The following is a 144,179-nucleotide window of genomic DNA, read 5'->3' as shown; positions in this document are numbered from 1 at the left end:
CTTGACTCACCCACCATATGAAACATCCTTTCCATATCCACTCTATTAATGCCTTTCAACATTAGATAGAATTTAATGAGATCCCCCTCATTTTTCTGAATTCCAGCAAGTACAGCCCAAAGCCTCAATTGGTCCTTATATGGTAACCTTTTCATCCATGGAACCATTCTCATGAACCTTCTCTGAACTCTTTCCAATGTCAGTGCATCGATTCATAGATAAGGGGCACAAAACTGCTCACAATACACCAAGTGAGGCCTCAATAGTGCCTTATAAGGCCTCAGCATTACATCCCTTCATATATATTCTAGTCCTCTCCAAATGAATGCTAACATTTCATTTGCTTTCCTCACCACCGACCCAACCTGCAAACTAACCTTTAGGGAATCCTTCATGAAGGCTCCCAAGTCCTTTTGGATTTTGTATTTTTGTATTTTTTTCTCCATTTAGAAAATAGTCTGGTTTTTATTTCTTCTACCAAAATGCATGACCACACACTTCCCGACTCTGTATTCTATCTGCCATTTCTTTTCTCATTTTCCTGATCTGTCTAAGTCCTTCTGCAGCCTCCCTGCTTCTTAAACATTTCCTGCCCCTCCACCTATCCTCATAATGTCCGCAAACTTGGGCACAAATTCAACAATTCCATCATCCAAATCATTGACATATAACGTCAAAAGAAGAGGTCCCAACACAGACCCCTGAGGAACACCACTAGTCACCAGCAGTCAATCGGCAAAGGCTCCCTTTATTCCCACTCTTTGCCTCCTGCTAATCAGCCCATGCTCTATCCGTGCTAGTATCTTTCCTGTAATACCATGGGCTCTTAACTTTTTAAGCATCCTCATGCATGGCACCTTGTCAAAGGTCTTCTGAAAATCCAAGTACACAATGTCCACCAATTCTCCTTTGTCAATCTTGCTTGTAATTTCTTCAAAGAATTATTTATATTATTGGCTAGCCTACCCCCTTTCCCTCCTTATGACATTTTTTGTTGCCTTCTGTTGTTTTTTAAAAGCTTTGCAGTCCCCTAACTTCCTACTAATATTTGCTCTATTATATACCTTCTCTTTGGCTTTTATGTTGGCTTTGTCTTCCTTTGTCAGTCTTTGCAGGTTGCGTCATCCTGTCTTTAAACTACATCTTCTTCTTTGGGATGTATGCATCCTGCGCCTTCTGAATTGCTCCCAGAAACTCCAGCCATTGCTACTCTGTTGTCATCCATTCTAGTGTCACCTTCCAATCAACATTGATCAGCTACTCTCTCATTCCCTTTACTCTGCAAAAAGTCAGATGTAATATTGATATATCTGATTTTAACTTCTTTCAAATTGCAGAGTGAACTCTAACATATTATGATCACTGCCACCTCCTCCCTCACCCCCTGCAAGGGTTCCTTTACCTTAAAGCTCTCTAATCAATTCCAGTCCATTGCACAACACCCAATCCAGAATAGCTGATCCTCTAGTAGGCTCAACCACAAGCTGCTCAAAAAAGCCATTTTGTAGGCATTCTAGAAATTATTCTTTTTGGGATCCAGCACCAAGACCTTTCTATCTCCATTTGTAATTTGTAGCTCACATCCTGGTTACCATTCAGAGGCCTGCATATAACTTCCATCAGTGTCTTTTAACTTTGCAGTTTCTTAATTCTACTCAGAAAGATTCTCTACCTTCTGATCCTATGTCATCCCTTCCTAAGGATTTTATTTTATTTTTTTACTAACAGAACCATCCCACCCCTTCAGCCTACCTGCCTGTCCTTTTGAAACAATGTATATCCTTGGATGTTAAGCTCCCAACTATAATCTTCTTTCAGCCATGACTCAGCAATGCCTACAGCATCATAACTGCACTACACGTTCATCTAATTTATTCCATATACTGCGTGCATTCCAACATAACACCTTCAGTCCTCTATTCACCACCCTTTTTGATTTTGTCCCTCTTTTACACTGCAACTCATTCCATTGACTGCAATTTTGTCCTGTTACCAGCCTCTCCTTGCCTCTGTTTGTAAACCAACTACCTCTCAGTCCTATCACTCTGGTTCCCATCTCCCTGCCAAGTTATTTTAAACCCTTCCAAACAGCTCTAAGACACCTGCCCACAAGGATACTGGTCCCTTTTGTATAGGGTGTACCTTCAAAAGAACCTAATAATCCAGAAATATGAATCCCTGCCCCCTGCACCAATTCCTCAGCCATACGTTTATCTGCTAAATGCTCCAATTCTTACCCCCACTGGCGTGTGGCACCAGGAATAACCAGAGATTACTACCCTGACAGTCCTAATTTTTAGCTTTCTACCCAGCTCCCTAAAATTTGTCTTCCAGACCTCCTCGCCTTTCCTACCTACGTCATCAGAGCCAGTATGTTCCAAGACTGCTGGCTGCTGCCCCACCCCCTTTAGAATGCCATGGACTTGATCTGAGATATGGCACCTGGGAGGCAACATACCATTCGGGTGTCTCTATCACGTCCACAGAATCTCACCTCTGTTCCTCTAACTATGGCATCCCCAATCATCACTGCAGTCCCCTCCCCCACCGCCATTCTGAGCCATAGTGCCAAAGATCCCGTCACTGCAGTTCCCCCTTGGTGGGTCGTCCTCTTCAACAGTATCCAAAATAGTATACTTATTATGGAAGGGAATGGCTGCAGGGGTACTTTGTACCAGCTATAAATTTCCCTTCCTTTTCCCGACAGTCACTCAATTACCTGTTCCTTCACCCTAGGGGTGACTACTTCCCCGTAGCTCCTACCTATCACTTCCTCAGCCTCCTGTAGGTGCTGAAGTCGTTGAGCTGCAGCTCCAGTTCCTTAACGCACTCTCTAAGGAGCTGGTGCAGATGTGATTATCCAGGAGGTCTTCCAGAATTTCCACATGTTACATGAAGAACATAACACTGATACCCTAACAGATGAGGAATGAAGAATAAAAGAGAAGAAGAAACTTACCAGATACTTGCCTCACCCTAGCCTGATAAGCCTAAGCCTAACACTGGCCCACTCACACAATGTCCACCCCGTTTGCCCTGACCTTATTTTTATTCACTCTTGCCAACAAATCCCATTCACTGGCTGCAGTTCAAACTCTGAAAATTGCCACAATGCGCTGCTTTTTTCATCTTCAACTGTGGACCTATGCGAAGTCGCCTCTTATTCTCATGCTCCTGTTCACTGATTAGGGGCATTCAGACTCATTTGCCACTCCATATGGTACACTCTAATACTCATCTAACAGTAATCTCTATCAGCAACAACTGTTCACCTCTCCTCAAACTCTTCACACACTCCACACCTCTCAGCTTACATTTTGGAACATTGCTCAATGTATGTGGGGGTGATGGGAAAAATAACTGTCCTTCCTTCCAAACATCACTGCCCAGCATCTGAAACTATACTCTGGACAAGTGTTCTCCCTTCCAAATATCACTGCCCAGCATCTGACACTATGCTCTGGTCATTCATTCATGTTCCTGTCTTGTGTTTCGGAGACAATGGAAATGCCTTAGGGTGTCAGGAGCTGAGCTGCTCTCAGCAGGATGCCTGTCCTTTGACCTGTTCTTCTCATAGAGTCATAGAGCACAGCACAGAAACACACCCTTGATCCCATTTAGTCCATGCTGAAACTATTTAAACTGTTTGCTCCCATCAACCTACACTGGGACCATAGCCCTCCATATCCCTACTATCCACGTACCTATCCAAACTTCTCTTAAATGTTGAAATCGAGCTCAGATGGACCACTTGTGCCGGCAGCTGTCAGTACCTCCAGTTGAAATTGGTCTTATTGTGTATTTCCCCCTAGCCGTCAGTCTGTGGTTTTGTATTGCCATGAGCTTTTGTCTGTTTTCGTGCCCCATGTGCACCTGTCTCTGCTCCTGCTCTACTCTGGCCCCTGTATCACCGAGTACTGTACTCTGCCTCTCACCTGTTTCCCATTATTACCTGTTTTGCTACCACTTCTATCTCATTGTATTCCACCTATCATCTGCCTCTCTGTTTATTGCTCAGTGTATTTTAGTCCTGTGTTTTCACCTGTTTGTTGCCAGATTGTGCCAGTGAGTTTTCCTGAGCCTTTCCAGCATTCGTATCTGTACTCTGTCCATCTGAATATCTACTCTGCCTGTTTCCCAATTCTGGATTTTGGATTTCTCTGGATGTTTTGATCTCTGCCTGAACTTTGAGACTGATTTTATTTGCACCTCGGGATTTGTTACTCAATTGATATCACTAAGTGCGCAATACTGGGTCTGTGATTGGATCCCTGCTCCAGCGTCCTGACAGCAGCTCATTCCACATTCTCATAATACCCCTCTAAGTGAAGAAGTTTCCCCTCACATTTCCAATTTCCCACCTTTCCCCCTTCAGTCATGACCTCAGGCTGTAATCCCACCCGAGCTCTGTGGAAAAAGCCTGCTTGCATTTTATCTATACCCTTCATAATTTTGTATACCTCTATCAAATCTCCTCTTAATCTTCCACGTTGTAAAGAATACAGTACTTACCTATTCAATCTGTCCTTATAAATCAGGTCCTTCAGACCCAGTAACATTCTTGTGAATTTTCTCTGCGCTCTTTCAACCTTGCTTACATCTTTCCTGTAAATAGGTGACCAAAACTGCACACAATACTCCAAATCAGGCTTCACCAATGTAGCCAAGTAGCCAAGTTATTTTAGTGACTAATACAAAAGATTCTGCAGATGTTGGAAATCTCTAATAACACATACAAAATGCTGGAAGAACTCAATAAGACAACATTTCTGAAAGGAAATAAACAGTTGTTTTTGGCCTGATATATCGAGTGTTTTGTTCCCTCCTACTGATTTCCTCCAGCATTTTTCATTTATGAGGTTAGTCTATTTGAGTTTCTGGTCAATGGTGACATCCGCAGAGTATTGATGATGGAAAAGCTGGCAATGGTTATACTATTGAAGGTCAAAAGTTAGGTGGTCAAATTCTCTTTTGCTGGGAATGCAGTCCATTGAATGTTTTTGAGACCTAGTCAAATCCAAGAATAGAATTCATTGGCTGAACATTGTTCAAAGTATGAGTTCAAAGTAAATTTATTATCCATTCATATACATCACTATATAAAATGCTGAAATTTATTTTCTTGTGGGCATTCATGTTAACCCAAGAAACACAATAGAATCAATGAAAGACCATACCCAACAGGACAGACAAACAATATGCAAATTACAATAAACTGTGTAAACACAAAGGAAAAATAAATAAGTAAATAAATAAGCAATAAATATAAAGAACACGAGATGAAGAGTTGTTTAAAGTGAGTCCATAGGTTATGGAAATCACCACATGCACTGGTCCAACATGCACACTGGAAAACACCACACACACTGGACCATCACACACACTGGAAATCACCACCAACACTGGTCCATCACACACACTAGAAAACACCACACACACTGGACCATCACACACACTGGAAATCACCACATGCACTGGTCCAACATGCACACTGGAAAACACCACATACACTGGACCACACATCACTGGAAATCACCACCAACACTGGTCCATCACACACACTGGAAATCACCACATACACTGGACCACACAACACTGGAAATCACCACCAACACTGGTCCATCACACACACTGGAAATCACCACATACACTGGACCACATAACACTGGAAATCACCACCAACACTGGTCCATCACACACACTGGAAATCACCACATACACTGGACCACATAACACTGGAAATCACCACCAACACTGGTCCATCACACACACTGGAAATCACCACATACACTGGACCACACAACACTGGAAATCACCACCAACACTGGTCCATCACACACACTGGAAATCACCACATACACTGGACCACATAACACTGGAAATCACCACCAAAACTGGTCCATCACACACACTGGAAATCACCACATACACTGGTCCACACAACACTGGAAATCACCACCAACACTGGTCCATCACACACACTGGAAATCACCACATACACTGGTCCACACAACACTGGAAATCACCACCAACACTGGTCCATCACACACACTGGAAATCACCACATACACTGGTCCACATAACACTGGAAATCACCACCAACACTGGTCCATCACACACACTGGAAATCACCACATACACTGGACCACACAACACTGGAAATCACCACCAACACTGGTCCATCACACACACTGGAAAACACCACATACACTGGACCACACAACACTGGAAATCACCACCAACACTGGTCCATCACACACACTGGAAATCACCACATACACTGGACCACACAACACTGGAAATCACCACCAACACTGGTCCATCACACACACTGGAAATCACCACATACACTGGACCACACAACACTGGAAATCACCACCAACACAGGTCCATCACACACACTGGAAATCACCACATACACTGGACCATCAAACACGCTAGAAAACACCACACACACTGGACTACCACACATACTGGAAATCACTAAACATCTGGTCACCACCATAAATCACAACTCAATTGATCACACCACACACTCTTGACATTATGTAAGACTCTGAACTCACTCCACATCACTGGATATCACTGAAAGGCAACAGGCATTACCACAAACATTCAACATCACAGTTAGCAGAACCACAACACACTGTGAAGCACTGTGGCGCTTTCCTCATGACAGCCACATGCTGGACAATGCCACCATGTATAGGATATCACTGCCATGCATGACAACATACTTGTGTACTCAACATCAGTGCCAAATATTCAACATCATTGCACATTCTAAGCATCACTGCTACACATTGCACAGAACCACCATCCAAAGAACATCATTGTTATGTACTGGCTTTCACACTGATACACAGGGCATCACTTCTTCTTTTTTCTTCAGTTGTCCATTGAAATCCGTTGACGACATCCACTCCTTTGATGGTGAGATCTTTGATGACTATACAGTCCTATCCTGGACCCATAAGCTCTATTGCAGGTGGGACATGTATATGTGGTAGTGGTGGTAGTGATGGCAACCATGGCTGCATTTCTCCTGGCTCTCTTCTGCTGTCTTCTAGTTGTTCTTTCCATCTCCAGAATATGAACCCCGTCCCTACATAGCTGTCGCCAAGTGTTACAGACAGCAGCAACATCCTCCAGGTCCTCAGGTCTGATCTTGCACTTCCTTAAAGCATTCTTCATCTGATCCTTATAGCGCTTCTTCGGCCCTCCAGCTGAGTGTCGACCATGATGTAGCTGGCTGTATAACACTCTCTGGGGTAGCCGACATGGGGGCATCCTTAACACGTACTCCAGCCACTGCAGCTGACGCTGGGTGATCATGGCCACAATACTTCTGCAGTTGGTCTTTACAAGTATTTCAGTGTGAGGCACCCGCTCACGCCAAGTAATTCCCAGGATGCGCTGAAGGCAGCTTATGTGGAAGCACTCCAAGTACTTGATGTGACGGCTATAGGTTACCCAAGCTCCACAGCTATAAAGGAGGGTGGTGACACAGACCGCTTGGTATATGGTGACATTTATGGAGGGTCAAAGGCTGGCAAGCACATTACTGACCAGCAATGGTGCTCATGTCTATTCTCTGGATATCACCAGCAAGAACTTAAGAGCACACTGGGAACACTGGACATTACTGCAATGTACTAGGCATCACTGGCACACACTCAATACCCTTCCATGTTCTGGACTGCATGGTCATGTACTGGACACCTGTGGCATGGGACATTATAGGCCTATACAGTCTGTTACAGAATTGTCAGACATTGGATTTCTTTTAGGAGGTTACAGAAAAGGACAAGAGGTATTATTCAAACGAGACCAACCAGGCTTTAAAAATAAAAGTAAAGAAAAAGCAGTAATTAATATTGAAATTAAAAGGTGTGTACAGAGCCCAGGCTGCTTTTCCAAAGCAGGGCACTGGCAGCACAAAAGTGTGGTTTGTAAAATGATGTGAACATCTCTTGTTCTTGTCTGCATCAGCTAAGCATAAGATGATGGGGCACATCTAGTTAAGTTACTTTGCACCCTTCTTCCAGAGGTTGTGGGTGGGGGGCTGCTGCCAGACCAGACTAAATATTCTCACTTATCAAATCAAACTTAGTCACAGGAAAACTTACTCTATTAATAATTCAGATATTCGTGCACTGAGAGAGTCAGCCCACACAATCTTAACCTTGGATGTCTGGGATCTCTGAACTTAAAAATGTTTAGATCATCCGTGTGAACTATGTTCCAACAAAGATGTTTCAACCTTCAGAGGTGTATTATCAAATGCAGCATGCTCTCATTGTAAATAAGTCTAATAATGGGACTATTTGTCAGGCACAAAATTTTGAAGTAAACGTTGGCATTTCACTTTGAAATTGCATTGAGTCAAAGTTCAAAGTAAAAGTATTATCAAGGTACTTATAAATCACCATATACAACTCTGAGATTCATTTTCTTACAGGCATTCAGAGTAGTAGGAAATGGCAAGCCACTTCTGTAGAAAAATCTGCCAAAAACTATCATGTGATCCAACACTGTATATAATGATTCACAATAGAACAAAGAAATTAAATAGAATCAATGAAAAACTCCACACAGAGACTGACAAGCAACCACTGTGCAAACAAAGACAAACTGTGCAAATAATCAAAAAATGAACAACTAAGTAAATAGTACTGAGAACATGAGTTGTAGAGCTCTTCAAATTGAGTCCATAGGTTGTGGAATCAGTTCAGAGTCAAGGTGATTCCACACTAGTTCAGGAGCCTGGTGGTTGAAGGGTAATAACTGTTCCTAAACATCTTTTATAAGCCTACCAATACCCATGGTTATCTTGACCATACCTCTTCCCAGCCTGTCTCCTGTAAAAATGCTATTCCCTTTTCTTAGTTCCTTTGTCTCCGTCATATATATTCCCAGGATGCGGCTTTCCTTTCCAGGACATCAGAGGTGTCATCCTTTTTCAAAGAAGAGTGTTTTCCTTCCTCCATCATTAAAACTGCTCTCATCTGTATCTCCTCCATTTCCTGAACATCCGCACTCACCCCATCTTCTCACACTGAACATCATCACCACACACTGGAATATCATCACTTTACACAAAACATCATCACCACACACTGAAATATCATCACCTTACACCAAACACCATCACCATACACTAGAATATCATCATCTTACACCAAACACCATCACCATACACTGGACTATCATGACTTTACACCGAACACCATCACCACACACTGGAATATCATCACCTTACAACAAGCAATTCCACTCCCATCACCATCACACACTGGACATCACATTGAGCAATTTAATAAAAACATTAGAAAACCTACAGCACAATACAGGCCCTTCAGCCCACAAAGTTATGCCGAACATGTCCCTACCTTGGAAATTACTAGACTTACCTATAGCCCTCTATTTTTCTAAGCTCCATGTACCTATCTAAGAGTCTCTTAAAAGATCCTATCATTTCAACCTCCACCACCATTGCCAGCAGCCCATTCTACGCACTCACCACTCTCTGAGTAAAAAACTTATCCCTGACATCTCCTCTGTACCTACTCCCCAGCACCTTAAACCTGTATCCTTTTCTGATGACCATTTCAGCCCTGGGAAAAGGCCTCTGACTATCCACATGATCAATGCCTCTCATCATCTTTCCACCTCTAGCAGGTCACCTCTCATCCTCCGTCACTCCAAGGAGAAAAGGCTGAGTTCACTCAACCCATTCTCGTAAGGCATGCAGGTAACATCCTTATAAATCTCCTCTGCACCTTTTTTATGGCTTCCACATCCTTCCTGTAGTGAGACGACCAGAACTGAGCACAGTGCTCCAAGTGGTGTCTGACCAGGGTCCTATAAAGCTGCAACATTACCTCTCAGCTCCTAAACTTAATTCCACAGTTGATGAAGGCCGATACACAGTACACCTTCTTAACCACAGAGTCAACCTGCGCAGCTGCTTTGAGCATCCTATGGATTTGGAGCCCAAGATCCTTCTGATCCTCCACACTGCCAAGAGTCTTACCATTAATACTATATTCTATTACCATATTTGACCTACCAAAACGAACCACTTCACACTTATTTGGGTTGAACTCCATCTGCCACTCCATCTACCCAGTTTTGCATCCTATCGCTGTAACCTCTGACACACTATCTACAACATCTCCAACCTTTGTGTCATCATCAAATTTACTAATCCATCCCTCCCCTTCCTCATCCAGGTCATTTATAAAAATCACGAAGAGTAAGGGTCCCAGAACAGATCCCTCAGGCACTCCCCTGGTGACCGACCTCCAGGCAGAATATGATCTGTCTACAACTATTCTTTTGCCTTCTGTGGGCAAGCCAGTTCTGGATCCACAAATCTCCTTGCATCCCATGCCTCCTTACTTTCTCAATAAGCCTTGCATGGGGTACTTAATCAAATGCCTTGCTGAAATCCATATACACTACATCTACTGCTCTTCCTTCATCAATGTGTTTAGTCACATCATCAAAAAATTCAATTAAGCTCGTAAGGCACAACCTGCCCTTGACAAAGCCATGTTGACTATTCCTAATCATATTATACCTCTCCAAATGTTCATAAATCCTTCCTCTCAGGATCTTCTCCATCAACTTACCATCACTGAGGTGAGACTCACTGGTCTATAATTTTCTGGGCTATCTCTACTCCCTTTCTTGAATAAAGGAACAACATTCGCAACCCTCCAATCCTCCGGAACCTCTCGATGCAAAGATCATCGCCAGAGGCTCAGCAATCTCCTCCCTCGCCTCCCACAGTAGCCTGGGGTACATCTCATCCGGTCCCAGCAACTTATCCAACTTAATGCTTTCCAAAAGCTCCAGCACATCCTCTTTCTTAATATCTACATGCTCAAGCTTTTCAGTCTGTTGCAAGTCATCACTACAATCAGCAAGATCCTTTTCCAGAGTGAATACTGAAGTATTCATTAAGTACCTCTGCTATTTCCTCCAGTTCCATACATACTTTCCCACTGTCACACTTGATAGGTCCTATTCTTTCACGTCTTAGTGTTACAAACAGTGTGACTGATGCATTAAGTAAGATTAAAATTACATCCAAATGGACTCCTGCAGTGCTTAAAGCTTGTGTAGCACAGGAGAAATTCGTATACTGTAGATATTCTCTATATGTACTAGCTGGCTAGACATGTTGCAGTTTTGAAGCGCAATGAAGCAACCAAATGCCTTCTGTATATTTCTGACCTTTGTGTTTAATATGCAGATATACCAAATGAAATTGGCAATTAGGCTAATGTAAGCTGCAATCGCAAGATGACAATTTGCAATTGAAATCCTGACCACGTTGGCATCTGCAGTGCAGAGAGATGAGTATAACCCAGCGTCTAGGATACACTGTTTTTGACTCTCCACATACAAAACCACAGTGATAATCTGTCAAAGCATCCTGTGTCAGCTCCATATCTTGTACATTTTACCAATAGAAGTTTTAGATTCTTGTTATTAATGAGGGAAATGCCAATACAAGCTTGTAAAAGTAAAATTACACTAAGTACATCTACCTGTCTGTAACAATGCTACATTGTTCTTGATATTTAAGAACATTGATTGAAAGCTTCCTCCTTATTTCTATTTTTCTTTGATGTGGGAGTTGGTAGATCTCTGTATCTGGGTTCTTAGTAGCCTTTAAAATTAATATGGAAGTTTGGCACTATCAGACAGTTCAACCTGTTAATCTCAGAGCTCCAGAAACCCTACATCACACCACCATGCCACTGTAAACTCCCATTCCTTTCTCAATTTTGCTCTCAGTCACTTCTATACTAGTTGGTACAATTGCTCCTCACGACTGAGAATTCCAGTTACTGACCGGAAAGCAGAAATTTCTTGTCACATAGATCTGTGGAAGGAGAAACAGTGTCATTGCTTCATTTCAGTGACCTTTCATCAGAGCTAACCAGCTGAGTGCTTTCAGAATTTTCTGCTGTTATATCAGATTTCTAGCCTCTGCAGTGATTTTTATTTTCATTTCCAATTTCTTACCACATTCTGAATTCCTGACTGTATTTGTTATTGCCTCTCTTACAACCACAAATCTGAGCTTTGATTCATATATCATCTCTTCTTTTCACTCTCAGTCTAACCCAGAGCATCTACAATTCTTTACCTTCACATTGCCTGCTCGGCCCACTGAGTTCTTCAATACATTGGCTGTGATATCCATGCATTTTCTCTATGGTTTCTACATCTAGCTCCTTCCTAATATTTTCAATGTCTATCAGATTATCGTCTGGACCCATCTGACCAAACTCCCTGTAAAAGTGCACAGCTTGGACCACATTGCAGAGCTGAGATAATCCAGGACCTTCAACTAAATAAGAAAAATAATGATGTACTTTCAAACTCTAATCACTGAGGTTATTTTTTGAATGTTGTGTAGCAATTTCTTTTCTGAAGTATTCCATTCATCATTTAAGTCCTTTACAGTCAGTGGATCTCTTCACATAGCATCTTCACCATTTCACTATTGTCTCATTACCTTTAGATAGAAGAAGCAAGGATGTGATGCTAAGGGTTTATAAGGGAGTGGTGAGGCCTCTGGAGGATCCTCTCCAGAGGAGGTTAACAAGGATGATTCCAGGAATGAAAGGTTTATCATACGAGGAACATTTGATGGCTCTGGGTCTGTACTCACTGGAATTATGAAGAATGAGGGGGAATCGCATTGAAACTTTTCAAATGTTGAAAGGCCTAGACAAAGCAGATGTGGAAAGGATGCTTCCTATGGTGGGAGAGTCTAGAACAAGAGGGCATAGCCTCAGGATAAAGGGGTGCCCTTTCAAAACAGAGATGCAGAAAAATTTCTTTTGCCAAAGGGCAGTGAATTTGTGAAATTTGTTGCCACATGCAGCTGTGGAGGCCAGGTCTTCAGGTGTATAGAACATAGAATAGTACAGCACATTACAGGCCCTTCAGCCCACAATGTTGTGCCGACCCTCAAACCCTGCATCCAATATAACCCCCCACCTTAAATTCCTCCATATACCTGTCAAATAGTCTCTTAAAATTCACTAGTGTATCTGCCTCCACCACTGACTCAGGCAGTGCATTCCACACACCAACCACTCTCTGAGTGAAAAACCTTCCTCTAATATCCCCCCTTGAACTTCCCTCCCCTTACCTTAAAGCCATGACCTCTTGTACTGAGCAGTGGTGCCCTGGGGAAGAGGTGCTGGCTGTCCACTCTGTCTATTCCTCTTAACATCTTGTACACCTCTATCATGTCCTCTCATCCTCCTTCTCTCCAAAGAGTAAAACCCTAGCTCCCTTAATCTTTGATCATAATCCATACTCTCTAAACCAGGCAGTATCCAGGTAAATCTCCTCTGTACCCTTTCCAATGCTTCCACATCCTTCCTATACTGAGGCGACCAGAACTGGACACAGTGTGGCCTAACTAGAGTTTTATAGAGCTGCATCATAACATCACGTCTCTTAAACTCTATCCCTCGACTTATGAAAGCTATCACCCCATAAGCTTTCTTAACAACCCTATCTACCTGTGAGGCAACCTTCAGGGATCTGTGGACATGTACCCCCAGATCCCTCTGTTCCTCCACACTACCAAGTATCCTGCCATTTACTTTGTACTCTGCCTTGGAGTTTGTCCTTCCAAAGTGTACCACCTCACACTTCTCTGGGTTGAACTCCATCTGCCACTTCTCAGCCCAGTTCTGCATCCTATCAATGTCTCTCTGAAATCTTCAACAATCCTCTACACTATCTACAACACCACCAACCTTTGTGTCATCTGCAAACTTGCCAACCCACCCTTCTACCCCCACATCCAGGTTGTTAATAAAAATCACAAAAAGTAGAGGTCCCAGAATAGATCCTTGTGGGACACCACCAGTCACAACCCTCCAATCTGAATGTACTTCCTCCACCACGACCCTCTGCCTTATGCAGGCAAGCCAATTCTGAATCCACCTGGCCAAACTTCCCTGGATCCCATGCCTTCTGACTTTCTGAATAAGCCTACCGTGTGGAACTTTGTCAAATGCCTTACTAAAATCCATGTAGATCACATCCACTGCACTACCCTCATCTATATGCCTGGTCACCTCCTCAAAGAACTCTATCAGGCTTGTTAGACACGATCTGCCTTTCACAAAGCCATGCTGACTCTCCCTGATCAGACCATGATTCTCCAAATGCCCATAGATCCTATCTCTAAAAATCTTTTCCAACAGCTTTTCCACCACAGACGTAAGGTTCACTGGTCTATAATTACCTGGACTATCCCTACCACCTTTTTTGAAAAAGGGGACAACATTCGCCTCCCTCCAATCCTCCGGTACCATTCCCATGGACAATGAGGACATAAAGATCCTAGCCAGAGGTCAGCAATCTCTTCCCTTGCCTCGTGGAGCAGCCTGGGGAATATTCCATCAGGCCCCGGGGACTTATCTGTCCTAATGTATTTTAACAACTCCAACACCTCCTCTCCCTTAATATCAACATGCTCCAGAACATCAACCTCACTCATATTGTCCTCACTGTCATCAAGTTATCCTCTCGGTGGTGAATACCAAAGAGAAGTGTTCATTGAGGACCTCGCTCACTTCCACAGCCTCCAGGCACAGCTTCCCACTTTTATCTGTAATTGGTCCTACCTTCACTCCTGTCATCCTTTTGTTCTTCACATAATTGAAGAATGCCTTGGTGTTTTCCTTTACCCTACTTGCCAAGGCCTCTCATGCCGCCTTCTTGCTCTTCTCAGCCCCTACTTAAGCTCCTTTTTTGCTATCCTGTATTCCTCAATAGACCCATCTGATCCTTGCTTCCTAAACCTCATGTATGCTGCTTCTTCTACCTGACTAGATTTTCCATTTCACTTGGTTCCTTCACCCTACCATCCTTTATCTTCCTCACCGAGACAAATTTATCCCTAATATCCTGCAAGAGATCCTTAAGCATCAACCACATGTCCATAGTACATTTCCCTGCAAAAACATCATCCCAATTCACACCCGCAAGTTCTAGTCTTATAGCCTCATAAATTGCCCTTCCCCAATTAAAAATTTCCCGGTCCTCTCTGATTCTATCCTTTTCCATGATAATGCTAAAGGTCAGGGAGCGGTGATCACTGTCCCCCAGATGCTCACCCACTGACAGATCTGTGACCTGACCCGGTTCGTTACCTAATACTAGATCTAGTATGGCATTCCCCCTAGTCGGCCTGTCAACATACTGTGACAGGAATCCATCCTGGACACACTTAACACACTCTGACCTATCTAAACCCTTGGAGCTAATCAAGTGCCAATCAATATTAGGGAAGTTAAAGTCACCCATGATAACAACCCTGTTATTTTTGCACCTTTCCAAAATCTGCTTCCCCATCTGCTCCTTGGTATCTCTGCTGCTACCAGGGGGCCTATAGAATACCCCCAGTAGAGTAACTGCTCCCTCCCTGTTCCTGACTGCCACCCATACTGACTCAAAAAAGGATCCTGCTACATTACCCACTCTTTCTGCAGCTGTAATAGTATCCCTGACCAGTAATGCCACGCCTCCTCCCCTTCCCGCCCTCTCTATCCCTTTTAAAGCACTGAAATCCAGGAATATTGAGAATCCATTCCTGCCCTGGTGCCAGCCAAGTCTCCGTAATGGCCACTACATCATAATTCCATGTATGTATCCAAGCTCTCAGTTCATCACCTTTGTTCCTAATGCCTCTTGCATTGAAGTACACACACTTTAGCCCTTCTACCTTACTACTCACTTGAAAGCGGCCAGTGAGTGAGTGGGCCAGTGAAGGAGTGGAGATTTGAGGCTTTGACTCGAAAGATTCTGGCAGTTTTGGCAGTTGGACTGTGCAATCAAGTCAATCAAGATTTGAATAGCTCAGCAGAAAGCCGTTGATTAGACAATCAAGATTTGAATAGCTCAGACTCAGCAGAAAGCAGCTGATTGGGCAATCGAAGCTTCGACGAGAAGAGGCTGAGGACGAGTGAGGTACCTCCAAGTGAGGTAAGGCCGGGTAAGTTCCTTTCAAAGGAGAAAGTTTCAAAAGTTGAGGCAAGTATTGGGTAGGTCATGGCAGCTGAGATCGGCCCCGTGGTTTGTTCATCCTGCAGAATGTGGGAAATTAGGAATACTTCCAGTGTCCCTGACGACTATGTGTGCTGGAAGTGTGTCCAGCTGCAGCTTCTGGCAGACCGCATTGAGCGTCTAGAGCTGTGATTGGATTCATACTGGAGTATCTGCGATGCTGAGAAAGTCGTGAATAGCACGTTCAGTGAGTTGGCCACACTGCAGGTAAAGGCTACACAGGCAGAAAGGGAAGGGGTGGCTACTAGACAGCGTAGCAGTAGGCAGGTAGTGCAGGAGTCCTCTGAGGTCATCTCCCTCCTAAACAGATATACTGTTTTGGATACTGTTGGGGGAGATGTCTCATCAGGGGAAGGCAGCAGCAGCCGAGTTCATTGCACAACGGGTGGCTCTGCGGCACAGGAGGGAAGGAAAAGGAGTGGGATATCTATAGTGATAGGGGATTCGATTGTAAGGGGAATAGATAGGCATTTCTGTGGCCGCAAATGAGACTCCAGGATGGTATGTTGCCTCCCTGGTGCAAATGTCAAGGATGTCTCTGAGCGGCTGCAGGACATTCTGGAATGGGAGGGTGAACAGCCAGTGATTGTGGTGCACATAGGTACCAACGATATAGGTAAAAAACGGGATGAGGTCCTACAAGGTGAATTTAGGGAGTTAGAAGATAAACTAAAAAGTAGGACCACAAAGGTAATAATCTCTGGATTACTACCAGTGCCACGTGCTAGTCAGAGTAGAAATAGTAGGATATTTCAGTTGAATACGTGGCTTGAAAAATGGTGCAAGGGGGAGGGATTCAAATTTCTGGGGCATTGGAACCAGATCTGGGGGAGGTGGGACCGGTATAAACAGGACGGTCTGCACCTGGGCTGGACTGGAACCAAAGTCCTAGGGGAAGCGTTTGCTACTGCTGTTCAGGAGGCTTTAAACTAATGTGGCAGGGGGATGGGAACAAGTGCAGAGAGACAGAGGGGTGTAAAATGTAGTAAAAAGTAGTAAGATGAAAAGTAAAAGTGGCAGGCAGTTAAATCCAGGGTAAAAAGCAAAAAGAACCACTTTTCAACATAATTGTATAAGGGCTAAGATTGTTGTAAAAACAAGCCTGAAGACTTTGTGTGTCAATGTGAGGAGCATTCGTAACAAGGTGGATGAATTGAATGTGCAGATAGTTATTAATGAATATGATATAGTTGGGATCACAGAGACATGGCTCCAGGGTGACCAAGGATGGGAGCTCAACATCCAGGGATATTCAATATTCAGGAGGGATAGACAGGAAAGAAAAGGAGGTGGGGTAGCATTGCTGGTTAGAGAGGAGATTAACGCAATAGAAAGGAAGGACATTAGCCTGGAGGAGGTGGAATCAATATGGGTAGAGCTGCATAACACTAAGGGGCAGAAAACGCTGGTGGGAGTTGTGTACAGGCCACCTAACAGTAGTAGTGAGGTTGGGGATGGCATTAAACAGGAAATTAGAAATGCGTGCAATAAAGGAACAGTAGTTACAATGGGTGGCTTCAATCTACATATAGATTGGGTGAACCAAATTGGTAAGGGTGCTGAGGAAGAGGATTTCTTGGAATGTATGCGGGATGGTTTTCTGAACCAACATGTCGAGGAACCAACTAGAGAGCAGGCCATTCTAGATTGGGTATTGAGCAATGAGGAAGGGTTAGTTAGCAATCTTGTCGTGTGAGGCCCCTTGGGTAAGAGTGACCATAATATGGTGGAATTCTTCATTAAGATGGAGAGTGACATAGTTAATTCAGAAACAAAGGTTCTGAACTTAAAGAAGGGTAACTTTGAAGGTATGAGACGTGAATTAGCTAAGATAGACTGGCAAATGATACTTAAAGGGTTGACGGTGGATATGCAATGGCAAGCATTTAAAGATCACATGGATGAACTACAACAATTGTTCATCCCAGTTTGGCAAAAGAATAAACCAGGGAAGGTAGTGCACCCATGGCTGACAAGGGAAATTAGGGATAGTATCAAGTCCAAAGAAGAAACATATAAATTAGCAAAAAAAAGCGGCACACCTGAGGACTGGGAGAAATTCAGAGACCAGCAGAGGAGGACAAAGGGCTTAATTAGGAAAGGGAAAAAAGATTATGAGAGAAAGCTGGCAGGGAACATAAAAACTGACTGTAAAAGCTTTTATAGATACGTGAAAAGAAAAAGATTGGTTAAGACAAATGTAGGTCCTTTACAGTCAGAAACAGGTGAATTGATCATAGGGAACAAAGACATGGCAGACCAATTGAATAACTACTTTGGTTCTGTATTCACTAAATAATCTTCCGGAAATAGTAAGGGACCGAGGGTCTAGTGAGTTGGAGGAACTGAGGGAAATACATGTTAGTAGGGAAGTGGTGTTAGGTAAATTGAAGGGATTAAAGGCAGATAAATCCCCAGGGCCTGATGGTCTGCATCCCAGAGTGCTTAAGGAAGTAGCCCAAGAAATAGTGGATGCATTAGTGATAATTTTTCAAAACTCCTTAGATTCTGGATTAGTTCCTGAGGATTGGAGGGTGGCTAATGTAACCCCACTTTTTAAAAAAGGAGGGAGAGAAAAACCGGGGAATTATAGACCAGTTAGTCTGACATCGGTGGTGGGGAAAATGCTAGAGTCGGTTATCAAAGATGTGATAACAGCACATTTGGAAAGAGGTGAAATCATCGGACAAAGTCAGCATGGATTTGTGAAAGGAAAATCATGTCTGACGAATCTTATAGAATTTTTTGAAGATGTAACTAGTAGAGTGGATAGGGGAGAGCCAGAGGATGTGGTATATTTAGATTTTCAGAAGGCTTTTGACAAGGTCCCACACAGGAGATTAGTGTGCAAACTTAAAGCACACGGTATTGGGTGTATGGTATTGATGTGGATAGAGAATTGGTTGGCAGACAGGAAGCAAAGAGTGGGAGTAAATGGGACCTTTTCAGAATGGCAGGCAGTGACTAGTGGGGTACCGCAAGACTCTGTGCTGGGACCCCAGTTGTTTACAATATATATTAATGATTTAGACGAGGGAATTAAATGCAGCATCTCCAAGTTTGCGGACGACACGAAGCTGGGCGGCGGTGTTAGCTGTGAGGAGGATGCTAAGAGGATGCAGGGTGACTTGGATAGGTTAGGTGAGTGGGCAAATTCATGGCAGATGCAATTTAATGTGGATAAATGTGAGGTTATCCACTTTGGTTGCAAGAACAGGAAAGATTGTTTCCGATGTTGGGGAAGTCCAGAACGAGGGGTCACAGTTTAAGGTTAAAGGGGAAGCCTTTTAGGACCAAGATGAGGAAAAACTTCTTCACACAGAGAGTGGTGAATCCGTGGAATTCTCTGCCAAAGGAAACAGTTGAGGCCGGTTCATAGGCTATATTTAAGAGGAAGTTAGATATGGCCCTTGTGGCTAAAGGGATCAGGGGGTATGGAGAGAAAGCAGGTACAGGGTTCTGAGTTGGATGATCAGCCATGATCATACTGAATGCCGGTGCAGGCTCGAAGGGCCAAAAGGCCTACTCCTGCACCTATTTTCTATGTTTCTATGTTTCTACCTCTACACCCTTTATTCTGCTTCTCTTTCCTCAAAGCCTCTCTATATGTTGGATCTGGCTTTACTCCATGCACTTCTTTCACTGCTCTATCTCTCCGGGTCCCATCCCCCTTGCAAATTAGTTTAAACCCTCCTGAACCATGCTAGCAAACTTACCAGCAAGGATATTGCTCCCCTTCGAGTTCAAGTGCAACCCATCCAATCTGTACAGGTCCCACCTTCCCCAGAAGAGATCCCAATGATCCAAAAATCTAAAACCCTGCCCCCTGCACCAACCCTTCAGCCACACATTCAACTGCCATCTCCTCCAATTCTTACCATCACGTACTACATCACGTAGCACTGGCAGCAAACCTGAGAACGCCACCTGTGAGGTCCTGTTCTTCAGCCTTCTGCCTGGTTCCCAAAATTCACACTTCAGGACCTCATCCTTCTTCCTGCCTATATAAGGCAGAGATTGATAGGTTCTTGATTGGACATCACATCAAAGGCTACAGAGAGAAGGCCAGGAACTTGGGTTGAGGAAGAGAAAAAAAGTATCAGCCATGATTGAATGGCAAAGCAGACTTGATGGGCCAGATGGCCTCCTATGTCTTATGGCCTTATTAAAGATGATGATTGAATCACAATGTTGGAGTGAAAATCAACAATCCTGGAAATTTGACAGTCACTATGTTTTATATAATCCACTGGGTACATAGTATAAATGACCAGCAGAGATTCAATGGGACTTTGTTTCAACAATATAAAATACTTCTGTAGTTTAAATGAGCTAACAAATAGAAAAGCAAATGTAGGAATCCAAATTCAAACAATTATTTATTAAATGACATGTTATATAAATATACTTGATCACCTTTGTAATATACATCTCTTTAGAATAATGACACTCTTTCTGATACTCTATGCATTTGTGTGTGTGTGTGTGTTTCTTTGTGGTTTGTATATACATATGTATTTGTGCATTTGTGTCTGCATGTGTCTGTATTAATGGGCATGTTTGTGTGTGTATGTGATTTTCTGCATTTGTATGTGTATTTATGTTGCCATGTATGGTTTGCATGGACATGTTTCTTTGTGTTTACTTGCATGCTTAGGAACTATCTATCTACCTATTTATTTATTTACTGATATAGCACAGACCAAGCCCTTCCAGCCCATTGAGCCATAATGCCCAGCAACCCACCTATGTAACCTTAGATGATTTACAATGAACAGCTAACCTATTAACCGGTACATCTTTGGAATATGGGAAGAAACCAGAGCACCCAGAGGAAGCCCATGGGTTTACAGGGAGAACTTCCAAACTCCTTACAGGCAGCATCAGAATTGAACTCTGAACTCTGACAGCCCGAGGTGTAATAGAGTTGTGCTAACCACTACGCTACCATGGTGCCCTATACTGTAACCCCATGGAAATTCAGTTTCCTGGGCTGTGTTGAGTCAGCTCATCATGGCCAATCCTCTATATGTGCTTCAATGCCGGATGAAAATAGAATAATGTTTAGCTTTGATGATGTTCACTGTCAAACAATATCCTAACATTTTCCATTAAGGTGAACACATGGTTTTGAGACAATAGAGAGTGAAAACTCTCAGGAGAGATGGAGAAGAAGCAAATGAGAACCTTACTTATTATTGGATAATAACTGAGGTTCAAAACATTGTGGTCATTCTCTGGTACCATATCCATTAGGTTTGATTGGACACACTCTCCATATCTTTGCCCGTTTAGTGATAAAGGTAAAATTATAAGTGATGAATTAATGATTCACCCATTCTGGTCAGTCCTTTTATGGTTACACACTATACAGAGGTGGGCATTTGTCACCTTATTTTTTTCATTACTGGATCAGAATCCAGAAATTTCTTACCTGGTAGTATGGAGGGAATATGCTTGCCACACAGTTCAAGATGATAGCTCACCAGCACCTTCTAACAGGTAACTATGGATGGGCAATCAATGTAGGCTTTTTTACTAACGTTTAGATCCCCAAAAGCTAGTTACCCAGAATTACATAGTAAATGGGTGCTGGATACTGTTGTAAAATGGGGTTTCATTGGAGAATTAATACAACCAGCATTGAGTGGAAATGCAATAGGTACAAGGGACCCTTATGGACTTCTGTGTGATTTCTGCATTATGTCTTCAAGATTCAGGATTCATTTATTATCAAGAATGCATAAATTATACACATTTGAGGTTTGCTTGCTCACATGTAGCCACAAAGCAAGAAACCTGAAAGAACCCAATTAAAGGAAAGATAAGAATGAAAGACCAACACTTGATGCGCAAGAGAAAGAGAAAAAAATACAAATCATGCAAACAATTGAAGTGAACTAGAGAGGTCTTACCTCTCTGGTGACAGAACAACTGGCTGTTTTGAAAGATTGGAGAGTTTTGATTGGTAGAAGGGAGAGAGCCAAAGGTTGTGGGACATGTCAGCACCAATGACCTCCCTGTGTCAGTAACTATTTTCTTTACATAAGGAGGTTATTATCAGTAGGATCTCTATGGTAGTAATCTTTGGTTTACTTCTACTGAGGCACTCTGACAGAAGTTGAAAGGAAGGCTTCATATGCTCTAGGCACTGGAGCAGTTTACACCTGTTCAGGATAGACCTGTTCTAGTTTAGTAGGACAGAGAATGATGTCCTTAATGGGAGGTTTGAACCTTTTCCTAGTTGGAGAGGGTTCAAACTATATTGGTATGGGAATGGAAACCAGTATTTTGTAGCTGAAAAGAAGGCAAGGTTCACAAAGGAATTGGAGTGTTAGATCAAATGAATAAAGTAGGTATGTTGCAGATGGGAAGAAAATAAGAGACAGAATAATAAGGAATACAAAAACAGCTCTAGAATGCTTACATGTAAGTGTGGAGAATAACTCTGGTGAGCTTCAGGCACAATTAACCAAATGGGTTATGATGTAGTTGCAGTAACTAAAACATGGCTCTGTATGACAGCTCCCCTAATACAATGTAATCTCAATAGACTGGGAGGGAGAAATAGGAAGGAGGGTGTCAATACAAATGAAGGAAGGTATTTCTTTGCTGAAGAGAGAAGATGTATCAGAGAGGTGGGGAGAATAATCTGCTTGGTTAGCTTTGATATACAGGAGGAAGTCATCACACCACTGGAGATATTGTATTGGTCAGCAAATAGAAATAGAGGAGAAAATCTGCAGGGAAGTTACAGCACTGGGCAGTAAATTAGCCATATGTCAATTACTGTAAATTCCGGTGTATAAGCCAAGTACTTGGTCCTAAATTTTGGTCCTAAAATTAGGGGGTTGGCTTATACAGAGGGCGCCAACTTTAGAAAAATGAATACACGGAAGACAGGCCGTATTTATTGGCTGTTTTTGAGTCAAATTCATTCCACTGTCGTCGCATGAATTCTTTGAATGATTTGTTTAAACTCACATCTAGTGGCTGGAGCACGGAGATCAAACCATCGGGGGTGACTGCAATGTGCGTATTTTCAGTTTTCAATGCTGCTTTTGTCTCACCTGACAAGAGCGCTTTGAACACGTCCCAGACAAGCAGCGACTTTTCCTTCCCGAAACCTTCGGGACATCGATGCCACATCTCTTTAACCCACTTCAAGCAACCGGCTTCATCTATCCAGCAGCGTTCTTGAGCGTAAACAACACCCCACGGGAATTTTCTGAGCAATCTTTTTTTTTTGTCTCAACACAAGATCATGTCTATTCATAAATCGGGTACACCAACTTTGCGTAGCTTTGAAATTTTCGCTGACCTCACGGTGTTTTTCGGCCCATTTCAATGCTTGAACTCGAATAATTTCTCTGGTAACAATGAATCCGTACGATTGCTGGTGATTCACCCACCCTAAAACCTTTTCTTCCAGTTCTGGCCACTAGCATGTATTCCCGCGGTTTGCAGATTTCGTCTTTGGCATTTCCCTCAGCGTGTCCTCTGCCTTTCTCCACTGTCTCACTTGTTTCTCATTTACACTAAACTTCTTAGCAGTTGCAGAATTATTCGTTCCTTTAGCAAAATCAACAACCTTCAGCTTGAAGCCAGCATCATATCACATTCATTTTAATCTTTTGTACATGGTGGTCGCAAACTCAATACTGCATAGATGTACTGATCCCGCCACCCCGTGTTATGTTTTAATGAGATTATGATGGGTGCTAAATGGTTTCACAGGGGTTACATTTCAGAGGATTCTTTACCATTGGAGACCTAATGCAAAATTTCCCTCTCTGATTTAGGCCTGTTTTCTTAGCAGGTACTGGTTCACAAAATTTCCCAGTTCCGGATCTGGCAAAGTTGAGTGGCATGTGAGATCTTGTGATCTTTTCTCGTTAAATCAAAACCTCTACAAAAGGGGTCGAAGGGGTCGGCTTATACAAAGGTAACATGAAAAAGTCACTTTTTTAACCTTGAAAATGGGGGGGGGGGGTGATTATCTTATACTCTGTGTTGGCTTATACTCCAGAATATACGGTAATCAATTACAGAGCTCCACTTGAGCACACTCCTGGAAATGCTACTCTACTCTGCCGCTGGCCCTACCACTGAAGTGGCAATGAGATCAATATTGTTGAAGCTGCACTCATCTGGACAAGTGGAGTATATTCCATTCCTCTCCTGACCTCATCTTTGTAGATGGTGAAGGGACTTTGTGGAGTTAGGGAATAGGTTAGAGAATGATGAAATACCAAGGGAAGGTGTTTCCAGTGTGAATCAGGCTGAAGAAAAGAAGGTGAGAGGGAAGATGAAGAAGAAAACACGATGAACAAGGAGAAAGGATAAAAAGAGAATGGTGGTTTACATAAAAGGGAATCTCAAAGTCTTTTATCCTGTGCTCAGTAGTTGATACTACTAGAAGGGATGGAGCAACTAAGGTTGAAGAAGGTGGCTGATAAATACGATGGAAGATTTGGACACACTATCTAATGACTATTTTAGCAAGGAAGTTGCTTCTGAAATTAAAATCTCAGTTACAGGGTTAGTGGAAGGGGAGATGTCATAGAGATAAAGTGAGAGTTGACAAAGAGAAGGCTGACAACAAGAAAGGCTGACAGCTTAACTTAAGCAACCCACCTGGTCCACTGGGTGTGTAGCCCAAGTTGAGGAGAGAGGTGGGGTGCAGACTGCACTTCCATAATCCTTTAAGCCTTCTTGGTTGGATAGTCCTTGAAACAGCCTTGTTCAAATCAGGAGTGTGTAAGGACAAGCTAGGCAGTGAAAGGCAATCTACTGAACCTCACCAGTGGAGATTCTTTTAGGAACAAGAACTAGGACTGGATCAGTAAAGGCATGGAGAGGACTGAATTAGTGTTGGAAAGCCAGCACTATAGATGCACATAGAAAAAAATTTACATTCATGTAGCAATATAACTTGAAAGCACTTTACCATCATACTGGAAGTGACAAAAATCATGGTGTAGGAGATGTGGCATTTGGAAAATTCCCACAAGGAGGACTAGATGACAAAAATGGGGTCTGGGGCATTGAAGTCAGCTGCAGTTGGGAGGGGGAATTGGCTAAAAGTGAAGAAGCACAGAGTGGTGGTAAACTGTTGTTTCTCAGGTGAGAGGATAGTGGACAGTGGTGCTTTCTAAAGGTCATTCCATGGCACTACCATCTTGATACATGTAATGACATAGGCAAGGTAATGTTTCCAAATCAGAGAGCTGTAAGGAAGATTGTAGGAGAATGCTAAAAGACATTGACAGGCTAGATGAATGACAAAGCCAAGTGGCACATGGAATTTACTAGTTTGGCAGAAGGAATGAAGGGACAATGTGGAGTGAATGAACTATTCAAAAGGGTGTGAAGGAGTACAAAGTCTTTGAACGTGGTAGCACATGTTGAGAGTAAGGCTGGTAAAATACTGTATATGGGATCCTGTGATTCATAATTAGAAGAACAGGGTATAAAAGTAGGGAAATTACGTTCAACCTTCAGAACCCCGGTTAGTCTATCATTGTGGTATTGCAAAGCTTAAAAATGACATGAAGTTTCTCAATAGAGTGCAGGAGAATATACTGATGTGATTTCCTGGATGCAAAATTTCAACTCCAGAGTTAGGCTGAAGAAGGCTGGGAGGAGGTTAGGTTCCAGTAAACAAGATCATGACAGGATTAGTCAGGACAGTTAAATGAAAGCTGTGCCATTAGTGAATGGTTCAAGGAACAAGGGACACAGATGTAAAGTTTTGAGAGGAAGTTGTGAGCAAATGTGTGGAAATACTTCGTACTCAGAGAAGTTAGGATCTGAAACTCACAGCCTGTCAAGCAACCTGGAAAGAGATAACTGAGTCATTCATTTCACACATTATGTTCATAAGCCATTCAGTCATGCTGTTTGTGAGCAGTGCTTTCAAATGGACCAACTTGATTTCAGGTGTTTGAATGAAGTAAATCCCAGATCTGTGATACATTGGACATCGAGGGCTTACTGAGTGATAGACGATACCCTATATATCTCTAGATTCTATCATCAGATTCCACATGGTGTTCAACATCTTCTTTTTGTGAAATTATACAATTGTTATGGCACAGAAGAAAGCCATTCAGCGTCTCCAGTCTCTGCTAGATCTTTGTAGGACAATGCCTTTGCACTTATAGGTGAAGTAACTAAAATCTACACAATTCACTGGTGGAAACAGAACCATTGGTGCCTTCAAAAGGCAGTTGAATCATGGCAATTGACATTAACTTGCAGGGCAGTGGGGAAAGAGCAGGGGAATGCAGCATTCAAGCAGAAGAGATAATTACAAGAGGAGACCATTCTGCCTGATAGTCTGCCTCACCACTCAACAAGTTCATGGCTAATCCTCTATCACTTCCTTGCCCTCTCCACATATTCTCCAATCTCCAAGAATCTATGCATCTTGATTTGGAGTCTTTACAACCTGCAGAGTAGAGACCTCCAAAGTTTCTCGTCATGTAACCTATCCCTTATTCTGAGAACATGGCTCCAAGTTTTGGACTCCTTAGTCAGAAGCTTTCCTCCCTATATGTACCTTGTTGAACCCTTTAAGATACAGTAGGTTTCAATTGCCTCACTCATAAGTGGAAAGGGATTGACCTACAAGGAGCTGGCACAAACTGGATGGGCTGCACAGTGTTCTCCTTCTTCCATAACAATTCTGGGATTCCATGTGGAAAATGGTGGACCACATGGAATCCAATGATGGAGAGAAGCAACAAATGTGACACCATTTGTCAATCAGAAATTCTGGACTCATGATCAATTGCAGATCTAGGATTCATGTTCATGTAAGTGTCTGAGATCTGAAAGAAGCAGGCAGTTGCCGTTTGACAAAGTGGTTTATAAACAGAAGGCATGCCAAGCTTTATTTGTTTTTCTGCCTTCCATCATCTGTTCTATCCAGAATACAACAGAAATAATGATTGGTTTATTTTTAATTGCTGAACGGCCTATATTCTGATAATTAATTCTTGCACAGGCAATCAAATGAAGATTTTTATCTGAGGATTCACTGTTATCTTATCACAGGAGGAGTGTTTTTTGAATTAACAAAATTCACATTAACAAGGTGGGACTGAGACCTGTGTTTCCTCTCCCTTTAACTACTGTCACCAAGAGACTCTTCTGAGTAAATAGTTCTGGGGTTGCCTGAGCTTGTATTGTTCAGAGAAGTTACAGAGTATCTTAACGAGTTTCTAAATTAATCAAAAATCCTATTACTCAAGGTATTCCCTACAGTTCAATTAGCACAGTCTCCAGCAGTTCAAGAAGGTGGCACACCAACACATTCTCCAGTGACAGCTAATAAAAGGCAGACTAACTTCAAAGACAATATTCAAAGTATGAATGTAAGCTGTGACCTTCTTGCAGGTAATACTGTCTTTATGTCAAACTTAACTCTGCAGCAGCCTAGGAAACAACGGATATTGGTAAATTGGTTTATTATTGTCACATGCACTGAGATAGAGTGAGAAACTTTGTTTTGCATGCCATCCATACAGGTCATTTCTTTCCAACAGTACTTCAAGATTGTACAAGGGTAAGGCAATAATTCAATGCAGACATAGTGTTAACTTATGAGAAAGCCTGTGGATGCTGGAAATCTGAAATAAAAGCAGAAAATGTTTTAAACACTCAGCGGGTCAGGCAGCATCCATAGAGATAGAAACAGGATTAACTTAGTCAGAAATGGGAAAAAAAGAAAGTAAGTTTTAAGCTAAGAAAAGGATGAGAGAGAGGGACAGGACAAAGGAAATACTTGTGAGTGGGTAAAGGCAGAGTTGCTATGGGGAAAAGTGGCAGTTGATAGATAAATGCATGTTGCAACATTTTACATATTTTATCTCTATTATCACTCTCTTATTGTAACCATTAAACCCTCAAGCATGACTTGTTCCCATGGAAACCCTGGTGAACCTTCACCTCACCCTATGTCCTACCCATTCCTTCCCACTATCTCTCTGCAACTTAAAACAAAATTGTTTTATTATTCTTCAATGGTCCAATGACAAGCTTTTGACCAGATAAACAGACTCTTTTTCCATTTCAATGGCTGCTGCACTACCTGTTTCTGTTATCTACTGCACCCTTCTACCTCCCTATAGGCTCAAGGATGAACTGAACCTTGGGTTTGAGCCATTTATTTACATTGTATCCACTCAGAGATGTTTCTTTAAAGCACGCAGTGACTTCAAAATAATTAGGTGCCTCCTATACCTAATAAAGTGCCACTGAGTGTATGTTTGTGGTCTTCTGCTGCTTTAGCCCATCCACTTCAAAGTTTGACATGTTGTGCATTCAGATATGCTCTTCTGCACACCACTGTTGTAATGCATGGTTATTTGAGTTACTGTCTGCTTCCTGTCAGCTTGAATCAGTCTGGCTATTTTCTTCTGAACTCTCTCATTAGCAACGCATTTTCACCCACAGAACTGCTGCTCACTGGAAACATTTTGTTTTTCACACCTTTCTCTGTAAACTCTAGAGACTGTTGTGTCTCAGGAGATTGGCAGTTTCTGAGATACTCAAACCTCCCTGTCTGGCACCAACAATCGTTCCAGTTGAAGTCACTTAGATCACATTCTTCCTTATTCTGATGTTTAGTCTGAACAATTGAACCACTTGACCATGCTTTCATGCACTGAGTTTCCTCCACATGATTAGCCTGTTAGTTATTTGTATTAACAAGCAGGTGTGCAGGTGCACCTAAGAAAGTGGCTACCGAGTGCATGTATAAAAGATACCACGTAAGATGGCTCTCACTGTTTCCACTTACCAGGCATTTAACATGCATCTGCTTATTTGATTTTCCATCAGAAGTGTGTCATCAGTAGGTGATATATAAAATACAATGGAAACAAATTTATAATCAGTCAGCGAGCTTGAAAAATTACAAATTGTGCTGATGTTCAGTCTCTATGTGGTTCAATTGAAGGCTTCAGGCAATCAAGTGTATTGTAGTGTTAGTTTAGGATGCTTTGTTGGGTGAGCATCAAGACTGAATTGGCTATACTTTGGAGCTAATGAAAACAGTCAGTAACAAGGTGACATTGATTTGCTTAGCCCAACATAAGACGCACTGAACCTCAAATCCATTGATTTTAGCCTGCCTTCAGAGTAACACCTCAGGAAAACGGTGTCTGTCGAATTCTGTAGTATCTGACTGATGGATGCAAATTGACCATAATGCATCTTCATGAAATTACTAAGTGCTTTGGAGCATATACTTCCTTGAATGTAGTTTCTGTTGTAATCGAGAGAATGCAAAAGGTCAACTTGCCTGCAGTAAGAACTCTATGCAGAACAGAGGTGATGAAACCTTGGTTTAATACTTCAAGTTAGAAAAATAACACCTTCAGCGTTGTGGCATACGAGGAGTGGTTGATAAGTTCATGGCCTAAGGTAGACGGAGTCAATTTTAGAAAACCTAGCACATTTATTTTTCAACATAGTCCCCTCCTACATTTACACACTTAGTCCAGCGATGTGGAGCATATGGATCCCTTCTTTGTAGAAGTCGACATCTTGGACCTCCAGAAGTGGTCCACAGCAGGGGTGATTGATAAGTTTGTGGCCTAAGGTAGAAGGAGATGAGTTATTAACTTCAAACTTTCTGCGGATGTTGGAGTCCTGGGAGACCCAAAGACTTCCAGGAAACTATATCTGCATGAAGTGCATCTGGCTTGAAGACTGTGTTATGGATCTGAAGCGGCAATTGGATGACCTTTAGCTTGTATGGGAGAGTGAGGAGATAAATGATCAGAGTTACAGGGAAGTAGTCACCATGAAGTTGCAGGAGGCGAGTAGCTGGGTGACTGTCAGGAGGAATGGAAATGTAAATAGGCAGTTAGAGCAGAGCACACCTGTGGGCCTGCCCCTCAAAAATAAGTATACCCCTTTGGATACCTTTATGGGGGATGACCTCCCGGGGGAATGCCACAGCGAATGGGTTACAGGCACTGAACATGATTCTGTGGTGCAGAAGGGAAAGAGAGAGAAGAAGGGAACGGGAGTGATAAGGGGCAGGGCTTCAGGTTCTTGATTGATTGGGATCTCTTCTGGGGAAGGTATGACCTGTTCAAAAGTGACGGGTTGCACCTGAACCACAGGGGAACAAATATTCTCGTGGGCAGGTTCGTTAGAGCTGTTGGGGAGGGTTTAAACTAATCTGTCAGGGGTGTGGGAACCGGAGTGATGGAACTCAGGATAGGACAGATGATTAAAAAGTAAAGATAGCATGCAGTCATACTGTCAGGAAGGGCAGGCAGGTGACAGGACATGGTTGCAGCCAACAGGCTAAGTATCAGTACATTAGGTATGCAACGGTACTCAAGGTGTAGTATCTCTATGTGCGGTGTATAAGAAATAAGGTGGATGATCTTGTTGCACTGTTACAGCTGGCAGGTATAATATTGTGGCTATCACTGAATTGTGGCTGAAGGATGGTTGTAGTTAGGAGCTGAATGTCCAAGGTTACACATTGTATCGGAGGGATAGGAAGGTAGGCAAAGGGGGAGTAGTGTGTAATGGAAGAGAAGTGGGTGCAGTTACTACTACAAGGAAAAAGGTGCTCAAAAAGCTGAAAGACCTAAAACTCCATGAACTCCATGTTCTTCTGCCATCAGATAAATGTTACAGGAGTATCAAAACTAAAACCACAAGGCTACTAAACAGCTTCCTCCCACAGGCAGTCAGACTGCTAAATAGCTGCTCGGCCTGACTCTGCTTTGGACACTTTTAGCTTGCACTGGACACTTATAACTTGTTTTTAACTGACATGTGGCTGTTGTGTTTTACTATTTATTGTTATGTTTATTATTTAGTGTTGCATTTGTTATGTTATGATTGCACTGCTCCTGGGAAACGCTGTCTCATTCTGCCCTGCAGAGCTGATGTACAGTTAGAATGACAATAAAGTTTTTGAATCTTGAATCTTGAATCTTGAAGTACATAAGTCATCTAGGCCAGATGAGCTGCATCCTAGGGTTCTGAAAGAGGTAGTGTTAGAGATCGTGGCAACATTAGCAATGATCTTTCAAAAATCATTGGACTCTGGCATGGTGCCAGAGGGCTGGAAAATTGCATATGCCTCTCCACTCTTTAAGAAAGCAGGAAGGCAGCAGAAAGGAAACTATAGACCAGTTAGCTTGACCTCAGTGGTTGGGAAGATGTTAGAGTCAATTGTTAAGGATGAGTTTATGGAGTACTTGGTGACACAGAACAAGATAGGACAAAGTCAGCAGGGTTACAATAAGGGAAAATCCTTCCTGACAGACCTATTGGAATTCCTTGAGGAGATTACAAGTAGGATAGATAAAGGGGGTGCAGAAGATGTTGTATATTTGGACTTTTAGAAGGCCTTTGACAAGGTGCCACACATAAGGCTGCTTATCAAGTTAAGAGCCCGTGGTATTACAGGCAAGTTACTAGCATGGTTAGAGCATTGGTTGGTTGGTAGAAACAGCGAGTGGAAATAAAAGGATCCTTGTCTGGTTGGCTGCCAGTGGCTAGTGGTTTTCCGCAGGGGTCAGTGTTGGGACCACTTCTTTAGGTGATTTAGATGATGAATTAGCTGGCTTTGTTGCCAAGTTTGCAGATGATATGAAGATTGTTAGAGGGGCAGGTAGCGTTGAGGAAACAGGTGGGATGCAGAAGGACTTAGATTAGGAGAATGGGCAAGAAAGTGGCAAATGAATTATAATGTTGGAAAATGCATGGGCATGCACTTTGGTAGTAGAAATAAATGTGCGGACTATTTTCTAAACGGGGAGAAAATCCAAAAATCTGAGATGCAAAGGGACTTGGAAGTCCTTGTGCAGAGCACCCTAAAGGTTAACTTGCAGGTTGAGTCAGTGGTGAGGAAGGCAAATGCAATGTTAGCATTCATTTCAAGGGGTCTAGAATACAAGAACAGGGATGTGATGCTGAGGCTTTATAAGGCACTTGTGATGCCTCACCTTGAGTATTGTGTACAGTTTTGGGCTCCTCATCTTAGAAGAGAGGTGCTGGCATTGGAGAGGGTCCAGAGGAGGTTCACAAGGATGATTCCAGGAATGAAAGAGTTATCATATGAGGAATGTTTGATGGCTCTGCGTCTGTACTCGCTGGAATTTAGAAGAGCCAAGGGGGATCTCATTGAAACATTTCAAATGTTGAAAGACCTAGACAGAGTAGATGTGGAAAGGATATTTCCCATGGTGGAAGAGTCTAGGACAAGAGGGCATAGCCTCAGGATAGAGGGGAGCCCTTTCAAAACAGAGATGCGGAGAAATTTCTTTAGGCAGAGGGTGGTGGATTTGTGGAATTTGTTGCCATGTGCAGCTGTGGAGGCCAGGTCGTTGGGTGTATTTAAAGTAAAGATTGATAGGTTCTTGATTGGACATGGTGTCAAAGGTTGCCAGGGAAAGGCTGGGAAATGGGGCTGAGGAGGAGAAAAAAAAAAGATCAGCCATGATTAAATGGCAGAGCAGACTCAATGGGCCAAATGACCTAATTCTGCTCCTATGTCTTATGGTTTTATCTCTCCATGTAGAATCTGACACCCTCCGCTCCTGGGGCTGAGTTGCTGTTAGCGGTCCCATTCCTGTCGCTGTCTTCTGCCACACCCAGATTGAGTTGGTGCCAGCAACTGCTGTAACAGAAAGAGCCTACTTTCCTCCACACTTGGGTGAAATCCTGTGAGCACACACCATGACATATGAGTGTGAGATGATGCACTTTGGAAAGTCAAGCCAGTGTAGCGCTTGTACTATGAATGGTAGGGCACAAGGGAGTGTAATGGAACAGAGGGACTTAGGTGCACAAGTGTATAGTTTGTTGAAAGTGTTGTTACAGGTAGGCAGGCTGGAGAAAAAGGCATTTAGCATACTTACATCAGTCAGGACAGTGAGTGTTGGAGTTGGGGCATATGTTCAGTTGTCTAAGTCACTGTTGAGGCTGCACTTCGAGTACTATGCACAGGTTTGGTCATCCTCTGATAGGAAGGACATCATTAAATTGGGAAGAGCAGAGAAAAGATTTGTGAGGATGTTGCCAGGAGAAGTTGAGTTATTGGGAGAGGCTATCCAGGCTAGGAATTTATTCCTTGAATCATAGGAGAATGAAGAGTGACCATATAGAAATGTTTACAATGTTTACAAGAGAAACATAGATACGGTGGATGGTACAGACTTTCCCCAGCATAGGGGAGATCAGAACTAGGAGGCACAGATTTAGTTTGAGGAGGAAAAATGTAAAAAGGACCTAAGGGCCAACATTTCCATGCACAGAATGGTGAGTACATGGAAGGAACTGCTGGAAGAAGTGGTTGAGGCAAGTTCATCTAAGAAGCATTTCAGATTTAGGGCCGAGAGTGGTATGGGCCAGATGCAGGAAATTGGGAATAGCTGAGTGGCACGGTCATTGGCATGGACACGTTGGTTTGCAAAGCCTCTACCAGTGCAGAAGGGGTCCTCAGGCCTTCAAGCCACACTGCCCAGCAACCTCCGATTTAACTTTAGGCTAATTCAGGGACAATTTACAATGACTAATTAGCCTACTAACCTGTATATCTTTGAACTGTGGGAAGAAACCAGAGCACTCAGAGAAAACCACACATTCCTTGGGGAGGACATACAAACTCATTATAGAGAATGCTGGATTGAACTCCCAACTCTGTCACTCAAGTTGTAATAGCATTGTGCTAACCACTACACTACCATAGCACCCAATTCAAACTGCTCTATGGTCCTATGCTAGCCATCGAGTACCTATCTATGCTCATCCCATTTCAGATTCCAAAAAGTGAAAAACGTTCTTCCACAGATCTCCTTTAATCTCTTTGCTCCTTAGCCTAAAGCAGTATCCTCTAATGTTAGACATCACTCCTCTGGGGAAAGGTTTCTCACTGTCTACCCTGTCTATCACCCTCATAATTTTGTACACCTCTATCAGATAACCCCTCAACTTTCTCTACTCCACAAAAATAACAGCTTATCCAGTCTCTATTCATAGCAGTAATCTCTGCTTCCTTCTCCATGGATCCTGACATACTGACAGCGATGTCTTGTGGAGTTTAGCCACCTAGGATTTTCCTTTTAGCGGGGTCACTCATGGCTGTAAGGTTAAGGGGGAGGTTCCAGACAAAGAGCGATGATGGAATGATGACACCCAGTCATCTTGCATTCAATGTCACTGGCTGATCACAATCTGTCAGGGATGTGTGGTAGCTGCCCATGCATCTGCCTCCCCCCTTTAAATAAAGTCATGCACAGGCATTCTCCAGTAAAGGAATCCACCATAACATCTCGGATATGCAGATCTCAGATTGGTCTCCATAGCACCTGAAGATCTGCCAATCGACAATGCCTTAGGGGAACATCATATTTGAGTCGAGTGGTTGCAGTACTACATTCTCTGTCCAGGTGACAGCCTGGTGAATCTTTCTGCATCCTTTCTAGTGCAATATCCTGGTATGGTGACCAGACTAGCACATGGCTGCAAACTAATGAATGCTTTTAAAATGCGTCCTGGCTCTTACATTCCATGCCCCAGCTAATGAAGATGTTTCTTTCATGTTCACTACCCTATCTACCTGTGCTGCTATCTTGAGAGACCTATTGCCACGTACACTGAGGCTTAATAGACATGATCTTATAGAGGTTTATAAAATCACAGACAGTGCAGATAAAGTGGATATAGTCTTTTTCACAGGGTAGGGGAGTCTGAAACTAGACTGCATATTTTTGTGGTAAAAGGGGAAAGATTTAAAGTGTATGTCCGGTGCAACTCTTTCTACACTGAGTGGTGAGTATAAGGAGCGAGCAGCAGGAGGAAAAGATAGAGGTGGATACAGTGAGAATCTCCTGGCTTCTCCCCTGTATCCTTTCATGCCCTGTACAATCAAGAACCTGTCAACCTCTGCCTTAAATATACAATACAGACTTGGCCTTCTCAGCTGTCTGTGACAATGAATTCCACAGATTCACTACTCTCTGGCTAAAGAAATTCCTCATCTCCATTCTAAAAGGTTGTCCCTCTATTTTGAGCCTCTGATCAGAGCCTATTTTGTCCTAGATTCTCCCACCATGGGAAAAATCCTATCCACATCCACTCTATCAAGACCTTTCACTATTTGATAGGTTTCAATGAGATCACCCCTCATTCTTCTGAATTTCAGTGAATACAGGCCTAGAGCCATCAAATGCTCTTCATAAGCCAAGATGTTCAAACCTGGAATTATTTTCATGAATCTAGAGTCACATCTAAATCCACTGGTGATGAAGAGTGCTAAAAGGTTACCTTCTCTAGTTCCCTCAGCCTTGCAAGACCTCTTTAAATCTTTAGCCACCCACTTATATCAGGGATAATTTACAAAAGCCATTGAACCTACCTCCATCATTTTTTTTTATGTGGGAGGACACTGAAGCACACTGAAGAAACATATATGGTCACAGACAACATGTAAACAACACACAAAAAGCATTGGATCATATCTGGGTTCTTAAGCCTCCAGAGTTCTAATAATTTTCAGAATTTCTACTTCAAAGAGTACACACACTGCTTCTGACAATGCTTTGGTTCTAGTGAGGAGAGGCAAACTTGCACTTGGCCTCATTTAAAGAGTTGATCATTGAACACAGGGCCAACACATCACACACCTTCTTAACAAACCTGTCGACTTCCATGTCAACTTTCAGGGATCGATGGACGTGGACCCTAAGATCCCTCTGTTCCTCCATACTGCCAAGAATCCTGGCATTAACTTATACTCTGCCTTCATATTTGGCCTTCCAAAGTGAATCACTTCAACTTTTCCAGGTTGAACTCTATTTGCCTCTTCCCAGCCCATCTCTGCATCCTGTCAATGTCCTGTTGTAACCCTTGACAACCTTCTACACTATCCACAATGCCAACATTAAATGAGGTGTATATGCATGCTTGAGAGTTAAGTCTGCTGAGTCCTTCTGAAGATCGTGAAACTATCAGTCCATTAAGATGGTTCAAAAGTATGGTACTTAAAGGGAAATTATAAGCTGTAGATTGCAGTGAGATTAGTTCTGAAGACATACAGAATATTTAGAAGTTTTGTTAACTTCCTGCAATGTGTTGCCGTGTTTCACCACTGCCATAAGGCAGACAGTACCTTTTTTCCCCAGGGCTGAAATTTCTAATACCACAAGGCACATAAGGTGAGAGGAGGTAATTGCTAAGGAGATGTGAGGGGAAAGCTTCTTACACAGAGAGTGGTGGGTGCCTTGGGTGGGGTAGAGGCAGATACATTGGAAACTTTTAAGAGACATTTAAATAGGGACATGAATGTGAGGCAAATGGAATGATATGAACATTGTGTAGGCAGAGGGGAATAGTTAGTCACTCATTTGATTACTAATTTAATTGTATTTACAGAATATTGTGGCCCAAAGGACCTGTTCCTCTGCTGCACTGTTCAATGTTCTAAGCTCATTTTCACTTCTTCTCTCATCGGGCTGAAGATACATAAATCTGATAACACTTGCCATCTGTCTGAAGGGTACCCTGCTATTATAAGTCTATTGAATGATTATTTTGTAGGATTAGATGTACACTTGATTTCATAATCTACCTTGTTGTGGCCTTGCACCTTATTGTCTGTCTGCACTACACTTTGTCAGTACCTGTAACACCTTATTCTGCACTCTGCTATTGTTTTCCCTTGTAGTACCTCAATACACTGTTGTAGCGAAATGATCTAATTGACCGATCTGATCTCGGAGCATGTGACAATAATAAACCAATTTACTAAATTACCAATTTAAATGAAGTTGCTGACAGAGTTCAAGTCCAAGACAACTGCTGATTGGTAGCCATGGGGAGCTGCTGTAAATTGAGAGAACTCCTGTCATACCAAGATGGCGGTGCGACACAGCTTGCAGTGGCCACTCTGGAGCTGATTATCTGTTATTTGTGAAGCGGGTGCCTTGCGCAATCATAATTGGATGAAAAACAGACGTGGGAGCATGGAGGAACATCTGGAAATCTCCAGGAAGACCTTCTTCGTTGCTGCTGCTGCTGTGAGGTCCGGGACTCTGCTGGGAAGAACAGGCTCCCAGTCCTCGGGGTTGCGTTGCCGATGGCCATTGGCAGGGGTGTCTTAATACGCTCAGCAGAGGATGGTGCTCGGAGAAGCTGTGCCAGAGGGGATGGTCAGAGACTCAGAGGTTCAACGGATTTCGAGTCCGCTGCGGTCGGAGCGCTTTCAGTGTGTGCTGTGTCTGCAAGGCTGGGTTCGACGGAGCTTTCATTGTGTGCTGCGTCGGCGAGGCTGAGTCGGGTAGCTCCGTGGAAGTCCATAGCGGGGGTATTCCCTTCTGCCGCCTGCATGGGATGATGAGTCAATTGGGGACCCTGAGGACTTGTGGAAACTGTGTGGTGGTTTCTTTTGAACTTATAGTCTTTTAACATCTTTGGACTATTTTTACTGTGCCCATGGTCTGTTTTTTTAAAATCAATTTTGCTATTGTTTGCACTGTTGTAACTATATGTTGTAACTATGTGGTTTTGTGCAGGTCTTGTAGCTTTAGTTTTTGGTCTTGTTTTGTCTGGTGGGATTGGAGCTCCTTTCCGGGGAATGTGCTAAGATGGTAGCGCGATATTAATATGCAGCAGCCTCTCCGGACTCTGGATTGGGGATTGCCAAATGTTACGTGGATTTTCTGGTGTAGTCTGTTTTCTCATGTGCTTTTGTGACATCATTCTGGAGGAACGTTGTCTCATTTTTAAACTGCATTGCATTTTTGGTTTCTAAATGACAATAAACTGAATCTGAATCTGAAGTGCATCACAATGTTCAAATAGTGAAACATTAATGAGCGTTGTCTACAGACCAGGAGGCAATGGATTGTTCTTGGAGTACATACGTTTATAATCAATATGCGACGTGTACCAGAAACACTGTAAATGACGGGGTTTGTTGTTACCACCCAGCCTACAATCCATTTTAGCCACTACCAGCAGGAAGGAGGTACAGAAGTATCAGGACTAGGACTGCTAAACTGAGTAATAGCTTCTTCCCTCAGGCTGTGAGGCTAAAGAATACCCTGCCACCACCGAGGTCTCATTATTAGGTCAGTGAGCTGTTTACTGTTTACCTGTGCACTACATGCATTTTAAATTATATTTTATTAACTTATTCGTGGTAATATATTGTTTTATGTGATGCATGTGATATATGTATTGTGGATGCACTGTGGTCTGGATGAATGTTGTTTTATATGGTTGTATATACATACAGTAAGAACACAATAACCTTGAACTTGAACCACACTGCACTGTACAGACAGTAAACTTAGATTACATTCTTGCCTCCACCATGGTGTTTCATAAAGGATGCTTAGAAACAGGATCTCTCCTTTTGTGGAAAAACATTGATGCATATGGTGCTAACATCAAATCCATCCCCACAAAATGGATTGAAAAACTGACTGCAAGCAAGTGTGCAACAACGTGACAGCCATTTCCACCCAGAAAGTTGTTTTAAATTACTGCCTCCTCAGGTCCTGACAGGAGTTCTCTCAATTTACAGCAGCTCCCCATGGCTACCAGTCAGCAGTTGTCTTGGACAAGAAAGAAGTTCAAATAGGCACGGAGAGAATACCAACATCCTTGGTTTGGTTGGTGAATAAAGTGCATGTCAAAATAGAGAACATTTGTAGACTGGAGAACTACCAGGAAAGATATGATATAGCTAGACATGTCATGGTGACCTCAACATTATTATAGATGCTGCACTTACATCTGCTCGCACAAGCACAGTGAGATCATATGGTCTTATGTTCTTATAAACTTAGTGATCACTTTATTAGGTACATCTATACACCTGTTCGTTAATGCAAGCATCTAATCAGCCAATCATGTGGCAGCAACTCAAAACATAAAAGCATGTAGACATGGTCAAGAGGTTCAATTGTTGTTCAGACCAAACATCAGAATAGGGATAAAATGTGATCTACTGACTTTATCTGTGGAATAATTATTGGTACTAGACATGATGGTTTGAGTATCTCAGAAACTGCTAATCTAACATAGAAACAATCTACAGCACATTACCGGCCCCTCAGACCACAATGTTGTCGACCATGTAACCTTCTTTAGAAACACCCTAGAATTATCCTACCGCATAGCCCTCTATTTTTCTAAGCTCCACGTACCTATCTAAGGGTCTTTTAAAAAGTGCCCAGATCTGTTTCACAAGTGGTAAATGTGATTTACTCTGGGTTGGAATTGGAAATGGAGTTGGTTTATTGTTGTCACATGTTGAAAGATAGAGTGAAAAGCTTGTTTTATAACCATAACCACATTGGTCAGGAATGATGGTGGCGCGACGCAGCTTACAGCAGTCACTCTGGAGCTGATGTCTGTTATTTGTTAAGCGGGGTGCCATGCGCAATGCTAATCGGAAGAAAAACGGACTTGGGAGCACGGAGGAACATCTGGAAATCTCCAGGAAGGCCTTCTTCATTGCTGCTGCTGCTGTGAGGTCCGGGTCTCTGCTGGGAAGAACAGGCCCCCAGTCCTTGGGGTCGCATTGCCGGTGGCCGTTGGTCTTAATACCATCGGCAGAGAATGGTGCTCGGAGAAGCTGTGCTGGAGGGGATAGTCAGAGACTCAGAGGTTCGACGAGCTCGGAGTCTGCTGCGGTCGGGGCGCTTTCACTGTGTGCTGCATCTGCGAGGCTGAGTCTGGCAGCACCGTGGAAGTCCATAGCGGGGGTATTCCCATCTGCGTGGGATGACGAGTCTATCGGGACCCTGAGGACGTATGGAAACTGTGTGGTGGTTTCTTATAGTTTTTTAACATCTTTGGACTATTTTTACTGTGCCCATGGTCTGTTTTTTTAATCAATTATGGTATTGTTTGCACTGTTGTAACTATGTGGTTTTGTGCAGGTCTTGTAGCTTTAGTTTTTGGTCATGTTTTGTCTGGTGGATTTGGAACTCCTTTCTGGGGAATGCGCTAAGATGGTAGCGCGATATTAATACGCAGCAGCCTCTCCGGACTCTGGACTGGGGATTGCCAAACGTTATGTGGATTTTCTGGTGTAGTCTACTTTGTCATGTGCTTTGTTGATATCATTCTGGAGGAACGTTGTCTCATTTTTTAACTGCATTGCATTTGTGGTTTTTAAATGACAATAAACTGAATCTGAATCTGAATATAATAATTACAGCACGGAAACAGGCTGTCTTGGCCCTTCTAGTCTGTGCCGAACGCTTACTCTCACCTAGTCCTACTGGCCCGCACTCAGCCCATAACCCTCCATTCCTTTCCTGTCCATGTACCTATCCAATATTACTTTAAATGACAATACCGAACCTGCCTCTACCACTTCTACTGGAAGCTCGTTCCACACAGCCACCACTCTCTGAGTAAAAAAATTCCCACTCGTGTTACCCTTAAACTTTTGCCCCTAACTCTCAACTCATGTCCTCTTGTTTGAATCTCCCCTACTCTCAATGGAAAAAGCCTATCCACGTCAACTCTATCTATCCCCCTCATAATTTTAAATACCTCTATCAAGTCCCCCCTCAACCTTCTATACTCCAAAGAATAAAGACCTAACCTTTCCCTGTAACTTCGGTGCTGAAACCCAGGTAACATTCTAGTAAATCTTCTCTGTACTCTCTCTATTTTGTTGACATCTTTCCTATATTTTGGTGACCAGAACTGTACACAATACTCCAAATTCGGCCTTACCAATGCCTTGTACAATTTTAACATTACATCCCAACTCCTATACTCAATGCTCCGATTTATAAAGGCCAGCATACTAAAAGCTTTCTTCACCACCCTATCCACATGAGATTCTACCTTCAGGGAAGTATGCACCATTATTCCTAGATCACTCTGTTCTACTGCATTCTTCAATGCCCTACCATTTATCATGTATGTCCTATTTGGATTATTCCTACCAAAATGTAGCACCTCACACTTATCAGCATTAAACTCCATCTGCCATTGTTCAGCCCACTCTTCTAACTGGCCTAAATCTCTCTGCAAGTTTTGCAAAACTACGTCATTATCCACAATGCTACCTATCTTAGTATCATCTGCATACTTACTAATCCAATTTACCACCCCATCATCCAGATCATTAATGTATATGACAAACAACATTGGACCCAGTACAGATCCCTGAGGCACACCACTAGTCACCGACCTCCAACCTGACAAACAGTTATCCACCACTACTCTCTGGCATCTCCCATCTAGCCAATGTTGAATACATTTTACTACTTCAATATTAACACCTAAAGATTGAACCTTCCTAACTAACCTTCCATGTGGAACCTTGTCAAAGGCCTTACTGAAGTCCATATAGACAACATCCACTGCTTTACTCTCGTCAACTTTCCTCATAACCTCTTCAAAAAATTCAATAAGATTTGTCTAACATGATCTTCCATGCTCAAATCCATGCAGACTGTTCCTAATCAGACCCTGTCTATCCAGATAATTATATATATCATCTCTAAGAATACTTTCCATTAATTTACCCACCACTGACGGCAAACTGACAGGCCTATAATTGCTAGGTTTACTCTTAGAACCCTTTTTAAACAATGGAACCACATGAGCAATACGCCAATCCTCCAGTACCATCCCCGTTTCTAATGACATTTGAAATATTTCTGTCAGATCCCCTGCTATTTCTACACGAACTTCCCTTTAGGTCCTAGGGAATATCCTGTCAGTACCCAGAGATTTATCCACTTTTATATTCCTTAAAAGTGCCAGTACTTCCTCCTCTTTAATCGTCATAGTTTCCATAACTTCCCTACTTGTTTCCCTTACCTTACATAATTCAACATCCTTCTCCTTAGTGAATACTGAAGAAAAGAAATTGTTCAAAATCCCCCCCTTCTCTTTTGGCTCCACACATAGCTGTCCACTCTGATTCTCTAAGGGACCAATTTTATCCCTCACTATCCTTTTGCTATTAATGTAACTGTAGAAAACCTTGGATTTATTTTCACCTTACTTGCCAAAGCAACCTCATATCTTCTTTTAGCTTTTCTAATTTTTCTTAAGATTCTTCTTACATTTTTTATATTCCTCAAGCACCTCACTTACTCCATGCTACCTATATTAATTGTAGATATCTCTCTTTTTCCTAACCAAGTTTCCAATATCCCTTGAAAACCATGGCTCTCTCAAACTTTTAACCTTTCCTTTCAACCTAACAGGAACATAAAGATTCTGTACCCTCAGAATTTCTCCTTTAAATGACCGCCATTTCTCTATTACATCCTTCCCATAAAACAAATTGTCCCAATCCACTCTTTCTAAATCCTTTTGCATCGCCTTAAAGTTAGCCTTTCTCCAATCAAAAATTTCAACCCTGGGTCCAGGCCTATCCTTCTCCATAATTATATTGAAACTAATGGTACTGTGATCACTGGACCCAAACTGCTCCCCAACACATACCTCCATCACCTGACCTATTTCATTCCCTAACAGAAGATCCAACACTGCCCCTTCTCCAGTCGGTACCTCTTTTTATTGCTGCAAAAAACTATCCTGCACACATTTTACAAACTCCAAACCATCCATCCCTTTTACAGTATGGGCTTCCCAGTCTATGTGTGGAAAATTAAAATCTCCCACAATCACAACCCTGTGCTTACTACAAATATCTGCTATCTCCTAGAAAATTTGCTCCTCCAATTCTCGCTCCCCATTAGGTGGTCTATAATACACCCCTATAAGTGTTACTACACCTTTGCCATTCCTCAATTCCACCCAACTAGTCTCCCTAGACGAGCCCTCTAACCTATCCTGCCAGAGCACCGCTGTAATATTTTCTCTGACAAGCAACACAGCACTTCCCCCTCTTGTCCCTCTGATTCTATCACACCTGAAGCAACAAAATCCAGGAATATTTAGTTGCCAATCACACCCCTCCTGCAAGTATGTTTCACTAATAGCTACATCATCATATTTCCAGGTATCAATCCATGCTCTCAGGTCATCCACCTTTCTTACAATGCTCCTAGTATTAAAATAAATGCATTTAAGAAATTCTCCACCTCTTCCTCTCTGTTTATTTCTAACAGTGCAAAGAACTTTACTGTCTTCTTTTTCTTCCTTCTCCCATACATCTGTTCCTACACCCTGGTTCCCCTCCCCCCTCTTATCTAGTTTAAATCCACTGGAGCCTTTCTAGCAAACCTACATGCAAGAATATTTGTCCCCCTCCAGTTCAGATGTAAACCGTCCCGCCGGAACAGGTCCCACCTTCCCTGGAAAACTGCCCAATTATTTATAAATCTGAAGCCCTCCCTCCTGCACCATGTCTTCAGCCACGTGTTGATCTGCACTATCTTACTATTTCTAAACCCACCTGCACGCTGCACTGGTAGCAATCCTGAGATTGCTAACCTGGAGGTCCTGTCCTGGCACCTAGCTCCCTAAACTCACCTTTCAGGACCTCCTCACTCTTCCTATCCCTGTCATTGGTCCCTACATGGAGCATGGCATCCGGCTGTATACAGTCTTGTGTACTGCTTATGCAGGTCTAATCATTCCATTGAGCTCATGAACAGTAAAATGATAACAAAATGCACCTCTTTTACATTCTTTATTCAACCATGGTTGGTTATTCAATTGTAATGTTAGGCTGAGTAAAAGAGCAGGACTGTCTAGACAGTCATGCAGTACAATCTTGCTGCTGCTTACAGTCCATGGGGCCTCAGTCTTGAACTGGGCAAAGTCCAACCAAGTGGCTGCTGCAGATTTCTTGACCACATTTGAGCAAGAGCAAAGGTGTGTAAACACCATCCCACACATCTCACTATCAACAACTGAAATCAGTCAGTGAAGAACAAGAGGATAAGATGTGAGAGAATAGGACCAATCAAGTGTGACAGTGAAAAAATGTGAATAGAACCAGAGGAGATAGCAGAGTACTTAATGAGTACATTGCTTCAGTATTCACTACAGAAAAGGATGTTTGCGATTGTAGGGATGACTTACAGCAGACTGAAAAGCTTGAGCATGTAGATATTAAGAACGAGGATGTGCTGGAACTTTTGGAAAGCATCAAGTTGGGTAAGTCACTGGGACTGGACAAGATGTACCCAGGTTACTGTGGGAGGTGAGGGAGGAGATTGCTGAGCATCTGCCAATCATCTTTGCATCATCAATGGAAGAGGTTGGAAGACGTTCTGGAGGATTGGAGGGTTGCAGATGTTGTTCTTTTATTCAAGAAAGGGCATAGAGATAGCCAAGGAATAGACCAGTGAGACCAGGGCATAGACCAGTGAGTCTTATTTAGTGGTTGGTAAATTGATGGAGAAGATCGTGAGAGACAGGATTTATGAACATTTGGAGAGGCATAATATGATTAGGAATAGTCAGCATGGCTTTGTCAAAGGCAGGTCATGCCTTGCAAGCCTGATTGAACATTTTGAGGATCTGACTAAACACATTGATGAAGGTAGAGCAGGAGATAAAGTGTATATGGATTTCAGCAAGGCACTTGACAAGGTACCCCATGTAAAGCTTACTGACAAAGTAAGGAGGATTGAGATCCAAGGGGACATTGCTTTGTGGATCCTGAACTGGCTTGCCCACTAAAAGGAAAAGAGTGGTTTTAGATGAGTCATATTCTGCATGGTGGTCAGTCACCAGTGGTGTGCCTCAAAGATCTGTTCTGGGACCTCTACTCTTCGCAATTTTTATAAATGACTTGGACGAAGAAGTGGAGGGATGGGTTAGTAAATTTGCTGATGACACAAAGGTTGGGGGTGTTGAGGATAGTGTGACCAACTGTCAGAGATTACAGCGGGACATTGATAGGATGCAAAACTGGGCTGAGAAGTGGCAGATGGAGTTCAACCCGGATAAGTGTGAAGTGGTTCATTTTGGGGGGTCAAGTATGACGGCAGAATATAGTATTAATGGTAAGACTTTTGGCAGTGTGGAGGATCAGAGGGATCTTGGGATCCAAGCTCATAGGACACTCAAAGTTGCTGTGCAGGTTGACTCTGAGGTTAAGAAAGCGTATGGTGCATTGGCCTTTGTCAATCATGGGACTGAGTTTAGGATCCGAGAGGTAATGTTGCAGCTATATAGCATCAGCCTTACCATCAGTGAAACTCCAGCAGTATCACGCAGACTGGTGGCAATTGACACTGATGATAATGAGGTACTGAGAACCATTCTGTCATGTGTTGACTGTGTCTAACTCCACATTACAACAGAGCCGTCTCGCTACACACACAGGATTTAGTTGTTCCAACACTTGATTATCTACGATAAGCAAAACCGGAGAATGAACAGAGGCAACATAATTAGAAATTAGCTTATCATCACCACACCATCTGGAAGCAAAGCCCTGCCTGATGTTGCCTATGTCACTTGATTTAACTTTATAAGAGATTATAGTATTCAAGCCCTGCCAAAACTGTTGAGCATCCTTCATTGCTTCAAGTTTGGTCCAGAAGTGCCACTCTGCTCGTGATATGTCGATCTGGAGATCTTACCTGGGCCTCTTGTAACTTTCTTGGTCACCAGACTTGAATGCCTCTGATTGGGCCCTCAGCAGATTTTGAATTTCATGGTTCATCTAGGACTTCTAATTTGGGAAGACTCTGAATGATTTTGTGGGGACACTCATCTACAGCTGTTTTAATAAAGTACATTTTATTCAGATCTCTAGATGGACCCTGGTCAGACCCCACTTGGAGTACTACGCTCAGTTCTGGTCGCCTCACTTCAGGAAGGATGTGGAAGCCATAGAAAGGGTGCAGAGGAGATTTACAAGGATGTTGCTTGGATTGGGGAGCCTGCCTTATGAGAATAGGTTGAGTGAACTCAGCCTTTTCTCTTTGGAGTGATGGAGGATGAGAGATGACCTGATAGAGGTGTATAAGATGATGAGAGGTGACCTAATAGAGGTGTATAAGATGATGAGAGGCATTGATCATGTGGATAGTCAGAGGCTTTTTCCCATGGCTGAATTGGCTAACGTGAGAGGGCACAGTTTTAAGTTGTTTGGAAGTAGGTACAGAGGAGATGTCAGGGGTAAGTTTTTAACAGAGAGAGTGGTGTGTGTGGAATGGGCCGTTGGTGACGGTGGTGGAGGCGGATACAATGGGGTCTTTTAAGAGGCTCCTGGATAAGTACATGGAGCTTAGAAAAATAGAGGGCTATGGGTAACCCTAAGGAATTTCTAAAGTAAGTACATGTTCAGCACAGCATTGTGGGCCGAAGGGCCTGTATTGTGCTGTAGGTTTTCTATGTTTCTATGTTTTTATGAGTCCTTGAACACGACCCAGTCCACTGACTTGAAACAATCCTGTAGCCTCTCCTCTATCTCTCGCAACCACCTTTTTGTTGTCCTAATCTCTGGATCATTGTTCTTTAGTTTCTGCCTGTATAGAGGTGGGTGAAAGACCACCAAGTGATCAGATTTACCAAAGTGCATCCTGGGCATGGAGCGGCTGGCATTCCTTATCTTAGTACAGCAGTAGTCTAGCATATTGGGACTTCAGGTGCTACAGGTCATATACTGATAGTAATTGGGCAGGGTTTTCTTCAAACGAGCCTGGATGAGTTCATCAACTATGATTTGAAATGCATTGTGACAGACTGTTTCTTGTTTGAAGACGGCATCATGCAGTATTGGGAGTGCTTGATTATAGTTGGGCGCTAGTAGTATGTTGAGTTCACAGACATTCCCTTTGTTCCCTTCAGCTCTACACAGCAAAAACGCAAGAGAAGCAGTAGGCTTCTTCAGAAATGCTGTCTGTCCTCCTGCTGAGTATTCCCAGCACTCCAGCTGTGGTAACATTGTGGATACCTTGGAGACAGTAGGTGCTGGAATTTACAGCAACAAATTGGCTGTAGAAACCCAGCGGGTCAGGCAGTATCTGTAGTGGAAAAGGAATTGTCCATATTTTAGGTCAACCCCCCCCACAGGTGGTGTTTGATCCTCTGAGCACCTCAAGCAGATTGTCTATTGTGATGTTGTGTTTGTGCTATTGAGGTGGATTGGTTATCCAGCTGCAAGAAATATAATTGTATATGCGCTGTAAACAATAATCGTCACATTAAGGCGGTCACCCCTTTATGATTTGAATTATATACTGTAATTAACTGCTCCCTGAACTCCGACGAGAGAAAATTCCAGAAGCAGGTTGTGAAGAGTTCTTGAATAAACTACTCAGCTGTTGTCCAAGCCCCTCTTGTTTAATGGGTACCAGTGAACATTCTATCCTGGGCTCATCAGAGGTTATGAACACACATGGCTGATATTCTTATTTATTTATTTATTGACATACAGTCCAGAATAGGCACTTCCAGCCCTTCAAAACATGCCACCCAGCAACTCACCTATTTAACGCTGGCCTGATCAGTCAATTTACAATGACCAATTAACCTACTAACCAGTACATCTTTGGACTGTGGGAGGAAAATGCGGCAACTGAAGGAAATGTACAAGCTCCTTACAGACAGCAGCGGGTATTGAACCTGAGTCACTGGTACTGTAGAGCATTGTACTATCCACTGCTGTGTTACAGCTCTACAGAGACAAGCAGTTTTTCCATTTGAAACATCCATAAACTAACTTTCAGATGTGATGTTTGATGAAGACCCCATCTTTCTACCAAGATGCCATTCAAAGATTAGCAAGGGATTTTTCCCCACTGCCGTGACCAATACCATTCCTTACTGCCACTAAAAAAGTCCAATCATTATCACATTTCTGTTCATGGGAGGTTGCTGTGTAAATTTAGAACCATAGAGCACAAGACAGGCCATTCAGTCCATCAAGTCCATGCTGAACATCTTCACAGATCCCTTTCTATGGTCCCAGCTTCCCCACCCCTCAACCCTCCCAGATTCTGCCACTTATTCACACACTAGGGCCGACTTAAAATGGCCAATTAAGCTACCTACCTGCACACCTCAGAAATGGGGGAAGAAACCAGTGCTTCCATGAGAATCCCACATGGCAACAGCAAGAAACCCCACGCAGAGAGTATCAGAAGTCGGGATTGAAGCCGGGCCACAGGAACTGTATGTCAGCAGCTCTGGCAGCTACTCTGCTCTACAGTCTTATTTTCTGGAGCATTTCTGAGCTTATTAAAGTAATAACACTTTGAAGCTACTTCACTGGGCATGAAGTGCTTTGGAAGGCACTGATGTTGTTAAAAATGCTTCAAAAGGCAAGCTTTGTTGGTTAAAGACATATTCATTTATCTAACTGTTATCTTAGTCCAAATATATAAAGTGATATTAGAATTTATGCAGTGCCTATCAATAGCTTAGCTGATCAAGTTATTTTTGAAGTGGAGATACAAGTAACTACAGATGCTGGTGTAGGGTAATGTACATAATTCGCAACCACTGACATTCAGTTAGGATTTCACTTGAACATCCACCTGAACACAATAAATACCAATCACTGAAAACTCTCCTTTTACAGAATTTTGCACTATCAGAGTCTGAGTGTGTCAGACAGTTGCTCTCCTTGCCTGACCTCAGCGACACTAGGCCTTCAGAGCTGCTGAACCACAAGCTGTCTCTCCTGGGAAATCACCATCCTTGTCTTATTTTTAAAGTACTTTTCACGCAGCAAATGCCTGATCAACATTGCATAGCCCTCACCAATGAACCCATGAAGGACTATAGGGAGATTGCTAAAATGGCTGATCGTCCACTTTCAGCTAGACAGTGATGCATCATTCCTCCTCCTCTTTCTATCTCAATAAGCCCAGTCAGCAAGGTCCCCAACATAAGGACACCTGGGACTGCCAAACAGACAATGCTGGGCCTGTATTTTTACCACATTCAGCACTAGGAAATGCCAAACATCATGACATCAGAGATCTGTGAACACCAAATGGTTCCAGCTCCCAGGGTCATCTACCGTTCATTACAGACACCCTATCAATGCTTCCTGTGTGACATGGTGCTCAAGTGAATATGCTGCCAGCATCGCCTATTGATGGGAAGGCAAAGAGTGACAAAATCCTGCAGTGGTAGCAGGATCCAGACCTATGGGACACGATGGGTGACGCTCTACTTCAGTGGGTGACACTATATATGGGACTTTTTCCTGGCTAAAGTGGCTAGACCTTTACTCAGTGCAGATTTCCTGTGTCCTCAAGGACTGTTGGTTGATCTTAAGAACTGCTGGATTGTGGATGTCAAGGACTTTGGTTTGTTAGCCTGCTCCCATGTAAGTTCCCCGCAATGACTCTGTCAAGTGCATGACCCACCACATGTGAGTTTACCTGATTGCAGGGTGAATTCCCAAACCTCACCAAGCCCACGTTCTCCACTACAGTCACAAAATATGGGATAGAGCACCACATTTCCACAACTGGCCCACCAATAATTGCTCGTATGCACAGACTGGACCCAGAAAAGCTGGCAACAACAAAGGCTGAGTTTGCCAATGTGGAAAGACTTGGCATTGTACGCCAGTCGATTAGCCTTTGGTTTCACCCCTCCATATGGCCCCTAGGTCCAATGGTGGTTGCCACCCATGTGGTGATTACCATCTTCTTAACAAAGGCACCACATCCTGACTGTTACCCAGTCCCACATATTCAAGACTTCTGGCACTTTTAGCTGGAAAGTTAATTTTTTTTCCAAAGTTAATCTAGTTAGGGGCTACCTTCAGGTGCCTGTGTGCTTGGAGGACATTCCCAAAGCAGTTGTGATAACCCCATTTGGCTCCTTTGAATTTCTGCGCATACTAATTGGGCTGAAAAATGCAGCACAGATTTTCCAACAGGTGATGGACTCTGTATTAAAAGATTTTTCTGTTTACTTGGATAACATAGTTATTGCCAGTGTGTCCAAATCTGAACACGTATCTCACCTCCACACACTTTTCAAGCTCTTAAGCTGACATGGGTTGATTATTAACCCTGCCAAATGCCAGTTTGGGTTGTCAACCATTGACTTTCTCGGCCATCCCATCTCTGCAGAAGGTGTAAAACCTCTCCCTTCAAAAGTAGACACTATTATGGTTTTCCCACCACTCCACATTACCAAAAAAAACTACAGGAGTTCTTATCACCACTTCATTCCACGAGCTGCTGAACTTATACTCCCCTGTATAGTGCGCTTAAAGGCAATACACCTAATCATGTGCTTGACTGGTCAATAGACATGACCAGGGCATTTGATGATACCAAACGAGCTCTTTCTAACATGACCTTAATGGTGCTCCCGCTTCGCAATACACCGTTAGCTATTATTACTGATGCTTCAGATTTTGCTGTGGGTGCTGTGATGAACAGTTGGTTGGAGGTGTGAGGCAGCCGCTAGCCTTCTTCAGTGGCAGCTCCGTCCCTCGAAAGGAAGAATAGCACACTTGACCGTGAGATTCTCGGTCTCTATCTGGTCACTGAGCTTTTATAGACAGGAATGAACAGGCAATCACAGAGTAGGCTTCTACAGACAGGGATAAACAGGTAATCAGAAAGTGAGCTACTTAGGGAAATAAACAAGTAATCAGTGAGTGAGCTTCTACATACGGGAATGAACAGGTAATCATTGAGTAATCTTTTATAGACAGGAATGAACAGGTAATCAACGAGTGAGCCACTGATGGGAAAGAACAGGTAAACAATGATTCAGCTTCTACAGACAGGAATGAATCGATAATCAGTGAGTGAGCATCGACATACAGGAATGAACATGTAATCAGAGGGTGAGCTTCTATAGATGGGAATGAACAGGTGATCAGTGTGTGAGCTTCTATAGATGGGAATGAACAGGTAATCAATGAGTAACGTACTTACGGGTTTGAACAGATAGACAGTGACTTACGAGAATAAACACTTAATCAGTGAGAGAGCTCTACAGACAGGAATGAATAAGTAATAAGTGAGTGAGCTTCTATAGACAGGAATGAACAGGTAATCAGCGAGTGAGCAACTTATGGGAATGAACAGGTAATCAGTGAGTGAGCTCTACAGAGAGGAATGTGCAAGTAATGTATGAGTGAGCTTCTGCAAATAGGAATGAACGTAATTAGTGAGTAAGCTTCTCACGACAGGAATGAACAGGTAATCATCGAGTGAGTACATACAGGAATGAACAGGAAATCAGTGAGTGAGCTTCTATAGACGGGAATGAACCGGTAATTAGTGAGTGAGCATCTACATACAGGAATGAACAGGTAATCAGAGAGTGAGCTTCTACAGAGAGGAATGAACAGGTAAACAGTGAGTGAGGTACTTACGAGAATGAACATGTAATCAATGAGTGAGCGACTGACAGGAATGAACAGATAATCAGTGAGTGAGCTTCGACATACGGCAATGAACAGGTAAATCAGCCAGTGAGCTTCCATAGGTTGAAATTAACAGGTAAATCAGCAAGTGACCTTCTATAGGTAGGAATGAACAGGTAATCAGTGAGTGAGATTCTATAGATGGGAATGAATAGATAATCAGAGAGTGAGGTGTTACAGACAGGAATGAACAAGTAATCAGTACGTGAGATACTTACAGGAACGAACAGGTAATCAATGAGTGAGCTTCTACAGACAGGAATGAACAGATAACCAGAGAGTGACCATCTACAACAGGAATGAACAAGTAACCAGCGAGTGAGCTTCGATAGATGGGAATCAACAGGTAATCAATCACTGAACTTTTATAGACAGGAATGAAGAGGTAATCAGTGAGTGAGCGTCTATAGATGAGAATGAACAGGAAATCAGAGAGTGAGCTTCTGTAGACAGGAATGAATTCTGTCTCCTTTACAATAGCATTTGAAAGAGATAGGAACAGACAAGTTAGAAAACCATTTAATTGGAGTAAGGGGAATTATGAGGCTATCAAGCAGAAAATTGGAAGCTTAAATTGGAAACATCTGTTCTCAGGGAAAAGTACAGAAGAACTGTGGCAAATATTCAGGGGATATTTGTGTTGAGTTCTTTATAGGTACATTCCAATGAGACAGGGAAATTATAGTAGGGTACAGGAACCGTGGTGTACAAAGGCTGTAATAACTCCAGTCAAAAAGACAAGAAAAGCTTACAAAAGGTTCAGAGTAGGTAATGTTAGAGATCTAGAAGAATATAAGGCTAATAGGAAGGAGCTTAAGAAGGAAATTAGGAGAGCCAGAAGGGGCCATGAGAAGGCCTTGGTGGTCAGGATTAAGGAAAACCCCAAGGCATTCTACAAGTATGTGACGAGCAAGAGGATAAGACATGAAAGAATAGGACCTATTAAGTGTGATAGTGGGAAAGTGTGTAGGAACCGAAGGAAATAGCAGAGGTACTTAATGAATACTTTACTTTAGTATTCACTATGGAAAAGGATCTTGGTGATTGTAGTGATGACTTGCAGCAGACTGAAAAGCTTGAGCATGTAGATATTAAGAAAGAGGATGTGCTGGAGCTTTTGGAAAGCATCAAGTTGGATAAGTCGCCGGGACCGGATGAGATGTACCCCAGGCTACTGTGGGAGGCGAGGGAGGAGATTGCTGAGGCTCCAGCGATGATCATTGCATCATCAATGGGTCAGGTGAGGTTACAGAAGATTGGAGGGTTGTGGACATTGTTCCTTTATTCAAGAAAGGGAGTAGATGTAGCCCAGGAAATTATAGACCAGTGAGTCTTACCTCAGTGGTTGGTAATTTGATAGAGAAGATCCTGAGAGGCAGGATTTATGAACATTTGGAGAGGTATAATATAATTAGGAGTAGTCAGCATGGCTTTGTCAAGATCAGGTCATGCCTTACGAGCCTGATTGAATTTTTTGAAGATGTGACTAAACACATTGATGTTGATAAAGCAGTTGATAAAGTGTATATGGATTTTAGCAAGGCATTTGACAGGGTACCCCATGCAAGGCTTGAATTGAATTGAATTTCGGTTTATTGTCATTTAGAAACCACAAATGCAATGCAGTTAAAAAATGAGACAACGTTCCTCCAGAATGATATCACAAAAGCACATGACAAAACAGACTACACCAGAAAATCCACATAACGTTTGGCAATCCCCAATCCAGATTATGGAGAGGGTGCTGCATATTAATATCGTGCTACAATCTTAATGTGTTCCCCGGAAAGGAGCTCCAAAGCCACCAGACAAAACAAGACTATCCAGACACACCAAGACAGGAGACGAACTCTACCACCCAACAAACCAAAAACTAAAGCTACAAGACATACACAAAACTACATAGTTACATATAGTTATAGTTAACATATAGTTACAACAGTGCAGACAATACTATAATTGATAAAAAAAAACAGACCATGGGCACAGTAAAAACTAGTCCAAAGATGTTAAAAGTCTGTAAGTTCGAAAGAAACCACCACACAGTTCCCACAAGTTCTCAGGGTCCCAATAGACTCGTCATTCCACGCCGGCGGCAGAAGGAAATAACCCCGCTATGGACTTCAAGGCACCTCCTGACTCAGCCTCGCAGATGCAGCATACAATGAAAGCTTCGTTGGACCCAGCCTCGCAGACGGAGCACACAGTGAAAGCGCCCCGACCGCAGCGGACTCCGAGTCCGTCGAACCTCCGAGCCTCCGACCATACCCTCTGACACAGCCTCTCTGAGCACCATCCTCTGCCAAGTGCACTACGACGTCCCTGCCAACGGCTGACGGTAACGCGACCCTGAGGACTGGGGGCCTTTTCTTCTCAGCAGAGACCCGGACCTCACAGCAGCAGCAGCAACGAAGAAGGCCTTCCTGGAGATTTCCAGATGTTCCTCCGTGCTCCCACGTCCGTTTTTCATCAGATTTGGATTGTGCATGGCACCACGCTTAACAAATAACAGACATCAGCTCCAGAGTGGCTGCTGCAAGCTGCGTCGTGCTGCCATCTTGGGAGCTTATTGAGATAATAAGGAGGCATGGGGTCCAAGGGGACATTGCTTTGTGGATCCAGAACTGGCTTGCCCACAGAAAACAAAGAGTGGTTGTAGACAGGTCATATTCTGCATGGAGGTCAGTCACCAGTGGGGTGCCTCAGGGATCTGTTCTGGGACCATTACTCTTAATGAATTTTATAAATGACCTGGATGAAGAAGTGGAAGGATGGGTTAGTAAATTTGCTGATGACACAAAGGTTGGAGGTGTTGTGGATAGTGTTGAGGGCTGTCAGAAATTACAGGGAGACATTGATAGGATGCAAAACTGGGCTGAGAAGTGGAAGATGGAGTTCAACCCAGTTAAGTGTGAAGTGGTTCATTTTGGTAGGTCAAATAGACTATAGTATAAATGGTAAGACTCTTGGCAGTGTGGAGGGTCAGAGGGATCTTGGGTTCCGAGTTCATAGGACAATCAAAGCAGCTGCGCAGGTTGACTCTGTGATTAAGAAGGCGTAGAATTGAATTTAGGAGCCGAGAGGTAATGTTGCAGCTATATCGGACCTTGGTCAGACCCCACTTGGAGTACTGGGCTCAGTTCTGGTCGCCTCACTACAGGAAGGATGTGGAAACGATAGAAAGGGTGCAGAGGAGATTTACAAGGATGATGCCTGGATTGGGGAGCATCCCTTATGAGAACAGGCTGAGTGAACTCGGCCTTTTCTCCTTAGAACGATGGAGGATGAGAGGTGGCATGATAGAGGTGTATAAGATGATGAGAGGCATTGATCATGTGGATAGTCAGAGGCTTTTTCCCGGGGCTGAAATGGTTAGCACAAGAGGACACAGGTTTAAGGTGCTGGGGAGTAGGTACAGAGGAGATGTCAGGGGTAAGTTTTTCATTCAGAGAGTGGCGACAACGTGGAATAGCCTGCCGGCAACGGTTGTGGAGGCAGATAGGATAGGGTTTTTTAAGAGACTTCATATAGGTATATGGAGCTTAGTAAAATAGAGGGCTGCAGGTAAGACTAGTAATTTCTAAGATAGGGAAATGCTCTGCAAAACTTTCTGGGCCGAAGGGCCTGTATTGTGCCGAAGGTTTTCTATGTTTCTATGATTCCATGAATGAACAGGTAACGAGAGAGTAAACTACTTATGGGAATGAACAGGTAATCAGTAAATGAGCTTCTACAGATGGGAATGAATAAGTAAACAGCAAGGGAGCTTCTATAGACAGTACAGAACACGCAATAAGTAATTGAGCTTCTAAAGACTTGAATGAACAGGGAATCAGTGAGTGAGCCTCTGGACATGGGAATAAACAGGTAATCAGTGAGTGAGCCTCTATAGACGGGAATGAACAGGTAATCAGTGAGTGAGCCTCTATACACGGGAATGAACAGGTAATCAGTGAATGAGCCTCTATACACGGGAATGAACAGGTAATCAGTGAGTGAGCCTCTATACACGGAAATGAACAGGTAATCAGTGAGTGAGCCTCTATAGACTTGAATGAACAGGTAATCAGTGAGTGAGCCTCTATAGACTTGAATGAACAGGTAATCAGTGAGTGAGCCTCTATAGACTTGAATGAACAGGGAATCAGTGAGTGAGCCTCTATAGAAGGGAATGAACAGGTAATCAGTGAGTGAGCCTCGAAACACGGAAATGAACAGGGAATCAGTGAGTGAGCTTCTATAGACTTGAATGAACAAGTAATCAGTGAGTGATCTTCTATACACGGGAATGAACAAGTAATCAGTGAGTGAGCCTCTATACACGGGAATGAACAGGGAATCAGTGAGTGAGCCTCTATACACGGGAATGAACAGGGAATCAGTGAGTGAGCCTCTATAGACAGGAATGAACAGGTAATCAGTGAGTGAGCCTCTATGCATGGGAATGAACAGGGAATCAGTGAGTGAGACTCTATACACGGGAATGAACAGGTAATCAATGAGTGAGCCTCTATAGACTTGAATGAACAGGTAATCAGTGAGTGAGCCTCTATACACGGGAATGAACAGGTAATCAGTGAGTGAGCCTCTATACATGGGAATGAACAGGTAATCTGTGAGTGAGCCTCTATGCACGGGAATGTACAGGTAATCAGTGAGTCAGCCTCTATACACGGGAATGAACAGGTAATCACTGAATGAGCCTCTATAGACTTGAATGAACAGGTAATCAGTGAGTGAGCCTCTACAGGGGAATGAACAGGGAATCAGTGAGTGAGCCTCTCTACACGGGAATGAACAGGTAATCAGTGCGTGAGCTTCTACAGACGGGAATGAGCAAGTAACCAGCAAGAGAGCTCCTATAGATGGTACTGAACACGCAATCAGTAATTGAGCTTCTAAAGAGTTGAATGAACAGGTAATCAGTGAGTGAGCCTCTATATACGGGAATGAACAGGGAATCAGTGAGTGAGCCTCTATACACGGGAATGAACAGGGAATCAGTGAGTGAGCTTCTATACACGGGAATGAACAGGGAATCAGTGAGTGAGCCTATATATACGGGAATGAACAGGGAATCAGTGAGTCAGCCTTTCTACACGGGAATGAACAGGGAATCAGTGAGTGAGCCTCTATACACGGGAATGAACAGGGAATCAGTGAGTGAGCCCCTATAAATGGGAATGAACAGGGAATCAGTGAGTGAGCCTCCATGCACGGGAATGAACAGGGAATCAGTGAGTGAGCCACTATACACAGGAATGAACAGGTAATCAGTGACTGAGCCTCTATACACAGGAATGAACAGGTAATCAGTGAGTGAGCCTCTATACATGGGAATGAACAGGGAATCAGTGAGTGAGCCTCAAAACACGGGAATGAACAGGTAATCAGTGAGAGAGCTTATATACATGGGAATGAACAGGGAATCAGTGAGTGAGCTTCTATACACGGGAATGAACAGGGAATCAGTGAGTGAGCCTCCATTCACGGGAATGAACAGGGAATCAGTGAGTGAGCCTCAAAACACAGGAATGAACAGGTAATCAGTGAGTGAGCCTCTATACACGGGAATGAACAGGGAATCAGTGAGAGAGCCTTTGTACACGGGAATGAACAGGGAATCAGTGAATGAGCCTCTATACACGGGAATGAACAGGTAATCAGTGAGTGAGCCTCTATACAAGGGAATGAACAGGTAATCAGTGAGTGAGCCTCTATAGACTTGAATGAACAGGTAATCAGTGAGTGAGCCTCTATAGACTTGAATGAACAGGTAATCAGTGAATGAGCCTCTATAGACTTGAATGAAAAGGGAATCAGTGAGTGAGCCTCTATACACGCGAATGAACAGTTAATCAGTGAATGAGCCTCTATAGACTTGAATGAACAGGTAATCAGTGAGTGAGCCTCTATACACGGGAATGAACAGGGAATCAGTGAGTGAGCCTCTACAGGGGAATGAACAGGTAATCAGTGAGTGAGCCTCTATAGACTTGAATGAAAAGGTAATCAGTGAATGAGCCTCTATAGACTTGAATGAAAAGGGAATCAGTGAGTGAGCCTCTATACACGCGAATGAACAGGGAATCAGTGAGTGAGCCTCTATACACGGGAATGAACAGGGAATCAGTGAGTGAGCCTCTATACACGGGAATGAACAGGGAATCAGTGAGTGAGCCTCTATAGAATTGAATGAACAGGTAATCAGTGAGTGAGCCTTTATAGACTTGAATGAACAGGTAATCAGTGAGTGAGCCTCTATAGACTTGAATGAAAAGGGAATCAGTCAGTGAGCCTCTATACACGCGAATGAACAGGTAATCAGTGAATGAGCCTCTATAGACTTGAATGAACAGGTAATCAGTGAGTGAGCCTCTATACACGGGAATGAACAGGGAATCAGTGAGTGAGCCTCTATAAACGGGAATGAACAGGGAATCAGTGAGTGAGCCTCTATACACGGGAATGAACAGGGAATCAGTGAGTGAGCCTCTATAGAATTGAATGAACAGGTAATCAGTGAGTGAGCCTCTATAGACTTGAATGAAAAGGTAATCAGTGAATGAGCCTCTATAGACTTGAATGAAAAGGGAATCAGTGAGTGAGCCTCTATACACGCGAATGAACAGGGAATCAGTGAGTGAGCCTCTATACACGGGAATGAACAGGGAATCAGTGAGTGAGCCTCTATACACGGGAATGAACAGGGAATCAGTGAGTGAGCCTCTATAGAATTGAATGAACAGGTAATCAGTGAGTGAGCCTCTATAGACTTGAATGAACAGGTAATCAGTGAGTGAGCCTCTATAGACTTGAATGAAAAGGGAATCAGTCAGTGAGCCTCTATACACGCGAATGAACAGGTAATCAGTGAATGAGCCTCTATAGACTTGAATGAACAGGTAATCAGTGAGTGAGCCTCTATACACGGGAATGAACAGGGAATCAGTGAGTGAGCCTCTATAAACGGGAATGAACAGGGAATCAGTGAGTGAGCCTCTATGCACGGGTATGAACAGGGAATCTGTGAATGAGCCTCTATACACGGGAATGAACAGGGAATCAGTAAGTGAGCCTCTATACACGGGAATGAACAGGGAATCAGTGAGTGAGCCTCTATATATGGGAATGAACAGGGAATCAGTGAGTGAGCCTCTAAACACGGGAATGAACAGGGAATCAGTGAGTGAGCCTCTATATACGGGAATGAACAGAGAATCAGTGAGTGAGCCTCTATGCACGGGTATGAACAGGGAATCAGTGAATGAGCCTCTATACAAGGGAATGAACAGGGAATCAGTGAGTGAGCCTCTATACACGGGAATGAACAGGGAATCAGTGAGTGAGCCTCTATACACGGGAATGAACAGGTAATCAGTGAGTGAGCCTCTATACACGGGAATGAACAGCGAATCAGTGAGTGTGCCTCTATACATGGGAATGAACAGGGAATCAGTGAGTGAGCCTGTAAACACGGGAATGAACAGGGAATCAGTGAGTGAGCCTCTATACATGGGAATGAACAGGGAATCAGTGAGTGAGCCTCCAAACATGGGAATGCACAGGTAATCAGTGAGTCAGCTTATATAGACTTGAATGAACAAGTAATCAGTGAGTGATCTTCTATACACGGGAATGAACAAGTAATCAGTGAGTGAGCCTCTATACACGGGAATGAACAGGGAATCAGTGAGTGAGCCTCTATACACGGGAATGAACAGGGAATCAGTGAGTGAGCCTCTATAGACTTGAATGAACAGGTAATCAGTGAGTGAGCCTCTATAGACTTGAATGAACAGGTAATCAGTGAGTGAGCCTCTATAGACTTGAATGAACAGGGAATCAGTGAGTGAGCCTCTATAGAAGGGAATGAACAGGTAATCAGTGAGTGAGCCTCGAAACACGGAAATGAACAGGGAATCAGTGAGTGAGCTTCTATAGACTTGAATGAACAAGTAATCAGTGAGTGATCTTCTATACACGGGAATGAACAAGTAATCAGTGAGTGAGCCTCTATACACGGGAATGAACAGGGAATCAGTGAGTGAGCCTCTATACACGGGAATGAACAGGGAATCAGTGAGTGAGCCTCTATAGACAGGAATGAACAGGTAATCAGTGAGTGAGCCTCTATGCACGGGAATGAACAGGGAATCAGTGAGTGAGACTCTATACACGGGAATGAACAGGTAATCAGTGAGTGAGCCTCTATAGACTTGAATGAACAGGTAATCAGTGAGTGAGCCTCTATACACGGGAATGAACAGGTAATCAGTGAGTGAGCCTCTATACATGGGAATGAACAGGTAATCTGTGAGTGAGCCTCTATGCACGGGAATGTACAGGTAATCAGTGAGTCAGCCTCTATACACGGGAATGAACAGGTAATCACTGAATGAGCCTCTATAGACTTGAATGAACAGGTAATCAGTGAGTGAGCCTCTACAGGGGAATGAACAGGGAATCAGTGAGTGAGCCTCTCTACACGGGAATGAACAGGTAATCAGTGCGTGAGCTTCTACAGACGGGAATGAGCAAGTAACCAGCAAGAGAGCTCCTATAGATGGTACTGAACACGCAATCAGTAATTGAGCTTCTAAAGAGTTGAATGAACAGGTAATCAGTGAGTGAGCCTCTATATACGGGAATGAACAGGGAATCAGTGAGTGAGCCTCTATACACGGGAATGAACAGGGAATCAGTGAGTGAGCTTCTATACACGGGAATGAACAGGGAATCAGTGAGTGAGCCTATATATACGGGAATGAACAGGGAATCAGTGAGTCAGCCTTTCTACACGGGAATGAACAGGGAATCAGTGAGTGAGCCTCTATACACGGGAATGAACAGGGAATTAGTGAGTGAGCCCCTATAAATGGGAATGAACAGGGAATCAGTGAGTGAGCCTCCATGCACGGGAATGAACAGGGAATCAGTGAGTGAGCCACTATACACAGGAATGAACAGGTAATCAGTGACTGAGCCTCTATACACAGGAATGAACAGGTAATCAGTGAGTGAGCCTCTATACATGGGAATGAACAGGGAATCAGTGAGTGAGCCTCAAAACACGGGAATGAACAGGTAATCAGTGAGAGAGCTTATATACATGGGAATGAACAGGGAATCAGTGAGTGAGCTTCTATACACGGGAATGAACAGGGAATCAGTGAGTGAGCCTCCATTCACGGGAATGAACAGGGAATCAGTGAGTGAGCCTCAAAACACAGGAATGAACAGGTAATCAGTGAGTGAGCCTCTATACACGGGAATGAACAGGGAATCAGTGAGAGAGCCTTTGTACACGGGAATGAACAGGGAATCAGTGAATGAGCCTCTATACACGGGAATGAACAGGTAATCAGTGAGTGAGCCTCTATACAAGGGAATGAACAGGTAATCAGTGAGTGAGCCTCTATAGACTTGAATGAACAGGTAATCAGTGAGTGAGCCTCTATAGACTTGAATGAACAGGTAATCAGTGAATGAGCCTCTATAGACTTGAATGAAAAGGGAATCAGTGAGTGAGCCTCTATACACGCGAATGAACAGTTAATCAGTGAATGAGCCTCTATAGACTTGAATGAACAGGTAATCAGTGAGTGAGCCTCTATACACGGGAATGAACAGGGAATCAGTGAGTGAGCCTCTACAGGGGAATGAACAGGTAATCAGTGAGTGAGCCTCTATAGACTTGAATGAAAAGGTAATCAGTGAATGAGCCTCTATAGACTTGAATGAAAAGGGAATCAGTGAGTGAGCCTCTATACACGCGAATGAACAGGGAATCAGTGAGTGAGCCTCTATACACGGGAATGAACAGGGAATCAGTGAGTGAGCCTCTATACACGGGAATGAACAGGGAATCAGTGAGTGAGCCTCTATAGAATTGAATGAACAGGTAATCAGTGAGTGAGCCTCTATAGACTTGAATGAACAGGTAATCAGTGAGTGAGCCTCTATAGACTTGAATGAAAAGGGAATCAGTCAGTGAGCCTCTATACACGCGAATGAACAGGTAATCAGTGAATGAGCCTCTATAGACTTGAATGAACAGGTAATCAGTGAGTGAGCCTCTATACACGGGAATGAACAGGGAATCAGTGAGTGAGCCTCTATAAACGGGAATGAACAGGGAATCAGTGAGTGAGCCTCTATACACGGGAATGAACAGGGAATCAGTGAGTGAGCCTCTATAGAATTGAATGAACAGGTAATCAGTGAGTGAGCCTCTATAGACTTGAATGAAAAGGTAATCAGTGAATGAGCCTCTATAGACTTGAATGAAAAGGGAATCAGTGAGTGAGCCTCTATACACGCGAATGAACAGGGAATCAGTGAGTGAGCCTCTATACACGGGAATGAACAGGGAATCAGTGAGTGAGCCTCTATACACGGGAATGAACAGGGAATCAGTGAGTGAGCCTCTATAGAATTGAATGAACAGGTAATCAGTGAGTGAGCCTCTATAGACTTGAATGAACAGGTAATCAGTGAGTGAGCCTCTATAGACTTGAATGAAAAGGGAATCAGTCAGTGAGCCTCTATACACGCGAATGAACAGGTAATCAGTGAATGAGCCTCTATAGACTTGAATGAACAGGTAATCAGTGAGTGAGCCTCTATACACGGGAATGAACAGGGAATCAGTGAGTGAGCCTCTATAAACGGGAATGAACAGGGAATCAGTGAGTGAGCCTCTATGCACGGGTATGAACAGGGAATCTGTGAATGAGCCTCTATACACGGGAATGAACAGGGAATCAGTAAGTGAGCCTCTATACACGGGAATGAACAGGGAATCAGTGAGTGAGCCTCTATATATGGGAATGAACAGGGAATCAGTGAGTGAGCCTCTAAACACGGGAATGAACAGGGAATCAGTGAGTGAGCCTCTATATACGGGAATGAACAGAGAATCAGTGAGTGAGCCTCTATGCACGGGTATGAACAGGGAATCAGTGAATGAGCCTCTATACAAGGGAATGAACAGGGAATCAGTGAGTGAGCCTCTATACACGGGAATGAACAGGGAATCAGTGAGTGAGCCTCTATACACGGGAATGAACAGGTAATCAGTGAGTGAGCCTCTATACACGGGAATGAACAGCGAATCAGTGAGTGTGCCTCTATACATGGGAATGAACAGGGAATCAGTGAGTGAGCCTGTAAACACGGGAATGAACAGGGAATCAGTGAGTGAGCCTCTATACATGGGAATGAACAGGGAATCAGTGAGTGAGCCTCCAAACATGGGAATGCACAGGTAATCAGTGAGTCAGCTTATATACATGGGAATGAACAGGGAATCAGTGAGTGAGCCTCTACACACAGGAATGAACAGGGAATCAGTGAGTCAGCCTCTATACATGGGAATGAACAGGGAATCAGTGAGTGAGCCTCTATACACAGGAATCAACAGGTAATCAGTGAGTGAGCCTCTATACATGGGATTGAACAGGGAATCAGTGAGTGAGCCTCTAAACAGGGGAATGAACAGGTAATCAGTGAGAGAGCTTATATACATGGGAATGAACAGGGAATCAGTGAGTGAGCTTCTATACACGGGAATGAACAGGGAATCAGTGAGTGAGCCTCCATGCACGGGAATGAACAGGGAATCAGTGAGTGAGCCTCAAAACACAGGAATGAACAGGTAATCAGTGAGTGAGCCTCTATACATGGGAATGAACAGGGAATCAGTGAGTGAGCCTCTAAACACGGGAATGAACAGGTAATCAGTGAGTGAGCTTATATACATGGGAATGAACAGGGAATCAGTGAGTGAGCTTCTATACACGGGAATGAACAGGGAATCAGTGAGAGTGCCCCTAAAAACTTGAATGAACAGGTAATCAGTGAGTGAGCCTCTACACATGGGAATGAACAGGGAATCAGTGAGTCAGCCTCTATAGACGGGAATGAACAGGGAATCAGTGAGTGAGCCTCTATACACGGGAATGAACAGGTAATCAGATAATGAGCCTCCATAGACTTGAATGAACAGTTAATCAGTGAGTGAGCCTCCATACAGGGGAATGAACAGGGAATCAGTGAGTGAGCCTCTATACACGAGAATGAACAGGGAATCAGTGAGTGAGCCTCTATACACGGGAATGAACAGGTAATCAGTGAATGAGCCTCTATAGACTTGAATGAACAGGTAATCAGTGAGTGAGCCTCTATACAGGGGAATGAACAGGTAATCAGTGAATGAGCCTCTATAGACTTGAATGAACAGGTAATCAGTGAGTGAGCCTCTATACACGGGAATGAACAGGTAATCAGTGAGTGAGCCTCTATACACGGGAATGAACAGGTAATCAGTGAATGAGCCTCTATAGACTTGAATGAACAGGTAATCAGTGAGTGAGCCTCTATACAGGAGAATGAACAGGTAATCAGTGAATGAGCCTCTATACACGGGAATGAACAGGGAATCAGTGAGTGAGCTTCTATACACGGGAATGAACAGGGAATCAGTGAGTGAGCCTATATATACGGGAATGAACAGGGAATCAGTGAGTCAGCCTTTCTACACGGGAATGAACAGGGAATCAGTGAGTGAGCCTCTATACACGGGAATGAACAGGGAATCAGTGAGTGAGCCCCTATAAATGGGAATGAACAGGGAATCAGTGAGAGAGCCTCCATGCACGGGAATGAACAGGGAATCAGTGAGTGAGCCACTATACACAGGAATGAACAGGTAATCAGTGACTGAGCCTCTATACACAGGAATGAACAGGTAATCAGTGAGTGAGCCTCTATACATGGGAATGAACAGGGAATCAGTGAGTGAGCCTCTAAACACGGGAATGAACAGGTAATCAGTGAGAGAGCTTATATACATGGGAATGAACAGGGAATCAGTGAGTGAGCTTCTATACACGGGAATGAACAGGGAATCAGTGAGTGAGCCTCCATTCACGGGAATGAACAGGGAATCAGTGAGTGAGCCTCAAAACACAGGAATGAACAGGTAATCAGTGAGTGAGCCTCTATACACGGGAATGAACAGGTAATCAGTGAGTGAGCCTCTATACACGGGAATGAACAGGGAATCAGTGAGAGAGCCTTTGTACACGGGAATGAACAGGGAATCAGTGAGTGAGCCTCTATACACGGGAATGAACAGGGAATAAGTGAGTGAGCCCCTATAAATGGGAATGAACAGGGAATCAGTGAGTGAGCCTCTATACACAGGAATGAACAGGTAATCAGTGAGTGAGCCTCTATACACGGGAATGAACAGGTAATCAGTGAGTGAACCTCTATACAAGGGAATGAACAGGTAATCAGTGAGTGAGCCTCTATAGACTTGAATGAACAGGTAATCAGTGAGTGAGCCTCTATAGACTTGAATGAACAGGTAATCAGTGAATGAGCCTCTATAGACTTGAATGAAAAGGGAATCAGTGAGTGAGCCTCTATACACGCGAATGAACAGGGAATCAGTGAGTGAGCCTCTACAGGGGAATGAACAGGTAATCAGTGAGTGAGCCTCTATAGACTTGAATGAAAAGGTAATCAGTGAATGAGCCTCTATAGACTTGAATGAAAAGGGAATCAGTGAGTGAGCCTCTATACACGCGAATGAACAGGTAATCAGTGAATGAGCCTCTATAGACTTGAATGAACAGGTAATCAGTGAGTGAGCCTCTATACACGGGAATGAACAGGGAATCAGTGAGTGAGACTCTATACACGGGAATGAACAGGGAATCAGTGAGTGAGCCTCTATACACGGGAATGAACAGGGAATCAGTGAGTGAGCCTCTATAGAATTGAATGAACAGGTAATCAGTGAGTGAGCCTCTATACACGGGAATGAACAGGTAATCAGTGAGTGAGCCTCTATACATGGGAATGAACAGGTAATCTGTGAGTGAGCCTCTATACACGGGAATGTACAGGGAATCAGTGAGTGAGCCTCTCTACACGGGAATGAACAGGTAATCAGTGAGTGAGCTTCTACAGACGGGAATGAGCAAGTAACCAGCAAGAGAGCTTCTATAGATGGTACTGAACACGCAATCAGTAATTGAGCTTCTAAAGAGTTGAATGAACAGGTAATCAGTGAGTGAGCCTCTATAGACGGGAATGAACAGGGAATCAGTGAGTGAGCTTCTATACACGGGAATGAACAGGGAATCAGTGAGTGAGCCTTTATACACGGGAATGAACAGGGAATCAGTGAGTGAGCCCCTATAAATGGGAATGAACAGGGAATCAGTGAGTGAGCCTCTATACATGGGAATGAACAGGGAATCAGTGAGTGAGCCTGTAAACACGGGAATGAACAGGGAATCAGTGAGTGAGCCTCTATATACGGGAAAGAACAGGGAATCAGTGAGTGAGCCTCTATGCACGGGTATGAACAGGGAATCAGTGAATGAGCCTCTATACACGGGAATGAACAGGGAATCAGTGAGTGAGCCTCTAAACACGGGAATGAACAGGGAATCAGTGAGTGAGCCTGTAAATACGGGAATGAACAGGGAATCAGTGAGTGAGCCTCTATATACGGGAATGAACAGGGAATCAGTGAGTGAGCCTCTATGCACGGGTATGAACAGGGAATCAGTGAATGAGCCTCTATACACGGGAATGAACAGGGAATCAGTGAGTGAGCCTCTATGCACGGGTATGAACAGGGAATCAGTGAATGAGCCTCTATACAAGGGAATGAACAGAGAATCAGTGAGTGAGCCTCTATACACGGGAATGAACAGGGAATCAGTGAGTGAGCCTCCATGCACGGGAATGAACAGGGAATCAGTGAGTGAGCCTCTATACACAGGAATGAACAGGTAATCAGTGAGTGAGCCTCTATACATGGGAATGAACAGGGAATCAGTGAGTGAGCCTCCAAACATGGGAATGCACAGGTAATCAGTGAGTGAGCTTATATACATGGGAATGAACAGGGAATCAGTGAGTGAGCCTCTACACACAGGAATGAACAGGGAATCAGTGAGTCAGCCTCTATACATGGGAATGAACAGGGAATCAGTGAGTGAGCCTCTATACACAGGAATGAACAGGTAATCAGTGAGTGAGCCTCTATACATGGGATTGAACAGGGAATCAGTGAGTGAGCCTCTAAACAGGGGAATGAACAGGTAATCAGTGAGAGATCTTATATACATGGGAATGAACAGGGAATCAGTGAGTGAGCTTCTATACACGGGAATGAACAGGGAATCAGTGAGTGAGCCTCCATGCACGGGAATGAACAGGGAATCAGTGAGTGAGCCTCTATACACAGGAATGAACAGGTAATCAGTGAGTGAGCCTCTATACATGGGAATGAACAGGGAATCAGTGAGTGAGCCTCCAAACATGGGAATGCACAGGTAATCAGTGAGTGAGCTTATATACACGGGAATGAACAGGGAATCAGTGAGTGAGCCTCCATGCACGGGAATGAACAGGGAATCAGTGAGTGAGCCTCAAAACACAGGAATGAACAGGTAATCTGTGAGTGAGCCTCTATACACGGGAATGTACAGGGAATCAGTGAGTGAGCCTCTCTACACGGGAATGAACAGGTAATCAGTGAGTGAGCTTCTACAGACGGGAATGAGCAAGTAACCAGCAAGAGAGCTTCTATAGATGGTACTGAACACGCAATCAGTAATTGAGCTTCTAAAGAGTTGAATGAACAGGGAATCAGTGAGTGAGCTTCTATACACGGGAATGAACAGGGAATCAGTGAGTGAGCCTTTATACACGGGAATGAACAGGGAATCAGTGAGTGAGCCCCTATAAATGGGAATGAACAGGGAATCAGTGAGTGAGCCTCTATACATGGGAATGAACAGGGAATCAGTGAGTGAGCCTGTAAACACGGGAATGAACAGGGAATCAGTGAGTGAGCCTCTATATACGGGAAAGAACAGGGAATCAGTGAGTGAGCCTCTATGCACGGGTATGAACAGGGAATCAGTGAATGAGCCTCTATACACGGGAATGAACAGGGAATCAGTGAGTGAGCCTCTAAACACGGGAATGAACAGGGAATCAGTGAGTGAGCCTGTAAACACGGGAATGAACAGGGAATCAGTGAGTGAGCCTCTATATACGGGAATGAACAGGGAATCAGTGAGTGAGCCTCTATGCACGGGTATGAACAGGGAATCAGTGAATGAGCCTCTATACACGGGAATGAACAGGGAATCAGTGAGTGAGCCTCTATGCACGGGTATGAACAGGGAATCAGTGAATGAGCCTCTATACAAGGGAATGAACAGAGAATCAGTGAGTGAGCCTCTATACACGGGAATGAACAGGGAATCAGTGAGTGAGCCTCCATGCACGGGAATGAACAGGGAATCAGTGAGTGAGCCTCTATACACAGGAATGAACAGGTAATCAGTGAGTGAGCCTCTATACATGGGAATGAACAGGGAATCAGTGAGTGAGCCTCCAAACATGGGAATGCACAGGTAATCAGTGAGTGAGCTTATATACATGGGAATGAACAGGGAATCAGTGAGTGAGCCTCTACACACAGGAATGAACAGGGAATCAGTGAGTCAGCCTCTATACATGGGAATGAACAGGGAATCAGTGAGTGAGCCTCTATACACAGGAATGAACAGGTAATCAGTGAGTGAGCCTCTATACATGGGATTGAACAGGGAATCAGTGAGTGAGCCTCTAAACAGGGGAATGAACAGGTAATCAGTGAGAGATCTTATATACATGGGAATGAACAGGGAATCAGTGAGTGAGCTTCTATACACGGGAATGAACAGGGAATCAGTGAGTGAGCCTCCATGCACGGGAATGAACAGGGAATCAGTGAGTGAGCCTCAAAACACAGGAATGAACAGGTAATCAGTGAGTGAGCCTCTATACATGGGAATGAACAGGGAATCAGTGAGTGAGCCTCTAAACACGGGAATGAACAGGTAATCAGTGAGTGAGCTTATATACATGGGAATGAACAGGGAATCAGTGAGTGAGCTTCTATACACGGGAATGAACAGGGAATCAGTGAGTGTGCCTCTAAAAACTTGAATGAACAGGTAATCAGTGAGTGAGCCTCTACACATGGGAATGAACAGGGAATCAGTGAGTCAGCCTCTATAGACGGGAATGAACAGGGAATCAGTGAGTGAGCCTCTATACACGGGAATGAACAGGTAATCAGTGAGTGAGCCCCTATAAATGGGAATGAAAAGGGAATCAGTGAGTGAGCCTCCATACACGGGAATGAACAGGTAATCAGATAATGAGCCTCCATAGACTTGAATGAACAGTTAATCAGTGAGTGAGCCTCTATACAGGGGAATGAACAGGGAATCAGTGAGTGAGCCTCTATACACGAGAATGTACAGGTAATCAGTGAGTGAGCCTCTATACACGGGAATGAACAGGTAATCAGTGAATGAGCCTCTATAGACTTGAATGAACAGGTAATCAGTGAGTGAGCCTCTATACAGGGGAATGAACAGGTAATCAGTGAATGAGCCTCTATAGACTTAACTGAACAGGTAATCAGTGAGTGAGCCTCTATAGACTTGAATGAACAGGTAATCAGTGAATGAGCCTCTATAGACTTGAATGAACAGGTAATCAGTGAGTGAGCCTCTATACACGGGAATGAACAGGGAATCAGTGAGTGAGCCTCTATACACGGGAATGAACAGGGAATCAGTGAGTGAGCCTCTATACACGGGAATGAACAGGGAATCAGTGAGTGAGCCTCTATAGACTTGAATGAACAGGTAATCAGTGAGTCAGCCTCTATACACGGGAATGAACAGGTAATCAGTGAATGAGCCTCTATAGACTTGAATGAACAGGTAATCAGTGAGTGAGCCTCTACAGGGGAATGAACAGGTAATCAGTGAGTGAGCCTCTATAGACTTGAATGAAAAGGGAATCAGTGAGTGAGCCTCTATACACGCGAATGAACAGGTAATCAGTGAATGAGCCTCTATAGACTTGAATGAACAGGTAATCAGTGAGTGAGCCTCTATACACGGGAATGAACAGGGAATCAGTGAGTGAGCCTCTATACAAGGAACAGGTAATCAGTGAGTGAGCCTCTATAGACTTGAATGAACAGGTAATCAGTGAGTGAGCCTCTATAGACTTGAATGAACAGGTAATCAGTGAATGAGCCTCTATAGACTTGAATGAAAAGGGAATCAGTGAGTGAGCCTCTATACACGCGAATGAACAGTTAATCAGTGAATGAGCCTCTATAGACTTGAATGAACAGGTAATCAGTGAGTGAGCCTCTATACACGGGAATGAACAGGGAATCAGTGAGTGAGCCTCTATACACGGGAATGAACAGGGAATCAGTGAGTGAGCCTCTATACACGGGAATGAACAGGGAATCAGTGAGTGAGCCTCTATAGAATTGAATGAACAGGTAATCAGTGAGTGAGCCTCTATACACGGGAATGAACAGGTAATCAGTGAGTGAGCCTCTATACATGGGAATGAACAGGTAATCTGTGAGTGAGCCTCTATACACGGGAATGTACAGGGAATCAGTGAGTGAGCCTCTCTACACGGGAATGAACAGGTAATCAGTGAGTGAGCTTCTACAGACGGGAATGAGCAAGTAACCAGCAAGAGAGCTTCTATAGATGGTACTGAACACGCAATCAGTAATTGAGCTTCTAAAGAGTTGAATGAACAGGTAATCAGTGAGTGAGCCTCTATAGACGGGAATGAACAGGGAATCAGTGAGTGAGCTTCTATACACGGGAATGAACAGGGAATCAGTGAGTGAGCCTTTATACACGGGAATGAACAGGGAATCAGTGAGTGAGCCCCTATAAATGGGAATGAACAGGGAATCAGTGAGTGAGCCTCTATACATGGGAATGAACAGGGAATCAGTGAGTGAGCCTGTAAACACGGGAATGAACAGGGAATCAGTGAGTGAGCCTCTATATACGGGAATGAACAGGGAATCAGTGAGTGAGCCTCTATGCACGGGTATGAACAGGGAATCAGTGAATGTGCCTCTATACACGGGAATGAACAGGGAATCAGTGAGTGAGCCTCTAAACACGGGAATGAACAGGGAATCAGTGAGTGAGCCTGTAAACACGGGAATGAACAGGGAATCAGTGAGTGAGCCTCTATATACGGGAATGAACAGGGAATCAGTGAGTGAGCCTCTATGCACGGGTATGAACAGGGAATCAGTGAATGAGCCTCTATACACGGGAATGAACAGGGAATCAGTGAGTGAGCCTCTATGCACGGGTATGAACAGGGAATCAGTGAATGAGCCTCTATACAAGGGAATGAACAGAGAATCAGTGAGTGAGCCTCTATACATGGGAATGAACAGGGAATCAGTGAGTGAGCCTCCAAACATGGGAATGCACAGGTAATCAGTGAGTGAGCTTATATACATGGGAATGAACAGGGAATCAGTGACTGAGCCTCTACACACAGGAATGAACAGGGAATCAGTGAGTCAGCCTCAATACATGGGAATGAACAGGGAATCAGTGAGTGAGCCTCTATACACAGGAATGAACAGGTAATCAGTGAGTGAGCCTCTATACATGGGATTGAACAGGGAATCAGTGAGTGAGCCTCTAAACAGGGGAATGAACAGGTAATCAGTGAGAGAGCTTATATACATGGGAATGAACAGGGATTCAGTGAGTGAGCCTCCATGCACGGGAATGAACAGGGAATCAGTGAGTGAGCCTCAAAACACAGGAATGAACAGGTAATCAGTGAGTTAGCCTCTATACATGGGAATGAACAGGGAATCAGTGAGTGAGCCTCTAAACACGGGAATGAACAGGTAATCAGTGAGTGAGCTTATATACATGGGAATAAACAGGGAATCAGTGAGTGAGCTTCTATACACGGGAATGAACAGGGAATCAGTGAGTGTGCCTCTAAAAACTTGAATGAACAGGTAATCAGTGAGTGAGCCTCTACACATGGGAATGAACAGGGAATCAGTGAGTCAGCCTCTATAGACGGGAATGAACAGGGAATCAGTGAGTGAGCCTCTATACACGGGAATGAACAGGTAATCAGTGAGTGAGCCCCTATAAATGGGAATGAAAAGGGAATCAGTGAGTGAGCCTCCATACACGGGAATGAACAGGTAATCAGATAATGAGCCTCCATAGACTTGAATGAACAGTTAATCAGTGAGTGAGCCTCTATACAGGGGAATGAACAGGGAATCAGTGAGTGAGCCTCTATACACGAGAATGAACAGGGAATCAGTGAGTGAGCCTCTATAGACTTGAATGAACAGGTAATCAGTGAATGAGCCTCTATAGACTTGAATGAAAAGGGAATCAGTCAGTGAGCGTCTATACACGCGAATGAACAGGTAATCAGTGAATGAGCCTCTATAGACTTGAATGAACAGGTAATCAGTGAGTGAGCCTCTATACACGGGAATGAACAGGGAATCAGTGAGTGAGCCTCTATACACGGGAATGAACAGGGAATCAGTGAGTGAGCCTCTATACACGGGAATGAACAGGGAATCAGTGAGTGAGCCTCTATAGACTTGAATGAACAGGTAATCAGTGAGTCAGCCTCTATACACGGGAATGAACAGGTAATCAGTGAATGAGCCTCTATAGACTTGAATGAACAGGTAATCAGTGAGTGAGCCTCTACAGGGGAATGAACAGGTAATCAGTGAGTGAGCCTCTATAGACTTGAATGAAAAGGTAATCAGTGAATGAGCCTCTATAGACTTGAATGAAAAGGGAATCAGTGAGTGAGCCTCTATACACGCGAATGAACAGGTAATCAGTGAATGAGCCTCTATAGACTTGAATGAACAGGTAATCAGTGAGTGAGCCTCTATACACGGGAATGAACAGGGAATCAGTGAGTGAGCCTCTATACACGGGAATGAACAGGGAATCAGTGAGTGAGCCTCTATACACGGGAATGAACAGGGAATCAGTGAGTGAGCCTCTATAGAATTGAATGAACAGGTAATCAGTGAGTGAGCCTCTATACACGGGAATGAACAGGTAATCAGTGAGTGAGCCTCTATACATGGGAATGAACAGGTAATCTGTGAGTGAGCCTCTATACACGGGAATGTACAGGGAATCAGTGAGTGAGCCTCTCTACACGGGAATGAACAGGTAATCAGGGAGTGAGCTTCTACAGACGGGAATGAGCAAGTAACCAGCAAGAGAGCTTCTATAGATGGTACTGAACACGCAATCAGTAATTGAGCTTCTAAAGAGTTGAATGAACAGGTAATCAGTGAGAGAGCCTCTATAGACGGGAATGAACAGGGAATCAGTGAGTGAGCTTCTATACACGGGAATGAACAGGGAATCAGTGAGTGAGCCTCTATATACGGGAATGAACAGGGAATCAGTGAGTGAGCCTCTATACACGGGAATGAACAGGTAATCAGTGAGTGAGCTTCTATACACGGGAATGAACAGGGAATCAGTGAGTGAGCCTTTATACACGGGAATGAACAGGGAATCAGTGAGTGAGCCTCTATACACGGGAATGAACAGGGAATCAGTGAGTGAGCCTCTATACATGGGAATGAACAGGGAATCAGTGAGTGAGCCTGTAAACACGGGAATGAACAGGGAATCAGTGAGTGAGCCTCTATATACTGGAATGAACAGGGAATCAGTGAGTGAGCCTCTATGCACGGGTATGAACAGGGAATCAGTGAATGAGCCTCTATACACGGGAATGAACAGGGAATCAGTGAGTGAGCCTCTAAACACGGGAATGAACAGGGAATCAGTGAGTGAGCCTCTAAATACAGGAATGAACAGTGAATCAGTGAGTGAGCCTCTATGCACGGGTATGAACAGGGAATCAGTGAATGAGCCTCTATACAAGGGAATGAACAGAGAATCAGTGAGTGAGCCTCTATACACGGGAATGAACAGGGAATCAGTGAGTGAGCCTCCATGCACGGGAATGAACAGGGAATCAGTGAGTGAGCCTCTATACACGGGAATGAACAGGGAATCAGTGAGTGAGCCTCTATACAAGGGAATGAACAGGTAATCAGTGAGTGAGCCTCTATAGACTTGAATGAACAGGTAATCAGTGAGTGAGCCTCTATAGACTTGAATGAACAGGTAATCAGTGAATGAGCCTCTATAGACTTGAATGAAAAGGGAATCAGTGAGTGAGCCTCTATACACGCGAATGAACAGTTAATCAGTGAATGAGCCTCTATAGACTTGAATGAACAGGTAATCAGTGAGTGAGCCTCTATACACGGGAATGAACAGGGAATCAGTGAGTGAGCCTCTACAGGGGAATGAACAGGTAATCAGTGAGTGAGCCTCTATAGACTTGAATGAAAAGGTAATCAGTGAATGAGCCTCTATAGACTTGAATGAAAAGGGAATCAGTGAGTGAGCCTCTATACACGCGAATGAACAGGTAATCAGTGAATGAGCCTCTATAGACTTGAATGAACAGGTAATCAGTGAGTGAGCCTCTATACACGGGAATGAACAGGGAATCAGTGAGTGAGCCTCTATACACGGGAATGAACAGGGAATCAGTGAGTGAGCCTCTATACACGGGAATGAACAGGGAATCAGTGAGTGAGCCTCTATAGAATTGAATGAACAGGTAATCAGTGAGTGAGCCTCTATACACGGGAATGAACAGGTAATCAGTGAGTGAGCCTCTATACATGGGAATGAACAGGTAATCTGTGAGTGAGCCTCTATACACGGGAATGTACAGGGAATCAGTGAGTGAGCCTCTCTACACGGGAATGAACAGGTAATCAGTGAGTGAGCTTCTAAAGACGGGAATGAGCAAGTAACCAGCAAGAGAGCTTCTATAGATGGTACTGAACACGCAATCAGTAATTGAGCTTCTAAAGAGTTGAATGAACAGGTAATCAGTGAGTGAGCCTCTATAGACGGGAATGAACAGGGAATCAGTGAGTGAGCTTCTATACACGGGAATGAACAGGGAATCAGTGAGTGAGCCTTTATACACGGGAATGAACAGGGAATCAGTGAGTGAGCCCCTATAAATGGGAATGAACAGGGAATCAGTGAGTGAGCCTCTATACATGGGAATGAACAGGGAATCAGTGAGTGAGCCTGTAAACACGGGAATGAACAGGGAATCAGTGAGTGAGCCTCTATATACGGGAATGAACAGGGAATCAGTGAGTGAGCCTCTATGCACGGGTATGAACAGGGAATCAGTGAATGTGCCTCTATACACGGGAATGAACAGGGAATCAGTGAGTGAGCCTCTAAACACGGGAATGAACAGGGAATCAGTGAGTGAGCCTGTAAACACGGGAATGAACAGGGAATCAGTGAGTGAGCCTCTATATACGGGAATGAACAGGGAATCAGTGAGTGAGCCTCTATGCACGGGTATGAACAGGGAATCAGTGAATGAGCCTCTATACACGGGAATGAACAGGGAATCAGTGAGTGAGCCTCTATGCACGGGTATGAACAGGGAATCAGTGAATGAGCCTCTATACAAGGGAATGAACAGAGAATCAGTGAGTGAGCCTCTATACATGGGAATGAACAGGGAATCAGTGAGTGAGCCTCCAAACATGGGAATGCACAGGTAATCAGTGAGTGAGCTTATATACATGGGAATGAACAGGGAATCAGTGAGTGAGCCTCTACACACAGGAATGAACAGGGAATCAGTGAGTCAGCCTCTATACATGGGAATGAACAGGGAATCAGTGAGTGAGCCTCTATACACAGGAATGAACAGGTAATCAGTGAGTGAGCCTCTATACATGGGATTGAACAGGGAATCAGTGAGTGAGCCTCTAAACAGGGGAATGAACAGGTAATCAGTGAGTGAGCCTCAAAACACAGGAATGAACAGGTAATCAGTGAGTTAGCCTCTATACATGGGAATGAACAGGGAATCAGTGAGTGAGCCTCTAAACACGGGAATGAACAGGTAATCAGTGAGTGAGCTTATATACATGGGAATAAACAGGGAATCAGTGAGTGAGCTTCTATACACGGGAATGAACAGGGAATCAGTGAGTGTGCCTCTAAAAACTTGAATGAACAGGTAATCAGTGAGTGAGCCTCTACACATGGGAATGAACAGGGAATCAGTGAGTCAGCCTCTATAGACGGGAATGAACAGGGAATCAGTGAGTGAGCCTCTATACACGGGAATGAACAGGTAATCAGTGAGTGAGCCCCTATAAATGGGAATGAAAAGGGAATCAGTGAGTGAGCCTCCATACACGGGAATGAACAGGTAATCAGATAATGAGCCTCCATAGACTTGAATGAACAGTTAATCAGTGAGTGAGCCTCTATACAGGGGAATGAACAGGGAATCAGTGAGTGAGCCTCTATACACGAGAATGAACAGGGAATCAGTGAGTGAGCCTCTATAGACTTGAATGAACAGGTAATCAGTGAATGAGCCTCTATAGACTTGAATGAAAAGGGAATCAGTCAGTGAGCGTCTATACACGCGAATGAACAGGTAATCAGTGAATGAGCCTCTATAAACTTGAATGAACAGGTAATCAGTGAGTGAGCCTCTATACACGGGAATGAACAGGGAATCAGTGAGTGAGCCTCTATACACGGGAATGAACAGGGAATCAGTGAGTGAGCCTCTATACACGGGAATGAACAGGGAATCAGTGAGTGAGCCTCTATAGACTTGAATGAACAGGTAATCAGTGAGTCAGCCTCTATACACGGGAATGAACAGGTAATCAGTGAATGAGCCTCTATAGACTTGAATGAACAGGTAATCAGTGAGTGAGCCTCTACAGGGGAATGAACAGGTAATCAGTGAGTGAGCCTCTATAGACTTGAATGAAAAGGTAATCAGTGAATGAGCCTCTATAGACTTGAATGAAAAGGGAATCAGTGAGTGAGCCTCTATACACGCGAATGAACAGGTAATCAGTGAATGAGCCTCTATAGACTTGAATGAACAGGTAATCAGTGAGTGAGCCTCTATACACGGGAATGAACAGGGAATCAGTGAGTGAGCCTCTATACACGGGAATGAACAGGGAATCAGTGAGTGAGCCTCTATACACGGGAATGAACAGGGAATCAGTGAGTGAGCCTCTATAGAATTGAATGAACAGGTAATCAGTGAGTGAGCCTCTATACACGGGAATGAACAGGTAATCAGTGAGTGAGCCTCTATACATGGGAATGAACAGGTAATCTGTGAGTGAGCCTCTATACACGGGAATGTACAGGGAATCAGTGAGTGAGCCTCTCTACACGGGAATGAACAGGTAATCAGGGAGTGAGCTTCTACAGACGGGAATGAGCAAGTAACCAGCAAGAGAGCTTCTATAGATGGTACTGAACACGCAATCAGTAATTGAGCTTCTAAAGAGTTGAATGAACAGGTAATCAGTGAGAGAGCCTCTATAGACGGGAATGAACAGGGAATCAGTGAGTGAGCTTCTATACACGGGAATGAACAGGGAATCAGTGAGTGAGCCTCTATATACGGGAATGAACAGGGAATCAGTGAGTGAGCCTCTATACACGGGAATGAACAGGTAATCAGTGAGTGAGCTTCTATACACGGGAATGAACAGGGAATCAGTGAGTGAGCCTTTATACACGGGAATGAACAGGGAATCAGTGAGTGAGCCTCTATACACGGGAATGAACAGGGAATCAGTGAGTGAGCCTCTATACATGGGAATGAACAGGGAATCAGTGAGTGAGCCTGTAAACACGGGAATGAACAGGGAATCAGTGAGTGAGCCTCTATATACTGGAATGAACAGGGAATCAGTGAGTGAGCCTCTATGCACGGGTATGAACAGGGAATCAGTGAATGAGCCTCTATACACGGGAATGAACAGGGAATCAGTGAGTGAGCCTCTAAACACGGGAATGAACAGGGAATCAGTGAGTGAGCCTCTAAATACAGGAATGAACAGTGAATCAGTGAGTGAGCCTCTATGCACGGGTATGAACAGGGAATCAGTGAATGAGCCTCTATACAAGGGAATGAACAGAGAATCAGTGAGTGAGCCTCTATACACGGGAATGAACAGGGAATCAGTGAGTGAGCCTCCATGCACGGGAATGAACAGGGAATCAGTGAGTGAGCCTCTATACACAGGAATGAACAGGTAATCAGTGAGTGAGCCTCTATACATGGGAATGAACAGGGAATCAGTGAGTGAGCCTCCAAACATGGGAATGCACAGGTAATCAGTGAGTGAGCTTATATACATGGGAATGAACAGGGAATCAGTGAGTGAGCCTCTACACACAGGAATGAACAGGGAATCAGTAAGTCAGCCTCTATACATGGGAATGAACAGGGAATCAGTGAGTGAGCCTCTATACACAGGAATGAACAGGTAATCAGTGAGTGAGCCTCTATACATGGGATTGAACAGGGAATCAGTGAGTGAGCCTCTAAACAGGGGAATGAACAGGTAATCAGTGAGAGAGCTTATATACATGGGAATGAACAGGGAATCAGTGAGTGAGCTTCTATACACGGGAATGAACAGGGAATCAGTGAGTGAGCCTCCATGCACGGGAATGAACAGGGAATCAGTGAGTGAGCCTCAAAACACAGGAATGAACAGGTAATCAGTGAGTGAGCCTCTATACATGGGAATGAACAGGGAATCAGTGAGTGAGCCTCTAAACACGGGAATGAACAGGTAATCAGTGAGTGAGCTTATATACATGGGAATGAACAGGGAATCAGTGAGTGAGCTTCTATACACGGGAATGAACAGGGAATCAGTGAGTGTGCCTCTAAAAACTTGAATGAACAGGTAATCAGTGAGTGAGCCTCTACACATGGGAATGAACAGGGAATCAGTGAGTCAGCCTCTATAGACGGGAATGAACAGGGAATCAGTGAGTGAGCCTCTATACACGGGAATGAACAGGTAATCAGTGAGTGAGCCCCTATAAATGGGAATGAAAAGGGAATCAGTGAGTGAGCCTCCATACACGGGAATGAACAGGTAATCAGATAATGAGCCTCCATAGACTTGAATGAACAGTTAATCAGTGAGTGAGCCTCTATACAGGGGAATGAACAGGGAATCAGTGAGTGAGCCACTATACACGAGAATGTACAGGTAATCAGTGAGTGAGCCTCTATACACGGGAATGAACAGGTAATCAGTGAATGAGCCTCTATAGACTTGAATGAACAGGTAATCAGTGAGTGAGCCTCTATACAGGGGAATGAACAGGTAATCAGTGAATGAGCCTCTATAGACTTAACTGAACAGGTAATCAGTGAGTGAGCCTCTATAGACTTGAATGAACAGGTAATCAGTGAATGAGCCTCTATAGACTTGAATGAACAGGTAATCAGTGAGTGAGCCTCTATACACGGGAATGAACAGGGAATCAGTGAGTGAGCCTCTATACACGGGAATGAACAGGGAATCAGTGAGTGAGCCTCTATAGACTTGAATGAACAGGTAATCAGTGAGTCAGCCTCTATACACGGGAATGAACAGGTAATCAGTGAATGAGCCTCTATAGACTTGAATGAACAGGTAATCAGTGAGTGAGCCTCTACAGGGGAATGAACAGGTAATCAGTGAGTGAGCCTCTATAGACTTGAATGAAAAGGGAATCAGTGAGTGAGCCTCTATACACGCGAATGAACAGGTAATCAGTGAATGAGCCTCTATAGACTTGAATGAACAGGTAATCAGTGAGTGAGCCTCTATACACGGGAATGAACAGGGAATCAGTGAGTGAGCCTCTATACAAGGGAATGAACAGGTAATCAGTGAGTGAGCCTCTATAGACTTGAATGAACAGGTAATCAGTGAGTGAGCCTCTATAGACTTGAATGAACAGGTAATCAGTGAATGAGCCTCTATAGACTTGAATGAAAAGGGAATCAGTGAGTGAGCCTCTATACACGCGAATGAACAGTTAATCAGTGAATGAGCCTCTATAGACTTGAATGAACAGGTAATCAGTGAGTGAGCCTCTATACACGGGAATGAACAGGGAATCAGTGAGTGAGCCTCTACAGGGGAATGAACAGGTAATCAGTGAGTGAGCCTCTATAGACTTGAATGAAAAGGTAATCAGTGAATGAGCCTCTATAGACTTGAATGAAAAGGGAATCAGTGAGTGAGCCTCTATACACGCGAATGAACAGGTAATCAGTGAATGAGCCTCTATAGACTTGAATGAACAGGTAATCAGTGAGTGAGCCTCTATACACGGGAATGAACAGGGAATCAGTGAGTGAGCCTCTATACACGGGAATGAACAGGGAATCAGTGAGTGAGCCTCTATACACGGGAATGAACAGGGAATCAGTGAGTGAGCCTCTATAGAATTGAATGAACAGGTAATCAGTGAGTGAGCCTCTATACACGGGAATGAACAGGTAATCAGTGAGTGAGCCTCTATACATGGGAATGAACAGGTAATCTGTGAGTGAGCCTCTATACACGGGAATGTACAGGGAATCAGTGAGTGAGCCTCTCTACACGGGAATGAACAGGTAATCAGTGAGTGAGCTTCTACAGACGGGAATGAGCAAGTAACCAGCAAGAGAGCTTCTATAGATGGTACTGAACACGCAATCAGTAATTGAGCTTCTAAAGAGTTGAATGAACAGGTAATCAGTGAGTGAGCCTCTATAGACGGGAATGAACAGGGAATCAGTGAGTGAGCTTCTATACACGGGAATGAACAGGGAATCAGTGAGTGAGCCTTTATACACGGGAATGAACAGGGAATCAGTGAGTGAGCCCCTATAAATGGGAATGAACAGGGAATCAGTGAGTGAGCCTCTATACATGGGAATGAACAGGGAATCAGTGAGTGAGCCTGTAAACACGGGAATGAACAGGGAATCAGTGAGTGAGCCTCTATATACGGGAATGAACAGGGAATCAGTGAGTGAGCCTCTATGCACGGGTATGAACAGGGAATCAGTGAATGTGCCTCTATACACGGGAATGAACAGGGAATCAGTGAGTGAGCCTCTAAACACGGGAATGAACAGGGAATCAGTGAGTGAGCCTGTAAACACGGGAATGAACAGGGAATCAGTGAGTGAGCCTCTATATACGGGAATGAACAGGGAATCAGTGAGTGAGCCTCTATGCACGGGTATGAACAGGGAATCAGTGAATGAGCCTCTATACACGGGAATGAACAGGGAATCAGTGAGTGAGCCTCTATGCACGGGTATGAACAGGGAATCAGTGAATGAGCCTCTATACAAGGGAATGAACAGAGAATCAGTGAGTGAGCCTCTATACATGGGAATGAACAGGGAATCAGTGAGTGAGCCTCCAAACATGGGAATGCACAGGTAATCAGTGAGTGAGCTTATATACATGGGAATGAACAGGGAATCAGTGAGTGAGCTTCTACACACAGGAATGAACAGGGAATCAGTGAGTCAGCCTCTATACATGGGAATGAACAGGGAATCAGTGAGTGAGCCTCTATACACAGGAATGAACAGGTAATCAGTGAGTGAGCGTCTATACATGGGATTGAACAGGGAATCAGTGAGTGAGCCTCTAAACAGGGGAATGAACAGGTAATCAGTGAGAGAGCTTATATACATGGGAATGAACAGGGATTCAGTGAGTGAGCCTCCATGCACGGGAATGAACAGGGAATCAGTGAGTGAGTCTCAAAACACAGGAATGAACAGGTAATCAGTGAGTTAGCCTCTATACATGGGAATGAACAGGGAATCAGTGAGTGAGCCTCTAAACACGGGAATGAACAGGTAATCAGTGAGTGAGCTTATATACATGGGAATAAACAGGGAATCAGTGAGTGAGCTTCTATACACGGGAATGAACAGGGAATCAGTGAGTGTGCCTCTAAAAACTTGAATGAACAGGTAATCAGTGAGTGAGCCTCTACACATGGGAATGAACAGGGAATCAGTGAGTCAGCCTCTATAGACGGGAATGAACAGGGAATCAGTGAGTGAGCCTCTATACACGGGAATGAACAGGTAATCAGTGAGTGAGCCCCTATAAATGGGAATGAAAAGGGAATCAGTGAGTGAGCCTCCATACACGGGAATGAACAGGTAATCAGATAATGAGCCTCCATAGACTTGAATGAACAGTTAATCAGTGAGTGAGCCTCTATACAGGGGAATGAACAGGGAATCAGTGAGTGAGCCTCTATACACGAGAATGAACAGGGAATCAGTGAGTGAGCCTCTATAGACTTGAATGAACAGGTAATCAGTGAATGAGCCTCTATAGACTTGAATGAAAAGGGAATCAGTCAGTGAGCGTCTATACACGCGAATGAACAGGTAATCAGTGAATGAGCCTCTATAGACTTGAATGAACAGGTAATCAGTGAGTGAGCCTCTATACACGGGAATGAACAGGGAATCAGTGAGTGAGCCTCTATACACGGGAATGAACAGGGAATCAGTGAGTGAGCCTCTATACACGGGAATGAACAGGGAATCAGTGAGTGAGCCTCTATAGACTTGAATGAACAGGTAATCAGTGAGTCAGCCTCTATACACGGGAATGAACAGGTAATCAGTGAATGAGCCTCTATAGACTTGAATGAACAGGTAATCAGTGAGTGAGCCTCTACAGGGGAATGAACAGGTAATCAGTGAGTGAGCCTCTATAGACTTGAATGAAAAGGTAATCAGTGAATGAGCCTCTATAGACTTGAATGAAAAGGGAATCAGTGAGTGAGCCTCTATACACGCGAATGAACAGGTAATCAGTGAATGAGCCTCTATAGACTTGAATGAACAGGTAATCAGTGAGTGAGCCTCTATACACGGGAATGAACAGGGAATCAGTGAGTGAGCCTCTATACACGGGAATGAACAGGGAATCAGTGAGTGAGCCTCTATACACGGGAATGAACAGGGAATCAGTGAGTGAGCCTCTATACACGGGAATGAACAGTGAATCAGTGAGTGAGCCTCTATAGAATTGAATGAACAGGTAATCAGTGAGTGAGCCTCTATACACGGGAATGAACAGGTAATCAGTGAGTGAGCCTCTATACATGGGAATGAACAGGTAATCTGTGAGTGAGCCTCTATACACGGGAATGTACAGGGAATCAGTGAGTGAGCCTCTCTACACGGGAATGAACAGGTAATCAGGGAGTGAGCTTCTACAGACGGGAATGAGCAAGTAACCAGCAAGAGAGCTTCTATAGATGGTACTGAACACGCAATCAGTAATTGAGCTTCTAAAGAGTTGAATGAACAGGTAATCAGTGAGAGAGCCTCTATAGACGGGAATGAACAGGGAATCAGTGAGTGAGCTTCTATACACGGGAATGAACAGGGAATCAGTGAGTGAGCCTCTATATACGGGAATGAACAGGGAATCAGTGAGTGAGCCTCTATACACGGGAATGAACAGGTAATCAGTGAGTGAGCTTCTATACACGGGAATGAACAGGGAATCAGTGAGTGAGCCTTTATACACGGGAATGAACAGGGAATCAGTGAGTGAGCCTCTATACACGGGAATGAACAGGGAATCAGTGAGTGAGCCTCTATACATGGGAATGAACAGGGAATCAGTGAGTGAGCCTGTAAACACGGGAATGAACAGGGAATCAGTGAGTGAGCCTCTATATACTGGAATGAACAGGGAATCAGTGAGTGAGCCTCTATGCACGGGTATGAACAGGGAATCAGTGAATGAGCCTCTATACACGGGAATGAACAGGGAATCAGTGAGTGAGCCTCTAAACACGGGAATGAACAGGGAATCAGTGAGTGAGCCTCTAAATACAGGAATGAACAGTGAATCAGTGAGTGAGCCTCTATGCACGGGTATGAACAGGGAATCAGTGAATGAGCCTCTATACAAGGGAATGAACAGAGAATCAGTGAGTGAGCCTCTATACACGGGAATGAACAGGGAATCAGTGAGTGAGCCTCCATGCACGGGAATGAACAGGGAATCAGTGAGTGAGCCTCTATACACAGGAATGAACAGGTAATCAGTGAGTGAGCCTCTATACATGGGAATGAACAGGGAATCAGTGAGTGAGCCTCCAAACATGGGAATGCACAGGTAATCAGTGAGTGAGCTTATATACATGGGAATGAACAGGGAATCAGTGAGTGAGCCTCTACACACAGGAATGAACAGGGAATCAGTAAGTCAGCCTCTATACATGGGAATGAACAGGGAATCAGTGAGTGAGCCTCTATACACAGGAATGAACAGGTAATCAGTGAGTGAGCCTCTATACATGGGATTGAACAGGGAATCAGTGAGTGAGCCTCTAAACAGGGGAATGAACAGGTAATCAGTGAGAGAGCTTATATACATGGGAATGAACAGGGAATCAGTGAGTGAGCTTCTATACACGGGAATGAACAGGGAATCAGTGAGTGAGCCTCCATGCACGGGAATGAACAGGGAATCAGTGAGTGAGCCTCAAAACACAGGAATGAACAGGTAATCAGTGAGTGAGCCTCTATACATGGGAATGAACAGGGAATCAGTGAGTGAGCCTCTAAACACGGGAATGAACAGGTAATCAGTGAGTGAGCTTATATACATGGGAATGAACAGGGAATCAGTGAGTGAGCTTCTATACACGGGAATGAACAGGGAATCAGTGAGTGTGCCTCTAAAAACTTGAATGAACAGGTAATCAGTGAGTGAGCCTCTACACATGGGAATGAACAGGGAATCAGTGAGTCAGCCTCTATAGACGGGAATGAACAGGGAATCAGTGAGTGAGCCTCTATACACGGGAATGAACAGGTAATCAGTGAGTGAGCCCCTATAAATGGGAATGAAAAGGGAATCAGTGAGTGAGCCTCCATACACGGAAATGAACAGGTAATCAGATAATGAGCCTCCATAGACTTGAATGAACAGTTAATCAGTGAGTGAGCCTCTATACAGGGGAATGAACAGGGAATCAGTGAGTGAGCCTCTATACACGAGAATGAACAGGGAATCAGTGAGTGAGCCTCTATACACGGGAATGAACAGGTAATCAGTGAATGAGCCTCTATAGACTTGAATGAACAGGTAATCAGTGAGTGAGCCTCTATACAGGGGAATGAACAGGTAATCAGTGAATGAGCCTCTATAGACTTGAATGAACAGGTAATCAGTGAGTGAGCCTCTATACACGGGAATGAACAGGTAATCAGTGAGTGAGCCTCTATACATGGGAATGAACAGGTAATCTGTGAGTGAGCCTCTATACACGGGAATGTACAGGTAATCAGTGAGTCAGCCTCTATACACGGGAATGAACAGGTAATCAGTGAATGAGCCTCTATAGACTTGAATGAACAGGTAATCAGTGAGTGAGCCTCTACAGGGGAATGAACAGGGAATCAGTGAGTGAGCCTCTCTACACGGGAATGAACAGGTAATCAGTGCGTGAGCTTCTACAGACGGGAATGAGCAAGTAACCAGCAAGAGAGCTTCTATAGATGGTACTGAACACGCAATCAGTGATTGAGCTTCTAAAGAGTTGAATGAACAGGTAATCAGTGAGTGAGCCTCTATATACGGGAATGAACAGGGAATCAGTGAGTGAGCCTCTATACACGGGAATGAACAGGGAATCAGTGAGTGAGCCTCTATACATGGGAATGAACAGGGAATCAGTGAGTGAGCCTCTAAACACGGGAATGAACAGGTAATCAGTGAGAGAGCTTATATACATGGGAATGAACAGGGAATCAGTGAGTGAGCTTCTATACACGGGAATGAACAGGGAATCAGTGAGTGAGCCTCCATTCACGGGAATGAACAGGGAATCAGTGAGAGAGCCTTTGTACACGGGAATGAACAGGGAATCAGTGTGTGAGCCTCTATAGACTTGAATGAACAGGTAATCAGTGAGTGAGCCTCTATAGACTTGAATGAACAGGTAATCAGTGAATGAGCCTCTATAGACTTGAATGAAAAGGGAATCAGTGAGTGAGCCTCTATACACGGGAATGAACAGGTAATCAGTGAGTGAGCCTCTATACAAGGGAATGAACAGGTAATCAGTGAGTGAGCCTCTATACACGGGAATGAACAGGGAATCAGTGAGTGAGCCTCGATAGACGGGAATGAACAGGGAATCAGTGAGTGAGCCTCTATACACGGGAATGAACAGGGAATCAGTGAGTGAGCCTCTATAGACTTGAATGAACAGGTAATCAGTGAGTCAGCCTCTATACACGGGTAATCAGTGAATGAGCCTCTATAGACTTGATTGAACAGGTAATCAGTGAGTGAGCCTCTACAGGGGAATGAACAGGTAATCAGTGAGTGAGCCTCGATAGACGGGAATGAACAGGGAATCAGTGAGTGAGCCTCTATACACGGGAATGAACAGGGAATCAGTGAGTGAGCCTCTATAGACTTGAATGAACAGGTAATCAGTGAGTCAGCCTCTATACACGGGTAATCAGTGAATGAGCCTCTATAGACTTGATTGAACAGGTAATCAGTGAGTGAGCCTCTACAGGGGAATGAACAGGTAATCAGTGAGTGAGCCTCTATAGACTTGAATGAAAAGGTAATCAGTAAATGAGCCTCTATAGACTTGAATGAAAAGGGAATCAGTGAGTGAGCCTCTATACACGCGAATGAACAGGTAATCAGTGAATGAGCCTCTATAAACTTGAATGAACAGGTAATCAGTGAGTGAGCCTCTATAGACGGGAATGAACAGGGAATCAGTGAGTGAGCTTCTATACACGGGAATGAACAGGGAATCAGTGAGTGAGCCCCTATAAATAGGAATGAACAGGGAATCAGTGAGTGAGCCTCCATGCACGTGAATGAACAGGGAATCAGTGAGTGAGCCTCTATACACGGGAATGAACAGGTAATCAGTGAGTGAGCCTCTATACATGGGAATGAACAGGTAATCAGTGAGTGAGCTTATATACATGGGAATGAACAGGGAATCAGTGAGTGACCTTCTATACACGGGAATGAACAGGGAATCAGTGAGTGTGCCTCTAAAAACTTGAATGAACAGGTAATCAGTGAGTGAGCCTCTATACACGGGAATGAACAGGGAATCAGTGAGTGAGCCTCTACACACAGGAATGAACAGGTAATCAGTGAGTGAGCCTCTATACATGGGAATGAACGGGGAATCAGTGAGTGAGCCTCTAAACACGGGAATGAACAGGTAATCAGTGAGAGAGCTTATATACATGGGAATGAACAGGTAATCAGTGAGTGAGCCTCTATAGACTTGAATGAACAGGTAATCAGAGAGTGAGCCTCTATAGACTTGAATGAACAGGTAATCAGTGACTGAGCCTCTATAGACGTGAATGAACAGGGAATCAGTGAGTGAGCCTCCATGCACGGGAATGAACAGGTAATCTGTGAGTGAGCCGCTATACACGGGAATGAACAGGTAATCAGTGAATGAGCCTCTATAGACTTGAATGAACAGGTAATCAGTGAGTGAGCCTCTATACACGGGAGTGAACAGGGAATCAGTCAGAGAGCCCGTATACATGGGAATGAACAGGTAATCAGTGAATGAGCCTCTATAGAGTTGAATGAACAGGTAATCAGTGAGTGAGCCTCTATACAGGGGAATGAACAGGTAATCAGTGAGTGAGCCTCTATAGACTTGAATGAACAGGTAATCAGTGACTGAGCCTCTATAGACTTGAATGAACAGGTAATCAGTGACTGAGCCTCTATAGACGTGAATGAACAGGGAATCAGTGAGTGAGCCTCTATACACGGGAATGAACAGGTAATGAGTGAGTGAGCCTCTATACACGGGAATGAACAGGTAATCAGTGAGTGAGCCTCTATACACTGGAATGAACAGGTAATCAGTGAGTGAGCCTCTATACAAGGGAATGAACAGGTAATCAGTGAGTGAGCCTCTATAGACTTGAATGAACAGGTAATCAGTGAGTGAGCCTCTATACACTGGAATGAACAGGTAATCAGTGAGTGAGCCTCTATACAAGGGAATGAACAGGTAATCAGTGAGTGAGCCTCTATAGACTTGAATGAACAGGTAATCAGTGAGTGAGCCTCTATAGACTTGAATGAACAGGTAATCAGTGACTGAGTCTCTATAGACGTGAATGAACAGGAAATCAGTGAGTGAGCCTCCATGCACGGGAATGAACAGGTAATCTGTGAGTGAGCCTCTAAACACGGGAATGAACAGGTAATCAGTGAGTGAGCCTCTATAGACTTGAATGAACAGGTAATCAGTGAGTGAGCCTCTATAGACTTGAATGAACAGGTAATCAGTGAGTGAGCCTCTATACACGGGAGTGAACAGGGAATCAGTGAGTGAGCCCCCATACATGGGAATGAACTGGTAATCAGTGAATGAGCCTCTATAGAGTTGAATGAACAAGTAATCAGTGAGTGAGCCTCTATACACGAGAATGAACAGGGAATCAGTGAGTGAGCCTCTCTACACAGGAATGAACAGGGAATCAGTGAGTGAGCTTCTACAGACGGGAATGAACAAGTAACCAGCAAGGGAGCTTCTATAGATGATACCGAACACGCAATCAGTAATTGAGCTTCTAAAGAGTTGAATGAACAGGTAATCAGTGAGTGAGCCTCGATACACGGGACTGAACAGGGAATCAGTGAGTGAGCCTCGATACACGGGAATGAACAAGTAATCAGTGAGTGAGCATCTACAGACGGGAATGAACAGGTAATCAGTGAATGAGCCTCTATACACGGGAATGAACAAGGAATCAATGAGTGAGTCTCTATACACGGGAATGAACAGGTAATCAGTGAGTGAGCCTCTATACACGAGAATGAACAGGGAATCAGTGAGTGACCCTCTATAGACTTGAATAATCAGGTAATCAGTGAGAGATATCTATAAACGGGAATGAACAGGTAATCAGTGAGTGAGCTTCTGTAAATGGGAATGAACAGGGAATCAGAAATTGAGCCTCGATACACGGGAATGAACAGGGAATCAGTCAGTAAGCCTCAAAAGACTTGAATGAACAGGGAATCAGTGAGTGAGCCTCTGTACACGGGAATGAACAGGGAATCAGTGAGTGAGCCTCTGTAGACATGAATGAACAGGTAATCTTTGAGTGAGCCTCTATACAAGGGAATGAACAGGTAAACAGTGAGTGAGCCTCTATACAAGGGAATGAACAGGTAATCAGTGAGTGAGCCTCTATACAAGGGAATGTACTGGTAATCAGTGAGTGAGCCTCTATACACGGGAATGAACAGGGAATCAGTGAGTGAGCCTCTATACACGGGAATGAACAGGTAATCAGTGAGTGAGCCTCTATACACGGGAATGAACAGGTAATCAGTGAATGAGCCTCTATAGACTTGAATGAACAGGTAATCAGTGAGTGAGCCTCTATACACGGGAATGAACAGGTAATCAGTGAGTGAGCCTCTATACACGGGAATGAACAGGTAATCAGTGAATGAGCCTCTATAGACTTGAATGAACAGGTAATCAGTGACTGAGCCTCTATAGACTTGAATGAACAGGTAATCAGTGACTGAGCCTCTATAGACGTGAATGAACAGGTAATCAGTGAGTGAGCCTCTATACACGGGAATGAACAGGTAATGAGTGAGTGAGCCTCTATACACGGGAATGAACAGGTAATCAGTGAGTGAGCCTCTATAGACTTGAATGAACAGGTAATCAGTGACTGAGCCTCCATGCACGGGAATGAACTGGTAATCTGTGAGTGAGCCGCTATACACGGGAATGAACAGGTAATCAGTGAATGAGCCTCTATAGACTTGAATGAACAGGTAATCAGTGAGTGAGCCTCTATACACGGGAGTGAACAGGGAATCAGTGAGAGAGCCCGTATACATGGGAATGAACAGGTAATCAGTGAATGAGCCTCTATAGAGTTGAATGAACAGGTAATCAGTGAGTGAGCCTCTATACAGGGGAATGAACAGGTAATCAGTGAGTGAGCCTCTATAGACTTGAATGAACAGGTAAACAGTGACTGAGCCTCTATAGACTTGAATGAACAGGTAATCAGTGACTGAGCCTCTATAGACGTGAATGAACAGGTAATCAGTGAGTGAGCCTCTATACACGGGAATGAACAGGTAATGAGTGAGTGAGCCTCTATACACGGAAATGAACAGGTAATCAGTGAGTGAGCCTCTATACACTGGAATGAACAGGTAATCAGTGAGTGAGCCTCTATACAAGGGAATGAACAGGTAATCAGTGAGTGAGCCTCTATAGACTTGAATGAACAGGTAATCAGTGAGTGAGCCTCTATACACTGGAATGAACAGGTAATCAGTGAGTGAGCCTCTATACAAGGGAATGAACAGGTAATCAGTGAGTGAGCCTCTATAGACTTGAATGAACAGGTAATCAGTGAGTGAGCCTCTATAGACTTGAATGAACAGGTAATCAGTGACTGAGTCTCTATAGACGTGAATGAACAGGAAATCAGTGAGTGAGCCTCCATGCACGGGAATGAACAGGTAATCTGTGAGTGAGCCTCTAAACACGGGAATGTACAGGTAATCAGTGAGTCAGCCTCAATACACCGGATTGAACAGGTAATCAGTGAGTAAGCCACTATACATGGGAATGAACTGGTAATCAGTGACTGAGCCTCTATAGAGTTGAATGAACAGGTAATCTGTGAGTGAGCCTCTATACACGAGAATGAACAGGGAATCAGTGAGTGAGCCTCTCTACACAGGAATGAACAGGGAATCAGTGAGTGAGCCTCTATAGACTTGAATGAACAGGTAATCAGTGAATGAGCTTCTACAGACGGGAATGAACAAGTAACCAGCAAGGGAGCTTCTATAGATGATACCGAACACGCAATCAGTAATTGAGCTTCTAAAGAGTTGAATGAACAGGTAATCAGTGAGTGAGCCTCGATACACGGGACTGAACAGGGAATCAGTGAGTGAGCCTCGATGCACGGGAATGAACAAGTAATCAGTGAGTGAGCATCTATACACGGGAATGAACAAGGAATCAATGAGTGAGACTCTATACACGGGAATGAACAGGTAATCAGTGAGTGAGCCTCTATACACGAGAATGAACAGGGAATCAGTGAGTGACCCTCTATAGACTTGAATAATCAGGTAATCAGTGAGAGATATCTATACACGGGAATGAACAGGTAATCAGTGAGTGAGCTTCTATAAATGGGAATGAACAGGGAATCAGAAAGTGAGCCTCGATACACGGGAATGAACAGGGAATCAGTCAGTGAGCCTCTATACAAGGGAATGAACAGGTAATCAGTGAGTGAGCCTCTATAGACTTGAATGAACAGGTAATCAGTGAGTGAGCCTCTATACACTGGAATGAACAGGTAATCAGTGAGTGAGCCTCTATAGACTTGAATGAACAGGTAATCAGTGAGTGAGCCTCTATAGACTTGAATGAACAGGTAATCAGTGACTGAGTCTCTATAGACGTGAATGAACAGGGAATCAGTGAGTGAGCCTCTATACACGGGAATGAACAGGGAATCAGTCAGTGAGCCTCTGTACACGGGAATGAACAGGGAATCAGTGAGTGAGCCTCTGTAGACATGAATGAACAGGTAATCAGTGAGTGAGCCTCTATACAAGGGAATGAACAGGTAATCAGTGAGTGAGCCTCTATAGAAGGGAATGAACAGGTAATCAGTGTGAGCCTCTATACAAGGGAATGTACAGGTAATCAGTGAGTGAGCCTCTATACACGGGAATGAACAGGGAATCAGTGAGTGAGCCTCTATACACGGGAATGAACAGGTAATCAGTGAGTGAGCCTCTATACACGGGAATGAACAGGTAATCAGTGAGTGAGCCTCTATAGACTTGAATGAACAGGTAATCAGTGAGTGAGCCTCTATAGACTTGAATGAACAGGTAATCAGTGAATGAGCCTCTATAGACTTGAATGAACAGGTAATCAGTGAGTGAGCCTCTATAGACTTGAATGAACAGGTAATCAGTGACTGAGCCTCTATAGACGTGAATGAACAGGTAATCAGTGAGTGAGCCTCTATACACGGGAATGAACAGGTAATGAGTGAGTGAGCCTCTATACACGGGAATGAACAGGTAATCAGTGAGTGAGCCTCTATAGACTTGAATGAACAGGTAATCAGTGACTGAGCCTCTATAGACGTGAATGAACAGGGAATCAGTGAGTGAGCCTCCATGCACGGGAATGAACTGGTAATCTGTGAGTGAGCCGCTATACACGGGAATGAACAGGTAATCAGTGAATGAGCCTCTATAGACTTGAATGAACAGGTAATCAGTGAGTGAGCCTCTATACACGGGAGTGAACAGGGAATCAGTGAGAGAGCCCGTATACATGGGAATGAACAGGTAATCAGTGAATGAGCCTCTATAGAGTTGAATGAACAGGTAATCAGTGAGTGAGCCTCTATACAGGGGAATGAACAGGTAATCAGTGAGTGAGCCTCTATAGACTTGAATGAACAGGTAAACAGTGACTGAGCCTCTATAGACTTCAATGAACAGGTAATCAGTGACTGAGCCTCTATAGACGTGAATGAACAGGTAATCAGTGAGTGAGCCTCTATACACGGGAATGAACAGGTAATGAGTGAGTGAGCCTCTATACACGGGAATGAACAGGTAATCAGTGAGTGAGCCTCTATACACTGGAATGAACAGGTAATCAGTGAGTGAGCCTCTATACAAGGGAATGAACAGGTAATCAGTGAGTGAGCCTCTATAGACTTGAATGAACAGGTAATCAGTGAGTGAGCCTCTATACACTGGAATGAACAGGTAATCAGTGAGTGAGCCTCCATGCACGGGAATGAACTGGTAATCTGTGAGTGAGCCGCTATACACGGGAATGAACAGGTAATCAGTGAATGAGCCTCTATAGACTTGAATGAACAGGTAATCAGTGAGTGAGCCTCTATACACGGGAGTGAACAGGGAATCAGTGAGAGAGCCCGTATACATGGGAATGAACAGGTAATCAGTGAATGAGCCTCTATAGAGTTGAATGAACAGGTAATCAGTGAGTGAGCCTCTATACAGGGGAATGAACAGGTAATCAGTGAGTGAGCCTCTATAGACTTGAATGAACAGGTAAACAGTGACTGAGCCTCTATAGACTTGAATGAACAGGTAATCAGTGACTGAGCCTCTATAGACGTGAATGAACAGGTAATCAGTGAGTGAGCCTCTATACACGGGAATGAACAGGTAATGAGTGAGTGAGCCTCTATACACGGGAATGAACAGGTAATCAGTGAGTGAGCCTCTATACACTGGAATGAACAGGTAATCAGTGAGTGAGCCTCTATACAAGGGAATGAACAGGTAATCAGTGAGTGAGCCTCTATAGACTTGAATGAACAGGTAATCAGTGAGTGAGCCTCTATACACTGGAATGAACAGGTAATCAGTGAGTGAGCCTCTATACAAGGGAATGAACAGGTAATCAGTGAGTGAGCCTCTATAGACTTGAATGAACAGGTAATCAGTGAGTGAGCCTCTATAGACTTGAATGAACAGGTAATCAGTGACTGAGTCTCTATAGACGTGAATGAACAGGAAATCAGTGAGTGAGCCTCCATGCACGGGAATGAACAGGTAATCTGTGAGTGAGCCTCTAAACACGGGAATGTACAGGTAATCAGTGAGTCAGCCTCAATACACCGGATTGAACAGGTAATCAGTGAGTAAGCCACTATACACGGGAATGAACAGGTAATCAGTGAATGAGCCTCTATAGACTTGAATGAACAGGTAATCAGTGAGTGAGCCTCTATACACGGGAGTGAACAGGGAATCAGTGAGTGAGCCCCCATACATGGGAATGAACTGGTAATCAGTGACTGAGCCTCTATAGAGTTGAATGAACAGGTAATCTGTGAGTGAGCCTCTATACACGAGAATGAACAGGGAATCAGTGAGTGAGCCTCTCTACACTGGAATGAACAGGGAATCAGTGAGTGAGCCTCTATAGACTTGAATGAACAGGTAATCAGTGAATGAGCTTCTACAGACGGGAATGAACAAGTAACCAGCAAGGGAGCTTCTATAGATGATACCGAACACGCAATCAGTAATTGAGCTTCTAAAGAGTTGAATGAACAGGTAATCAGTGAGTGAGCCTCGATACACGGGACTGAACAGGGAATCAGTGAGTGAGCCTCGATGCACGGGAATGAACAAGTAATCAGTGAGTGAGCATCTATACACGGGAATGAACAAGGAATCAATGAGTGAGACTCTATACACGGGAATGAACAGGTAATCAGTGAGTGAGCCTCTATACACGAGAATGAACAGGGAATCAGTGAGTGACCCTCTATAGACTTGAATAATCAGGTAATCAGTGAGAGATATCTATACACGGGAATGAACAGGTAATCAGTGAGTGAGCTTCTATAAATGGGAATGAACAGGGAATCAGAAAGTGAGCCTCGATACACGGGAATGAACAGGGAATCAGTCAGTGAGCCTCTATACAAGGGAATGAACAGGTAATCAGTGAGTGAGCCTCTATAGACTTGAATGAACAGGTAATCAGTGAGTGAGCCTCTATACACTGGAATGAACAGGTAATCAGTGAGTGAGCCTCTATAGACTTGAATGAACAGGTAATCAGTGAGTGAGCCTCTATAGACTTGAATGAACAGGTAATCAGTGACTGAGTCTCTATAGACGTGAATGAACAGGGAATCAGTGAGTGAGCCTCTATACACGGGAATGAACAGGGAATCAGTCAGTGAGCCTCTGTACACGGGAATGAACAGGGAATCAGTGAGTGAGCCTCTGTAGACATGAATGAACAGGTAATCAGTGAGTGAGCCTCTATACAAGGGAATGAACAGGTAATCAGTGAGTGAGCCTCTATAGAAGGGAATGAACAGGTAATCAGTGTGAGCCTCTATACAAGGGAATGTACAGGTAATCAGTGAGTGAGCCTCTATACACGGGAATGAACAGGGAATCAGTGAGTGAGCCTCTATACACGGGAATGAACAGGTAATCAGTGAGTGAGCCTCTATACACGGGAATGAACAGGTAATCAGTGAGTGAGCCTCTATAGACTTGAATGAACAGGTAATCAGTGAGTGAGCCTCTATAGACTTGAATGAACAGGTAATCAGTGAATGAGCCTCTATAGACTTGAATGAACAGGTAATCAGTGAGTGAGCCTCTATAGACTTGAATGAACAGGTAATCAGTGACTGAGCCTCTATAGACGTGAATGAACAGGTAATCAGTGAGTGAGCCTCTATACACGGGAATGAACAGGTAATGAGTGAGTGAGCCTCTATACACGGGAATGAACAGGTAATCAGTGACTGAGCCTCTATAGACGTGAATGAACAGGGAATCAGTGAGTGAGCCTCCATGCACGGGAATGAACTGGTAATCTGTGAGTGAGCCGCTATACACGGGAATGAACAGGTAATCAGTGACTGAGCCTCTATAGACTTCAATGAACAGGTAATCAGTGACTGAGCCTCTATAGACGTGAATGAACAGGTAATCAGTGAGTGAGCCTCTATACACGGGAATGAACAGGTAATGAGTGAGTGAGCCTCTATACACGGGAATGAACAGGTAATCAGTGAGTGAGCCTCTATACACTGGAATGAACAGGTAATCAGTGAGTGAGCCTCTATACAAGGGAATGAACAGGTAATCAGTGAGTGAGCCTCTATAGACTTGAATGAACAGGTAATCAGTGAGTGAGCCTCTATACACTGGAATGAACAGGTAATCAGTGAGTGAGCCTCTATACAAGGGAATGAACAGGTAATCAGTGAGTGAGCCTCTATAGACTTGAATGAACAGGTAATCAGTGAGTGAGCCTCTATAGACTTGAATGAACAGGTAATCAGTGACTGAGTCTCTATAGACGTGAATGAACAGGAAATCAGTGAGTGAGCCTCCATGCACGGGAATGAACAGGTAATCTGTGAGTGAGCCTCTAAACACGGGAATGTACAGGTAATCAGTGAGTCAGCCTCAATACACCGGATTGAACAGGTAATCAGTGAGTAAGCCACTATACACGGGAATGAACAGGTAATCAGTGAATGAGCCTCTATAGACTTGAATGAACAGGTAATCAGTGAGTGAGCCTCTATACACGGGAGTGAACAGGGAATCAGTGAGTGAGCCCCCATACATGGGAATGAACTGGTAATCAGTGACTGAGCCTCTATAGAGTTGAATGAACAGGTAATCAGTGAGTGAGCCTCTATACACGAGAATGAACAGGGAATCAGTGAGTGAGCCTCTCTACACAGGAATGAACAGGGAATCAGTGAGTGAGCCTCTATAGACTTGAATGAACAGGTAATCAGTGAATGAGCTTCTACAGACGGGAATGAACAAGTAACCAGCAAGGGAGCTTCTATAGATGATACCGAACACGCAATCAGTAATTGAGCTTCTAAAGAGTTGAATGAACAGGTAATCAGTGAGTGAGCCTCGATACACGGGACTGAACAGGGTATCAGTGAGTGAGCCTCGATACACGGGAATGAACAAGTAATCAGTGAGTGAGCATCTACAGACGGGAATGAACAGGTAATCAGTGAATGAGCCTCTATACACGGGAATGAACAAGGAATCAATGAGTGAGACTCTATACACGGGAATGAACAGGTAATCAGTGAGTGAGCCTCTATACACGAGAATGAACAGGGAATCAGTGAGTGACCCACTATAGACTTGAATAATCAGGTAATCAGTGAGAGATATCTATACACGGGAATGAACAGGTAATCAGTGAGTGAGCTTCTATAAATGGGAATGAACAGGGAATCAGAAAGTGAGCCTCGATACACGGGAATGAACAGGGAATCAGTCAGTGAGCCTCTATACAAGGGAATGAACAGGTGATCAGTGAGTGAGCCTCTATAGACTTGAATGAACAGGTAATCAGTGAGTGAGCCTCTATACACTGGAATGAACAGGTAATCAGTGAGTGAGCCTCTATAGACTTGAATGAACAGGTAATCAGTGAGTGAGCCTCTATAGACTTGAATGAACAGGTAATCAGTGACTGAGTCTCTATAGACGTGAATGAACAGGGAATCAGTGAGTGAGCCTCTCTACACGGGAATGAACAGGGAATCAGTCAGTGAGCCTCTGTACACGGGAATGAACAGGGAATCAGTGAGTGAGCCTCTGTAGACATGAATGAACAGGTAATCAGTGAGTGAGCCTCTATACAAGGGAATGAACAGGTAATCAGTGAGTGAGCCTCTATAGAAGGGAATGAACAGGTAATCAGTGTGAGCCTCTATACAAGGGAATGTACAGGTAATCAGTGAGTGAGCCTCTATACACGGGAATGAACAGGGAATCAGTGAGTGAGCCTCTATACACGGGAATGAACAGGTAATCAGTGAGTGAGCCTCTATACACGGGAATGAACAGGTAATCAGTGAGTGAGCCTCTATAGACTTGAATGAACAGGTAATCAGTGAGTGAGCCTCTATAGACTTGAATGAACAGGTAATCAGCGAATGAGCCTCTATAGACTTGAATGAAAAGGGAATCAGTCAGTGAGCCTCTATACACGCGAATGAACAGGTAATCAGTGAATGAGCCTCTATAGACGCGAATGAACAGGTAATCAGTGAGTGAGCCTCTATACACGGGAATGAACAGGGAATCAGTGAGTGAGCCTCTATAAACGGGAATGAACAGGGAATCAGTGAGTGAGCCTCTATGCACGGGTATGAACAGGGAATTTGTGAATGAGCCTCTATACACGGGAATGAACAGGGAATCAGTGAGTGAGCCTCTATACACGGGAATGAACAGGGAATCAGTGAGTGAGCCTCTATACACGGGAATGAACATGGAATCAGTGAGTGAGCCTCTAAAGACGGGAATGAACAGGGAATCAGTGAGTGAGCCTCTATATACGGGAATGAACAGGGAATCAGTGAGTGAGCCTCTATGCACGGGTATGAACAGGGAATCAGTGAATGAGCCTCTATACACGGGAATGAACAGGGAATCAGTGAGTGAGCCTCTATACACGGGAATGAACAGGTAATCAGTGAGTGAGCCTCTATACACGGGAATGAACAGCTAATCAGTGAGTGAGCCTCTATACACGGGAATGAACAGGGAATCAGTGAGTGAGCCTGTAAACACGGGAATGAACAGGGAATCAGTGAGTGAGCCTCTATATACGGGAATGAACAGGGAATCAGTGAGTGAGCCTCTATGCACAGGTATGAACAGGGCAGGTATGAACAGGGAATCAGTGAATGAGCCTCTATACACGGGAATGAACAGGGAATCAGTGAGCGAGCTTCTATACACGGGAATGAACAGGGAATCAGTGAGTAAGCCTATATATACGGGAATGAACAGGGAATCAGTGAGTGAGCCGTTGTACACGGGAATGAACAGGGAATCAGTGAGTGAGCCTCTATACACGGGAATGAACAGAGAATCAGTGAGTGAGCCCCTATAAATGGGAATGAACAGGGAATCAGTGAGTGAGCCTCCATGCACGGGAATGAACAGGGAATCAGTGAGTGAGCCACTATACACAGGAATGAACAGGTAATCACTGACTGAGCCTCTATACACAGGAATGAACAGGTAATCAGTGAGTGAGCCTCTATACATGGGAATGAACAGGGAATCAGTGAGTGAGCCTCTAAACACGGGAATGAACAGGTAATCAGTGAGAGAGCTTATATACATGGGAATGAACAGGGAATCAGTGAGTGAGCTTCTATACACGGGAATGAACAGGGAATCAGTGAGTGAGCCTCCATTCACGGGAATGAACAGGGAATCAGTGAGTGAGCCTCAAAACACAGGAATGAACAGGTAATCAGTGAGTGAGCCTCTATACACGGGAATGAACAGGGAATCAGTGAGAGAGCCTTTGTACACGGGAATGAACAGGGAATCAGTGAGTGAGCATCTATAGACTTGAATGAACAGGTAATCAGTGAGTGAGCCTCTATAGACTTGAATGAACAGGTAATCAGTGAATGAGCCTCTATAGACTTGAATGAAAAGGGAATCAGTGAGTGAGCCTCTATACACGGGAATGAACAGGTAATCAGTGAGTGAGCCTCTATACAAGGGAATGAACAGGTAATCAGTGAGTGAGCCTCTATACACTGGAATGAACAGGTAATCAGTGAGTGAGCCTCTATACAAGGGAATGAACAGGTAATCAGTGAGTGAGCCTCTATAGACTTGAATGAACAGGTAATCAGTGAGTGAGCCTCTATACACTGGAATGAACAGGTAATCAGTGAGTGAGCCTCTATACAAGGGAATGAACAGGTAATCAGTGAGTGAGCCTCTATAGACTTGAATGAACAGGTAATCAGTGAGTGAGCCTCTATAGACTTGAATGAACAGGTAATCAGTGACTGAGTCTCTATAGACGTGAATGAACAGGAAATCAGTGAGTGAGCCTCCATGCACGGGAATGAACAGGTAATCAGTGAGTAAGCCGCTATACACGGGAATGAACAGGTAATCAGTGAATGAGCCTCTATAAACTTGAATGAACAGGTAATCAGTGAATGAGCCTCTATAAACTTGAATGAACAGGTAATCAGTGAGTGAGCCTCTATACACGGGAGTGAACAGGGAATCAGTGAGTGAGCCCCCATACATCGGAATGAACTGGTAATCAGTGAATGAGCCTCTATAGAGTTGAATGAACAGGTAATCAGTGAGTGAGCCTCTATACATGAGAATGAACAGGGAATCAGTGAGTGAGCCTCTCTACACAGGAATGAACAGGGAATCAGTGAGTGAGCCTCTATAGACTTGAATGAACAGGTAATCAGTGAATGAGCTTCTACAGACGGGAATGAACAAGTAACCAGCAAGGGAGCTTCTATAGATGATACCGAACACGCAATCAGTAATTGAGCTTCTAAAGAGTTGAATGAACAGGTAATCAGTGAGTGAGCCTCGATACACGGGACTGAACAGGGAATCAGTGAGTGAGCCTCGATACACGGGAATGAACAAGTAATCAGTGAGTGAGCATCTACAGACGGGAATGAACAGGTAATCAGTGAATGAGCCTCTATACACGGGAACGAACAAGGAATCAATGAGTGAGACTCTATACACGGGAATGAACAGGTAATCAGTGAGTGAGCCTCTATACACGAGAATGAACAGGGAATCAGTGAGTGACCCTCTATAGACTAGAATAATCAGGTAATCAGTGAGAGATATCTATAAACGGGAATGAACAGGTAATCAGTGAGCGAGCTTCTGTAAATGGGAATGAACAGGGCATCAGAAATTGAGCCTCGATACACGGGAATGAACAGGGAATCAGTCAGTAAGCCTCAAAAGTCTTGAATGAACAGGGAATCAGTGAGTGAGCCTCTGTACACGGGAATGAACAGGGAATCAGTGAGTGAGCCTCTGTAGATATGAATGAACAGGTAATCTTTGAGTGAGCCTCTATACAAGGGAATGAACAGGTAAACAGTGAGTGAGCCTCTATACAAGGGAATGAACAGGTAATCAGTGAGTGAGCCTCTATACAAGGGAATGTACAGGTAATCAGTGAGTGAGCCTCTATACTCGGGAATGAACAGGGAATCAGTGAGTGAGCCTCTATACACGGGAATGAACAGGTAATCAGTGAGTGAGCCTCTATACACGGGAATGAACAGGTAATCAGTGAATGAGCCTCTATAGACTTGAATGAACAGGTAATCAGTGAGTGAGCCTCTATACACGGGACTGAACAGGTAATCAGTGAGTGAGCCTCTATACACGGGAATGAACAGGTAATCAGTGAATGAGCCTCTATAGACTTGAATGTACAGGTAATCAGTGAGTGAGCCTCTATACAGGGGAATGAACAGGGAATCAGTGATTGAGCATCTCTACACAGGAATGAACAAGTAACCAGCAAGGGAACTTCTATAGATGGTACTGAACACGCAATCAGTAATTGAGCTTCTAAACAGTTGAATGAACAGGTAATCAGTGACTGAGCCTCTGTACACGGGAATGAACAGGTAATCAGTGAGTGAGCCTCTATAGACGGGAATGAACAGGGAATCAGTGAATGAGCCTCTATACACGGGAATGAACAGGTAATCAGTGAGTCAGCCTCTATACAAGGGAAGGAACAGGTAATCAGTGAGTGAGCCTCTATACACGGGAGTGAACAGGGAATCAGTGAGAGAGCCCGTATACATGGGAATGAACAGGGAATCAGTGAATGAGCCTCTATAGAGTTGAATGAACAGGTAATCAGTGAGTGAGCCTCTATACAGGGGAATGAACAGGTAATCAGTGAGTGAGCCTCTATAGACTTGAATGAACAGGTAATCAGTGACTGAGCCTCTATAGACTTGAATGAACAGGTAATCAGTGACTGAGCCTCTATAGACGTGAATGAACAGGTAATCAGTGAGTGAGCCTCTATACACGGGAATGAACAGGTAATGAGTGAGTGAGCCTCTATACACGGGAATGAACAGGTAATCAGTGACTGAGCCTCTATAGACGTGAATGAACAAGGAATCAGTGAGTGAGCCTCCATGCACGGGAATGAACAGGTAATCTGTGAGTGAGCCGCTATACACGGGAATGAACAGGTAATCAGTGAATGAGCCTCTATAGACTTGAATGAACAGGTAATCAGTGAGTGAGCCTCTATACACGGGAGTGAACAGGGAATCAGTGAGAGAGCCCGTATACATGGGAATGAACAGGGAATCAGTGAATGAGCCTCTATAGAGTTGAATGAACAGGTAATCAGTGAGTGAGCCTCTATACAGGGGAATGAACAGGTAATCAGTGAGTGAGCCTCTATAGACTTGAATGAACAGGTAATCAGTGACTGAGCCTCTATAGACTTGAATGAACAGGTAATCAGTGACTGACCCTCTATAGACGTGAATGAACAGGTAATCAGTGAGTGAGCCTCTATACACGGGAATGAACAGGTAATGAGTGAGTGAGCCTCTATACACGGGAATGAACAGGTAATCAGTGACTGAGCCTCTATAGACGTGAATGAACAGGGAATCAGTGAGTGAGCCTCCATGCACGGGAATGAACAGGTAATCTGTGAGTGAGCCGCTATACACGGGAATGAACAGGTAATCAGTGAATGAGCCTCTATAGACTTGAATGAACAGGTAATCAGTGAGTGAGCCTCTATACACGGGAGTGAACAGGGAATCAGTGAGAGAGCCCGTATACATGGGAATGAACAGGTAATCAGTGAATCAGCCTCTATAGAGTTGAATGAACAGGTAATCAGTGAGTGAGCCTCTATACAGGGGAATGAACAGGTAATCAGTGAGTGAGCCTCAAAACACAGGAATGAACAGGTAATCAGTGAGTGAGCCTCTATAGACTTGAATGAACAGGTAATCAGTGACTGAGCCTCTATAGACGTGAATGAACAGGTAATCAGTGAGTGAGCCTCTATACACGGGAATGAACAGGTAATGAGTGAGTGAGCCTCTATACACGGGAATGAACAGGTAATCAGTGAGTGAGCCTCTATACACTGGAATGAACAGGTAATCAGTGAGTGAGCCTCTATACAAGGGAATGAACAGGTAATCAGTGAGTGAGCCTCTATAGACTTGAATGAACAGGTAATCAGTGAGTGAGCCTCTATACACTGGAATGAACAGGTAATCAGTGAGTGAGCCTCTATACAGGGAATGAACAGGTAATCAGTGAGTGAGCCTCTATAGACTTGAATGAACAGGTAATCAGTGAGTGAGCCTCTATAGACTTGAATGAACAGGTAATCAGTGACTGACCCTCTATAGACGTGAATGAACAGGTAATCAGTGAGTGAGCCTCTATACACGGGAATGAACAGGTAATGAGTGAGTGAGCCTCTATACACGGGAATGAACAGGTAATCAGTGACTGAGCCTCTATAGACGTGAATGAACAGGGAATCAGTGAGTGAGCCTCCATGCACGGGAATGAACAGGTAATCTGTGAGTGAGCCGCTATACACGGGAATGAACAGGTAATCAGTGAATGAGCCTCTATAGACTTGAATGAACAGGTAATCAGTGAGTGAGCCTCTATACACGGGAGTGAACAGGGAATCAGTGAGAGAGCCCGTATACATGGGAATGAACAGGTAATCAGTGAATCAGCCTCTATAGAGTTGAATGAACAGGTAATCAGTGAGTGAGCCTCTATACAGGGGAATGAACAGGTAATCAGTGAGTGAGCCTCTATAGACTTGAATGAACAGGTAATCAGTGACTGAGCCTCTATAGACTTGAATGAACAGGTAATCAGTGACTGAGCCTCTATAGACGTGAATGAACAGGTAATCAGTGAGTGAGCCTCTATACACGGGAATGAACAGGTAATGAGTGAGTGAGCCTCTATACACGGGAATGAACAGGTAATCAGTGAGTGAGCCTCTATACACTGGAATGAACAGGTAATCAGTGAGTGAGCCTCTATACAAGGGAATGAACAGGTAATCAGTGAGTGAGCCTCTATAGACTTGAATGAACAGGTAATCAGTGAGTGAGCCTCTATACACTGGAATGAACAGGTAATCAGTGAGTGAGCCTCTATACAAGGGAATGAACAGGTAATCAGTGAGTGAGCCTCTATAGACTTGAATGAACAGGTAATCAGTGAGTGAGCCTCTATAGACTTGAATGAACAGGTAATCAGTGACTGAGTCTCTATAGACGTGAATGAACAGGAAATCAGTGAGTGAGCCTCCATGCACGGGAATGAACAGGTAATCTGTGAGTGAGCCTCTAAACACGGGAATGTACAGGTAATCAGTGAGTCAGCCTCAATACACCGGATTGAACAGGTAATCAGTGAGTAAGCCACTATACACGGGAATGAACAGGTAATCAGTGAATGAGCCTCTATAGACTTGAATGAACAGGTAATCAGTGAGTGAGCCTCTATACACGGGAGTGAACAGGGAATCAGTGAGTGAGCCCCCATACATGGGAATGAACTGGTAATCAGTGACTGAGCCTCTATAGAGTTGAATGAACAGGTAATCAGTGAGTGAGCCTCTATACACGAGAATGAACAGGGAATCAGTGAGTGAGCCTCTCTACACAGGAATGAACAGGGAATCAGTGAGTGAGCCTCTATACACGGGAATGAACAGGGAATCAGTGAGTGAGCCTCTATACACGGGAATGAACAGGTAATCAGTGAGTGAGCCTCTATACACGGGAATGAACAGCTAATCAGTGAGTGAGCCTCTATACACGGGAGTGAACAGGGAATCAGTGAGTGAGCCTCTAAACACGGGAATGAACAGGGAATCAGTGAGTGAGCCTCTATATACGGGAATGAACAGGGAATCAGTGAGTGAGCCTCTATGCACGGGTATGAACAGGGAATCAGTGAATGAGCCTCTATACACGGGAATGAACAGGGAATCAGTGAGTGAGCCTCTATACACGGGAATGAACAGGGAATCAGTGAGTGAGCCTCTATACACGGGAATGAACAGGTAATCAGTGAGTGAGCCTCTATACACGGGAATGAACAGCTAATCAGTGAGTGAGCCTCTATACATGGGAATGAACAGGGAATCAGTGAATGAGCCTCTATACACGGGAATGAACAGGGAATCAGTGAGTGAGCCTCTATATACGGGAATGAACAGGGAATCAGTGAATGAGCCTCTATGCACGGGTATGAACAGGGAATCAGTGAATGAGCCTCTATACACGGGAATGAACAGGGAATCAGTGAGTGAGCCTCTAAACACGGGAATGAACAGGGAATCAGTGAGTGAGCCTCTAAATACAGGAATGAACAGTGAATCAGTGAGTGAGCCTCTATGCACGGGTATGAACAGGGAATCAGTGAATGAGCCTCTATACAAGGGAATGAACAGAGAATCAGTGAGTGAGCCTCTATACACGGGAATGAACAGGGAATCAGTGAGTGAGCCTCCATGCACGGGAATGAACAGGGAATGAGTGAGTGAGCCTCTATACACAGGAATGAACAGGTAATCAGTGAGTGAGCCTCTATACATGGGAATGAACAGGGAATCAGTGAGTGAGCCTCCAAACATGGGAATGCACAGGTAATCAGTGAGTGAGCTTATATACATGGGAATGAACAGGGAATCAGTGAGTGAGCCTCTACACACAGGAATGAACAGGGAATCAGTGAGTCAGCCTCTATACATGGGAATGAACAGGGAATCAGTGAGTGAGCCTCTATACACAGGAATGAACAGGTAATCAGTGAGTGAGCCTCTATACATGGGATTGAACAGGGAATCAGTGAGTGAGCCTCTAAACAGGGGAATGAACAGGTAATCAGTGAGAGAGCTTATATACATGGGAATGAACAGGGAATCAGTGAGTGAGCTTCTATACACGGGAATGAACAGGGAATCAGTGAGTGAGCCTCCATGCACGGGAATGAACAGGGAATCAGTGAGTGAGCCTCAAAACACAGGAATGAACAGGTAATCAGTGAGTGAGCCTCTATACATGGGAATGAACAGGGAATCAGTGAGTGAGCCTCTAAACACGGGAATGAACAGGTAATCAGTGAGTGAGCTTATATACATGGGAATGAACAGGGAATCAGTGAGTGAGCTTCTATACACGGGAATGAACAGGGAATCAGTGAGTGTGCCTCTAAAAACTTGAATGAACAGGTAATCAGTGAGTGAGCCTCTACACATGGGAATGAACAGGGAATCAGTGAGTCAGCCTCTATAGACGGGAATGAACAGGGAATCAGTGAGTGAGCCTCTATACACGGGAATGAACAGGTAATCAGTGAGTGAGCCCCTATAAATGGGAATGAAAAGGGAATCAGTGAGTGAGCCTCCATACACGGGAATGAACAGGTAATCAGATAATGAGCCTCCATAGACTTGAATGAACAGTTAATCAGTGAGTGAGCCTCTATACAGGGGAATGAACAGGGAATCAGTGAGTGAGCCTCTATACACGAGAATGAACAGGGAATCAGTGAGTGAGCCTCTATACACGGGAATGAACAGGTAATCAGTGAATGAGCCTCTATAGACTTGAATGAGCAGGGAATCAGTGAGTGAGCCTCTATACAGGGGAATGAACAGGTAATCAGTGAATGAGCCTCTATAGACTTGAATGAACAGGTAATCAGTGAGTGAGCCTCTATACACGGGAATGAACAGGTAATCAGTGAGTGAGCCTCTATACATGGGAATGAACAGGTAATCTGTGAGTGAGCCTCTATACACGGGAATGTACAGGTAGCCAGTGAGTGAGCCTCCACAGGGGAATGAACAGGGAATCAGTGAGTGAGCCTCTCTACACGGGAATGAACAGGTAATCAGTGCGTGAGCTTCTACAGACGGGAATGAGCAAGTAACCAGCAAGAGAGCTTCTATAGATGGTACTGAACACGCAATCAGTAATTGAGCTTCAAAAGAGTTGAATAAACAGGTAATCAGTGAGTGAGCCTCTATACAGGGGAATGAACAGGGAATCAGTGAGTGAGCCTCTATACATGGGAATGACAGGGAATCAGTGAGTGAGCCTCTAAACACGGGAATGAACAGGGGATCAGGAGTGAGCCTCTATATACGGGAATGAACAGGGAATCAGTGAGTGAGCCTCTATGCACGGGAATGAACAGGAAATCAGTGAGTGAGCCTCTATACACGGGAATGAACAGGTAATCAGTGAGTGAGCCTCTATACACGGGAATGAACAGCTAATCAGTGAGTGAGCCTCTATACATGGGAATGAACAGGGAATCAGTGAGTGAGCCTGTAAACACGGGAATGAACAGGGAACAGTGAGTGAGCCTCTCTATACGGGAATGAACAGGGAATCAGTGAGTGAGCCTCTATGCAGGGGTATGAACAGGGAATCAGTGAATGAGCCCTCATACGGGAATGAACAGGGAATCAGTGAGTGAGCCTCTAAACACGGGAATGAACAGGGAATCAGTGAGTGAGCCTCTAAATACAGGAATGAACAGGGAATCAGTGAGTGAGCCTCTATGCACGGGTATGAACCGGGAATCAGTGAATGAGCCTCTATACAAGGGAATGAACGGAGAATCAGTGAGTGAGCCTCTATACACGGGAATGAACAGGGAATCAGTGAGTGAGCCTCCATGCACGGAATGAACAGGGAATCAGTGAGTGAGCCTCTATACACAGGATGAACAGGTAATCAGTGAGTGAGCCTCTATACATGGGAATTGAACAGGGAATCAGTGAGTGAGCCTCCAAACATGGGAATGCACAGGTAATCAGTGAGTGAGCTTATATACATGGGAATGTACAGGGAATCAGTGAGTGAGCCTCTACCCACAGGAATGAACAGGGAATCAGTGAGTCAGCCTCAATACATGGGAATGAACCAGGGAATCAGTGAGTGAGCCTCTATACACTGGAATGAACAGGTAATCAGTGAGTGAGCCTCTATACAAGGGAATGAACAGGTAATCAGTGAGTGAGCCTCTATAGACTTGAATGAACAGGTAATCAGTGAGTGAGCCTCTATAGACTTGAATGAACAGGTAATCAGTGACTGAGTCTCTATAGACGTGAATGAACAGGAAATCAGTGAGTGAGCCTCCATGCACGGGAATGCACAGGTAATCTGTGAGTGAGCCTCTAAACACGGGAATGTACAGGTAATCAGTGAGTCAGCCTCAATACACCGGATTGAACAGGTAATCAGTGAGTAAGCCACTATACACGGGGAATGAACAGGTAATCAGTGAATGAGCCTCTATAGACTTGAATGAACAGGTAATCAGTGAGTGAGCCTCTATACACGGGAGTGAACAGGGAATCAGTGAGTGAGCCCCCATACATGGGAATGAACTGGTAATCAGTGACTGAGCCTCTATAGAGTTGAATGAACAGGTAATCAGTGAGTGAGCCTCTATACACGAGAATGAACAGGGAATCAGTGAGTGAGCCTCTCTACACAGGAATGAACAGGGAATCAGTGAGTGAGCCCTATACACGGGAATGAACAGGGAATCAGTGAGTGAGCCTCTATACCGGGAATGAACAGGTAATCAGTGAGTGAGCCTCTATCACGGGAATGAACAGCTAATCAGTGAGTGAGCCTCAATACACGGGAGTGAACAGGGAATCAGTGAGTGAGCCTCTAAACACGGGAATGAACAGGGAATCAGTGAGTGAGCCTCTATATACGGGAATGAACAGGGAATCAGTGAGTGAGCCTCTATGCACGGGTATGAACAGGGAATCAGTGAATGAGCCTCTATACACGGGAATGAACAGGAATCAGTGAGTGAGCCTCTATACACGGGAATGAACAGGGAATCAGTGAGTGAGCCTCTATACACGGGACTGAACAGGTAATCAGTGAGTGAGCCTCTATACCGGGAATGAACAGCTAATCAGTGAGTGAGCCTCTATACATGGGAATGAACAGGGAATCAGTGAATGAGCCTCTATACACGGGAATGAACAGGGAATCAGTGAGTGAGCCTCTATATACGGGAATGAACAGGGAATCAGTGAATGAGCCTCTATGCACGGGTATGAACAGGGAATCAGTGAATGAGCCTCTATACACGGGAATGAACAGGGAATCAGTGAGTGAGCCTCTAAACACGGGAATGAACAGGGAAACAGTGAGTGAGCCTCTAAATCAGGAATGAACAGTGAATCAGTGAGTGAGCCTCTATGCACGGGTATGAACAGGGAATCAGTGAATGAGCCTCTATACAAGGAATGAACAGAGAATCAGTGAGTGAGCCTCGATACACGGGAATGAACAGGGAATCAGTGTGTGAGCCTCCATGCACGGGAATGAACAGGGAATCAGTGAGTGGAGCCTCTATACACAGGAATGAACAGGAATCAGTGTGAGCCTCTATACATGGGAATGAACAGGGAATCAGTGAGTGAGCCTCCAAACTAGGGAATGCACAGGTAATCAGTGAGTGAGCCTCTAGACATGGGAATGAACAGGTAATCTGTGAGTGAGCCTCTATACACGGATGTACAGTAGCCAGTGAGTGAGCCTCCACAGGGGAATGAACAGGGAATCAGTGAGTGAGCCTCTCTACACGGAATGAACAGGTAATCAGTGCGTGAGCTTCTACAGACGGGAATGAGCAAGTAACCAGCAAGAGAGCTCTATAGATGGTACTGAACACGCAATCAGTAATTGAGCTTCAAAAGAGTTGAATAAACAGGTAATCAGGAGTGAGCCTCTATACAGGGGAATGAACAGGGAATCAGTGAGTGAGCCTCTATACATGGGAATGACAGGGAATCAGTGAGTGAGCCTCTAAACACGGGAATGAACAGGAATCAGTGAGTGAGCCTCTATATACGGGAATGAACAGGGAATCAGTGAGTGAGCCTCTATGCACGGGAATGAACAGGAAATCAGTGAGTGAGCCTCTATACACGGGAATGAACAGGTAATCAGTGAGTGAGCCTCTATACACGGGAATGAACAGCTAATCAGTGAGTGAGCCTCTATACATGGGAACTGACAGGGAATCAGTGAGTGAGCCTGTAAACACGGAATGAACAGGGAATCAGTGAGTGAGCCTCTATATACGGGAATGAACAGGGAATCAGTGAGTGAGCCTCTATGCAGGGGTATGAACAGGGAATCAGTGAATGAGCCTCTATACGGGAATGAACAGGGAATCAGTGAGTGGAGCCTCTAAACACGGGAATGAACAGGGAATCAGTGAGTGAGCCCTCTAAATACAGGAATGAACAGTGAATCAGTGAGTGAGCCTCTATGCACGGGTATGAACAGGAATCAGTGAATGAGCCTCTATACAAGGGAATGAACGGAGAATCAGTGAGTGAGCCTCTATACACGGAATGAACAGGGATTCCGTGAGTGAGCCTCCATGCACGGGAATGAACAGGGAATCAGTGAGTGAGCCTCTATACACAGGAATGAACAGGTAATCTGTGAGTGAGCCTCTATACATGGGGAATGAACAGGGAATCAGTGAGTGAGCCTCCAAACATGGGAATGCACAGGTAATCAGTGAGTGAGCTATATACATGGGATGTACAGGGAATCAGTGAGTGAGCCTCTACACACAGAATGAACAGGGAATCAGTGAGGTCAGCCTCTATACATGGGAATGAACAGGGATCAGTGAGTGAGCCTCTATACACTGGAATGAACAGGAAATCAGTGAGTGAGCCTCCATGCACGGGAATGAACAGGTAATCTGTGAGTGAGCCTCTAACCACGGGAATGAACAGGTATCAGTGAGTGAGCCTCTATAGACTTGAATGACCAGGTAATCAGTGAGTGAGCCTCTATAGACTTGAATGAACAGGTAATCAGTGAGTGAGCCTCTATACACGGAGTGAACAGGGAATCAGTGCGTGAGCCCCCATACATGGGAATGAACTGGTAATCAGTGAATGAGCCTCTATGAGTTGAATGAACAAGTAATCAGTGAGTGAGCCTCTATACACGAGAATGAACAGGGGAATCAGTGAGTGAGCCTCTCTACACAGGAATGAACAGGGAATCAGTGAGTGAGCTTCTACAGACGGGAATGAACAAGTAACCAGCAAGGGAGCTTCTATAGATGATACCGAACACGCAATCAGTAATTGAGCTTCTACAAGAGTTGAATGAACAGGTAATCCAGTGAGTGAGCCTCGATACACGGGACTGAACAGGGTATCAGTGAGGGAGCCTCGATACACGGGAATGAACAGTAATCAGTGAGTGAGCATCTACAGACGGGAATGAACAGGTAATCAGTGAATGAGCCTCTATAACGGGAATGAACAAGGAATCAATGAGTGAGTCTATACACGGGAATGAACAGGTAATCAGTGAGTGAGCCTCTATACACGAGAATGAACAGGGAATCAGTGAGTGACCCTCTATAGACTTGAATAATCAGGTAATCAGTGAGAGATATCTATAAACGGGAATGAACAGGTAATCAGTGAGTGAGCTTCTGTAAATGGGAATGAACAGGGAATCAGAAATTGAGCCTCGATACACGGGAATGAACAGGGAATCAGTCAGTAAGCCCTCAAAAGACTTGAATGAACAGGGAATCAGTGAGTGAGCCTCTGACACGGGAATGAACAGGGAAATCAGTGAGTGAGCCCTCTGTAGACATGAATGAACAGGTAATCTTTGAGTGAGCCTCTATACAAGGGAATGAACAGGTAAACAGTGAGTGAGCCTCTATACAAGGGAATGAACAGGTAATCAGTGAGTGAGCCTCTATACAAGGGAATGTACTGGTAATCAGTGAGTGAGGCCTCTATACACGGGAATGAACAGGGAATCAGTGAGTGAGCCTCTATACACGGGAATGAACAGGTAATCAGTGAGTGAGCCTCTATACCGGGAAGAACAGGTAATCAGTGAATGAGCCTCTATAGACTTGAATGAACAGGTAATCAGTGAGTGAGCCTCTATACACGGGAATGAACAGGTAATCAGTGAGTGAGCCTCTATACACGGAATGAACAGGTAATCAGTGATGAGCCTCTATAGACTTGATGAACAGGTAATCAGTGACTGAGCCTCTATAGACTTGAATGAACAGGTAATCAGTGACTGAGCCTCTATAGACGTGAATGAACAGGTAATCCAGTGGATGAGCCTCTATACACGGGGAATGAACAGGTAATGAGTGAGTGAGCCTCTATACACGGACTGAACAGGTAATCAGTGAGTGAGCCTCTATAGGACTTGAATGAAACAGGTAATCAGTGACTGAGCCTCCATGCACGGGAATGAACTGGTAATCTGTGAGTGAGCCGCTATACACGGGAATGAACAGGTAATCAGTGAATAGCCTCTATAGACTTGAATGAACAGGTAATCAGTGAGTGAGCCTCTATACACGGGAGTGAACAGGGAATCAGTGAGAGGAGCCCGTATACATGGGAATGAACAGGTAATCAGTGAATGAGCCTCTATAGAGTTGAATGAACAGGTAATCAGTGAGTGAGCCTCTATACAGGGGAATGAACAGGTAATCAGTGAGTGAGCCTCTATAGACTTGAATGAACAGGTAAACAGTGACTGAGCCTCTATAGACTTGAATGAACAGGTAATCAGTGACTGAGCCTCTATAGCGTGAATGAACAGGTAATCAGTGAGTGAGCCTCTATACACGGAATGAACAGGTAATGAGTGAGTGAGCCTCTATACACGGAAATGAACAGGTAATCAGTGGTGGGGAGCCTCTATACACTGGATGAACAGGTAATCAGTGAGTGAGCCTCTACAAGGGAATGAACAGGTAATCAGTGAGTGAGCCCTCTATAGACTTGAATGACCGGTAATCAGTGAGTGAGCCTCTATACACTGGAATGAACAGGTAATCAGTGAGTGAGCCTCTATACAAGGGAATGAACAGGTAATCAGTGAGTGAGCCTCTATAGACTTGAATGAACAGGTAATCAGTGAGTGAGCCTCTATAGACTTGAATGAACAGGTAATCAGTGACTGAGTCTCTATAGACGTGAATGAACAGGAAATCAGTGAGTGAGCCTCCATGCACGGAATGAACAGGTAATCTGTGAGTGAGCCTCTAAACACGGGAATGTACAGGTAATCAGTGAGTCAGCCTCAATACACCGGATTGAACAGGTAATCAGGAGTAAGCCACTATACATGGGAATGAACTGGTAATCAGTGACTGAGCCTCTAGAGTTGATTGAACAGGTAATCTGTGAGTGAGCCTCTATACACGAGAATGAACAGGGAATTCAGTGAGTGAGCCTCTTATACACAGGACTGACCAGGGAATCAGTGAGTGAGCCTCTATGACTTGAATGAACCGTTAATCAGTGAATGAGCTTCTACAGACGGGAATGAACAAGTACCCAGCAAGGGAGCTTCTATAGATGATACCGAACACGCAATCCAGTAATTGAGCTTCTAAAGAGTTGAATGAACAGGTAATCAGTGAGTGAGCCTCGATACACGGGACTGACAGGGAATCAGTGAGTGAGCCTCGATGCACGGGAAGAACAAGTAATCAGTGAGTGAGCATCTATACACGGGAATGAACAAGGAATCAATGAGTGAGACTCTATACACGGGAATGAACAGGTAATCAGTGAGTGAGCCTCTATACACGAGAATGAACAGGGAATCAGTGAGTGACCCTCTATAGACTTGAATAATCAGGTAATCAGTGGAGAGATATCTAAACACGGAATGAACAGGTAATCAGTGAGTGAGCTTCTATAAATGGGAATGAACAGGGAATCAGAAAGTGAGCCTCGTACACGGGAATGAACAGGGAATCCAGTCCAGTGAGCCTCTATACAAGGGAATGAACAGGTAATCAGTGAGTGAGCCTCTATAGACTTGATGAACAGGTAATCAGTGAGTGAGCCTCTATACACTGGAATGAACAGTAATCAGTGAGTGAGCCTCTATAGACTTGAATGAACAGGTAATCAGTGAGTGCGCTCTATAGACTTGAATGAACAGGTAATCAGTGACTGAGTCTCTATAGACGTGAATGAACAGGGAATCAGTGAGTGAGCCTCTATACACGGGAATGAACAGGGAATCAGTCAGTGAGCCTCTGTACACGGGAAGGAACAGGGAATCAGTGAGTGAGCCTCTGTAGACATGAATGAACAGTAATCAGTGAGTGAGCCTCTATACAAGGGAATGAACAGTAATCAGTGAGTGAGCCTCTATAGAAGGGAATGAACAGGTAATCAGTGTGAGCCTCTATACAAGGGGAATGTACAGGTAATCAGTGAGTGAGCCTCTATACTCTCGGAATGAACAGGGAATCAGTGAGTGGAGCCTCTATACACGGGAATGACAGGTAATCAGTGAGTGAGCCTCTATACACGGGAATGACAGGTAATCAGTGAGTGAGCCTCTATAGACTTGAATGAACAGGTAATCAGTGAGTGAGCCTCTATAGACTTGAATGAACAGGTAATCAGTGAATGAGCCTCTATGACTTGACTGAACAGGTAATCAGTGAGTGAGCCTCTAGAGACTTGAATGAACAGGTAATCAGTGACTGAGCCTCTATAGACGTGAATGACAGGTACAACAGTGAGTGAGCCTCTATACACGGGAATGAACAGGTATTGAGTGAGTGAGCCTCTATACACGGAATGAACAGGTAATCAGTGAGTGAGCCTCTATAGACTTGAATGAACAGGTAATCAGTGACTGAGCCTCTATAGACGTGAATGAACAGGGAATCAGTGAGTGAGCCTCCATGCACGGGAATGAACAGGTAATCAGTGACTGAGCCTCTATAGACTTGAATGAACAGGTATCCAGTGAGTGAGCCTCTATACACGGGAGTGAACAGGGAATCAGTGAGAAGAGCCCGTATACATGGGAATGAACAGGTAATCAGTGAATGAGCCTCTATAGAGTTGAATGAACAGGTAATCAGTGAGTGAGCCTCTATACAGGGGAATGAACAGGTAATCAGTGAGTGAGCCTCTATAGACTTGAATGAACAGGTAAACAGTGACTGAGCCTCTATAGACTTCAATGAACAGGTATCAGTGACTGAGCCTCTATAGACGTGAATGAACAGGTAATCAGTGAGTGAGCCTCTATACACGGGAATGAACAGGTAATGAGTGAGTGGAGCCTCTATACACGGAATGAACAGGTAATCAGTGAGTGAGCCTCTATACACTGGAATGAACAGGTAATCAGTGAGTGAGCCTCTATACAAGGGAATGAACAGGTAATCAGTGAGTGAGCCTCTATAGACTTGAAATGAACAGGTAATCAGAGAGTGAGCCTCTATACACTGGAATGAACAGGTAATCAGTGAGTGAGCCTCCAGCCGGGAATGAACTGGTAATCTGTAGGTGAGCCGCTATACACGGAAATGAACAGGTAATCAGTGAATGAGGCCTCTATAGACTTGAATGAACAGGTATCAGTGAGTGAGCCTCTATACACGGGAGTGAACAGGGATCAGTGAGAGAGCCCGTATACATGGGAATGAACAGGTAATCAGTGAATGAGCCTCTATAGAGTTGAATGAACAGGTAATCAGTGAGTGAGCCTCTATACAGGGGAATGAACAGTAATCAGTGAGTGAGCCTCTATAGACTTGAATGAACAGGTAAACAGTGACTGAGCCTCTATAGACTTGAATGAACAGGTAATCAGTGACTGAGCCTCTAGACGTGAATGAACAGGTAATCAGTGAGTGAGCCTCTATACACGGGAATGACCAGGTATGAGTGAGTGAGCCTCTATACACGGGAATGAACAGGTAATCAGTGAGAGGCCTCTATACACTGGAATGAACAGGTAATCAGTGAGTGAGCCTCTATACAAGGGAATGACAGGTAATCAGTGAGTGAGCCCTCTATAGACTTGAATGAACAGGTAATCAGTGAGTGAGCCTCTATACACTGGAATGAACAGGTAATCAGTGAGTGAGCCTCTATACAAGGGAATGAACAGGTAATCAGGGTGAGCCTCTATAGACTTGAATGAACAGGTAATCAGTGAGTGAGCCTCTATAGACTTGAATGAACAGGTAATCAGTGACTGAGTCTCTATAGACGTGAATGAACAGGATATCAGTGAGGGAGCCTCCATGCACGGGAATGAACAGGTAATCTGTGAGTGAGCCTCTAAACACGGGAATGTACAGGTAATCAGTGAGTCAGCCCTCACATACACGGATTGAACAGGTACTCAGTGAGTAAGCCACTATACACGGGAATGAACAGGTAATCAGTGAATGAGCCTCTATAGACTTGAATGAACAGGTATCAGTGAGTGAGCCTCTATACACGGGAGTGAAACAGGGAATCAGTGAGTGAGCCCCCATACATGGGAATGAACTGGTAATCAGTGACTGAGCCTCTATAGAGTTGAATGAACAGGTAATCTGTGAGTGAGCTCTATACACGAGAATGAACAGGGAATCAGTGAGTGAGCCTCTCTACACAGGAATGAACAGGGAATCAGTGAGTGAGCCTCTATAGACTTGAAGAACAGGTAATCAGTGAATGAGCTTCCTACAGAGGGAATGACAGTAACCAGCAAGGGAGCTTCTATAGATGATACCAGACGGGAATGAACAAGTAACCAGCAAGGGAGCTTCTATAGATGATACCGAACACGCAATCAGTAATTGAGCTTCTAAAGAGTTGAATGAACAGGTAATCAGTGAGTGAGCCTCGATACACGGGACTGAACAGGGAATCAGTGAGTGAGCCTCGATGCACGGGAATGAACAAGTAATCAGTGAGTGAGCATCTATACACGGGAATGAACAAGGAATCAATGAGTGAGACTCTATACACGGGAATGAACAGGTAATCAGTGAGTGAGCCTCTATACACGAGAATGAACAGGGAATCAGTGAGTGACCCTCTATAGACTTGAATAATCAGGTAATCAGTGAGAGATATCTATACACGGGAATGAACAGGTAATCAGTGAGTGAGCTTCTATAAATGGGAATGAACAGGGAATCAGAAAGTGAGCCTCGATACACGGGAATGAACAGGGAATCAGTCAGTGAGCCTCTATACAAGGGAATGAACAGGTAATCAGTGAGTGAGCCTCTATAGACTTGAATGAACAGGTAATCAGTGAGTGAGCCTCTATACACTGGAATGAACAGGTAATCAGTGAGTGAGCCTCTATAGACTTGAATGAACAGGTAATCAGTGAGTGAGCCTCTATAGACTTGAATGAACAGGTAATCAGTGACTGAGTCTCTATAGACGTGAATGAACAGGGAATCAGTGAGTGAGCCTCTATACACGGGAATGAACAGGGAATCAGTCAGTGAGCCTCTGTACACGGGAATGAACAGGGAATCAGTGAGTGAGCCTCTGTAGACATGAATGAACAGGTAATCAGTGAGTGAGCCTCTATACAAGGGAATGAACAGGTAATCAGTGAGTGAGCCTCTATAGAAGGGAATGAACAGGTAATCAGTGTGAGCCTCTATACAAGGGAATGTACAGGTAATCAGTGAGTGAGCCTCTATACACGGGAATGAACAGGGAATCAGTGAGTGAGCCTCTATACACGGGAATGAACAGGTAATCAGTGAGTGAGCCTCTATACACGGGAATGAACAGGTAATCAGTGAGTGAGCCTCTATAGACTTGAATGAACAGGTAATCAGTGAGTGAGCCTCTATAGACTTGAATGAACAGGTAATCAGTGAATGAGCCTCTATAGACTTGAATGAACAGGTAATCAGTGAGTGAGCCTCTATAGACTTGAATGAACAGGTAATCAGTGACTGAGCCTCTATAGACGTGAATGAACAGGTAATCAGTGAGTGAGCCTCTATACACGGGAATGAACAGGTAATGAGTGAGTGAGCCTCTATACACGGGAATGAACAGGTAATCAGTGACTGAGCCTCTATAGACGTGAATGAACAGGGAATCAGTGAGTGAGCCTCCATGCACGGGAATGAACTGGTAATCTGTGAGTGAGCCGCTATACACGGGAATGAACAGGTAATCAGTGACTGAGCCTCTATAGACTTCAATGAACAGGTAATCAGTGACTGAGCCTCTATAGACGTGAATGAACAGGTAATCAGTGAGTGAGCCTCTATACACGGGAATGAACAGGTAATGAGTGAGTGAGCCTCTATACACGGGAATGAACAGGTAATCAGTGAGTGAGCCTCTATACACTGGAATGAACAGGTAATCAGTGAGTGAGCCTCTATACAAGGGAATGAACAGGTAATCAGTGAGTGAGCCTCTATAGACTTGAATGAACAGGTAATCAGTGAGTGAGCCTCTATACACTGGAATGAACAGGTAATCAGTGAGTGAGCCTCTATACAAGGGAATGAACAGGTAATCAGTGAGTGAGCCTCTATAGACTTGAATGAACAGGTAATCAGTGAGTGAGCCTCTATAGACTTGAATGAACAGGTAATCAGTGACTGAGTCTCTATAGACGTGAATGAACAGGAAATCAGTGAGTGAGCCTCCATGCACGGGAATGAACAGGTAATCTGTGAGTGAGCCTCTAAACACGGGAATGTACAGGTAATCAGTGAGTCAGCCTCAATACACCGGATTGAACAGGTAATCAGTGAGTAAGCCACTATACACGGGAATGAACAGGTAATCAGTGAATGAGCCTCTATAGACTTGAATGAACAGGTAATCAGTGAGTGAGCCTCTATACACGGGAGTGAACAGGGAATCAGTGAGTGAGCCCCCATACATGGGAATGAACTGGTAATCAGTGACTGAGCCTCTATAGAGTTGAATGAACAGGTAATCAGTGAGTGAGCCTCTATACACGAGAATGAACAGGGAATCAGTGAGTGAGCCTCTCTACACAGGAATGAACAGGGAATCAGTGAGTGAGCCTCTATAGACTTGAATGAACAGGTAATCAGTGAATGAGCTTCTACAGACGGGAATGAACAAGTAACCAGCAAGGGAGCTTCTATAGATGATACCGAACACGCAATCAGTAATTGAGCTTCTAAAGAGTTGAATGAACAGGTAATCAGTGAGTGAGCCTCGATACACGGGACTGAACAGGGTATCAGTGAGTGAGCCTCGATACACGGGAATGAACAAGTAATCAGTGAGTGAGCATCTACAGACGGGAATGAACAGGTAATCAGTGAATGAGCCTCTATACACGGGAATGAACAAGGAATCAATGAGTGAGACTCTATACACGGGAATGAACAGGTAATCAGTGAGTGAGCCTCTATACACGAGAATGAACAGGGAATCAGTGAGTGACCCACTATAGACTTGAATAATCAGGTAATCAGTGAGAGATATCTATACACGGGAATGAACAGGTAATCAGTGAGTGAGCTTCTATAAATGGGAATGAACAGGGAATCAGAAAGTGAGCCTCGATACACGGGAATGAACAGGGAATCAGTCAGTGAGCCTCTATACAAGGGAATGAACAGGTGATCAGTGAGTGAGCCTCTATAGACTTGAATGAACAGGTAATCAGTGAGTGAGCCTCTATACACTGGAATGAACAGGTAATCAGTGAGTGAGCCTCTATAGACTTGAATGAACAGGTAATCAGTGAGTGAGCCTCTATAGACTTGAATGAACAGGTAATCAGTGACTGAGTCTCTATAGACGTGAATGAACAGGGAATCAGTGAGTGAGCCTCTCTACACGGGAATGAACAGGGAATCAGTCAGTGAGCCTCTGTACACGGGAATGAACAGGGAATCAGTGAGTGAGCCTCTGTAGACATGAATGAACAGGTAATCAGTGAGTGAGCCTCTATACAAGGGAATGAACAGGTAATCAGTGAGTGAGCCTCTATAGAAGGGAATGAACAGGTAATCAGTGTGAGCCTCTATACAAGGGAATGTACAGGTAATCAGTGAGTGAGCCTCTATACACGGGAATGAACAGGGAATCAGTGAGTGAGCCTCTATACACGGGAATGAACAGGTAATCAGTGAGTGAGCCTCTATACACGGGAATGAACAGGTAATCAGTGAGTGAGCCTCTATAGACTTGAATGAACAGGTAATCAGTGAGTGAGCCTCTATAGACTTGAATGAACAGGTAATCAGCGAATGAGCCTCTATAGACTTGAATGAAAAGGGAATCAGTCAGTGAGCCTCTATACACGCGAATGAACAGGTAATCAGTGAATGAGCCTCTATAGACGCGAATGAACAGGTAATCAGTGAGTGAGCCTCTATACACGGGAATGAACAGGGAATCAGTGAGTGAGCCTCTATAAACGGGAATGAACAGGGAATCAGTGAGTGAGCCTCTATGCACGGGTATGAACAGGGAATTTGTGAATGAGCCTCTATACACGGGAATGAACAGGGAATCAGTGAGTGAGCCTCTATACACGGGAATGAACAGGGAATCAGTGAGTGAGCCTCTATACACGGGAATGAACATGGAATCAGTGAGTGAGCCTCTAAAGACGGGAATGAACAGGGAATCAGTGAGTGAGCCTCTATATACGGGAATGAACAGGGAATCAGTGAGTGAGCCTCTATGCACGGGTATGAACAGGGAATCAGTGAATGAGCCTCTATACACGGGAATGAACAGGGAATCAGTGAGTGAGCCTCTATACACGGGAATGAACAGGTAATCAGTGAGTGAGCCTCTATACACGGGAATGAACAGCTAATCAGTGAGTGAGCCTCTATACACGGGAATGAACAGGGAATCAGTGAGTGAGCCTGTAAACACGGGAATGAACAGGGAATCAGTGAGTGAGCCTCTATATACGGGAATGAACAGGGAATCAGTGAGTGAGCCTCTATGCACAGGTATGAACAGGGAATCAGTGAATGAGCCTCTATACACGGGAATGAACAGGGAATCAGTGAGCGAGCTTCTATACACGGGAATGAACAGGGAATCAGTGAGTAAGCCTATATATACGGGAATGAACAGGGAATCAGTGAGTGAGCCGTTGTACACGGGAATGAACAGGGAATCAGTGAGTGAGCCTCTATACACGGGAATGAACAGAGAATCAGTGAGTGAGCCCCTATAAATGGGAATGAACAGGGAATCAGTGAGTGAGCCTCCATGCACGGGAATGAACAGGGAATCAGTGAGTGAGCCACTATACACAGGAATGAACAGGTAATCACTGACTGAGCCTCTATACACAGGAATGAACAGGTAATCAGTGAGTGAGCCTCTATACATGGGAATGAACAGGGAATCAGTGAGTGAGCCTCTAAACACGGGAATGAACAGGTAATCAGTGAGAGAGCTTATATACATGGGAATGAACAGGGAATCAGTGAGTGAGCTTCTATACACGGGAATGAACAGGGAATCAGTGAGTGAGCCTCCATTCACGGGAATGAACAGGGAATCAGTGAGTGAGCCTCAAAACACAGGAATGAACAGGTAATCAGTGAGTGAGCCTCTATACACGGGAATGAACAGGGAATCAGTGAGAGAGCCTTTGTACACGGGAATGAACAGGGAATCAGTGAGTGAGCATCTATAGACTTGAATGAACAGGTAATCAGTGAGTGAGCCTCTATAGACTTGAATGAACAGGTAATCAGTGAATGAGCCTCTATAGACTTGAATGAAAAGGGAATCAGTGAGTGAGCCTCTATACACGGGAATGAACAGGTAATCAGTGAGTGAGCCTCTATACAAGGGAATGAACAGGTAATCAGTGAGTGAGCCTCTATACACTGGAATGAACAGGTAATCAGTGAGTGAGCCTCTATACAAGGGAATGAACAGGTAATCAGTGAGTGAGCCTCTATAGACTTGAATGAACAGGTAATCAGTGAGTGAGCCTCTATAGACTTGAATGAACAGGTAATCAGTGACTGAGTCTCTATAGACGTGAATGAACAGGAAATCAGTGAGTGAGCCTCCATGCACGGGAATGAACAGGTAATCTGTGAGTGAGCCTCTAAACACGGGAATGTACAGGTAATCAGTGAGTCAGCCTCAATACACCGGATTGAACAGGTAATCAGTGAGTAAGCCACTATACACGGGAATGAACAGGTAATCAGTGAATGAGCCTCTATAGACTTGAATGAACAGGTAATCAGTGAGTGAGCCTCTATACACGGGAGTGAACAGGGAATCAGTGAGTGAGCCCCCATACATGGGAATGAACTGGTAATCAGTGACTGAGCCTCTATAGAGTTGAATGAACAGGTAATCAGTGAGTGAGCCTCTATACACGAGAATGAACAGGGAATCAGTGAGTGAGCCTCTCTACACAGGAATGAACAGGGAATCAGTGAGTGAGCCTCTATAGACTTGAATGAACAGGTAATCAGTGAATGAGCTTCTACAGACGGGAATGAACAAGTAACCAGCAAGGGAGCTTCTATAGATGATACCGAACACGCAATCAGTAATTGAGCTTCTAAAGAGTTGAATGAACAGGTAATCAGTGAGTGAGCCTCGATACACGGGACTGAACAGGGTATCAGTGAGTGAGCCTCGATACACGGGAATGAACAAGTAATCAGTGAGTGAGCATCTACAGACGGGAATGAACAGGTAATCAGTGAATGAGCCTCTATACACGGGAATGAACAAGGAATCAATGAGTGAGACTCTATACACGGGAATGAACAGGTAATCAGTGAGTGAGCCTCTATACACGAGAATGAACAGGGAATCAGTGAGTGACCCACTATAGACTTGAATAATCAGGTAATCAGTGAGAGATATCTATACACGGGAATGAACAGGTAATCAGTGAGTGAGCTTCTATAAATGGGAATGAACAGGGAATCAGAAAGTGAGCCTCGATACACGGGAATGAACAGGGAATCAGTCAGTGAGCCTCTATACAAGGGAATGAACAGGTGATCAGTGAGTGAGCCTCTATAGACTTGAATGAACAGGTAATCAGTGAGTGAGCCTCTATACACTGGAATGAACAGGTAATCAGTGAGTGAGCCTCTATAGACTTGAATGAACAGGTAATCAGTGAGTGAGCCTCTATAGACTTGAATGAACAGGTAATCAGTGACTGAGTCTCTATAGACGTGAATGAACAGGGAATCAGTGAGTGAGCCTCTCTACACGGGAATGAACAGGGAATCAGTCAGTGAGCCTCTGTACACGGGAATGAACAGGGAATCAGTGAGTGAGCCTCTGTAGACATGAATGAACAGGTAATCAGTGAGTGAGCCTCTATACAAGGGAATGAACAGGTAATCAGTGAGTGAGCCTCTATAGAAGGGAATGAACAGGTAATCAGTGTGAGCCTCTATACAAGGGAATGTACAGGTAATCAGTGAGTGAGCCTCTATACACGGGAATGAACAGGGAATCAGTGAGTGAGCCTCTATACACGGGAATGAACAGGTAATCAGTGAGTGAGCCTCTATACACGGGAATGAACAGGTAATCAGTGAGTGAGCCTCTATAGACTTGAATGAACAGGTAATCAGTGAGTGAGCCTCTATAGACTTGAATGAACAGGTAATCAGCGAATGAGCCTCTATAGACTTGAATGAAAAGGGAATCAGTCAGTGAGCCTCTATACACGCGAATGAACAGGTAATCAGTGAATGAGCCTCTATAGACGCGAATGAACAGGTAATCAGTGAGTGAGCCTCTATACACGGGAATGAACAGGGAATCAGTGAGTGAGCCTCTATAAACGGGAATGAACAGGGAATCAGTGAGTGAGCCTCTATGCACGGGTATGAACAGGGAATTTGTGAATGAGCCTCTATACACGGGAATGAACAGGGAATCAGTGAGTGAGCCTCTATACACGGGAATGAACAGGGAATCAGTGAGTGAGCCTCTATACACGGGAATGAACATGGAATCAGTGAGTGAGCCTCTAAAGACGGGAATGAACAGGGAATCAGTGAGTGAGCCTCTATATACGGGAATGAACAGGGAATCAGTGAGTGAGCCTCTATGCACGGGTATGAACAGGGAATCAGTGAATGAGCCTCTATACACGGGAATGAACAGGGAATCAGTGAGTGAGCCTCTATACACGGGAATGAACAGGTAATCAGTGAGTGAGCCTCTATACACGGGAATGAACAGCTAATCAGTGAGTGAGCCTCTATACACGGGAATGAACAGGGAATCAGTGAGTGAGCCTGTAAACACGGGAATGAACAGGGAATCAGTGAGTGAGCCTCTATATACGGGAATGAACAGGGAATCAGTGAGTGAGCCTCTATGCACAGGTATGAACAGGGAATCAGTGAATGAGCCTCTATACACGGGAATGAACAGGGAATCAGTGAGCGAGCTTCTATACACGGGAATGAACAGGGAATCAGTGAGTAAGCCTATATATACGGGAATGAACAGGGAATCAGTGAGTGAGCCGTTGTACACGGGAATGAACAGGGAATCAGTGAGTGAGCCTCTATACACGGGAATGAACAGAGAATCAGTGAGTGAGCCCCTATAAATGGGAATGAACAGGGAATCAGTGAGTGAGCCTCCATGCACGGGAATGAACAGGGAATCAGTGAGTGAGCCACTATACACAGGAATGAACAGGTAATCACTGACTGAGCCTCTATACACAGGAATGAACAGGTAATCAGTGAGTGAGCCTCTATACATGGGAATGAACAGGGAATCAGTGAGTGAGCCTCTAAACACGGGAATGAACAGGTAATCAGTGAGAGAGCTTATATACATGGGAATGAACAGGGAATCAGTGAGTGAGCTTCTATACACGGGAATGAACAGGGAATCAGTGAGTGAGCCTCCATTCACGGGAATGAACAGGGAATCAGTGAGTGAGCCTCAAAACACAGGAATGAACAGGTAATCAGTGAGTGAGCCTCTATACACGGGAATGAACAGGGAATCAGTGAGAGAGCCTTTGTACACGGGAATGAACAGGGAATCAGTGAGTGAGCATCTATAGACTTGAATGAACAGGTAATCAGTGAGTGAGCCTCTATAGACTTGAATGAACAGGTAATCAGTGAATGAGCCTCTATAGACTTGAATGAAAAGGGAATCAGTGAGTGAGCCTCTATACACGGGAATGAACAGGTAATCAGTGAGTGAGCCTCTATACAAGGGAATGAACAGGTAATCAGTGAGTGAGCCTCTATACACTGGAATGAACAGGTAATCAGTGAGTGAGCCTCTATACAAGGGAATGAACAGGTAATCAGTGAGTGAGCCTCTATAGACTTGAATGAACAGGTAATCAGTGAGTGAGCCTCTATACACTGGAATGAACAGGTAATCAGTGAGTGAGCCTCTATACAAGGGAATGAACAGGTAATCAGTGAGTGAGCCTCTATAGACTTGAATGAACAGGTAATCAGTGAGTGAGCCTCTATAGACTTGAATGAACAGGTAATCAGTGACTGAGTCTCTATAGACGTGAATGAACAGGAAATCAGTGAGTGAGCCTCCATGCACGGGAATGAACAGGTAATCAGTGAGTAAGCCGCTATACACGGGAATGAACAGGTAATCAGTGAATGAGCCTCTATAAACTTGAATGAACAGGTAATCAGTGAATGAGCCTCTATAAACTTGAATGAACAGGTAATCAGTGAGTGAGCCTCTATACACGGGAGTGAACAGGGAATCAGTGAGTGAGCCCCCATACATCGGAAAGAACTGGTAATCAGTGAATGAGCCTCTATAGAGTTGAATGAACAGGTAATCAGTGAGTGAGCCTCTATACATGAGAATGAACAGGGAATCAGTGAGTGAGCCTCTCTACACAGGAATGAACAGGGAATCAGTGAGTGAGCCTCTATAGACTTGAATGAACAGGTAATCAGTGAATGAGCTTCTACAGACGGGAATGAACAAGTAACCAGCAAGGGAGCTTCTATAGATGATACCGAACACGCAATCAGTAATTGAGCTTCTAAAGAGTTGAATGAACAGGTAATCAGTGAGTGAGCCTCGATACACGGGACTGAACAGGGAATCAGTGAGTGAGCCTCGATACACGGGAATGAACAAGTAATCAGTGAGTGAGCATCTACAGACGGGAATGAACAGGTAATCAGTGAATGAGCCTCTATACACGGGAACGAACAAGGAATCAATGAGTGAGACTCTATACACGGGAATGAACAGGTAATCAGTGAGTGAGCCTCTATACACGAGAATGAACAGGGAATCAGTGAGTGACCCTCTATAGACTAGAATAATCAGGTAATCAGTGAGAGATATCTATAAACGGGAATGAACAGGTAATCAGTGAGCGAGCTTCTGTAAATGGGAATGAACAGGGCATCAGAAATTGAGCCTCGATACACGGGAATGAACAGGGAATCAGTCAGTAAGCCTCAAAAGTCTTGAATGAACAGGGAATCAGTGAGTGAGCCTCTGTACACGGGAATGAACAGGGAATCAGTGAGTGAGCCTCTGTAGATATGAATGAACAGGTAATCTTTGAGTGAGCCTCTATACAAGGGAATGAACAGGTAAACAGTGAGTGAGCCTCTATACAAGGGAATGAACAGGTAATCAGTGAGTGAGCCTCTATACAAGGGAATGTACAGGTAATCAGTGAGTGAGCCTCTATACTCGGGAATGAACAGGGAATCAGTGAGTGAGCCTCTATACACGGGAATGAACAGGTAATCAGTGAGTGAGCCTCTATACACGGGAATGAACAGGTAATCAGTGAATGAGCCTCTATAGACTTGAATGAACAGGTAATCAGTGAGTGAGCCTCTATACACGGGACTGAACAGGTAATCAGTGAGTGAGCCTCTATACACGGGAATGAACAGGTAATCAGTGAATGAGCCTCTATAGACTTGAATGTACAGGTAATCAGTGAGTGAGCCTCTATACAGGGGAATGAACAGGGAATCAGTGATTGAGCATCTCTACACAGGAATGAACAAGTAACCAGCAAGGGAACTTCTATAGATGGTACTGAACACGCAATCAGTAATTGAGCTTCTAAACAGTTGAATGAACAGGTAATCAGTGACTGAGCCTCTGTACACGGGAATGAACAGGTAATCAGTGAGTGAGCCTCTATAGACGGGAATGAACAGGGAATCAGTGAATGAGCCTCTATACACGGGAATGAACAGGTAATCAGTGAGTCAGCCTCTATACAAGGGAAGGAACAGGTAATCAGTGAGTGAGCCTCTATACACGGGAGTGAACAGGGAATCAGTGAGAGAGCCCGTATACATGGGAATGAACAGGGAATCAGTGAATGAGCCTCTATAGAGTTGAATGAACAGGTAATCAGTGAGTGAGCCTCTATACAGGGGAATGAACAGGTAATCAGTGAGTGAGCCTCTATAGACTTGAATGAACAGGTAATCAGTGACTGAGCCTCTATAGACTTGAATGAACAGGTAATCAGTGACTGAGCCTCTATAGACGTGAATGAACAGGTAATCAGTGAGTGAGCCTCTATACACGGGAATGAACAGGTAATGAGTGAGTGAGCCTCTATACACGGGAATGAACAGGTAATCAGTGACTGAGCCTCTATAGACGTGAATGAACAAGGAATCAGTGAGTGAGCCTCCATGCACGGGAATGAACAGGTAATCTGTGAGTGAGCCGCTATACACGGGAATGAACAGGTAATCAGTGAATGAGCCTCTATAGACTTGAATGAACAGGTAATCAGTGAGTGAGCCTCTATACACGGGAGTGAACAGGGAATCAGTGAGAGAGCCCGTATACATGGGAATGAACAGGGAATCAGTGAATGAGCCTCTATAGAGTTGAATGAACAGGTAATCAGTGAGTGAGCCTCTATACAGGGGAATGAACAGGTAATCAGTGAGTGAGCCTCTATAGACTTGAATGAACAGGTAATCAGTGACTGAGCCTCTATAGACTTGAATGAACAGGTAATCAGTGACTGACCCTCTATAGACGTGAATGAACAGGTAATCAGTGAGTGAGCCTCTATACACGGGAATGAACAGGTAATGAGTGAGTGAGCCTCTATACACGGGAATGAACAGGTAATCAGTGACTGAGCCTCTATAGACGTGAATGAACAGGGAATCAGTGAGTGAGCCTCCATGCACGGGAATGAACAGGTAATCTGTGAGTGAGCCGCTATACACGGGAATGAACAGGTAATCAGTGAATGAGCCTCTATAGACTTGAATGAACAGGTAATCAGTGAGTGAGCCTCTATACACGGGAGTGAACAGGGAATCAGTGAGAGAGCCCGTATACATGGGAATGAACAGGTAATCAGTGAATCAGCCTCTATAGAGTTGAATGAACAGGTAATCAGTGAGTGAGCCTCTATACAGGGGAATGAACAGGTAATCAGTGAGTGAGCCTCTATAGACTTGAATGAACAGGTAATCAGTGACTGAGCCTCTATAGACTTGAATGAACAGGTAATCAGTGACTGAGCCTCTATAGACGTGAATGAACAGGTAATCAGTGAGTGAGCCTCTATACACGGGAATGAACAGGTAATGAGTGAGTGAGCCTCTATACACGGGAATGAACAGGTAATCAGTGAGTGAGCCTCTATACACTGGAATGAACAGGTAATCAGTGAGTGAGCCTCTATACAAGGGAATGAACAGGTAATCAGTGAGTGAGCCTCTATAGACTTGAATGAACAGGTAATCAGTGAGTGAGCCTCTATACACTGGAATGAACAGGTAATCAGTGAGTGAGCCTCTATACAAGGGAATGAACAGGTAATCAGTGAGTGAGCCTCTATAGACTTGAATGAACAGGTAATCAGTGAGTGAGCCTCTATAGACTTGAATGAACAGGTAATCAGTGACTGAGTCTCTATAGACGTGAATGAACAGGAAATCAGTGAGTGAGCCTCCATGCACGGGAATGAACAGGTAATCTGTGAGTGAGCCTCTAAACACGGGAATGTACAGGTAATCAGTGAGTCAGCCTCAATACACCGGATTGAACAGGTAATCAGTGAGTAAGCCACTATACACGGGAATGAACAGGTAATCAGTGAATGAGCCTCTATAGACTTGAATGAACAGGTAATCAGTGAGTGAGCCTCTATACACGGGAGTGAACAGGGAATCAGTGAGTGAGCCCCCATACATGGGAATGAACTGGTAATCAGTGACTGAGCCTCTATAGAGTTGAATGAACAGGTAATCAGTGAGTGAGCCTCTATACACGAGAATGAACAGGGAATCAGTGAGTGAGCCTCTCTACACAGGAATGAACAGGGAATCAGTGAGTGAGCCTCTATACACGGGAATGAACAGGGAATCAGTGAGTGAGCCTCTATACACGGGAATGAACAGGTAATCAGTGAGTGAGCCTCTATACACGGGAATGAACAGCTAATCAGTGAGTGAGCCTCTATACACGGGAGTGAACAGGGAATCAGTGAGTGAGCCTCTAAACACGGGAATGAACAGGGAATCAGTGAGTGAGCCTCTATATACGGGAATGAACAGGGAATCAGTGAGTGAGCCTCTATGCACGGGTATGAACAGGGAATCAGTGAATGAGCCTCTATACACGGGAATGAACAAGGAATCAGTGAGTGAGCCTCTATACACGGGAATGAACAGGGAATCAGTGAGTGAGCCTCTATACACGGGAATGAACAGGTAATCAGTGAGTGAGCCTCTATACACGGGAATGAACAGCTAATCAGTGAGTGAGCCTCTATACATGGGAATGAACAGGGAATCAGTGAATGAGCCTCTATACACGGGAATGAACAGGGAATCAGTGAGTGAGCCTCTATATACGGGAATGAACAGGGAATCAGTGAATGAGCCTCTATGCACGGGTATGAACAGGGAATCAGTGAATGAGCCTCTATACACGGGAATGAACAGGGAATCAGTGAGTGAGCCTCTAAACACGGGAATGAACAGGGAATCAGTGAGTGAGCCTCTAAATACAGGAATGAACAGTGAATCAGTGAGTGAGCCTCTATGCACGGGTATGAACAGGGAATCAGTGAATGAGCCTCTATACAAGGGAATGAACAGAGAATCAGTGAGTGAGCCTCTATACACGGGAATGAACAGGGAATCAGTGAGTGAGCCTCCATGCACGGGAATGAACAGGGAATGAGTGAGTGAGCCTCTATACACAGGAATGAACAGGTAATCAGTGAGTGAGCCTCTATACATGGGAATGAACAGGGAATCAGTGAGTGAGCCTCCAAACATGGGAATGCACAGGTAATCAGTGAGTGAGCTTATATACATGGGAATGAACAGGGAATCAGTGAGTGAGCCTCTACACACAGGAATGAACAGGGAATCAGTGAGTCAGCCTCTATACATGGGAATGAACAGGGAATCAGTGAGTGAGCCTCTATACACAGGAATGAACAGGTAATCAGTGAGTGAGCCTCTATACATGGGATTGAACAGGGAATCAGTGAGTGAGCCTCTAAACAGGGGAATGAACAGGTAATCAGTGAGAGAGCTTATATACATGGGAATGAACAGGGAATCAGTGAGTGAGCTTCTATACACGGGAATGAACAGGGAATCAGTGAGTGAGCCTCCATGCACGGGAATGAACAGGGAATCAGTGAGTGAGCCTCAAAACACAGGAATGAACAGGTAATCAGTGAGTGAGCCTCTATACATGGGAATGAACAGGGAATCAGTGAGTGAGCCTCTAAACACGGGAATGAACAGGTAATCAGTGAGTGAGCTTATATACATGGGAATGAACAGGGAATCAGTGAGTGAGCTTCTATACACGGGAATGAACAGGGAATCAGTGAGTGTGCCTCTAAAAACTTGAATGAACAGGTAATCAGTGAGTGAGCCTCTACACATGGGAATGAACAGGGAATCAGTGAGTCAGCCTCTATAGACGGGAATGAACAGGGAATCAGTGAGTGAGCCTCTATACACGGGAATGAACAGGTAATCAGTGAGTGAGCCCCTATAAATGGGAATGAAAAGGGAATCAGTGAGTGAGCCTCCATACACGGGAATGAACAGGTAATCAGATAATGAGCCTCCATAGACTTGAATGAACAGTTAATCAGTGAGTGAGCCTCTATACAGGGGAATGAACAGGGAATCAGTGAGTGAGCCTCTATACACGAGAATGAACAGGGAATCAGTGAGTGAGCCTCTATACACGGGAATGAACAGGTAATCAGTGAATGAGCCTCTATAGACTTGAATGAGCAGGGAATCAGTGAGTGAGCCTCTATACAGGGGAATGAACAGGTAATCAGTGAATGAGCCTCTATAGACTTGAATGAACAGGTAATCAGTGAGTGAGCCTCTATACACGGGAATGAACAGGTAATCAGTGAGTGAGCCTCTATACATGGGAATGAACAGGTAATCTGTGAGTGAGCCTCTATACACGGGAATGTACAGGTAGCCAGTGAGTGAGCCTCCACAGGGGAATGAACAGGGAATCAGTGAGTGAGCCTCTCTACACGGGAATGAACAGGTAATCAGTGCGTGAGCTTCTACAGACGGGAATGAGCAAGTAACCAGCAAGAGAGCTTCTATAGATGGTACTGAACACGCAATCAGTAATTGAGCTTCAAAAGAGTTGAATAAACAGGTAATCAGTGAGTGAGCCTCTATACAGGGGAATGAACAGGGAATCAGTGAGTGAGCCTCTATACATGGGAATGAACAGGGAATCAGTGAGTGAGCCTCTAAACACGGGAATGAACAGGGAATCAGTGAGTGAGCCTCTATATACGGGAATGAACAGGGAATCAGTGAGTGAGCCTCTATGCACGGGAATGAACAGGAAATCAGTGAGTGAGCCTCTATACACGGGAATGAACAGGTAATCAGTGAGTGAGCCTCTATACACGGGAATGAACAGCTAATCAGTGAGTGAGCCTCTATACATGGGAATGAACAGGGAATCAGTGAGTGAGCCTGTAAACACGGGAATGAACAGGGAATCAGTGAGTGAGCCTCTATATACGGGAATGAACAGGGAATCAGTGAGTGAGCCTCTATGCAGGGGTATGAACAGGGAATCAGTGAATGAGCCTCTATACGGGAATGAACAGGGAATCAGTGAGTGAGCCTCTAAACACGGGAATGAACAGGGAATCAGTGAGTGAGCCTCTAAATACAGGAATGAACAGTGAATCAGTGAGTGAGCCTCTATGCACGGGTATGAACAGGGAATCAGTGAATGAGCCTCTATACAAGGGAATGAACGGAGAATCAGTGAGTGAGCCTCTATACACGGGAATGAACAGGGAATCAGTGAGTGAGCCTCCATGCACGGGAATGAACAGGGAATCAGTGAGTGAGCCTCTATACACAGGAATGAACAGGTAATCAGTGAGTGAGCCTCTATACATGGGAATGAACAGGGAATCAGTGAGTGAGCCTCCAAACATGGGAATGCACAGGTAATCAGTGAGTGAGCTTATATACATGGGAATGTACAGGGAATCAGTGAGTGAGCCTCTACACACAGGAATGAACAGGGAATCAGTGAGTCAGCCTCAATACATGGGAATGAACAGGGAATCAGTGAGTGAGCCTCTATACACTGGAATGAACAGGTAATCAGTGAGTGAGCCTCTATACAAGGGAATGAACAGGTAATCAGTGAGTGAGCCTCTATAGACTTGAATGAACAGGTAATCAGTGAGTGAGCCTCTATAGACTTGAATGAACAGGTAATCAGTGACTGAGTCTCTATAGACGTGAATGAACAGGAAATCAGTGAGTGAGCCTCCATGCACGGGAATGAACAGGTAATCTGTGAGTGAGCCTCTAAACACGGGAATGTACAGGTAATCAGTGAGTCAGCCTCAATACACCGGATTGAACAGGTAATCAGTGAGTAAGCCACTATACACGGGAATGAACAGGTAATCAGTGAATGAGCCTCTATAGACTTGAATGAACAGGTAATCAGTGAGTGAGCCTCTATACACGGGAGTGAACAGGGAATCAGTGAGTGAGCCCCCATACATGGGAATGAACTGGTAATCAGTGACTGAGCCTCTATAGAGTTGAATGAACAGGTAATCAGTGAGTGAGCCTCTATACACGAGAATGAACAGGGAATCAGTGAGTGAGCCTCTCTACACAGGAATGAACAGGGAATCAGTGAGTGAGCCTCTATACACGGGAATGAACAGGGAATCAGTGAGTGAGCCTCTATACACGGGAATGAACAGGTAATCAGTGAGTGAGCCTCTATACACGGGAATGAACAGCTAATCAGTGAGTGAGCCTCTATACACGGGAGTGAACAGGGAATCAGTGAGTGAGCCTCTAAACACGGGAATGAACAGGGAATCAGTGAGTGAGCCTCTATATACGGGAATGAACAGGGAATCAGTGAGTGAGCCTCTATGCACGGGTATGAACAGGGAATCAGTGAATGAGCCTCTATACACGGGAATGAACAGGGAATCAGTGAGTGAGCCTCTATACACGGGAATGAACAGGGAATCAGTGAGTGAGCCTCTATACACGGGAATGAACAGGTAATCAGTGAGTGAGCCTCTATACACGGGAATGAACAGCTAATCAGTGAGTGAGCCTCTATACATGGGAATGAACAGGGAATCAGTGAATGAGCCTCTATACACGGGAATGAACAGGGAATCAGTGAGTGAGCCTCTATATACGGGAATGAACAGGGAATCAGTGAATGAGCCTCTATGCACGGGTATGAACAGGGAATCAGTGAATGAGCCTCTATACACGGGAATGAACAGGGAATCAGTGAGTGAGCCTCTAAACACGGGAATGAACAGGGAATCAGTGAGTGAGCCTCTAAATACAGGAATGAACAGTGAATCAGTGAGTGAGCCTCTATGCACGGGTATGAACAGGGAATCAGTGAATGAGCCTCTATACAAGGGAATGAACAGAGAATCAGTGAGTGAGCCTCTATACACGGGAATGAACAGGGAATCAGTGAGTGAGCCTCCATGCACGGGAATGAACAGGGAATCAGTGAGTGAGCCTCTATACACAGGAATGAACAGGTAATCAGTGAGTGAGCCTCTATACATGGGAATGAACAGGGAATCAGTGAGTGAGCCTCCAAACATGGGAATGCACAGGTAATCAGTGAGTGAGCCTCTATACATGGGAATGAACAGGTAATCTGTGAGTGAGCCTCTATACACGGGAATGTACAGGTAGCCAGTGAGTGAGCCTCCACAGGGGAATGAACAGGGAATCAGTGAGTGAGCCTCTCTACACGGGAATGAACAGGTAATCAGTGCGTGAGCTTCTACAGACGGGAATGAGCAAGTAACCAGCAAGAGAGCTTCTATAGATGGTACTGAACACGCAATCAGTAATTGAGCTTCAAAAGAGTTGAATAAACAGGTAATCAGTGAGTGAGCCTCTATACAGGGGAATGAACAGGGAATCAGTGAGTGAGCCTCTATACATGGGAATGAACAGGGAATCAGTGAGTGAGCCTCTAAACACGGGAATGAACAGGGAATCAGTGAGTGAGCCTCTATATACGGGAATGAACAGGGAATCAGTGAGTGAGCCTCTATGCACGGGAATGAACAGGAAATCAGTGAGTGAGCCTCTATACACGGGAATGAACAGGTAATCAGTGAGTGAGCCTCTATACACGGGAATGAACAGCTAATCAGTGAGTGAGCCTCTATACATGGGAATGAACAGGGAATCAGTGAGTGAGCCTGTAAACACGGGAATGAACAGGGAATCAGTGAGTGAGCCTCTATATACGGGAATGAACAGGGAATCAGTGAGTGAGCCTCTATGCAGGGGTATGAACAGGGAATCAGTGAATGAGCCTCTATACGGGAATGAACAGGGAATCAGTGAGTGAGCCTCTAAACACGGGAATGAACAGGGAATCAGTGAGTGAGCCTCTAAATACAGGAATGAACAGTGAATCAGTGAGTGAGCCTCTATGCACGGGTATGAACAGGGAATCAGTGAATGAGCCTCTATACAAGGGAATGAACGGAGAATCAGTGAGTGAGCCTCTATACACGGGAATGAACAGGGAATCAGTGAGTGAGCCTCCATGCACGGGAATGAACAGGGAATCAGTGAGTGAGCCTCTATACACAGGAATGAACAGGTAATCAGTGAGTGAGCCTCTATACATGGGAATGAACAGGGAATCAGTGAGTGAGCCTCCAAACATGGGAATGCACAGGTAATCAGTGAGTGAGCTTATATACATGGGAATGTACAGGGAATCAGTGAGTGAGCCTCTACACACAGGAATGAACAGGGAATCAGTGAGTCAGCCTCTATACATGGGAATGAACAGGGAATCAGTGAGTGAGCCTCTATACACTGGAATGAACAGGTAATCAGTGAGTGAGCCTCTATACAAGGGAATGAACAGGTAATCAGTGAGTGAGCCTCTATAGACTTGAATGAACAGGTAATCAGTGAGTGAGCCTCTATAGACTTGAATGAACAGGTAATCAGTGACTGAGTCTCTATAGACGTGAATGAACAGGAAATCAGTGAGTGAGCCTCCATGCACGGGAATGAACAGGTAATCTGTGAGTGAGCCTCTAAACACGGGAATGTACAGGTAATCAGTGAGTCAGCCTCAATACACCGGATTGAACAGGTAATCAGTGAGTAAGCCACTATACACGGGAATGAACAGGTAATCAGTGAATGAGCCTCTATAGACTTGAATGAACAGGTAATCAGTGAGTGAGCCTCTATACACGGGAGTGAACAGGGAATCAGTGAGTGAGCCCCCATACATGGGAATGAACTGGTAATCAGTGACTGAGCCTCTATAGAGTTGAATGAACAGGTAATCAGTGAGTGAGCCTCTATACACGAGAATGAACAGGGAATCAGTGAGTGAGCCTCTCTACACAGGAATGAACAGGGAATCAGTGAGTGAGCCTCTATACACGGGAATGAACAGGGAATCAGTGAGTGAGCCTCTATACACGGGAATGAACAGGTAATCAGTGAGTGAGCCTCTATACACGGGAATGAACAGCTAATCAGTGAGTGAGCCTCTATACACGGGAGTGAACAGGGAATCAGTGAGTGAGCCTCTAAACACGGGAATGAACAGGGAATCAGTGAGTGAGCCTCTATATACGGGAATGAACAGGGAATCAGTGAGTGAGCCTCTATGCACGGGTATGAACAGGGAATCAGTGAATGAGCCTCTATACACGGGAATGAACAGGGAATCAGTGAGTGAGCCTCTATACACGGGAATGAACAGGGAATCAGTGAGTGAGCCTCTATACACGGGAATGAACAGGTAATCAGTGAGTGAGCCTCTATACACGGGAATGAACAGCTAATCAGTGAGTGAGCCTCTATACATGGGAATGAACAGGGAATCAGTGAATGAGCCTCTATACACGGGAATGAACAGGGAATCAGTGAGTGAGCCTCTATATACGGGAATGAACAGGGAATCAGTGAATGAGCCTCTATGCACGGGTATGAACAGGGAATCAGTGAATGAGCCTCTATACACGGGAATGAACAGGGAATCAGTGAGTGAGCCTCTAAACACGGGAATGAACAGGGAATCAGTGAGTGAGCCTCTAAATACAGGAATGAACAGTGAATCAGTGAGTGAGCCTCTATGCACGGGTATGAACAGGGAATCAGTGAATGAGCCTCTATACAAGGGAATGAACAGAGAATCAGTGAGTGAGCCTCTATACACGGGAATGAACAGGGAATCAGTGAGTGAGCCTCCATGCACGGGAATGAACAGGGAATCAGTGAGTGAGCCTCTATACACAGGAATGAACAGGTAATCAGTGAGTGAGCCTCTATACATGGGAATGAACAGGGAATCAGTGAGTGAGCCTCCAAACATGGGAATGCACAGGTAATCAGTGAGTGAGCTTATATACATGGGAATGAACAGGGAATCAGTGAGTGAGCCTCTACACACAGGAATGAACAGGGAATCAGTGAGTCAGCCTCTATACATGGGAATGAACAGGGAATCAGTGAGTGAGCCTCTATACACAGGAATGAACAGGTAATCAGTGAGTGAGCCTCTATACATGGGATTGAACAGGGAATCAGTGAGTGAGCCTCTAAACAGGGGAATGAACAGGTAATCAGTGAGAGAGCTTATATACATGGGAATGAACAGGGAATCAGTGAGTGAGCTTCTATACACGGGAATGAACAGGGAATCAGTGAGTGAGCCTCCATGCACGTGAATGAACAGGGAATCAGTGAGTGAGCCTCAAAACACAGGAATGAACAGGTAATCAGTGAGTGAGCCTCTATACATGGGAATGAACAGGGAATCAGTGAGTGAGCCTCTAAACACGGGAATGAACAGGTAATCAGTGAGTGAGCTTATATACATGGGAATGAACAGGGAATCAGTGAGTGAGCTTCTATACACGGGAATGAACAGGGAATCAGTGAGTGTGCCTCTAAAAACTTGAATGAACAGGTAATCAGTGAGTGAGCCTCTACACATGGGAATGAACAGGGAATCAGTGAGTCAGCCTCTATAGACGGGAATGAACAGGGAATCAGTGAGTGAGCCTCTATACACGGGAATGAACAGGTAATCAGTGAGTGAGCCCCTATAAATGGGAATGAAAAGGGAATCAGTGAGTGAGCCACCATACACGGGAATGAACAGGTAATCAGATAATGAGCCTCCATAGACTTGAATGAACAGTTAATCAGTGAGTGAGCCTCTATACAGGGGAATGAACAGGGAATCAGTGAGTGAGCCTCTATACACGAGAATGAACAGGGAATCAGTGAGTGAGCCTCTATACACGGGAATGAACAGGTAATCAGTGAATGAGCCTCTATAGACTTGAATGAGCAGGGAATCAGTGAGTGAGCCTCTATACAGGGGAATGAACAGGTAATCAGTGAATGAGCCTCTATAGACTTGAATGAACAGGTAATCAGTGAGTGAGCCTCTATACACGGGAATGAACAGGTAATCAGTGAGTGAGCCTCTATACATGGGAATGAACAGGTAATCTGTGAGTGAGCCTCTATACACGGGAATGTACAGGTAGCCAGTGAGTGAGCCTCCACAGGGGAATGAACAGGGAATCAGTGAGTGAGCCTCTCTACACGGGAATGAACAGGTAATCAGTGCGTGAGCTTCTACAGACGGGAATGAGCAAGTAACCAGCAAGAGAGCTTCTATAGATGGTACTGAACACGCAATCAGTAATTGAGCTTCAAAAGAGTTGAATAAACAGGTAATCAGTGAGTGAGCCTCTATACAGGGGAATGAACAGGGAATCAGTGAGTGAGCCTCTATACATGGGAATGAACAGGGAATCAGTGAGTGAGCCTCTAAACACGGGAATGAACAGGGAATCAGTGAGTGAGCCTCTATATACGGGAATGAACAGGGAATCAGTGAGTGAGCCTCTATGCACGGGAATGAACAGGAAATCAGTGAGTGAGCCTCTATACACGGGAATGAACAGGTAATCAGTGAGTGAGCCTCTATACACGGGAATGAACAGCTAATCAGTGAGTGAGCCTCTATACATGGGAATGAACAGGGAATCAGTGAGTGAGCCTGTAAACACGGGAATGAACAGGGAATCAGTGAGTGAGCCTCTATATACGGGAATGAACAGGGAATCAGTGAGTGAGCCTCTATGCAGGGGTATGAACAGGGAATCAGTGAATGAGCCTCTATACGGGAATGAACAGGGAATCAGTGAGTGAGCCTCTAAACACGGGAATGAACAGGGAATCAGTGAGTGAGCCTCTAAATACAGGAATGAACAGTGAATCAGTGAGTGAGCCTCTATGCACGGGTATGAACAGGGAATCAGTGAATGAGCCTCTATACAAGGGAATGAACGGAGAATCAGTGAGTGAGCCTCTATACACGGGAATGAACAGGGAATCAGTGAGTGAGCCTCCATGCACGGGAATGAACAGGGAATCAGTGAGTGAGCCTCTATACACAGGAATGAACAGGTAATCAGTGAGTGAGCCTCTATACATGGGAATGAACAGGGAATCAGTGAGTGAGCCTCCAAACATGGGAATGCACAGGTAATCAGTGAGTGAGCTTATATACATGGGAATGTACAGGGAATCAGTGAGTGAGCCTCTACACACAGGAATGAACAGGGAATCAGTGAGTCAGCCTCTATACATGGGAATGAACAGGGAATCAGTGAGTGAGCCTCTATACACAGGAATGAACAGGTAATCAGTGAGTGAGCCTCTATACATGGGATTGAACAGGGAATCAGTGAGTGAGCCTCTAAACAGGGGAATGAACAGGTAATCAGTGAGAGAGCTTATATACATGGGAATGAACAGGGAATCAGTGAGTGAGCTTCTATACACGGGAATGAACAGGGAATCAGTGAGTGAGCCTCCATGCACGGGAATGAACAGGGAATCAGTGAGTGAGCCTCTAAACACGGGAATGAACAGGTAATCAGTGAGTGAGCTTATATACATGGGAATGAACAGGGAATCAGTGAGTGAGCTTCTATGCACGGGAATGAACAGGGAATCAGTGAGTGTGCCTCTAAAAACTTGAATGAACAGGTAATCAGTGAGTGAGCCTCTATAGACTTGAATGAACAGGTAATCAGTGACAGAGTCTCTATAGACGTGAATGAACAGGGAATCAGTGAGTGAGCCTCTATACACGGGAATGAACAGGGAATCAGTCAGTGAGCCTCTGTACACGGGAATGAACAGGGAATCAGTGAGTGAGCCTCTGTAGACATGAATGAACAGGTAATCAGTGAGTGAGCCTCTATACAAGGGAATGAACAGGTAATCAGTGAGTGAGCCTCTATAGAAGGGAATGAACAGGTAATCAGTGTGAGCCTCTATACAAGGGAATGTACAGGTAATCAGTGAGTGAGCCTCTATACACGGGAATGAACAGGGAATCAGTGAGTGAGCCTCTATACACGGGAATGAACAGGTAATCAGTGAGTGAGCCTCTATACACAGGAATGAACAGGTAATCAGTGAGTGAGCCTCTATACAAGGGAATGAACGGGTAATCAGTGAGTGAGCCTCTATAGACTTGAATGAACAGGTAATCAGTGAGTGAGCCTCTATAGACTTGAATGAACAGGTAATCAGTGAATGAGCCTCTATAGACTTGAATGAAAAGGGAATCAGTCAGTGAGCCTCTATACACGCGAATGAACAGGTAATCAGTGAATGAGCCTCTATAGACTTGAATGAACAGGTAATCAGTGAGTGAGCCACTATACACGGGAATGAACAGGGAATCAGTGAGTGAGCCTCTATAAACGGGAATGAACAGGGAATCAGTGAGTGAGCCTCTATGCACGGGTATGAACAGGGAATCTGTGAATGAGCCTCTATACACGGGAATGAACAGGGAATCAGTGAGTGAGCCTCTATACACGGGAATGAACAGGGAATCAGTGAGTGAGCCTCTATACACGGGAATGAACAGGTAATCAGTGAGTGAGCCTCTATATATGGGAATGAACAGGGAATCAGTGAGTGAGCCTCTAAACACGGGAATGAACAGGGAATCAGTGAGTGAGCCTCTATATACGGGAATGAACAGGGAATCAGTGAGTGAGCCTCTATGCACTGGTATGAACAGGGAATCAGTGAATGAGCCTCTATACACGGTAATGAAAGGGAATCAGTGAGTGAGCCTCTATACACGGGAATGAACAGGGAATCAGTAAGTGAGCCTCTATACACGGGAATGAACAGGTAATCAGTGAGTGAGCCTCTATACACGGGAATGAACAGCTAATCAGTGAGTGAGCCACTATACATGGGAATGAACAGGGAATCAGTGAGTGAGCCTGTAAACACGGGAATGAACAGGGAATCAGTGAGTGAGCCTCTATATACGGGAATGAACAGGGAATCAGTGAGTGAGCCTCTATGCACGGGTATGAACAGGGAATCAGTGAATGAGCCTCTATACACGGGAATGAACAGGGAATCAGTGAGTGAGCCTCTAAACACGGGAATGAACAGGGAATCAGTGAGTGAGCCTCTAAATACAGGAATGAACAGTGAATCAGTGAGTGAGCCTCTATGCACGGGCATGAACAGGGAATCAGTGAATGAGCCTCTATACAAGGGAATGAACAGAGAATCAGTGAGTGAGCCTATATACACGGGAATGAACAGGGAATCAGTGAGTGAGCCTCCATGCACGGGAATGAACAGGGAATCAGTGAGTGAGCCTCTATACACAGGAATGAACAGGTAATCAGTGAGTGAGCCTCTATACATGGGAATGAACAGGGAATCAGTGAGTGAGCCTCCAAACATGGGAATGCACAGGTAATCAGTGAGTGAGCTTATATACATGGGAATGAACAGGGAATCAGTGAGTGAGCCTCTACACACAGGAATGAACAGGGAATCAGTGAGTCAACCTCTATACATGGGAATGAACAGGGAATCAGTGAGTGAGCCTCTATACACAGGAATGAACAGGTAATCAGTGAGTGAGCCTCTATAGACTTGAATGAACAGGTAAACAGTGAGTGAGCCTCTACAGGGGAATGAACAGGGAATCAGTGAGTGAGCCTCTCTACACGGGAATGAACAGGTAATCAGTGCGTGAGCTTCTACAGACGGGAATGAGCAAGTAACCAGCAAGAGAGCTTCTATAGATGGTACTGAACACGCAATCAGTAATTGAGCTTCTAAAGAGTTGAATGAACAGGTAATCAGTGAGTGAGCCTCTATATACGGGAATGAACAGGGAATCAGTGAGTGAGCCTCTATACACGGGAATGAACAGGGAATCAGTGAGTGAGCTTCTATACACGGGAATGAACAGGGAATCAGTGAGTGAGCCTATATATACGGGAATGAACAGGGAATCAGTGAGTGAGCCTTTGTACACGGGAATGAACAGGGAATCAGTGAGTGAGCCTCTATACACAGGAATGAACAGGGAATCAGTGAGTGAGCCCCTATAAATGGGAATAAACAGGGAATCAGTGAGTGAGCCTCCATGCACGGGAATGAACAGGGAATCAGTGAGTGAGCCACTATACACAGGAATGAACAGGTAATCAGTGAGTGAGCCTCTATACATGGGAGTGAACAGGGAATCAGTGAGTGAGCCTCTAAACACGGGAATGAACAGGTAATCAGTGAGAGAGCTTATATACATGGGAATGAACAGGGAATCAGTGAGTGAGCTTCTATACACGGGAATGAACAGGGAATCAGTGAGTGAGCCTCCATTCACGGGAATGAACAGGGAATCAGTGAGTGAGCCTCAAAACACAGGAATGAACAGGTAATCAGTGAGTGAGCCTCTATACACGGGAATGAACAGGGAATCAGTGAGAGCGCCTTTGTACACGGGAATGAACAGGGAATCAGTGAGTGAGCCTCTATACACGGGAATGAACAGGGAATCAGTGAGTGTGCCCCTATAAATGGGAATGAACAGGGAATCAGTTTGTGAGCCTCTATACACAGGAATGAACAGGTAATCAGTGAGTGAGCCTCTATACACAGGAATGAACAGGTAATCAGTGAGTGAGCCTCTATACAAGGGAATGAACAGGTAATCAGTGAGTGAGCCTCTATAGACTTGAATGAACAGGTAATCAGTGCGTGAGCTTCTACAGACGGGAATGAGCAAGTAACCAGCAAGAGAGCTTCTATAGATGGTACTGAACACGCAATCAGTAATTGAGCTTCTAAAGAGTTGAATGAACAGGTAATCAGTGAGTGAGCCTCTATATACGGGAATGAACAGGGAATCAGTGAGTGAGCCTCTATACACGGGAATGAACAGGGAATCAGTGAGTGAGCTTCTATACACGGGAATGAACAGGGAATCAGTGAGTGAGCCTATATATACGGGAATGAACAGGGAATCAGTGAGTGAGCCTTTGTACACGGGAATGCACAGGGAATCAGTGAGTGAGCCTCTATACACGGGAATGAACAGGGAATCAGTGAGTGAGCCCCTATAAATGGGAATAAACAGGGCATCAGTGAGTGAGCCTCCATGCACGGGAATGAACAGGGAATCAGTGAGTGAGCCACTATACACAGGAATGAACAGGTAATCAGTGACTGAGCCTCTATACACAGGAATGAACAGGTAATCAGTGAGTGAGCCTCTATACATGGGAATGAACAGGGAATCAGTGAGTGAGCCTCTATGCACGGGTATGAACAGGGAATCAGTGAATGAGCCTCTATACACGGGAATGAACAGGGAATCAGTGAGTGAGCCTCTAAACACGGGAATGAACAGGGAATCAGTGAGTGAGCCTCTAAATACAGGAATGAACAGTGAATCAGTGAGTGAGCCTCTACACACGGGTATGAACAGGGAATCAGTGAATGAGCCTCTATACATGGGAATGAACAGGGAATCAGTGAGTGAGCCTCTATACACAGGAATGAACAGGTAATCAGTGAGTGAGCCTCTATACATGGGATTGAACAGGGAATCAGTGAGTGAGCCTCTAAACAGGGGAATGAACAGGTAATCAGAGAGAGAGCTTATATACATGGGAATGAACAGGGAATCAGTGAGTGAGCTTCTATACACGGGAATGAACAGGGAATCAGTGAGTGAGCCTCCATGCACGGGAATGAACAGGGAATCAGTGAGTGAACCTCAAAACACAGGAATGAACAGGTAATCAGTGAGTGAGCCTCTATACATGGGAATGAACAGGGAATCAGTGAGTGAGCCTCTAAACACGGGAATGAACAGGTAATCAGTGAGTGAGCTTATATACATGGGAATGAACAGGGAATCAGTGAGTGAGCTTCTATACACAGGAATGAACAGGGAATCAGTGAGTGTGCCTCTAAAAACTTGAATGAACAGGTAATCAGTGAGTGAGCCTCTACACATGGGAATGAACAGGGAATCAGTGAGTCAGCCTCTATAGACGGGAATGAACAGGGAATCAGTGAGTGAGCCTCTATACACGGGAATGAACAGGTAATCAGTGAGTGAGCCCCTATAAATGGGAATGAAAAGGGAATCAGTGAGTGAGCCTCCATACACGGGAATGAACAGGTAATCAGATAATGAGCCTCCATAGACTTGAATGAACAGTTAATCAGTGAGTGAGCCTCTATACAGGGGAATGAACAGGGAATCAGTGAGTGAGCCTCTATACACGAGAATGAACAGGGAACAGTGAGTGAGCCTCTATACACGGGAATGAACAGGGAATCAGTGAGTGAGCCCCTATAAATGGGAATAAACAGGGAATCAGTGAGTGAGCCTCCATGCACGGGAATGAACAGGGAATCAGTGAGTGAGCCACTATACACAGGAATGAACAGGTAATCAGTGACTGAGACTCTATACACAGGAATGAACAGGTAATCAGTGAGTGAGCCTCTATACATGGGAATGAACAGGGAATCAGTGAGTGAGCCTCTATGCACGGGTATGAACAGGGAATCAGTGAATGAGCCTCTATACACGGGAATGAACAGGGAATCAGTGAGTGAGCCTCTAAACACGGGAATGAACAGGGAATCAGTGAGTGAGCCTCTAAATACAGGAATGAACAGTGAATCAGTGAGTGAGCCTCTATACACGGGAATGAACAGGTAATCAGTGAGTGAGCCTCTATACATGGGAATGAACAGGTAATCTGTGAGTGAGCCTCTATACACGGGAATGTACAGGTAATCAGTGAGTCAGCCTCTATACACGGGAATGAATAGGTAATCAGTGAATGAGCCTCTATAGACTTGAATGAACAGGTAATCAGTGAGTGAGCCTCTACAGGGGAATGAACAGGGAATCAGTGAGTGAGCCTCTCTACACGGGAATGAACAGGTAATCAGTGCGTGAGCTTCTACAGACGGGAATGAGCAAGTAACCAGCAAGAGAGCTTCTATAGATGGTACTGAACACGCAGTCAGTAATTGAGCTTCTAAAGAGTTGAATGAACAGGTAATCAGTGAGTGAGCCTCTATATACGGGAATGAACAGGGAATCAGTGAGTGAGCCTCTATACACGGGAATGAACAGGGAATCAGTGAGTGAGCTTCTATACACGGGAATGAACAGGGAATCAGTGAGTGAGCCTATATATACGGGAATGAACAGGGAATCAGTGAGTGAGCCTTTGTACACGGGAATGAACAGGGAATCAGTGAGTGAGCCTCTATACACGGGAATGAACAGGGAATCAGTGAGTGAGCCCCTATAAATGGGAATGAACAGGGAATCAGTGAGTGAGCCTCCATGCACGGGAATGAACAGGGAATCAGTGAGTGAGCCACTAAACACAGGAATGAACAGGTAATCAGTGACTGAGCCTCTATACACAGGAATGAACAGGTAATCAGTGAGTGAGCCTCTATACATGGGAATGAACAGGGAATCAGTGAGTGAGCCTCTAAACACGGGAATGAACAGGTAATCAGTGAGAGAGCTTATATACATGGGAATGAACAGGGAATCAGTGAGTGAGCTTCTAT

This window comes from Hemitrygon akajei, chromosome 22 (assembly GCF_048418815.1).
Source record: "Hemitrygon akajei chromosome 22, sHemAka1.3, whole genome shotgun sequence".
NCBI lineage: Eukaryota > Metazoa > Chordata > Chondrichthyes > Myliobatiformes > Dasyatidae > Hemitrygon > Hemitrygon akajei.
Note: the sequence above shows the minus strand (reverse complement) of the source record.